Source organism: Populus alba, chromosome 5 (genome assembly GCF_005239225.2).
Source record: "Populus alba chromosome 5, ASM523922v2, whole genome shotgun sequence".
Taxonomy (NCBI): Eukaryota; Viridiplantae; Streptophyta; class Magnoliopsida; order Malpighiales; family Salicaceae; genus Populus; species Populus alba.
In genome coordinates, this window is record NC_133288.1 from 19,189,180 (window position 1) to 19,311,075 (window position 121,896).

At 33.9% G+C, this 121,896-nt stretch overlaps 13 protein-coding genes and 2 pseudogenes across 31 annotated transcripts in view; 5 read left to right on the plus strand and 10 right to left on the minus strand.

Moving 5' to 3' along the window:
• The window catches only part of LOC118061763 (protein MEI2-like 2), a 7,115-nt gene extending 5,641 nt beyond the window's left edge, over positions 1 to 1,474 (plus strand). For both annotated transcript variants that reach the window (XM_035075321.2, XM_035075318.2), the window contains 3 exons: positions 18 to 86; positions 335 to 514; positions 859 to 1,474. In XM_035075321.2, coding sequence (XP_034931212.1) covers positions 18 to 86; positions 335 to 514; positions 859 to 975 — 366 coding nt within the window. In that variant the 3' untranslated portion in view covers positions 976 to 1,474. The remainder of the gene's footprint in view (positions 1 to 17; positions 87 to 334; positions 515 to 858) is intronic.
• Positions 1,475 to 2,003: 529 nt separating this feature from the next.
• On the minus strand, positions 2,004 to 5,488 carry LOC118061764 (ribose-phosphate pyrophosphokinase 4). Of its 3 annotated transcripts, none has more exons than XM_035075323.2 (7): positions 5,156 to 5,488; positions 4,248 to 4,563; positions 3,766 to 3,861; positions 3,521 to 3,589; positions 3,301 to 3,429; positions 2,556 to 2,655; positions 2,004 to 2,449 (listed from the first exon to the last, which is right to left on the minus strand). In XM_035075323.2, the coding sequence occupies exons 1-7, from the start codon at positions 5,296 to 5,298 to the stop codon at positions 2,319 to 2,321; spliced, it is 984 nt and encodes a 327-aa protein (XP_034931214.1). In that variant the 5' UTR covers positions 5,299 to 5,488; the 3' UTR covers positions 2,004 to 2,318. The 3 variants fall into 3 exon arrangements, with proteins under 3 accessions (XP_034931214.1, XP_034931213.1, XP_034931215.1); XM_035075322.2 differs by having other exon boundaries at positions 2,004 to 2,452; XM_035075324.2 differs by lacking the exon at positions 3,766 to 3,861 and having other exon boundaries at positions 2,004 to 2,452.
• A 5,232-nt stretch (positions 5,489 to 10,720) lies between these two features.
• Positions 10,721 to 13,872, plus strand: LOC118061762 (glycerol-3-phosphate acyltransferase 1). Of its 2 annotated transcripts, XM_035075317.2 has the most exons (3): positions 10,722 to 11,445; positions 11,734 to 11,897; positions 12,459 to 13,872. In XM_035075317.2, exons 1-3 carry the CDS (start codon positions 11,166 to 11,168, stop codon positions 13,353 to 13,355), a joined length of 1,341 nt encoding a protein of 446 aa, XP_034931208.1. In that variant the 5' UTR covers positions 10,722 to 11,165; the 3' UTR covers positions 13,356 to 13,872. The 2 variants fall into 2 exon arrangements, with proteins under 2 accessions (XP_034931207.1, XP_034931208.1); XM_035075316.2 differs by having other exon boundaries at positions 10,721 to 11,897.
• A 4,414-nt stretch (positions 13,873 to 18,286) lies between these two features.
• Positions 18,287 to 19,437, minus strand: LOC118062294 (uncharacterized; the record flags this gene model as incomplete). The annotated part of the gene is made up of 1 exon (XM_035076015.1): positions 18,287 to 19,437. A coding segment is annotated over one exon (885 nt), but the record flags the coding sequence as incomplete, so codon positions are not given.
• A 1,588-nt stretch (positions 19,438 to 21,025) lies between these two features.
• On the minus strand, positions 21,026 to 26,446 carry LOC118061760 (uncharacterized). 2 transcript variants are annotated; one of them, XM_035075315.2, is made up of 6 exons: positions 26,135 to 26,446; positions 25,597 to 25,947; positions 24,995 to 25,127; positions 23,902 to 24,396; positions 21,754 to 21,784; positions 21,026 to 21,626 (listed from the first exon to the last, which is right to left on the minus strand). In XM_035075315.2, exons 3-6 carry the CDS (start codon positions 25,056 to 25,058, stop codon positions 21,446 to 21,448), a joined length of 771 nt encoding a protein of 256 aa, XP_034931206.1. In that variant the 5' UTR covers positions 25,059 to 25,127; positions 25,597 to 25,947; positions 26,135 to 26,446; the 3' UTR covers positions 21,026 to 21,445. The 2 variants fall into 2 exon arrangements, with proteins under 2 accessions (XP_034931206.1, XP_034931205.1); XM_035075314.2 differs by lacking the exons at positions 25,597 to 25,947; positions 26,135 to 26,446 and having other exon boundaries at positions 24,995 to 25,571.
• Positions 26,447 to 27,689: 1,243 nt separating this feature from the next.
• LOC118061759 (uncharacterized) lies at positions 27,690 to 28,570 on the minus strand. Its single transcript, XM_035075313.2, has 3 exons — positions 28,380 to 28,570; positions 28,255 to 28,299; positions 27,690 to 28,167 (listed from the first exon to the last, which is right to left on the minus strand). The coding sequence occupies exons 1-3, from the start codon at positions 28,461 to 28,463 to the stop codon at positions 27,865 to 27,867; spliced, it is 432 nt and encodes a 143-aa protein (XP_034931204.1). The 5' UTR covers positions 28,464 to 28,570; the 3' UTR covers positions 27,690 to 27,864.
• Positions 28,571 to 30,930: 2,360 nt separating this feature from the next.
• Positions 30,931 to 33,985, plus strand: LOC118061756 (pentatricopeptide repeat-containing protein At2g42920, chloroplastic). Of its 3 annotated transcripts, none has more exons than XM_035075311.2 (2): positions 30,931 to 32,742; positions 32,889 to 33,985. In XM_035075311.2, exon 1 carries the CDS (start codon positions 30,988 to 30,990, stop codon positions 32,593 to 32,595), a length of 1,608 nt encoding a protein of 535 aa, XP_034931202.1. In that variant the 5' UTR covers positions 30,931 to 30,987; the 3' UTR covers positions 32,596 to 32,742; positions 32,889 to 33,985. The 3 variants fall into 3 exon arrangements, with proteins under 3 accessions (XP_034931202.1, XP_073265081.1, XP_073265082.1); XM_073408980.1 differs by having other exon boundaries at positions 32,898 to 33,985; XM_073408981.1 differs by having other exon boundaries at positions 32,931 to 33,985.
• Positions 33,038 to 33,808, minus strand: LOC118061757 (AT-hook motif nuclear-localized protein 16). The gene has a single exon (XM_073408982.1). It carries the CDS (start codon positions 33,806 to 33,808, stop codon positions 33,038 to 33,040), a length of 771 nt encoding a protein of 256 aa, XP_073265083.1.
• A 9,492-nt stretch (positions 33,986 to 43,477) lies between the features above and the next one.
• LOC118061755 (uncharacterized) lies at positions 43,478 to 48,640 on the minus strand. 7 transcript variants are annotated; one of them, XR_004689632.2, is made up of 6 exons: positions 48,405 to 48,639; positions 48,112 to 48,311; positions 47,581 to 48,035; positions 47,366 to 47,439; positions 46,389 to 46,539; positions 43,478 to 45,106 (listed from the first exon to the last, which is right to left on the minus strand). XR_004689632.2 is itself a non-coding variant. In XM_035075309.2 (5 exons), exons 1-4 carry the CDS (start codon positions 48,550 to 48,552, stop codon positions 47,400 to 47,402), a joined length of 843 nt encoding a protein of 280 aa, XP_034931200.1. In that variant the 5' UTR covers positions 48,553 to 48,639; the 3' UTR covers positions 46,127 to 46,539; positions 47,366 to 47,399. The 7 variants fall into 7 exon arrangements, 2 of the variants coding, with proteins under 2 accessions (XP_034931200.1, XP_073265483.1); XR_004689629.2 differs by lacking the exon at positions 43,478 to 45,106 and adding an exon at positions 45,293 to 45,526; XR_012169925.1 differs by lacking the exon at positions 43,478 to 45,106 and adding an exon at positions 46,764 to 47,081 and having other exon boundaries at positions 46,127 to 46,539; positions 48,405 to 48,640.
• On the plus strand, positions 43,701 to 46,242 carry LOC118061754 (two pore potassium channel c). 3 transcript variants are annotated; one of them, XR_012169923.1, is made up of 3 exons: positions 43,701 to 44,725; positions 45,224 to 45,588; positions 45,712 to 45,911. XR_012169923.1 is itself a non-coding variant. In XM_035075307.2 (2 exons), the coding sequence occupies exons 1-2, from the start codon at positions 43,701 to 43,703 to the stop codon at positions 45,240 to 45,242; spliced, it is 1,044 nt and encodes a 347-aa protein (XP_034931198.1). In that variant the 3' UTR covers positions 45,243 to 46,242. The 3 variants fall into 3 exon arrangements, 2 of the variants coding, with proteins under 2 accessions (XP_034931198.1, XP_034931197.1); XM_035075307.2 differs by having other exon boundaries at positions 45,224 to 46,242; XM_035075306.2 differs by lacking the exon at positions 45,224 to 45,588 and having other exon boundaries at positions 45,712 to 46,242.
• Positions 48,641 to 66,856: 18,216 nt separating the features above from the next.
• Positions 66,857 to 69,995, plus strand: LOC118061753 (WRKY transcription factor 71). The gene is made up of 3 exons (XM_035075305.2): positions 66,857 to 67,495; positions 67,968 to 68,108; positions 69,057 to 69,995. The coding sequence occupies exons 1-3, from the start codon at positions 67,026 to 67,028 to the stop codon at positions 69,424 to 69,426; spliced, it is 981 nt and encodes a 326-aa protein (XP_034931196.1). The 5' UTR covers positions 66,857 to 67,025; the 3' UTR covers positions 69,427 to 69,995.
• A 6,703-nt stretch (positions 69,996 to 76,698) lies between these two features.
• Positions 76,699 to 81,285, minus strand: LOC118061751 (probable receptor-like protein kinase At2g42960). 2 transcript variants are annotated; one of them, XM_035075303.2, is made up of 8 exons: positions 80,677 to 81,285; positions 79,348 to 80,082; positions 79,148 to 79,252; positions 78,842 to 78,964; positions 78,451 to 78,621; positions 78,232 to 78,361; positions 77,884 to 78,093; positions 76,699 to 77,205 (listed from the first exon to the last, which is right to left on the minus strand). In XM_035075303.2, exons 2-8 carry the CDS (start codon positions 80,007 to 80,009, stop codon positions 77,083 to 77,085), a joined length of 1,524 nt encoding a protein of 507 aa, XP_034931194.1. In that variant the 5' UTR covers positions 80,010 to 80,082; positions 80,677 to 81,285; the 3' UTR covers positions 76,699 to 77,082. The 2 variants fall into 2 exon arrangements, with proteins under 2 accessions (XP_034931194.1, XP_034931195.1); XM_035075304.2 differs by having other exon boundaries at positions 79,348 to 80,087.
• A 2,332-nt stretch (positions 81,286 to 83,617) lies between these two features.
• Positions 83,618 to 86,577, minus strand: LOC118062293 (wall-associated receptor kinase-like 1; annotated as a pseudogene).
• A 7,491-nt stretch (positions 86,578 to 94,068) lies between these two features.
• LOC118061750 (callose synthase 7) lies at positions 94,069 to 112,930 on the minus strand. Of its 3 annotated transcripts, none has more exons than XM_035075301.2 (42): positions 112,372 to 112,930; positions 112,133 to 112,233; positions 109,796 to 109,908; positions 109,588 to 109,675; positions 109,373 to 109,483; positions 109,122 to 109,274; positions 107,430 to 107,519; positions 107,204 to 107,295; positions 107,007 to 107,130; positions 105,769 to 105,903; positions 105,608 to 105,684; positions 105,443 to 105,530; positions 104,892 to 105,014; positions 104,694 to 104,811; positions 104,042 to 104,373; positions 103,850 to 103,902; positions 103,580 to 103,640; positions 102,803 to 102,884; positions 102,669 to 102,718; positions 102,478 to 102,564; positions 102,183 to 102,284; positions 101,858 to 101,973; positions 101,687 to 101,768; positions 101,437 to 101,594; positions 101,203 to 101,326; positions 100,987 to 101,102; positions 100,779 to 100,890; positions 100,537 to 100,688; positions 100,066 to 100,175; positions 99,863 to 99,982; positions 99,663 to 99,731; positions 99,348 to 99,546; positions 99,144 to 99,255; positions 98,561 to 98,683; positions 98,367 to 98,485; positions 98,164 to 98,247; positions 97,458 to 97,570; positions 97,152 to 97,381; positions 95,550 to 96,347; positions 95,388 to 95,438; positions 94,955 to 95,140; positions 94,069 to 94,521 (listed from the first exon to the last, which is right to left on the minus strand). In XM_035075301.2, the coding sequence occupies exons 1-42, from the start codon at positions 112,583 to 112,585 to the stop codon at positions 94,228 to 94,230; spliced, it is 5,862 nt and encodes a 1,953-aa protein (XP_034931192.1). In that variant the 5' UTR covers positions 112,586 to 112,930; the 3' UTR covers positions 94,069 to 94,227. The 3 variants fall into 3 exon arrangements, with proteins under 3 accessions (XP_034931192.1, XP_034931191.1, XP_034931193.1); XM_035075300.2 differs by having other exon boundaries at positions 102,126 to 102,284; XM_035075302.2 differs by lacking the exons at positions 100,779 to 100,890; positions 100,987 to 101,102 and having other exon boundaries at positions 102,126 to 102,284.
• A 1,775-nt stretch (positions 112,931 to 114,705) lies between these two features.
• On the minus strand, positions 114,706 to 121,634 carry LOC118061749 (tobamovirus multiplication protein 1-like; annotated as a pseudogene).
• Positions 121,635 to 121,896: the final 262 nt, after the last annotated feature.

Here is a 121,896-nt window from a genome sequence, read left to right on the forward strand (position 1 = left end):
AACCGCTCTGGTTGCAGAATAAATGCAATGTGGGTTATGCCTTCATCAATATGGTGTCTCCTGCATGCATCATTTCCTTCTATGAGGTTGGTTTTGGTATCTTAATAGCTGTCTTAAATAATCAAATTATATGTACTTTTATGTCATCTATGTGGTAAAGTCTAAATTAAGGTTGGTTTATGTTCATTAACGGAAATTTGTTGTTTGTCATTCTCTTTGTGAGTGTTTTGATTCTTAAAGAGTAAAAAAACACATCAGATTTTTAAACCGGACTGGATGATCACAAATTCAGGCAATATATTGGCTAGACTCTTATGCATAAAACATTATGCAGGCATTTAATGGGAAAAGGTGGGAGAAGTTCAATAGTGAAAAAGTCGCTTCACTTGCATATGCACGAATTCAGGGCAAGGCTGCCCTTGTGACACACTTTCAGAATTCAAGCTTAATGAATGAAGATAAGCGATGCCGTCCAATTCTCTTCCACTCTGAGGGCCAAGAGGCTACTGATCAGGTAACAAGAAGTTGTTAACTTATGCTTGTGATAAAAAAAAGTAGTGGTTATTAATCTGTCAACGAGTTGGAATGTTCTTCAAAATACTATAGCTGTACTGTGTACTTAGTTTAATATAAGAAATCAATGAGGAAAACGATGAAGACCATTTTGACAATAGCTAGCTAGTTTGTAATATGACCAGATTAACTTCAATTTGGGTTAGAAAAATGTTACACCATTTGTTTTTCTTTTCTTTCCTTTTTTTATCCCATTTCCTTTCCTTTATTTTCTTATTCTTTTTTTGGAATGTTACACCATTTGTTTATTTGCTGACATTGAATTTTATTTTTTGGATCTTGCAGGAACCTTTCCTATCCGGTAACTTAAACATTTGTATCCGTCAGCCTGATGGATCATATTCTGGGGATTCGTTGGACTGCCCAGAGGACAGTCTGGATGAGAAACTGGAGAAGAATTAACAGCTGAAATTGCTCTTGGCCTTGAATGGTGGTCAGGAGTGCTAACCATTGTGTAGGCATTTGGAATGTATAAATTTGGAATAGAAACTAAAGAGTGGGTACAATATTGATTGAATGATGAGCAGCCTCCACTTTTGCGTCATGGATGCTGCACAGTATCTCACAGTTGTCAGAGGCATTTTGTTCGTCTGTAGAGCAACCAACTGTTATGTGAGGATAAGGCATAACTTATTTTGCTGAGAAGTGAAGGCATTTCTCACTGATTTGTACATGGAAAACTCCGATTGGGTTTTCGCTTTGATCCTTTTCTGTTTCTGTACTTGTTTCTGGAGTCCATTTGCAAATAATGTGAACATTTTCATTGGATAACCTGGGATTACGGGCTGTTTACAGAAGTTGTATAGAATGGAAGATGAACAGACCCTGCATCCGGTTCATCCTGTCTTGCAATGTTGTAGCTTTAAAGACATGAATCTGTATATGCTTGTACAGTTGTCCACTCCTCTCTCTCCCCCCTAGCATCAGTGTATGTTTTAGGTTTCTTTTAGCCTGCCAATCTATAGAATATGGATCATCTGTCACGAGAACAGGATAGATTATTTATTGCGTTAGGTTCCACGCTATTGATACAGGCACCTGTGTTTACTGAGAACAATTGATATCGCTGGCTAACTTGATGATCCATGTGCACGTCCTCTCCTTAGGGTCAAAGCCACAAGATTAATAAATTAATAAATAAATAAATAAAAACTGGAATTTCGAGTCCTCTCCATGTCGAAGCGTGAATAACTCAGGTTATCAACTAGTTAGTAATCTAACTGGTAATCACCAAACACATCCCAGAAACTATTGACGACCATCACGAACGCCACCGGAGATTGCTAATACACAACGGACCTGAGTAGCGGTTTGTTAAGCTTCATTTTTCTTGCACTACATTACAGGTCCATTATCATCTCCCTGAACATGGATCATTTTCAAACGAGAAGATGCTTTTCAATGGCAGATGAGGTTTAAAACTCTCCGAGTCAAGCAAATGAAAATATGTAGTAGTAAACTCTCGTTCTTAGGAGTCCACAATCAACCAAATATATCAAGTGGCATAAAGATCATGCCCACAGGCTTTCTTCAAAATTTATTACTATCAGATTGTCTTCCAGCTCTCCATAAGGACGACAAAGGTATGCATCAATTCCTGCAGTGCAACCCCTTTGAGTATCTTAGTCATATTTGTAAAGCATCAGCAATGGACGCTTATTTGCTATGGCTTTCACAGTGTGAGGGCAGGAATCTGTTATTGGTATGAATCAATTCCTACAGTGCACCCCCTTTGAGTATCTTAGTCATATTTGTAAAGCATCAGCAATGGATCCAGCAAGACTCAAAACTTCAAATGGACGCTTATTTGCTATGGCTTTCACAGTGTGAGGGCAGGAATCTGTTATCCAAAAATAGGCAAATGCATTCTCCATGCCTGCTAAAAAAAAATGGCACTATCATCATATGGCTTAAAGTTAAAAGGTTCAACTGAAATATACATAAGAATAGATCAGGATAAGTATGCCTGATAAGGTCTTTACCCTCATTTTTGTGAGTGAAACGCTCCCAAGAGCGCTTAGGAAAGACACCGTGGGTGACATATGCACTTACTTTTGCTGCACCATGAGCTGCTAATACTTTCTGGAAGAAAAGAGAGGCAAGAAGATAAAAAGGGTAATTTGTCAGAGTTCCACTATTGTTGCAGATCTTCAATGTGGATAAATGCAACCAACCAGTGATGCATTGATGCATGTATTATATATGCATTGCTTATTAAAGATGCACGGCCTCCGGTTCCTGAACCGAGAACAGCCAGCGATGGCCCACTGTCCTTTAACAATTCATCTGCATAAGAGGTGATTCCTTTATTTTATTTTTTGCCAGAATAAAGTTGATTCCAGACTCAATGGTGGCCAAATCTGAAACTGATGGCCATATTCAAACTCTTGGAGATTTAAGAAAAGAGCTAGGTGGAAAATTGGGAATGTTATACGAACTGCAACTTGTAGAGATGGCAAAAGAAACATTAACAATGATATACAATATATGTCGGCTATGTATGTTAACAAAAGAAGTCAGGTTGATATAGGTAAAAAGGTGATTTTTTAAATCAGAATGCGGTGACTGAAAAGGAAAGAAGGAAAAAAAGAATGAGAAAGAAAAGAACGAGCAAGAAACAAATTGCAGGCCTTAAATGAGATGAGAAATGATCTTTTCCAACTTTTAATTGAAAGATTCGAAAGTGTAAATGGCTAGGAAAAATAAGGTTTGCTGGAAAATGAATACCTGGCACTCAACAAGTGTGCCTCCAGATTGTACCAAATCATCAACAATGACAACATGGTAACCAGCAGGATTTCCCTCCTTTATTCTAACTATCCTCTCATCACCTTCACGAACCTTCACACATACCACCTGACATTCAACAACATTAATTACCCAGACAACATGGGAATTGGAGTACGATATCATTCAGTCCATTTGAGAGAAAAAAATCCAAACCAACCATAGGAAAATGATCCAACAGCTTGTGGAATCGCTTCCAAGCTCCATCATCTGGAAATGCAACAGCAATCTGAAATCAAAATTGGAGAGCACGATTGGTGGCAAGCAAGATATTTCTACTGAACTATAAAATTCTTCAAAGTAACATTGGAGTTATAGTGACAGCAATGCCAAAATAGCCATCACGATGATCAGAAACAAAACCCTGTTTCACAGAAATAATCAAAACATTCTGGTGCTACATGCCTTATCGGATTCAGGAAGTTGGTGAAGACGTTGTTTTAACAGAGGAATCCCAGTCACAAATAAAGGCAAAACTTGGTCCCCAAAATAGAACCTTTCCTGCATGAGAAGAAGATTGATAAAAAAAAAAAAAAAAAAGAACATTCGAGAAACGCTCAAAGGGCATAGATAAGAAGAAGAGAACGAGAGCCAGAGTGTTTTTGAGATGCTTAATGAGCTGAAAGTGATCAGAGGTCACATTTTGATAGATAAAAAAAGAAACCCCTCAAGAATAAATTTAATTACAGTTGAAAGATAGAAACAACTTGATGTATGCCTAGTAACTCAAATGTTATGGAAAGACCAGGGATGAAGCCTGCTATGGATAATGGTAATTCATAAAAAAGAACTTGTGACATTCAGCAAGATATTTCTAAAGCAACGAGGTGAAATACAAAGTAATTATTAATGTTGGTTCATTTGTGGAGCAATAGAAGGGAAACAACCTGCAGTGCGTGTATGTCATATATGACTAGACTAGTGGGGCCACCTCTTGAAATGGGAATGTTTGACAATATCCTTGCCATGGTAAATGCAGTTGCAACATCCCCTTCTTCTTCCATTCGCTCGAAGGAGCCAGTTGGAAAGAAAGGCAACACCAATGTGAAGGAGGCAGCAAACAGACGTGGCAGCGCATAAATGACAGATAGCTGTTCGAAGATTACTCCCGGGGAACTAAAACATGCAAGGAAGGCAACATGCTGACCCCGCAAATCTTCAGCATTGTTTATAAAAAGGTTAGGAAATCCATCATCAAAATTCCTGATAAAAAACAAAGAAACCAATCAGTTCTTCCACTCATATAACATTCAACCCCGATAAATGCAATAAACCTTGCACCACAATCTCAAGGTTATTTGCCTTTCAACTGAAGACTTGTTTGAATAGAATATGGAGTTGAACAATCAGTTAAGACCTTAAAAGGAAATATTCAAGTAGAATACAGAGCATGACTCACGTACAAGAATTATATTTTTTAACTGATAAATTTGGAAGTAATCTTTCTAGCAGTCCCACAAAACACTAAAAAAATAAAAAGCTTATAAATTTGTTGTATTTTTCACAATGGTCGTGAACTTACAGTAAGTTTACTATTGGTAGAATTGTGAAAGGGAATTTATTTATGACAAAAAAATAATTCCATGGACACACAAAGTGACAAAGACAATCCACATAAGCCAAAATCAAGAGAAGAGAGGCATTCTTTGTTGGGGAACAAAGAAAGATGACTAAAACAGCAAATACCCACATCATATCAATGGAGAGAAGAACGAAAATTAAAAGTAAAAAATAAACTGAACATAATAATAAATACGTGCAGCAAGAGAAGAAAATAGAGAATACAGGAAGGGACCTCCAGTTGATGGATTGCAGAGTGATGAGGTCAGAGTGACCAGCAACTTTACGGGCAAGCTCTTCGGATTCCAAGCAGTAAAACAGATGTACTTGCTTGTGTTTCTGTTGTTGGTTTTGAGCCTCTACTTTGTCCACCTCCATGTTCTCTGCTCCGTGTTTTTCTTTTTTCTCTCGGTCTCCCTGCCTCCAAACACCACTCTTAATTCTTGTTTTATGATTTGCTACAAAATGCGCCGTACTAGGTTTCTCGGGTCTGTTACGATGCTTTCAGAACAGTAGTCCAGCGTTAGATCAACTCGAAGAAGATGCTATTTCAAGAGCTAGCCAAATTGATGAGATGGTTTATATGCGTTTTAAAAGTAAAAACTAATAATTCATTTAGAACAGTTAATTATATTTTAATATATTTTATATTAAATTGAATTGATTTTAATACAATTATATAACTAATTTAATTATTTTTTATATAATATAATCATTTACACAATTAATATAAGTAATTTATAAAATTAATAAAGTAATATGAAAGTTAAAAAATATAATTTTAATTTAAATCATAATTTATTTACATGAATATCTTCAATTTTTAGTTTTATATGATATTATTAAAAATTTAAGTATTTTTTTTTTTTATTAAAGTGGACATCTGGGCTAGGTTGAGTGTATTTTGACTAATCTCACGGACCCTGAAGTTAACAACCATATAAATTTTCAGTGGTCCTGAGATTTGTGAGACTCGAATTATTGATTTTTAGTGAATAAATCTAGGATCCGAACAATTAAAATACACTTTAAAGTTTGAATACATGTATCTTCTCTTTGTTTTTGACTTTTCATATAAATATGTAAAAATAATATTTCACCGGAAAAAAATATATTTTAGCTATTCAAATAATTATTCTGTTGAAGCTGTTAAAATTAAAGATATTAGCTAAAATGATAGGTTTTTTAGTTTTGGCTATCTATTTATTTGTGTTTTATTTAAAAAAAAAATTAAATTAATGTTTTTTTTTATAATTTTAATTTATTGATATAAAAAACTATTATTTTAATATATACTCAACTAAAAAATATATTTTAAAAAAGAACTTTATTAAAATATTATTTGAATATGATATACAGCTGGAATTGATTTAAGTACTTTTAAATTACACAGTATATTTAATTCATTGATAGAGCATTTTCTAATTAAGAGACAATGCTATAAAACTCACCAGTCTATTGGGTCATCGGGTTATTTGTTCAATCAATAAATTAGTGATTAGATTGTTGAATCCTTTGAATTGTAATATATAGAACATAAACAAAAAATAATAATGGAGTGAAAAATCTATAATTCTAGAGTGTGAAAACAACAAGTTTAAGCTTCACAAGCTACAGATTTTATTTATTTATTTTTTTTAAAATATATATATATAACTAGATTAATGCTTCACTCATTGGTCCGACCAATATAATATAATAGAATTTAACGACTCCTTTACATATTCTATCTTTAACATTAATATGAACATATTAATTTTTCAAATCTCTAATGCACCTTCGTGTAATGACATTGTTTTTATGCACAACCAAATAATAGTATTGTTAAAAAAACATAACTTGATACTATTTCGGTATTGGTTGTTTTTGTGTAGTGTGTTTGGTTTGAAAAGACATAAAATTAATATTTTTAGTTTTTTTTAATGATTTTAACATGCTAATGTAAAAAAAAACTCAAAATAAATTATTTTAACTCATTTTAAAATAAAAAAAACTTTTAAAAATACCATACATCATGTTACTAAATACATACTTTGTAATTTATATTCTTTTGTTTAAAAAATCCTTAAGTGTTTTTACTTTCTTGTTATCGGGACCATCAAAATGCACAAAGGTCTTAGTTCATGGGTGATAAACCTAAATTTAACGAGCTTACCCCTTAAAGGCCCAAAAACCTGCAATCTCAGGTAAAATACTCGGGCTCGGCCTTTGAGAAGAGCTTAGCTTTTATGGACTTCGCTTTAACGAAGAACACATCCCTCATGGGCTTAGTCTTGAGCAAGAGCCCAACGCAATTGATTCACCCTAGATGAAGAACCTAGCTCTCACGAGCCTAGCCTAGAAAAATAGCTCCACCCCCATAAACCCAGTTATATTTTTTATCCTACTTTTTGTACACCCTTAGATGTATAAAAGTCTTCTACGAGCCTCCCATATTTTCATCAACATTATTGTTGTGTAATGAATAATGTATAAAAAATCTTTCAAGGGCCCACCATATTTTCTTCACATTAATATTCATGTAAGTGATATTTATTTTTCATTAATGTAATAAAAGCAAAATTATATTTTCAGCCCCTCATCTCCATAAAATAAAAACCCATAGGCTATATGATACCCTATGAATCCTTCAGGTTCCAGGTTTATAATATTTATTTTCTACTGCATATATATTTTTAGAGTATTTCTCTAAAGTATCATTACACCCCTTTTATATATATAAAATACTTATTTAAGTATCGAAAAGTCCCAAAATTCACCCAAAAAAAACTTTTTGTAGGTATTAATTATCTATCATCTCAACTTATCAGGTATCAAATATCAATTTCTAGTCACTTGAGCCAAGAAGAATGAATTAAATTACTATAATTAAAAAATTAACTGAATATACACAAAACTTCTTCTTGAACTATTTGTATTTTTTGAAAGATCATCGATGAACATGTAATTTTAGAACCAAGTTAAGCATGTTGCATCACCCGATAATTTTTAGAGGTAAGCATATTCTAACAAGAAATGCGTTGGATTTTTCAAAATGCACAAGTAATTGGATCCCAAATTTGAGGAATGCCTAGTGTCGTATGGTGAGAGCCGAGAAGGAAAGTAGCATAATCTATGACGCGTATAAGCCTGTTCTGCCCTTGTTGCCAAACATGTCCTGGAAGGATGTAATGGGCCTCCAAGACTTGGACACGTTAATTCTACTGGAGGCTCATTAGTAATTATCCTAAGTACCATCTCTGTTGGTGGGCCCCCGTATTCAAAGTGGTGAGATCCACCATCGCCGAGTGCTCCCTTTACTTTACTTTTCTTTAAATTAAATTAATTGTATTCATAAAAAAAAAAAAAAACAAATTGTACGAATAATCGATCGCCGTGGGGCCTCTACATAAATTATTGTCCATCTTGAAAAACGATCCCCACCATTAAAAGGCCTGAGCCATAATCTATGAGTGCTCCCCCTTTTGTTTTTCCGGTTCCGGAGCTTTCAGCTGCCGCCATTTCCGACCAATACTTTTTTTTTTTTTTATTAATTACAATTCTATTTCAAAATACATAAACTTCTAAATTTACAATTTGTTTATATCATCTTGTATTTTATATAAAATATTAAAAGAAGATTTTTTTTTACTAAATTGATAATTTCTTCCATATCATTAAAAAGATATTGTTATAGATAATATATTTCTTTTTTTATTTCACTTTATATATATATATATATAATTAAAAAGTAATTGGTTTTTTGAATTAACCTAGTTTAGCTCTGGTAAAAATTTCTCTCTCTCTCTCTCTCTCATTTTTCCACAAACTTCAACAATGAGGCTAGGGCCCTTTACGGTTTCGGCAGCCCATTAATCGATAAATTAATAATAATCGGGGTTATAATTTGGTTAATTAGCAGCTATGTATGACGTGGAGTCTTGAGCATTTTAGTTTGTTGAAATTAACCATTATGCTATTTGATTTAAGATGCTGCCATCTCCAATTGTTGAACAGAAACTTTGCCGAATGTTTTGCAACTTCCAGTCGAGAGACGAATAAATATATATGTACAAAAAAAAAATGAAAATATTAGGCAAACATAATAGAGAAATAACATTACATTTAATGAAACGAATTTAATTAATATCTAGTGAGAATGAGCGAATTATTTCAACGTGGCAGCGCTGGCTTTAACTTGTATGGCTCCATGTTGGATTGTAGCCATGGTATACTGACTGCACAAATTTGAAAATAGGAATCAGTAGACTTGCGGCGCCTTCCACCGGCCTGCACCATCACCGCCTAAGGTGTCGATCGATCGAAATTCCTGTACTGAGCAGTGAGCACCACCTTTCAGAATCAAAGTGACAGCTGGTCAATCCGAGAGAAAATTAAAAGATAAAACGGACCATATATGTTTCACACGGCACGCACCTGAGTGCAAAGACAATTTAGTTATTTTGAATATCATTGTAATTTGCTGGCAAATTTATGAGCTGTAGTCTCCGAGGTCCATTTCCCACGATTCAAATTTCAAACTGTAGTGATCATATGCAATTTCTGCTAACTTGTGTGAAAAGCATGAACCGATTTTAATTTTGACCAAGACTGTTTCAAAAAGTCGTGTTCCCGAGCTGAGTCAATTTCACTGCGTCGCGTGAATGACTCGCTAATTAATTAGGTGAATTTTACTATACTTATCATCCCTCTCGTCGAGCCATGTGCCATCCAACCTACAACACTGCTTCACACACAAATTGCCACCGCATTTCCTTGAAAACATGCATGAACCATGCATTTATATCTTCCCTTTGGGTTTTTTTTTTTTTTGTAACGCATGCATGCTTGGGTATTTAATTTATCAGAAAAAACGACAAGGAAGAGCAGATTGGTGATGGTAGTATAGTTTTTAGCAGTCTAGTCCAATGCGAGCCATATGCATGACGATCCAACATTGAAATCAAATGATTTAAGAGTGCTGGACCGTTGCATGACCTTACCTACCATCAACAAAAAGTTCAAGAAAATCTCATGCATGTTCTTATTTTCATATGTATGGATTCAAACAAATTGAATCACGCAGATTGAAACCTGACCAATTCACATTGTGCATGGCCGGCACCTAACAAATAACGCATGTTACCCTAGCAGATGGGCTGTCAAAGGAACCTCGGAAACCGGCACGGTGTTTTTCTGTAAAGAATTGCATAATTACATTCTTGGTGAAATACTGTTGAGCTCTCACCAACTCGTTAGGCCTAGATTGAGACAAATCCTGTTGGATTTCTTCTACCGAAGAGGGGTCCCATGCACCATTAATAAATGTAAACCCTAACATAGTAATATACCAGTCAAGAAGATCTCTATCCTTTTATTTTATGTTACTGTCATCAACAAGCTGTGACTTCAAAGAAACAATCTAGTTGGAAACCAATAAAAACCGATGGCCCTGATCATATCATACCAAGGAAATTACCATCATAAGCCACTGGCTAATGTAGTTGAAATTTACTTTTTAAGTTTTGACCATTTACGATTTTAAATTAGTTATTGGAAGTCAATGATCAGATGGTATGGTTCATCTAACTTGAGATTGGTCCGTCAGGATTAAAAATGGATTGAAAATCGAAACCCAATGATCCCTATCTCCTGGCCGTTGACAAACTTGAGGACCGCTAAGGGACCCCCTCGAAAAGTACACCCTTTCAATGCTAGATGAAAATCGGTGAGAGAGAGAGACGGGATTTTCAAACAAAATCCAGAATTTGCAAAGGCGTTCACCAACAAGCCAACCGGAAAAAAAAAAAAAAAGCAAAAAAAAAAACCAACCTGCCACTATTTGCTAGCCAAATTAAGAAGGAAATATTACCTGGTAGACGCATACCGCCAGCGCTTTCGGAGAAAATAGAATTTATAAATAAAAAACGGTCTGAAGGGGAGAACAAGACGGGGAAGAAAGCCCTTATGAAGATAGAAGTAATTACTATTGCACTTAATGCCAGCGCTGTGGCTAACCAAAACTAAAGGCTGTGGTCAACCTCTCACTTACACATTTCCCTTTAATGACTCCTAGCTATAAATACTCTCTGCATTCCTTCCTCTTCTTCACAAGCCTCTTTCCCTTATTTACTTAGCCTCCCTTTCAGTCTCTAGCATCTCTCTGTAGCTATAGCACTCAGCTGCCTTTTCTCGGGTAGTTAACACAGTAACATAGTACCCTAAAAAACCATATTATACCATTGACATTAAAGAAAAGCACAATCATGGTCTTCCAAATGGTGCTTCTCAAGCTTGCAGACTGGATCCTGTACCAGCTCCTGGCTAACTCATGTTACAGGGCTGCTAGGAAGATGAGGAGTTACGGGTTCTTTTTGAAAAACCAATCTCTAAAATCATCACAGCAGCAAGCTCCTTCGTTCCCTAATGTGTTCAAGTGTGGTTTGGAAAACAGGGGCTCTGATATTTTGGCGTGTGACATTCATGGGGGCTTATTAAGAACAGAATCTTTCTTTCCTTATTTCATGCTAGTTGCTTTCGAAGGAGGTAGCATACTTAGAGCATTTTTGTTGCTGTTATCATGTCCTATTTTGTGGGTTTTAGACTATGAGCTTAAGTTGAGGGCCATGATATTTATCACCTTTTGTGGGCTTAGGTTGAAGGATATGGAGAATGTTAGTAGAGCTGTTTTGCCTAAGTTTTATCTTGAGAATCTTCATCTCAAGGCTTTTGAGGTGTTAGCTTCAACTGGGTCCAGGTTTGCTTTTACAAGTGTCCCTAGAGTCATGGTCGAAGGATTTCTCAAGGAATATTTGCTGTTTGACAATGTGACAGGGACTGAATTGCACACTGTTGGGCACTACTTTACCGGTTTGGTGTCTGATTCTGGTTTAGTTTTGAAACACAGAGCCCTAAAGGATTACTTCGGAGACAAGAAGCCTGACATAGGCCTTGGAAGTTCAAGCCTCCATGACCACCTTTTCATATCGCTTTGCAAGGTATTCACAATATTTTCCCTAAAATTCCTCTCATAGAGAAATATTTTTCCTTAATTGAGAACATTATAAGAGCATGAAATCCTTTTCGGGGACTTTGTAATGAATGTTTTTTTTACCTTGAACGTGTTTACATTTTAATATGGGTCCCTGCCTTTTAAGAAATCGGATGGTTGCCATACTTCATTTTAGGCAATCTTGAGCTTAATTACTTAGTTTAAGGTGCTTTCTTTAAGAATTCAGATTGTTACTATACTTAAAATGTTTTCCATGCCACTGTAAGAATGGCATTTCAAGACAAATGTCTTGGAATTTCTCCAGAAACATTAGAGAGCCACAAGTATCTTAAATAAACATTGCAAGTATATCTATATTTATTGATAACAAAGTACACGCATGCACTTCAATTTCCTGCTTTTGGGTATGTTTCCTTTTTCAGCGCATTTTAACGTGTCGATTTCTATTTGTAGGAGAAGACCCCATACTACCATATAGAGATTTCAGCCACAAATTTATGGTCCTTTATTGATGTTTGTTTATGATTTTGTTGTGTGGATGTGATAGGAAGCTTACGTGGTGAGCAGGGACGACGGCAATAGCGGTACGAGTTCGGTGATGCCAAGGGACAAGTACCCTAAACCTCTTGTATTTCATGACGGAAGGCTAGCTTTCTTGCCCACTCCGTTTGCTACTCTTTCAATGTTTATGTGGCTCCCAATAGGAGTATTTCTTGCCTTCTTTAGACTCTTTGTTGGCATTCACCTTCCTTATAAATTAGCACTGTGTTTGGGCATTTGGAGTGGTGTGGACGTAAGAGTCAAAGGGTGCAGCCCTTCAAGGTCCGGTCACAGAAAAGGGATACTCTATGTTTGCACCCATCGAACACTATTGGACCCGGTTTTTCTCAGCACATCTTTAGGTCAGCCACTGACTGCTGTCACGTACAGCCTGAGCAGGATGTCAGAATTAATTGCCCCTATTAGAACGGTGAGGTTGACAAGGGAGAGAAAACAAGATGGTAGGACGATGCAAAGATTGCTAAGTGAAGGTGACTTAGTGGTATGCCCTGAAGGAACCACATGTAGAGAGCCATATCTGTTGAGGTTTAGTTCTCTGTTTGCTGAACTAGCTAATGAGATAGTCCCTGTGGCCATGAACACTCGTGTAAGCATGTTCTATGGAACAACTGCAAGTGGGTTAAAATGCTTGGATCCCATTTTCTTTTTGATGAACCCTAGACCTAGCTACCACATCCAGATTCTTGAGAAGTTGCCTAGAGAGCTCACATGTGCTGGGGGGAGATCAAGCTGTGAAGTTGCAAACTACATACAAAGAAAATTGGCTGATACTTTAGGATTTGAGTGCACTACTCTTACAAGGAAGGACAAGTACATGATGCTCGCAGGAAATGAAGGAATTGTCCAGGATAAGAGAGGGAAATCCCAGTCAATTGGCAAATAATCTTGTATCTAATTAGACTTTCCAATTTCTTTTTTATTACTAAAACCTTCTTCTAGGGCATGGATATTTTTGTTGTGTTACTGTTAAGTTGATTATTATTGCTGATGCAGAACAATATATATATAAAAAATGCTGTCATGAGCATGTGAAGATATGATATGAAGTCATTTCTCTACTGATCAATGAACAGCCAGCATTATTAGCAGGCATCAACATAAATGCAGTTTTAGATGCATGCAAATGCAGTAGTGATATTCTAGCCCATCAACAAATCTGACCTAAATTCTGTCGTTTTGACGAACTATTTAAAACCCTGGTAGAAAATAAAAAAGCAGACAGTGGCGCACCCAGAGTTCAAAAAAGTTGTTAAGGAGTGTGTTCCAGAAAAGAGTAGTAATGTTGCACATAATTTCCCTCTGAAAACAAAATGTTAACACTCCAACACCTCATGATCAGCCAACTTCTTCAATCCATGTCTTTTATCTCTGTATATAATTTTTCTTCCAAGGACTGAAACATTTACAGTTCCAGGTGGGGTGTGTTATATTCAGCGATATACGCTATGTGTAAGTTAAATTAACCCTGGATGGTCGATCAAGTAGGGTAGCCCATCAAGCTTTTTATTTTAAATTTGCAATTTGCAATTTGTAATGAAAGAAGATATTTACTGGACTCCTGTAGTAATTGCAGACTTATGAAGTATGGCAGAGATAGGAGGCAATGGTGGTTATATCTTCGAAGCACATGCATGCGAGTTAATGATCCTTTCCCATACTATATTGGGATGCGTGCTGTACTTGCAACAGGGATGTTAAAAATATTTTTTTGCCATGACATAAAACATGCAATATAAATTTAGATTATAAAATTAAAAGTAATTTTTATTATCTAATTATATATTGATAATTCTAACTGAGAAATTAAATTACATTAAAATCTGATAAAATAAATCAATAATATTATACATTCAATGAGTGATTTAAATTAAATGAAAGAGATAAACTAATATGAATTAATAAATTAATGACATGGAGAAATAACAAGTTTCAGAATAAAATTTTTCAATATAGAGAATCATTGAAAGGTAGAAAGCACACATAAACCTAGTGACAACCTGGTTATTCCCATCACAATAATCCTAATAGATCCCTTTTGGGTTTGCAAGTTAATGAGTTTAAATTAGTAATTAACTAATATAAATTCAATAATGAAATAAACCCTTAAACAATGTCTAATGCGTTAGAAAAAAAAAAAAATTAAAAATAATTATTTAAAATAAATAAAAAAAAATTGAATAATAAAAAAAAAATATTTTCATGATAAAATTTCTCCATGTAGCCTAAATATCCAATTTTTGTATATTCTTGACAGATTTGAGTCCTAATTTTAAATACATCATTTTCTTCTAATTCAAATATGTCATTCTCTCATAATTTTAAACATGTCATTCTCTCTTATTTGGATGAATCACTGGGCTTATAATATATGGTTGGAAAGTTTCAAATGTCAGTTTCTATCTCAACTTTAATCGAAATAAAATTCCATTGGTAATTCTAGATATGTCCCAAATAGTAAACGAAGGTCTTGTTTGATATATTTGACAATATTAGTTTACTAACTTTGACCTTTTGAAATATTATGTTCCTTAACTCCATTTAAAACTCCATTTACATGAACATTAACCACAATATATTTTCAGGTATATAATATTTTCCTATAAAATTTTTAGCTTTATGTAGTAAACAGTTTGAAACATATGTTCAATGTTGCAAAACTAGTCAACAGACATTTTAAGGTCAAATTTGGACAAACTCATAAAATCAGACCGAGTTTACTGATTTTGCACGAGTTAAGTCCGATTTTACTGGTTTCGAGTTTTTAGCCCGATTTAGCATATTTGATACATGTTGACTTATAAAATCATAAGATTTTAAAAGTTAACTTGCAATTTTAACAACAATACTTGCGAGCCATTTGAATTTGAATTTGAATCCTCTACACTTGTAATGAATGATGGGGTACTAAATGCAAACGATATGTATGCATGCATGAAGACTTTAATTAATACTATAGATGTTTTTGGATTCATATTATAATTATTATAAAGAAACCTAAATGGTGTTGGAGGTTTACTAGTTATTTTTTAATTGTTCATCAAGATATAAATTATTGTAAATTGAAGAAGTGTAATGATATAATTGTTTTTGTCAAAGAAACCTGCTAAACATGTAATTGAGGGTGATATTGTCTTTTTCATATGATACATTTGATATTGAAATAATAATTAGGGATAGAATTGTTCGTTCAGGTTTTTTAAGGGTCTGGCGCTAGGGAATGACATGGCTGCCAGACACTTAGTACTGAGATAAGAAATGACTGCTAAACACTTGGTACTGGGATCATACATGTTTGCCAAACCCTAGGCACTTGGATCTGGCAAAGCAACCACACACCAGAGCCTCGGGTCTAGAACGCCATGGGTTACTTGAATTTGAAAGGGGATGCCATACTAAAAAAACTTAGGTATGGAAAAGGTGCCAGACCTAAGTTAATAATCATTGGTATTAATAATCAGTAATACTATTATTATTATTATTATTATTATTATTATTAAATTTGAAGAAAATAATATTAATATTGAATAAAAACTATAAATTTGATTTGAAGGGATTAAAAACTATAAGAACCTGGAATCAATCAAGTTTAATATTATTAATATTAATTTTTTATTATTTTTATTGTAATTATTATTTTTTATTATTTTAATATTATTATTATTATTAAATTTTTTAAAAAACTATTATTACTATTGAAAAACAACCATAGATTTCATTTGGAGTGTAAAATTATTGTTGTTGTTGTTTTTTTCATTATTGTGAATATTATTTATATAATTATTAATAATTTTTTAAAAAAATATTATTGCTATTGAAAAAAAATAGTTATAAAACCACACTTGAGTTTGACACAGCCACACCCTAGAAACTAGGGTTTGGCATGGCTAGGTCCAAGTAACTTCAGTTTGGTAGAGGAGATAGACCCAAGTAACTTGGGTTTGGGATTAGTGCAAGACACTTTTATTATTATTAATATATATTTAAAAGAAAATGATATTGACCCGCTGCAGAACACAGATCAATATACTAGTATATACCATGCAAGATTAATTTGTGAGTGGATTAGTTGCGCTTTAGGGTCACTCCTCCAACATGCAGTTATCTTTTTTAAAAATATGCAATATATATTTTATAGCTTGTTGTGGAAAATAGTTTTTAAAAAAAATTAATTTTTTTTTGTGTTTAAAATTATAACCTAGTAGAAATTGTTTTTTTTTTTTTAATATAGAATGAATAAAATTTAAAATGATCTAGGAAATTCCTACAATGTACAAAGGGAACTCATTTTGAGAACAATAATGGGTACAAGAAAAAATTCACTAATTAACTCGTTTAATTTCTTAAAACTCTTGTACACCATCTTCCATAAAATCTTAATGTTAAACATGAAAATATCCTATTAGTGATTATTTTTACTACCTATAAAAGTTAGCTATTTTTTGCTCGCAAAAATTTGCATAGTGAGTAAAACAAGTCATAAAATTTATTATTCCTACATATTTTGAATTAGCAACTCAATCCCGATATAGTCCTTAAATTTGGCTGGCACATAGAATTTAGAAAGGTTTCTTACATGTGCAAGCACGATTTTATTTTTTTAATATATTTATTTTGTTCCTTTTGCACTTCCTTTTCCATTTCAGATAGAGTTTCTTTCCCGTCATGAAAAAAAAAAGGTTGCTTAGCTTCTTTTGGTGTAGATTTAGATTTGGGTCCAATAGCCCTTTCAAACTTCACTGAAAAGCTAGACCACAAATTTTGGGGACAAAATGAATCGACCATGGCCCAACCTGCCCCAGACCACAAATTACACATCTGTGTTTTCTTTTTCCTCATTATTCACACTCGTTTTACTAACATATAGTGGTATAATCATTTAATTGTGTTAGTAAAAAATCAAAGTGATATTATTTTAGTAAAAATATAAAAGTTAATGGGTTTGTGGTTGGATTTTGACCGGGTCTTGCCAGATCAGCCGTGTTATACCAATTTTTTTCTTTTTTTGTTTTTTTTTTTTTCAACCTTAGTTAAGTTCCAGCCCTAAATTAGTTGGAATTCTGGATCGACTTGTCGGGCTGACCAAATTTCAAAACTATAATAAGAATTGTTATCCCCCACTAATGTGTCTGTCAGTGGGGAGATGTTGGAGGATGAAGAAGTTTCGGGAGCAACAAGTTCTGTTCAAGATTATTTTTCAACAAGATAAGGAAACTGCAATGAGAAATGAGCACATACTGGATTTAAACTTATATCAGATCCTTATAAACTAGCACTTTAGACAGGATATGATGTTTGCCATCACAGCTAAGATCTTTCCGGATATACTTAATTTCTTACCATGTTTATCTATTATCTATGACTTTAGACAAGATGATGATGTTTATCTATTAGATTGTAAGTTATGCGGTTAACTTTATAAGTTATAATAATGAAAAAAAAAAAAAAAAAAACAGTATGGCCCTACCGAACTCAAACTAGTGACCAAATCCAGAACCTGACCAGTTAAATTACATCCTCCTGGATAAAAACTTCATCATGTCGACAAATTTAATTATGAGTCTGATTATTTGTGAACAATATGTTTATTGTTAAATAATATATTTATTTTTGTTTTATTTATTAAAAATAAAATATATAATTTTTTATATTTAAATTAAAGCACTTTAGAATAAATAAAAAATTTCAGTCTCTTTTGCTTTCATGTTTGTTTTTAGTTTATGTTAATATAATATGCTCATGACCTACAAAAGTTTCCTCTAGCTTGACCATTAGTGGCTGCGTGGATGATAATTGATCGGGCAGTACAGAAAAATATTAAAAACAATGGTTAGTGATTTATTTTATTGCCATCAAAATGGAAAGAAAGAAGAAAGAGAATATACAACGAATAACAGAAGATATTGACACACAAGCTTAATGTAATAATTATTTGCATAAAACCAATCAAATAATTAATCCTTATCCTCGCATCGTGCCCCACTGTCTTCATATTGGAAAGCATACCATGTGGACAGGTCACGCCAGCTCTCCAAAATTTTGATCACCAGCTCGACAACCCTTGTGACGTGTTCTTGTACAAATCACATAGATTCTGTTCCGATATCCCTAGCACATATATCCTCCACCGTCCGGCCGATCCACTGATGATCATCTCTCAGAGCTTTATTTAACCGTTGGATGAATCCCTTTTCATGCCTCTCACAATATTTCAAAAATTGTGCCACAACCATAGGATCCTTATCTCCTGAGCAAAATTTACCAAATTGATCATCCGGTGACTCGTGACCACCAAGATTTCTCACAGGGCCAAAACCAGCCAGCCCAGTAATGTACTCCACCATGCCATCAAGGAGCCATGGCGGAGCTCTAGACTCGGAGTCCCATATCCATGCACGAGCCATACCTTGTAAAACAACTGATGTAATTGCATAATCAAGGTTTTTAGGATGGCCCGTTAATACTGATGGACTTATGTTGATGACAAACTCATTGTTGGTGTTGGTTTCCACCGTGACCGGGTTTGGTAGGTTGTTGCCGGCCAGCCTTAGAGTAACATGGTGGATCACTTGCTTCTTGGTGTCGTTGATATTCGGATAAAGAAGGTTTTCAACGAAGAGGCTGGTGTTTAGGATTATACGGGTGGCTTTGTCGTTGGAAATGTACGAGAGGGTGAAGCGTCTGCCTTCTGCATAGTCTTTGGCATCGTTGACTAATGTAATACCGAAGCCTTTTGATGCTTCATAGTTTGCCCAGATGGAGATAATTCCAATGGAAGTGATCAAAAGAAGCCGAAGAATGATACTAGAATTTGAAGACCAAAGCTTGATGTAGTCAGCATCCGTGTCATCAAAGTAGTAGGAGGGGTGGTGGTGGTGGTGGTGGAGGAGGAGGCAGTGGCGATATCTCTGGGGATCAGGATGGGTTGGAAGAGGGAAGGGTCTTCCATGAAAGGACGCGAACAAAAATTAGAAGCCGTAATATATGATGAAGACGTAAAAATTAGGTAGCACAATGAAAGGCCACCAAATGCTAAGGGCCCACTTTACTGGCCGAAGCACTAGCATGCGATAATCATCCTTTTATCTTAGGCCCGTTTGTTTGTTTGTAGGTTTTATTTTTTTGAAAAGTGATTTTTTAAAAAGGTAAATTTTTAAAAAATAAATTATTTTTTAATGTTTATTAGTGTTATGAAAAGTAAGTTGAAAAATACTTTTCAGTGTTTGATTATGTTATGAAAAATTAATTGAGTTAAAAAATAGCTTATTAATATTTTTTTTTCAAGTTAATTAAAATAATAAGAAATAAATCTTACAAATTAAAAGGTTGAATGAGAATGAAATTGAAAAAAAATCAAATTTCATAAATTATCTCAAATAAAATAAATAATAGAGAACAAATCTAACAAATAAAAAAATTAAAAAATAATGAAATTAAAATAATTATAATTATAATTTCATAAATTATTTTAAATAAAATAAAGCAACAATTAAAAGAATAAGAATCAAATTTGATAACTAAAAATTTCAAATCTAAAATATAATACGAGAAAAATAAATAACAATCATAAAAATAAAGACAAAGGTTAATATAAAATTTAAATTAAATTAAAATTTAAGGGATAGGGGCTGAATTTGAAAAAAAAAAAATCAAACAAAATATATAGCAATCAAAAGTTTAAAGACTAAATTTGACATAATCATCAAATAATATGATATTTTTAATTTTTTCACAACTTTAGAAAGTGTTTTCCGCTCAAAATAAAATGAAAATATTTTCTTGAAAATCAAGACAAATTTTTCTTTAACAGAAAAATATTTTCTGTTAATTAATTTTTTTAATGACAAACAAAAATATAACAATTTAAAAAGTTATTTTCTAAACATTCCTTTACGGATTTAGAAGTTTAGTTGTGCCAGTGGGATAACAAAATCATTTAATTTGGATTCCAATGGCGTTTAATCTTGAATCTTTTTTTATTAACTAGCATGTTGTAAGAAGAAATTGATAAACTAGTTACTCCTAAAAATAATTACAAAATAACATGATTAAAGTTCCTAGGGGTGTTCTTGATATAAAGAATTTGATTTTAATTTATAATTATAATCAATCTAATTTTAAATATTTTATAAAATAGACTCAGTTTATTTAATTTTTTTGAACTATAGCATATTGAATATATTAAGCTGGACATGAATTTTTATTAAAAATCATAGATATCCATGGATTGAGTATATTAATTTTTTTTTTATTTTTCAACACCTTAAAAAAATATAGAATTGTAACAATTAGAGCTGGAGTTTTAACTGTTAGAGCTAGATAACTAAAATATATATTAGAAAAAGCATAAAAATTATCATAATTTATAAAAATAAAACAAAATAAAAATCACTGCCAAGCATACCACTGAGTTAATGAATCCAGTTTTGAAGACGGGTAAATTTCTTCAAGAACTGACGTGAAAATGCAAGGCTAAGGTTACGAGAGCCGAGAGATCTGGTATCATTTATCCAAGAACTTGACCTTTTTCCCAGAAGAATTAACAGCAAGAAAGCATTTTAGCGAACGAACAAAGTTAATTTTTCATTCTCATCATCAACAAAAACATAAAGAAAAAAAAAAGCCAAATCTCTAACACTGCAAAAAGAAGAGCAAGTTCCTCTTGCTTGTTTCTACCAGCACAAAAAACCTCCACCATCAAAATGCAATTTCTTTCTCTACACCACCTCCCTTCATATGATCACTACTAGCAACTAATTTACAGATCAAATACAATTCGTAACCAAAAAAGTAGGGCAAGAGATTATGCCCCGTAGCATTCAGCATTCCTGCACATGAGCTGCTCACTAGTCTCCTAAAAAGCATAGACTAGCTAGCAAGCAGGGCAAGCAACAGATCAGTATATCACCATCTACAAATGTCAGAGATCGACATTTAGCCAGCAACATGACGATAAATGCAACAAATCGAGTAAGTTTATCCCCTGTAGCCCAGAGTTGATGTTAATTTAGCCAGCAACAAAATGATAAATGTCAGAGACATAAAATGTGGTTTCTCGTTAATTTTGGAAGCTACCGATGGGGCAGGATTCGAAGGCACTGCACCATAAACAGTCGCACCATTTGAGTTTGTGGTGTTCAAGACCGACGAGCTTGTGCTGCAAAACAATTCCAAATCCAGATGAGAAGTAAAAAAGGATCAACCAGCAGAAAGCTTTTTTTGTTTTGTTTTTTTTTTTTCAAGGTGAAAAGGAGACAAAAAGTGGAGGCGGTAAGAAACATTACCTAGTGGACGGAAACTGACATGTCCCAGTACCTGAAATTGTATTGAATATAAATAAGAGCTCTAGCAAAGTAAATAATAATAATAAAGAATAAATCTGAGCACAGCTAATCCACAAATCTGACGACTGACATGCGTCTGTAAAAGGCCGCTAAAAGTAGCTTGAGCGGCAGTAAAAAGATACACTTTAGCTGTTTTTCAACGACCTCGATAAAGCGACCCAAATCATAATCTTTTTCTAGCTAGCCTGCCCCCTCGACGTCCTCCAAAATAATTCCCTCGAGATGTAGTGAGCTGGAGGTGAGTTCACATGTCATTTCTATCCTCTTAGACGTGGGGTTATTATAACTCGTCTGATTAGTTAACTCGGGAAACCCTAGACTCAAAACATCACTCTTTTTAATTGAATCCAACAAGATACTCAGTATCAACATAACAATGTCCATCGGCAACTAATAACTAGTTGACATGTAATTTCTATTCTTTAATGCATAATTATTAAACCCAGTGATTCAAGAAATTCAGGACTCAAAGTTTGATTTCAGTCAAGTTTCTAGTTAAATCATTCAATACATTAGATCAATTTTTTAGTAATCTGATCAATTAGGCATATCCATTCAAACAAACTTAGTCAAGTTAACATTAGGAATCTTTAAAAAAAATAAAAAATTAAACTGATTTTAAAAAATAATTGATTATCCAGGGTTTGGCTAAACTTTTTTTTGAAGTTAATCTTCTAGCTCCAGTGGCTACATTTATGTCAAGTCTGGTCGCTCGGGCCGTTGTACCTTTTGATTATAGATTCTTTTTGTTTTTATATTTTAAAAATATTTTTAAAATATTAAAATTTATTTTATTTTTTTCTTTACTTGGATTAATAATTTTTTAAGTGTTTTTAAAATATTTTCATGCTTTAATATAAAAATAATTATTTAAAAATAAAAAATATATTATTTTAATATATTCTTTTAATAAAATTTTTTTAAAAAAAACAACTATAACCACACTCCAAACCTCTAAATTCACTTCAAATAACAATATCATTTTTTTTCCATTATGATCTAGACAGGAATTTTGACAAATATGTATGGAAATGCAATTGAGATCTATTATGAAAAAATTAGTTTAGGGACTTTGAAAAAATTAGTTTAGGCACTAATTTAGACTTCGGTAAAGTTTCTAGCTAGTTAAATCATTCAGTACATATATTAAAGTAGATTTTTAGTAATCTGATTGATACGAGTAAATCCATTCAAGTCAATATCAAGGATCTTAAAAATAAATAAATGAAACACTACTTTGTTTTAACAAAAATAATTAATAATTCAAGGTTAATTATTATTAATAATATCGGTTAAAAAACCTATTTTAACCCTATTATTAATAATCGATCAATTTAATGATGACTGATTGGATTTAGGATTAAAAAAAATTAATTCTAAGAAATTCACCTAATAAATTGAGAAATTATCCATGTTTTAAACTAACTAATTTAATAAAAGAACTCAATCAAATTTATAAACCGACTGCGGAGTTAAGCATTAAGAAAAAAAAAAAAAAACAGTAAAGTGAATTTGGTCCGGTCCGAAACAGGCAAAAAGCGTCGCTTTTCTCTGTTTTTTTTTTTTTTTTTTTCAGAATAAGGAATAAAGAAGCCGAATCCCCCGAAACCTTTTAGACCGATACTTACAGGTGAGTGGCAAAGTTAGAGGGACAAGAGTGCGACCCGAAATTTAGCATTGATCGTTCATGAAAAAGAAAGAAAGAAAGAAAGAGCAGGACGAGCGTAATTCAGGTGTTAAAGGGGAAAAGGTTTCAAGAAATGAACTGATTGGTCTCTTTTATTTTAAAAACTAATTATTTAGTTCCTTTTTCGTCCATTTTCAATTTCTTTTATTTTTTTCGTTTTAAGAAGTTGAAAAAATAAATAGATATCATGGAGAGATTAATGAGAAAAATATATTTCTTGAAACAAAGTAATATTAAATTAAGAATGACTAGCAATAGTCAAGGGACTGGTTGTTAGTTTTGGAAACTAGAGGGACTATTGAGCTCTTTTTTAAAAATTAAGAGGGACTAATTTATAACTTAATCATCAACACGTGACATGAACAATAAATGGATATGGCACGATAGAAGACACAACTTACTTGGATTAGTGCTAGTGGTAGCAGCAGTTCCTCCAAAATTACAGCTGCTGGGCACTGGATTCTTCTGATAATAGCTGTTGAATGCATAGGAGGCATGGTCATGAACAGTGTTTGGATTGTAACAACTTCCACCAGGTAGAATTGCTGAGCAATCAGCACCGCCATAGCCACAAGCATAATCCAAAGCAACTTGTAACGCTGTTGGTGATGCACTTGGGCTAGCAATACACCAGCTAGCTCCTGCAGACACAGGTGATGTTGTTGACGTTGGGGTTACCATTGGCGTAATGGTAGCGGGCGATGTGGAATCGGGGTCTGAATTTGGGTTTATCAGGGGAGTCGATGTGGTGGGAATTATTGTGGGAACAGTGGTTATTGGGGTGGTGATGTCCTTTTGGCTGCCGGAAATAGAATTCACAAGGACTACAACCTGTTTTGTTCCATGGCCTGCTCGTTTACTATTCTCATTTGCTAACCTTTTTGTAACACTTGAACCTGGATTTAAAATCATCAAGAGTAAAGTTAAGCTTCCATTGTGTAACGTGTGATTGGAAAGCAGGAGTCCTCAGCAAATCCTGTTCACACTATTTCAAACTTGACATCTAGGCATTGGTTAGTGTGTGCATGGTTCCAAAATTCACCGACTAGGCTGAACCCTAAAGTCGTGAGTGGATAGGTAATTTACAGTGCAACATGAATGTCCAGCTAGAGTAGGCCAACATGTTTAATAATTGACAAGAAAAAAAAGAAGAGAAGGACAAGTTTGAAATTGAACAAGAACCATGATTGAGACAAAAAAGTAGATGAAGTTTGACTCCAGAGAACCAACAACAGAACAAGAACTTGAATGAGCAGATGAAAAATCAAAGCAAAGGCTCATTCATCAAAAAAGAAAACCCATCTTGTTTCTGAAATGTAATCCTGGATATCCATGCTTGAGTTAACAGGAAAATAAGAAAATCAGCAATGTATTAAGAAAAGAAAAAACCAGTAATGTGAAATCGTTGCTTCCTTGGCCTGATGGAAGAGAAGTTGTGAGACAATATTGGTTCTGCAATAGAGAAATTCCAAGCATGAGAGAGTAAACCATCACCTGATGAAGAAAGGAAGAGACCGAGTAAGCAAAACATTAGGGAGTAGATGACTCTGCCACCCATGGGCTTAAACCCCCAACCCTCTTCTTCTTCTTCTTCTCTTCTTTGATGTATTTATCCAATGAGTTTACCCTTTATTCAAAGCAAAGAAAGGGAAAAGAAGCAAACAAATGTTAAATTACAGAAGCATCAATGATCTTGTTGAAAAGAGAGGATTTTGCATCGTTTGTGCTGTGTAAAGAACATATATTTTGTGGAATAAGTACCCTCTTGTGAGAGAGAGAGAGAGATGGAGAGAGGGAAGGAGGGAGGGAGGGAGGGTGTAATGTATGTGTTTGTAGAGGGAGACTTGAGAAAGGAGACGGGTGTAGAGGAGGGTTCACAAGCAAGAGATGGAACAAAAAAAGAGGGAAAAGGTGAGAAGAAGGTTGAAAAAGAAGTAAAGGAAGAGAATTGTTTTGGGATTTAGGCTCGGTGTGTGGGCTGGTAAGTGATGGTTATAATGATGACGATGATGTCTACATTTTGCCTTTTGTTTTATTTTTATTGGGCTGTTATCTTCTTCTTTTAGTGTTTCATAAATAATGAGAGCAAGGCCAACCTTCAATTATGTCCTGTAAGCTTTCTTAGCTAAGCAAGACAGGCGCTGCATGTCTTTGTGCTCGCCTTGGTGCCCCCTCAGATGCTGTATAAAGAGAGAGGGAGAGAGAGAGAGAGCACAGCGCGAGGTGGACTGCCCCACTGATGACCTTCTGAGGGATGAGCTTGGATCAACCGAAGTGGTATGAGTGATACTCAAGTATTCTCTCCCCCGATCCCTGCTTTTTGGTGGGTTAAAGACCTAAAAAAAAAGTATTTGCTACAGTTTCTTGTTGGGTTGTTCTTGATCAAGACTGCCAGCCACATAGAAAGAATGTGCTTTTCATTTCTTATTCTTCATGGCGACACGAACCTGTCAAATTTCTCACTTCAACATGTATGGAAACAGATAATGATTCCCTGTTTGTAAACAGTGGTGCATAAGGTATACTGATGCTATGCAGAAAAGCCTAAGCAAGGTTCTTATTACTGCAGAGGAAAAACATTAAGAAAAACAAAAAATCAAGCAGGACAAACCGATGACAATTGAGTTTTATTACCAATTAATCTTGTGAAGAGCTCTAAAAGCATCTCTTTTTTTTTTTTTTCCTACTTCTTTTGGCCTAGAGTGATCAGACCTTGCCACAGGAGCTATGTGGATCATGTGGTTGAAGCCACCGCTTCAAGGTCTCTCATAGTTTATTTTGCTTTTCGAAAAACCAGTGGAGTCGCTTCTATGTCAAGTAGTAGGGCAATGGTCTCTGCCTTTGTCCAGAGAGGTTGTGGCTTTCCCCATTGCCCCGACTTAAAAAGCTTCTTTCTTTCTTTCGTGGAACCCCATCGATTCATTTGAAAGTGGCTAAAAGTCCAAAAAATCATTTGGGAAAATACACCCCTGGAGCAAAGCGTGGGGAAAAAAAAAGGGAGAGAAATTATAGGAATAAGTCAAGGATGAACATGACGAGGTCCTTGTTTAAACCAGAAAGTTAGGGAAAAAGAAGAAAAACACTAGCTGGTGGATAAGGGAAAATAGCAAGGACTCGGAGGGTTTTCCTTGTTCTAGCTAACCCTAGTTTGATATTCCATTCCAAATAGGGTTTGTGTAAAATTTTAATTTTTTATATTTTTAAATTGTTTTGATGTTTTAATATTAAAAATAATTTTTTAAAATAAAATACAACAAGATTTTTTATAACTAAATTTGGACGTTAAGAAAACTAAAAATTGGTCTTGAAAAGCAAAAGGTGAGCAGTCCAGAAGTCTATCCTGAGGTTGCTCTTTTGACCAATTGGATGTCTACGCACTATATGATATTCCTAGACTCCTCCTTTTCTCCTTGTTTTTCCTAGTGCAAATAAAGTCGCTTCTTGATTGTTGCTCTCTTGCTATGTTATTTTAAGCGGCCATGTGTTCCATGGCGACAATTTAAGCATAAAATTTAAAAAGAGCAATCATTATTGTTTCATCATAATTGCTATAGCTATCTCAAAACTATCTTTTAAATGTGGACTAGTCTTGAAATTGGCATACCCATATCTCTCCTAGTCACTTTGTACGTTCCAGGCGTCGTGATAAAGAGAAATCTCACCTATTGTTGCTCGAGTTAGGAGAAGATTTTTAAAGCTATGATTGCCGTTTTAGATAATGTTATTTAAGGTGGTGGGCTGGGTGAATTCTAGGCCCAATCCGTACTTCCCCATAGCCCAGTCCAGGAAATAAGTGGGTAAGGAAAACCCAAGATATCAGTGGGTCTCGGTCTCAGACTCACATCGAGTCAAGCCCACGGCTAACCCTAACAGAAGCAAAACATCTTTTAATTTAGAATTTATATGTGATGTTTTTATTTAAAAATATATTAACATAATTTATTTTGTAATAATTTTATATTTTTTAAAATTTAATTTTGATATTTGAACTAATTTAAAAATATATAAAAAAATTCAAATGTTTTTTGAATGCAACAAATGTCCAGTAGTTTTGTGCTTCTACCTTACTTTCCTCATTTGTTTACCCATGATCTCTGTTTTCTGCCAAATACAGGTAGTGGAATTATTATAAAAAAAAAAAAAAAATGGTTTCTGTGTATCACATGAAGTTGCATATACATAACTGTAATTACTTAACATGCTTATATATTGAAATTGAAAATAGTAATATAATCTGCTTGAAATTAAAGGTCCATTTTCTATTGTTATGCTATGCATTCAGAATCATTTAGCTGAAGAAAAGGAAATAAAGCGATTACTCCGTGATGACAGTAGTGGTACCAGGAGTAGGAAGTTTGAGAGAATCAAACAAGAGCCGTAGTAGTAGATAGAGCATCAGTAGCAGCAGCACCTCTTGCACTGCTACTACCTCTCTTCCTCTTCCTCTTCTTCTTGCCTCCTCCTCCTGCTACACCTTGGAGATCTGATTTTGCGATGAGAGATTGGATGGAAGTGACGCGGCACTCCTGCCAGTCGAGCTTGTTCAAGTCCGCCACGATGTCCTCCGTGTTCATCAATGTGCATGACGATATTTCGTTTTTCTCTTTCACTGTGGAGCGTGACAGATTCGCCAGATCTATTTTATCCACCGCATCTATCAACACCTTCTGCTCGTGGATTTATGACAGAAAGCATAGCTTAATTTAAGCACAGAAATTCAAAATCAGAAACCAATTAGTGTGTTGGATTTGAACCTGAGAGACTTTATGGATTTTCTTGAAGCCGTGCATGCGAATAATCTGAAAAAATAGAACGAACATTAACGTACACGAAAATCAAAACCAAGATCAATCAATGCAGAAAATGAGAGAGCGCTTACCTGATTGAGGAAATTGGGGGAGAGACCGAATTGCTTGTGAGATAGAAAAAAATGGAGATAATCTTCGAGAGAAATCGTCCTCATTTTTCTTCTTTCTTTGCTGCTGCACTCTCTCTATCTATCGATTTTAATTTCTCCGATTTTAGAAAGCCTTCTAATCTAATTTTACAAACCGCTCTTTTTTATACTGTTTGGCAAATGGCAGGCTATATACACCAGATGGTTCAAGAAGATTCTCCCTGGGGGTGCTGGCTCACGAGCCGGCACGTAATGCCTGTTGTTTTAATGGAAACATTTTAATTAAAATTTGAAATAAATTGAATTTAAAATTTAAAATTTTTTTATTTCTAATTTATTAAATAAAATAGAGATAATAAAATCTAAATTATAATCACTTGCATCATTAAATCTTTGATGTTATATTAAATTATCATCTCAATTCAGAAATTTAAATTATTAAATAAGACTTCAAATATATTATTTTATAACAAAAAAAACAAGGAAAAATAATTGTAAGTTAAACAAAGAGAAAAAAAATAAAATTATATTTATATTGAAAATGATGAAATTAGAAAAAAAATTAATTAATAAAAGAAACTAAGATTAAAAAAATTAAAAGAATAAAGATGAAATCAAAATAAAAAAAATAAATTACAAGGCAACTCAGTTTTTTTTATAGGATGGTAAATTGAAATGAAAAATAATTTAAACAAAAGAAAAAAAATAAAAAAAAAATTAAATTAATACATCATAAACGTGGATTAAAATAATGAAACTGAAAACTAATAATATTTTTACAGAAAAAAAAAACAAGGAAAACATTATAAATAAATAAAATAAGGATTGAATTGAAAAAAAAAAAAAACATGACAAATTGGAATTGAAAGACTAAATAAAAAAAAAAATTTATATAAAAGGTTTAAAAAATAACATCTAGATATCAAAAGAATAAGGACTAAAACCAAAATACCAAAAAATAAAAGAAACTAAGTTGTATTATTTATGGGATGAGAGAAAAGAAAAGAAAATGCTCGTTGGCGACAAACTATCACACCTCAAATAACACGTAAGAAGTGAACGTAGCGATGCTTCCAACAACATGATAAAATTATGAGTTTGGCCACCGGGAGACTCCATACACAACACTTCAATGATGAGCACCCAGATATACTGACACACGCAAACAACTTTTTCAAATTTAATTTTAATTAATTAGATTAAAAAAAACCTAACTACCCCTCGATGATTATGAAATTAATTAGAAAACCATACTAAAAAGATCAAAAGTCCCATAGGTCCATTGTTTAAATTTCAGGTTCCAAGGCTAAATATGCCCTTTTAAGGTGCTTTAGAAATTAAAAAAAAAAATGTAAATATCATCACTTAATAAAGATTGATTTAAAAGGTATTAGAGTTGTTTTATTGTTTCAAAAATTAAAAAAGTTATTTTTACTCTTGACGAATCTTTAATGACAAATAGGTCACCAATAAAAAACTGAAACACCCCCTTCAATATTTTGTTTTGGGAATGATAGTCATTACATTATAACAATAACAATGGATAGTGAAATTGCCCCCCTTCAATATTTTGTCCAGGGAAGAAAAGAAAGTATTGAAACAAGTTTTTCTTCCCTCTTAAATTTTCCTCCCAAACTTGTCACTTTTCATGCCAAAATCCTCTAGGTTTTTTTTTTCTTAGCCTAATCTCCTTCTAGTCTCTTATTACCCATTAATTATTGTATGGAGATGTGAATTTAGGTACAATATTGAAGAAATTTGAAAAAAAAAAATATTCCTCTTCTTCTTTATACCGTTCGCTTTTCTTGGCTTCTAAGAATATGTTTAACAGTATAACAACGATTGTTTTTTAAATAACTTTTCATGCCAAAATAAATGCCAATAATGTTTTTTTATGTTTAAAAAAATCATTTTTGATATCAGTACATCAAAACGATCCAAAATATACAAATCATATTAAATTTTAATAAAAAATAAAAAATTGAATTTTTTGGAAACGCGGTTTGCACCGCGTTCCTAAACAGAGTCTAAAATATATTTATAATTTTTATCCCTTAAGGACAATAATACCCTTCATTTTAATAATTTGGTTTGTTCATTTTGCAAGGTATCTTGTCTTATCAATCTGTCTAATTTTTAATTTAACATAGTTTTACATATATATATATATATATTTTATTATTAACATGAAAATTCATCAGTTTAATTTTACCTATTTTATTTTTCAAATAAAAATCTTAATATTTACAAACTCGAAAAATTCTAACACGAGGTTTATATATAGTGTTTTGTTGGCAAGATGTTTCATTTAGTTTTTGTTAATAAGAGTACAAATACCGAAGATATACAAACAAATGATAGTGGAGTGGGCCAGAGATTCATTGCATGTAAAGCCCATGGTTCAATAAAAAGCATTGAGGCCCACATTTTTCTTCAACCAACGGATCCATGCCTCTCCGTGGTAGAGTTAGCTAATGGGCCTATTGACCTCAGACAACGGATCCATTCCGCTGTCTTCCCTGCACAGAAAAGGGATAACGCGGCATTCGGTAAGAGAAAAAAACAGAGTGTTAAACAAGAACCATAGAAAATGATACCATGTTGTTGCTCCCTAATTCCATCACCGGCTTCCATATCCAAATTCATCTCAGACCAGCCTTACCTCTACATGCTAGAAAAAAATTGCACTTCAATGAAAGACCTTCAAAAAATCCATGCCCAACTCATAAAAACTGGCCTAGCGAAAGACCCCATTGCTGCTAGCCGTGTTCTGGCCTTCTGTACCTCTCCTGCAGGTGACATCAACTATGCCTACTTAGTCTTCACACAAATACGAAACCCAAACCTTTTTGTATGGAACACTATTATCAGAGGCTTCTCTCAAAGCTCAACTCCACACAATGCAATCTCTTTATTTATTGACATGATGTTCACTTCCCCAACTACTCAACCTCAAAGGCTGACTTATCCTTCAGTTTTCAAGGCTTATGCTCAACTTGGTCTAGCCCACGAAGGTGCTCAGCTTCATGGCAGAGTGATAAAACTGGGACTTGAAAATGATCAGTTTATACAAAATACAATCTTGTATATGTATGTAAATTGTGGGTTTTTGGGTGAAGCTCAGAGAATTTTTGATGGAGCTACGGGATTTGATGTTGTTACATGGAATACGATGATCATAGGGCTTGCTAAATGTGGAGAGATTGATAAGTCCAGGAGTTTGTTTGATAAGATGTTGTTGAGGAATACAGTGTCATGGAATTCTATGATTAGTGGGTATGTGAGGCAAGGCAGGTTCTTTGAGGCAATGGAGCTCTTTAGCAGAATGCAAGAGGAGGGGATTAAGCCTAGTGAATTTACAATGGTGAGCTTGTTAAATGCTTGTGCTTGCTTAGGAGCACTGAGACAGGGAGAATGGATTCATGATTATATAGTGAAGAACAATTTTGCATTGAACTCTATTGTTATTACAGCGATTATAGACATGTATTCCAAGTGTGGAAGCATAGATAAGGCTCTTCAAGTGTTCAAGAGTGCCCCCAAGAAAGGATTATCTTGCTGGAACTCCCTAATTTTAGGCCTAGCTATGAGTGGCCGTGGGGATGAAGCAGTCCGATTATTTTCAACGCTCGAGTCTTCAAATCTCAAACCGGATCATGTTAGTTTTATAGGAGTCCTGACAGCTTGTAGTCACGCTGGGATGGTGGACAGGGCAAAGGACTATTTCTTGTTAATGTCAGAAACATACAAGATGAAGCCATCGATAAAACATTATAGCTGCATGGTTGATGTTCTAGGCAGAGCAGGACTCCTCGAAGAGGCAGAAGAGCTAATAAGAAGCATGCCAGCAAACCCAGATGCCATTATATGGGGGTCTTTGCTCTCCTCCTGCAGGGAGTACGGAAACATTGAGATGGCAAAACGAGCGGCGAAGCGTGTAAAGGAGTTGGATCCAAATGAGAGCTCAAGTTTTGTACTTCTGTCGAACGTTTATGCTGCTCATAATCATTTTGAAGAAGCAATTGAGCAAAGGCTCTCTTTGAAGGAGAAGCAGATGGAGAAAGAGCCTGGATGTAGTTTGATTGAAGTGAATGGCGAGGTTCATGAATTTGTTGCCGGGGGACGGCTGCATCCAAGATCCAAAGATATCTACCATGCGTTGGATGATCTGGGATTGGCGTTAAAGGAGATGGGATAGGATTAATATGAACCAATTAAGATTATCATGACAGAAAACAGGTTCTTTCGGTTCCCCTAAGTTCAGTATTTCTCTTGTTCAAGGTGGATGAACTCCACTGCAACTCAGGGTTGAAAGAAAGAACAGATCTGGTCATCATCGAATGAGGTAGCTTCTTACAATTTTAATTATCACTCATTTGCATGTTTTCTTTAATCTAAACGCATGCAATATTCCAAAGTCGCATCTAAAGAAGTTCCTCTCTCTATATATATATGTATGTATGTATATGGACGATGCACTCTGTTTTCAAGGAACTCTAGACTGATGGAAAAAGAAGAGTTCATGCCAAGCAGAATAGAGAAGTGCTTTTACAAGGAAGCCTGGAAACATTAGTGAAATGACACAACATCGAAGAATAATAGGATTTGACAATGTGAGAGGCTAGAAGATTTGCTGCTAATTAGGATTTTGACATGGTTCGCTCTGGTGCCCAAGAGTAGATCTCAGGGGTCACAGCACCATTGGTGAGCAATTTCTGTGGCATTCCGTACAAGTCCGGGATATCAAGGTGGTGACGACGACCGTTTTGGTAATGCTGATTCTGCACAGCAGCAGTGATTCCATCCTCATCCAACGGCAAACGATCAAAAGACGCGTTCATGAATGATGCAGCCATGATCACAACAGGGCCTGAAGCAATGAGGCCACCAACCACAACTCCACCCACAACCTGCCCCTGAGCCCCTGCCAGGTAGATGGTTAGTCCAGTGATCCCCTGTGGAGCAGGTGGGGGCAAGACAGATCCAAGCAGTGAGAGTATCTCAAACCGCCCATGAAGGGTCACGATGGCCCCCGACGAGGCTGGTTGTCTTAGGGTCACATTGGTTACACAACCGCTCCCACTAAGCACTGATATTCCACGCTGCTTCCTTCTTGCAAAGTTGGCCAAACTCTCACACACATCGCAGCCGGAGCTCACCTCCATTGCATGGGCTCGGAGTGCGTTAGCACTCTCTCGAGTAACAATAATAGGAGGTTTTGGCTTATTTTTGGAGCCAGCTGGCCTTCCACGTGGACGCCTGAGAGTTTCAACCCCGCGTGCCGAAGAAATAGGCGGCACTGCCTTCGGCAACTTTGAAGCCATAAGCATGGCCTCCATGTTCGGTCTGCGGTCATGACCCTTCTCCGATTCATGGTTTCGTTCCATGATTCTCTCAGAATATCCAGCCATTCGTAAACAAAAGAATACACAAGAACTGTGCTCGGTGTCTGGGTTTAAGTAGCCGAATTTGTGCGAATAAATTTATTGCATGAAACCAAAAGAATGATCAGAATTAGGAGAAGGTTAAGTGACACCAACCTTGTAATTAAGTTATTTATACTTTATATGCGTTCTTCACCCTGCCTACCTCCCAACTGGCATGCCCTTCACGTCAATTGCCTTCCAGGGCAAATGCCTGTTTCTCACATAAACATCAAGCTGATGTGAAATCATTTCAGGAAGTCATAAATTAATCACAAGATACCCACTCGAAGATTTCCATGTCAATTTCAAGGGAACTATTAGTAAGAAACCCCGTTAAAAAAACGGTGCCAGCATGTTTGGTAAAAAGGCTAAATCATTTCTCTGACTTTCGTATTGAGGGGATTCGCATTAGCAAGCCACATCTCAAAAGTCAGACATCATGCCCCAGTAAATTAGGTAAAAAAGGGTATGGAGCCATTGGACAAAGCTGATAGTAACTAAGGTGGCAGAAAGGTCCTAACCACTGATCAAATGCAATGTTGCAATCAAATCATCCTCTTGGAAAAAAATAGAAATTCCTTGCTTTTCATCGATATGAAAATTTCAAACCTCTAAATTGGGGAGGCAATGCCATACTCTATTTGGAAAAAAATTGTCCCTTTTCAGAAGACTCAAAACACTCTCCCTTTCTCATTCTTGTAAAGATACCATAATACACTGTTTCAAATGCTAACATAGCATGTAACTGGCAAATAAGGAATATTGTTATCAAAATTAAACTTCAAAAGGAAAGGCAGTCGGAACTTGGACACTCAAAGGCACAAATATGAGTTTCTTCTGATCTCATACCATTTCAAGCAAATGAGTAAAGATGCATGTGAGATCCTACAAAATAAAGCAATTTCATGCATAGTAGAAATCAAATGGAAACAGCGCGCGCGCGCACTTACTTCTATGGTGTTGTTCAATGTTTAAACTTGACAATTAGATTTTAAGGATCTAGTTAGAAAACATTTGCTGGCTGAAACAAGAGGAAAAATGACATAACACAGACTGGGAAGATAAATACATCATTTTAGAGCACAGAGACTAATTATTGGACAAATTAGTTAACATTTGTAAGTTACTCCAACAAAACCACTCGTGAATAATAAGAAATAAAATTGAATACAATTAAGTACGGATATATTCTAGTTTAGTTATTGATAATCCTTAGATGCATAGTAGGGATCAATTGACTTGAATTCATAACAGAACTAACCTGTTGGATGAAGGCTGCTCATTTGCAGTTTTCACATAACATATCAAAGTTGATGAAGAAGGCCTCGGTGGATCACCCAGCCCATTCTCTTTCCTATATGCAGCTTTACCAAGGTCTGCTAGGAGGACACGAGTTCACAAATTAAGAACATGCAATTTCAAATCCAACTCAATATAACCAATTCAGCCACCACATGCGTCTGACATTGTTCAGGATAATAAACACACCATCATAGCTGATTTGAGATGGTACATGTCCAACATTATATTCACCACCAACTTTAGCTCCGCAAAAACCATTGTTTTTACTCCAGACCTTTGATTCTTGTGTCTCCTTCATCTGTTGAAATGCAATCTATAATATTAAAAAACAAAATCTATAAAAATCAAGGCATGAATAAAACCATCAGTGTACTTATCGATCTCATGCAGCACATAGAAAGCCAGTAATAATGTAGAGAGAAATAATTCAGACGGTAATTAACTCAACAACCAAGCAGCAGAAATACGCAAAAAAAAAAAAAAAAAACCTTCAGCAGCTGTTAAACACTAATTCCCAAATCCCTAACAACTAAAAATCAACCTGAAAAAGATCTTTTATGCTAATCAAGTAAGAGTTTATAAGCAGTGTTTGCGAAATCATCAACAAATTCCAAACAGCTAACAAACCTTCTGTTTTGACACGCTTCACATGCTAACGGTTATCTGTTGACACGGAAAGCATACAACCCCCTCCCCCAAGAAAGTGAAAAAAATTTAAGCTCTTATTTTCAGTGGGGGTGGGGGGAAAGTTTTTACAGTGTCGGAGAGTAATTTTAAATTAAAAGATACTTACGAGTAGGAAACGGAATGATAAGTATATTTTAATTTAAAATTTCTCTTATTTATTTTTTTTTAAAATAAAATTTAAAAATAATTCATAAAATATCTTTAATTATTTCAAGTAAGATTTGTTGGTACGGGCGGGTTTTAGAGAGGACCTTTTTTTAACTGATGGTGTTTAAGGCCCTATGTGATTGAAATTTTCTTCAAAATAATTTTTAATTTTTTTTATGTTTATTTATTATTAAAAAATTAATTAATAAACAATAATTTTTAGTAAAAACAAATTTGATTTAGTTTTCAGAAAAAATATATATATATATATTTATTTATTTTGGACGGAAAACATTTTCTAAAAGTTATGAAAAAATTAGAAATATTATATTATTTGCTGATTATATCAAATTTGATCCTTAAACTTTTGATTGTTTTATATATTTTGTTCTAATATTTTTTTTTTCAATTTTATCTTTTAAAATTTTATTTTTATATCAATTTTGGATCTCATTCTTATGATTGTTATTTGTTTTTCTCTTATTTTTTTTTAATTGAAATTTTTTATCTATCAAATTTGGTCTTTATTTTTTTTATTGTTACTTATTTTATTTGAAATAATTAATGAAATTGTAATTATTATTTATTTAATTTCAACATCTTTTAATTTTTTTTATCTGTTAGATTTAATCTCTATTACTTTAATTATTATTCATTTTATTTGAAATAGTTTATGAAATTATAATTTTTTTCAATTTTATTCTCATTCAACCTTTTAATTTGTAAGATTTGTTCCTCATTATTTTAATAAACTTGCAAAAAAGAAAACATTAATAAGTTTTTTTTTAGTTTATTTTCCATAGCATAACTAGGCACTAAAAAATGTTTTCCAACTTATTTTTTTATAATACTACTAAATATCAAAAAATAATTTAATTTCTAAAAAATTCACTATATATATAAAAAAAATACTTTTTAAAAATATATGAGGTCTAAAAAACCATATTATCTTTTCAAGAGATAATAGGACAAAAAAAGTACCTAATTTAAAATAAAATAAATATATAAAAAAAAGTACGTAATTTTGATATTTGGTGAATAAAAAAAATGGATTTGCAAGGAGGATTCACATGTAACTAAATACGAAACACTATTATAATTACTAAAATACAATGAATTTGTTATTGGGATAATATGATTTTTTTATAAGATTTATTAATTATTATAAAATTAATCAGAAATAATTTAATGTTTTATATTTTAAAAACATAATATAATGATTAAATTACTCAAATTTCAAGGATTTATTAAAAATTTATCTTTATAGCTTTTTATATTTAGTGTTTTCAATCAAATGACTAGCCATTAAAAAAAAATTAGATTTTTTTTTTCATCTTATAATTTGATAATGGTTTTTTTAAATATTTAAATTTCATGATTTTTTTTATCGGGTTACTCATATCTTAGCTAGTTAACCCGAACAACCTTATTAGACAATTGACATTTTAACTCTAGTGTTTCAATTTGTTTTAATTTCATTATTTTGTTTTATCGGGTTACTCATATTTGTTCAAGTGTTGTCTATTTTCTTTTATTTCATTTTTATTTTGATTTCATCAAAATAAATTTCTTGTTTTTCTAAGATTGTTGTTGAGATAGTGACAGTACATTATTCACTATAGTTAATGGCTGATAAGTAGGGAAGTTTTGTTAAATATTTTTATGTATTTAAAGACATGCAATTAATAAAATAATATAAAGATATTTTATCAAACACCTTAGATGTGGTTCATGTTTTTCAATACCAAGCACTGCTGTTCTTGAATATGTATCTCTTCATCTGATACAGCAACACAATTCACAACAAAGCTCAAATATTTTTTTAGCTTATAATTGCTAATTTGTTTTTTAATTCTGTCCTTTGTTTACACGGTCATCACCCTTGGGATTATCAAAGATTTAATCCGTTGTTTAGAACATAAATCTCCGTTTATATACAAAGATTTAATCCGTTGTTTAGAACAGAAATCTGCAGTTTATATACAATGATTCCACATATTCCAGCCTCGTATCCATGTGAATAAATAGTCACTAACCGCTTAAGTACTGATTCAGTAGTTACTCGCCACCAAAAATTGTTTTCTACTTTCTATTGGCACAACCAAGCATGCTGTAAACTCCCACAGCTAAGGAAAGAGACGTTGAAGGAAGATTGGTGTAACTCCCACAATTCATGCTACAGCTAAGGAAAGAGACGTTGAAGGAAGATTGGTGTATCTATGGAAACAACCCAGCATGCTACGGTAGTGCAACCAGCTAAGGAAACTTCAACGAATTGATTGAACAAATCTTGGATTCAAAATAAGAACAGAGCATATCCTGGCAGAGCATATCTTGGAATATTAATATAGCTTTAATGTAATTACCATTCTTGTAAGAGCATATCATGGAGATTTAATATATTACCTCTCCTTGTTTGTGTTTAAATAGAGGACGTGGTCCTCAATATTTTGTATGGTGAAAGAAACAAAAAGTAAACATTAATTCCTCTTTAGCTGTGTTCACGTTCAGCATATTCTGAATTGTCCATCCCATTCTTCCTCCTGTTCTATTTTTTCTTCTTGGTATCAGAGCCTCTTGTGAACACAGCTAAATCCAGTATCTCAAAAATAAGCCTCCAAATAACCATGATTTCACTCTCACTCAACGTTGGAAATTTTATCACCCTTAAACTCAGTCCCACAAACTATCCATTATGGCGTGAACAAGCCTTAGCCCTTGCAGAAAGCCAAGAATTGCTTGGTCACCTTACTAATGAGGTTCCTGTCCCACCCAAATACAGCATACCAGATGCTGATGACACCCCAAATACAGAAACCTCTGCAACAAGATTAACCGAAGCATACATTGCATGGCGAAAAGCAGATCGTCTCCTTCGAGGATGGATAATTGGAACACTTTCTGAAGAAACACTTGGTCTCGTTGTGGGTTTAGAAACATCACATATTGTATGGGAAGCACTGAAAAATGCCTACGCAGAAGACTCTCAAGAAAGAGAGTTCACACTTAGACAACAAGTCACATATCTACGGAAAGAAGATGACAAAACAATTGGGGAGCACATTCGAACATTCAAAGGCCTATGTGACAGCCTTGCAGCAATTGGAAAACCGGTTCCAGACAAAGAAAAGGTATTTTATCTTCTCACAAGTCTTGGTCCTCAATATGAAACTTTTACTACTACCATGCTCAAACCACCAAGACCATCATACACTGAGCTTGTCTCACAACTTCAAAGTCTTGATCAAAGACGCAACTGGTTCTCAACCCAAAACACTCCTGCACTCACCCCTCCAATGGCCTTCTACGGACAACAACAACCCCGATATCCACAATCTTCCATAAGATATCAAGGCCACAACAAACAACAATTCACCTCAACAGGAAGAGGATTTCAAGCACAACAACCAAAGGACCAAAACCATGGATACTCCCCTAGTCAATCAACACATACACAACAGAGACGACCCCCCCCACCAGGACAACGACGAATGACATCTGATGAAAGAAACCGTTATCGTGAAGAAAAATGTCAATACTGTGGGATGGTAGGACATATTGCAAAAATATGTTGGTGGGTGCCCAAAAGACCAACACAACCAAATGACATACCACAGGCACTAGCAGCACTTACCTTGGATAATACAATAGCTGAAACAGAGTGGATTTCAGACACAGGTGCCTCAAACCACATGACAGGAACACAAGGTATGTTAACTAATCTTCGAAATTATTCAGGATCTGATTCAGTTCTTATAGGCGATGGCTCTGCTCTGCCAATAATTGGTATTGGAGACTCAAACATTAAGCAAAAAAATAAAGTTTTACCTCTTCCTGATGTGTTGCTGGTCCCCCATTTGAAAAAAAATCTTCTCTCAGTAAGTCAACTAACAACTCAGCTTCCAGTTAATTGTGAATTCACTAATGTTGATTTTTGTGTTAAGGAACGACAATCAGGACAACCAGTGATCAAAGGGAGACGCAAGGGTGATCTCTACGTCCTTCCCACTTCACCAGAGCTTCATTTTTCTCATCGTTTCAAATCCGGCACCACAGATATTTGGCATCAACGATTAGGACATGCTCAGCCTTATGCTTTACATTTCTTAAAAAATAAAGGATTAATTGATGTTGTTGGCAGAATAAAATCCGAACATATTTGTGATAGCTGCCAATTAGGAAAGCTTAGTCGATTACCTTTTTCTAATTCTAAACATTTAAGCTCTAGTATTTTTGAAAAAATTCATTGTGATTTATGGGGACCTGCCCCTATTTTATCTATTGGTAAATTTAGATATTATGCATGTTTAGTTGATGATTTTTCTAAATATACTTGGATCATTCCTTTACAACATAAATCTGACTTTATAAATGCTTATTTAGCCTTTGAACAATATGTCGACAGACAATTCAACAAAAAGATCAAGGTTTTTCACTCAGATGGAGGAGGAGAGTTCATAAACTCCAAATTATCATCCCATTTCCTCTCTGCTGGAATAATACATCAGGTATCATGTCCGTACACTCCAGAACAAACAGGTATGGTTGAACGGAGACACAGGATAATACGAGAACTCGGAATGACCATGTTATTTCATAGTGGTGCTCCACTATTTCTATGGGTAGAAGTTTTTTCCACTGCTGTCTATCTCATAAATCGTTTACCCACATCTGCTCTTAATTATGAAACACCATATTTTACACTTCATGGAAATCATCCCGATTACACTTCCCTCCGTGTGTTTGGCTCCAAATGTTTCCCTTACACATGGGATACACGACAAAATAAGTTTGACCCAAAAACAGTCCTTTGCATATTTGTAGGTTATAGTGATAAACATAAAGGATACAAGTGCTTTCACCCATCAAGCAGAAAATTTTTTATATCTCGCCATGTGGTTTTTGATGAACTTTTTTTTCCTTTTAAAACCACACAAAAACAAAGCATGGAACCACCTACATCTCATGTTATAAGCATTTTTGACTCATGGTTACCACAAATTCACCCCACACGTACTGCTGAATTAGATTCACAAGCATTAACACCAGTAGCTACTATTCCTCTGCCTGACATACCATCACTCACATTTGTCTCTAGCAGTGTAACAGGTTCCTTCTCAGATACGGCTGGACAACAACAACTTCAACCTGCACCTGCACTGGACATGGCACAATCCAGCACGCAAGAAACACCACAAGTCCAAACTGTAGATCACGCTTTATCTCACGGGCAAGAAGACATGTCTGACCAAACCCTCAACAATCCTCCATTAGACATACAATTCAATCCACCAAGCATCCCAGTATCTCAAATGATCACTCGATCAAAAACAGGAATTATCAAACCCAATCCCAAATATGCCTTGATTTCCTCTATATTCTCAGCTAGTATTCCTCGTGAACCACATAACACACGAGCTGCTCTATCACATCCTGGCTGGAAAGCAGCAATGGATGAAGAACTTGAAGCCTTGCATAAAAATCAGACTTGGAAGCTTGTTCCACGGACCTCAGACATGCATGTAATTGGTTCCAAATGGGTATTCAAACCAAAACTCAAACCCGATGGTTCATTAGATCGCCTTAAAGCTCGAGTAGTGGCAAAAGGGTATCATCAAGTGGATGGTCTGGACTACACTGAAACCTTCTCTCCAGTCATCAAACCAGGAACAATACGAATGGTTATCACCATAGCTCTTGTTAAAAAATGGGTCATGCGTCAACTTGACGTAAAAAATGCATTCCTTCATGGTTTGATTTCAGAACACATATACATGGAACAACCTCCAGGAATGGCTGATCCTGCATATCCAAAACATGTGTGCAAGCTTCACAAAGCACTCTATGGTCTCAAACAAGCACCTCGTGCTTGGTTTGATCGGTTTAGTATTTTTCTTCTTAAATATGGTTTCTTCTGTAGCCTAGCTGACCCTTCCCTGTTTATCTTTCACTCTAACCTTGGCACACTAATTCTTCTTCTTTATGTAGATGATATCTTGCTGACAGTTCATCCACAACGTTAGTGTCCTCCTTCATTCAGCTTTTGAGCACAGAATTCGCGATGAAAGACTTGGGCCACATTCATCACTTTCTTGGCATTGAAATATCAGAAACTTCGGCTGGACTACACTTGTCCCATTCTCACTATGCCCTCACTATCTTGGAACGATCCAACATGGTCGACTGCAAGCCTATGAGCACGCCCCTTGAAGCTAAAACCAAGACCTCATCAAACAATGTCCTGCTTGAAGATCCAAGTTATTATAGAGGACTAGTTGGAGCTTTACAGTACCTAACCCTCACAAGACCAGACCTCTCATTTAGTGTGAATTATGCTTCACAATTCATGCATGCTCCAACAACTGTGCATCTAAAATTGGTCCAGAGGATCTTAAGATATGTTAAAGGCACACTTGACTTAGGTTTGCATTTCACTGCCAATACAACACTTGATCTTTGTGCTTTCTCTGATGCAGATTGGGCTGGGTGCCCCACCACAAGACGCTCCACCACAGGATACTGTACATTTCTAGGAGGAAATCTCATCTCATGGTGTGCAAAGAAACAGCCCACAATCTCTCGATCAAGCACCGAAGCGGAATATCGAGCAATGGCAAATACAACAGCAGAACTCACATGGATGTCATTCATTCTTAAAGATCTCCAGATTCCACTAGCATCTACACCAACTCTCTACTGCGATAACATAAGTGCTCTTCACATGACCATAAATCCAGTGTTCCATGCTCGCAGCAAACACATCGAATTGGATTATCATTTTGTGCGCGAACGAGTTGCACTTGGACACCTCATAACTCAACATATTTCCACTACAGAGCAAGTAGCAGACCTCTTCACCAAACCAATGTCCAAGGCAGCACTCAGTCATTTTCGAACCAAACTCTGCCTCCGACCCCGGCACAGTTTGAGGGAGGGTATTGGCACAACCAAGCATGCTGTAAACTCCCACAGCTAAGGAAAGAGACGTTGAAGGAAGATTGGTGTAACTCCCACAATTCATGCTACAGCTAAGGAAAGAGACGTTGAAGGAAGATTGGTGTATCTATGGAAACAACCCAGCATGCTACGGTAGTGCAACCAGCTAAGGAAACTTCAACGAATTGATTGAACAAATCTTGGATTCAAAATAAGAACAGAGCATATCCTGGCAGAGCATATCTTGGAATATTAATATAGCTTTAATGTAATTACCATTCTTGTAAGAGCATATCATGGAGATTTAATATATTACCTCTCCTTGTTTGTGTTTAAATAGAGGACGTGGTCCTCAATATTTTGTATGGTGAAAGAAACAAAAAGTAAACATTAATTCCTCTTTAGCTGTGTTCACGTTCAGCATATTCTGAATTGTCCATCCCATTCTTCCTCCTGTTCTATTTTTTCTTCTCTTTCTGCATGCAAATCTGCCTACAGTAACTTGTAACAGAAGGGCATTTGAGGGAGTGGTTCCTTGCTTGATGGAATCGGTTTCATGTCTTTGTTCAGAGGCTTTAAACGGAAAAATAAGCTAAGTGGATTGCTTGGAAGTGTTGCTCAACAATAACATCCATAAACGTAGCTGCATTTTGACTGTTAGATGAAGCTTACATCAAAACCAGAACTCTACCCTTGTTGTGTTGACTTGTTGTTGGAAATGTGTTATGACATCTTGGAAAGCAAGATTATAACTAGAATGGAAACCAAGACTTTGTTTTCCTTATCTCAAACATGCTGATTTAACATGGATGAGCCTCTTCTCTCAAGAACAACAGCAGAAGAGTCCAGCAGGCGACCGGGAAGAGAACTCTCCTCTAGCTACCTTGATCTTGGCCAGTCCCTACGTCAATCGACGTCACACCTTGTCACTAATGATGTGATTATCCCCATCATCTCAACACCAAACACTTCTTCATATGTAAATCTCATTGCCAGTTTGAACAAAAAGAAAACAAGACTCCCTTACCGATCTCATTCGTCTCCATCGTTGTTCACAGATGCCAGGGAGACTTTTGCAGATTCTTTCGACCCCAGACCTGGTCCGAAATCAACTCCTTTGATTGTTCGGCAGGCTTTTGTCGGCGTATTCTTGTATGTATTGGTTGTTGTGTTGATATTCCTTGTCAGTGGCCGCTTCAGGGGAACCGCAACATTCAAGCCAGTAGATGCCTTGTACTTCACGGTGGTTACACTCTGCACCATCGGCTACGGTGATATCGTCCCAGATACAACTTTTACCAAGCTGTTTACTTGTGGTTTTATCCTGGTTGGTTTTGGTTTCATCGATATTTTGTTAAATGGATTGGTCACGTATATTTGCGACAAGCAAGAAGCCGTTCTGCTAAGCACCATGGATGGGAGCACGCCCACCACCATGGTTCAAGCTTATATGATAGACAAGGCTAAAGGAAGAATGAGAATCAGAACGAAAGTGGTCTTGGCTTCGGCGGTGGTCATTGTCTGCATTGCCGTAGGAACTATTACAGTGCACTACCTGGAGAAGTTGGATTGGGTTGATAGTTTCTATCTGGCTGTTACATCTGTGACAACCGTAGGCTATGGGGATTACGCTTTCACAACCGTAACTGGAAGATGTTTCGCCATTATTTGGCTATTAGTTAGCACACTGGCGGTTGCCAGGGCTTTTTTGTACCTGGCTGAGCTCAGGATTGACAGGAGGAATCGCCGGATTGCAAAATGGGTTCTTCAGAAAAAGATGACACTGGGCGATTTAGTAGCTGCAGACCTCGATAATGACGGATCCATCAGGTAATGTTCATGATTTTCTACCAGTAGATTTCTAGTTAAAGCTACGCTGCTCAAAATCCTATGAACCCTTTACAAGCTGTTGTCGTCTTTTACTTTTCCCTCCCAACTTGATTTTCCAAACTTGATTCCAATCAAATCTTAGTGCATGCATATTTGAAGAAAACCTAAATAAGCGCAGTTGGGAAAGGGAGAGTGATGTAGTTGTAATTTCGCATAATTACAAGGCAAGAGAGATCTGGGAAGAGAGAAGCATGAGCATAGCTTATATCTCAGGATTGCTCAAGGGGATGTCCTTAAAAGTTATAGCTGACAGTTAGCCAAGTCCACACTACACAGAGTTGGACCATGGCACTGCTATTATGTTTCCTGTGTGATCATAGCCTGAAAATGAACATTTCAATCATTAATTGCGATAGTTAAAGTGCTAAGTATTTGGAGAAAACAAATGCATAGTGTCGGAACCTAGTCTGTTTTTCAGGAGGATTTTCTTTATCGCAGTTGCGGGCAACCAGGATAGAAGTTAAGAGTAGCTATCAGCCTATCCTTGTAAGCTAAAGGAAAAGAGTATGTTCGGTTCCAAATCAATGGAGCTTCGAATTCAAGAGTGATAAACAGAAACAGATGAAACAGCTTGGTGCAGTGGCCATGCTTGACCAGAGAATTTGTCCAGTTAGATGACCGAAATCAAAATTATGTGTGAATTCTAACATAAAATGGATCAACAATTCTCTGAATGTACAGAATGCTTCCCGGAGACTTTGAATGATGAGAACAGTACTCAAAAGCACAACCTACCTGCTTCTGCAAAAAAAAAATTGTAGATGAAGCAACCAGTTAATTGAGCAGATCTCTCTCAGTTTTTGGTATTTGTCAATCAGATATGTTTAAGTTTCAATGCAATCATTCCAAAATAGTAATACATTGTAAAGCAATTTGCTCAAACTTTATGAGCTTAATATGTGTTGTTGGTTGCTTTGTGGCTGCAGCAAATCTGAATTTGTAATATACAAGCTTAAGGAGATGGGGAAAATATCAGAGAAAGACATCCAGCAGATCTGCAACCAATTTGATTCATTAGATAGTACCAACTGTGGCAAAATCACTCTTGCCGATCTCATGTAAAGTGACGATAGTTCAACAGGTTTTGCTATTGGAACAGGCCATCCAGATTTTGCCTCGCTAATAAGCAGGACTTGAGACTCTCTATGGTAAAGGGAATAGAAAATGATAAGAAAGGCAACATACAACAAGCAGGATGGTATCATGACAGAACAATTTCCTACTGGCATAAAGTTGGTCAACTGGTTACACAAACAAGATCTATTCTTTTTGCGAGCAAAGATCTACAATCTCATTTTTTGTTCAAATTTTAATTTGTCAGTTGATTATTTGCTGTTAGAGAAAGTAAAACTGTACATGTAAGAACTGTCGAATGTTGATTGCTCTGGTTAATAGGGGAGCAGCAACTGTCAGAAAGGTGCATTTTCATCCCCTCAATTTAAGGGTACATTCATTTACATGACCTTTTAAACCTCCAGATTCATCAGTGCATGCTTTGCTACACTCTAGAGCACATTAGTAACAAAGGAATTATTTGAGTTGCAAATTGTGGACACTATGACAGAAAATAAGGTGCACCATCCTAATGCAATCATCAACTCACCAACAGATTTCTTCAATTTTGTCGCCTAAAATATTGCTGAGCATTCACAGTGGCAAACCTTCAAGGTTATATTAATGAATGACCTTGTAAGAGTCCAGGGAGCTTCATGCAGATGCTGGTTCACAGATTTGCCCTCTGTTTACCCTAGCAACTGTAATTCAAACAGGAACCATTACAAACGCTAACTAAAAGAAATAAAAAACATAAGATGGCATAAATCAAGTGCAAATCAACATTTCCTGCTGATCTCAAGTTCAAGCAGCATGTTGCTTTGACTTAGTAGTCAATGGCTAAAAGAAGAAACTTAAGACGGAGAAGTTGGCAGCAACATTTTGAATCACATGGAACCAAAGAAGATGGAAACAAGAAAATCACCTGTGAGAGAGAAGGACATTAGTTCCATTTTGGGTGCGGTGGATTCAGACATTTTGATTCTCCAATTTGCTCATTATTTCCAACAAAGAAACCAAAATAGTATTTCTCCTATCATGGCAACTTGAGGAATAATTTATCTCAAGAACTAATTATGTCCTACTTAAGGCCATTTTTTGCTAGTTAACCAAACTGAAGTAGCCCAAAGAAGCAGGCAGGGACAGAGACTAATGGGAACCGGCACCATATATTAAAGGGGGGCATGCATTTGGCTTTCAGAAACAGTACTTGAACACAAATGAACCACCCTGAAGGTGAAGGCTGCAAGAAATTTATTTCATTCAAAATTATAACAGCAAGATGAATAAGGCCATTAAAAAAAGAGAACGGTGCATTTGAAGCGCTCATCATCATTAAAGTTCCAAGTCCAGTCACCTCAGATAGGTCAAAGATTAGACACTAGAAAGCACAATAAACTTATTTATGAAACATAAACTTTCATACAAGAATGCATGGCATCCATGCTTCAATACTCAAATCAGCACCCTTCACGGAACATCACTACTTTTAAAGTCAATGCAGGTATCATTACTGCAAAACCTCACCTGCCAGAGGAAAAAAGACTGATACAAAGAAACTTCAACTGATCTCCACCTTCTTCCGCATTATCCCTGAGATTCTGCAAAGACAGACAGATTCAGATGTCATCTCCAACAAGCAATCATCACTGTCATCAAATCTTGAAAAGGAAAAAACAGAAGGAGAAAATGATCATAAGACAACACCAATCATAAGATTGATTATTGATTAATAAACCTACTTCTGCCGAATAGCACGGACACTCTCAAGAAGCTCTATCGTTTGCTGCACTTTAAAATTATTAGGCTTCTCATTATCATTCAGTACCAAGGCTGAGACATTCAAAATGGTGACAAGCTCTGATTCAATTTTATTAAGCTTCACATCCAAATGTTCCAAGAAGTCCTCGTACGATGATACATCCTTCAAACCCCTGATTATGCTCTCTTCATTAGAATCATTACAGATGTCCCGGCCGAGGAATCCCACTTCCTCATCAACCGGCGGGTTTGTTTCTCCATTGGCACATGACTGCAAGTCTTGACCATCACTAAATTCCAGGACATCATCAGAGCTGGAGTCTGTAACTCCCAGCTTAGGAGATACAATTCGAACCGGACTCGAATCATCTTTCGCCTCAACTTCAACATCGAAAGCCACATTCCCTATTAGCTGGTTTTCTTTTACAGAAATTACCTGAAATCAAATATATTTTATCAAATAAAAGATTAGGTTCTCCAAAAATGAATTTTAAATAATAATAAATAAGTACCTGATTAAGCTTAGAGGAGAGCTGATCAAGCAACTCAATTCGGTTTTTTGACTTTCCAATAGCCTGCATAACTTTCTTCTTTTGAAAAAGCAATTCTCTCGCATCATTTTCTTTTCCAGAAATAACACTAACAGCAGCCTGTCGTTTTAGTTTCTCTGCTGCCTCTGATAATCTCATAAGTCTCAATCTTGCACTATTTGCTATATTTAACCGCCACCCAAAAATAAAACAATTAATCTTTCAAATTATCAACTGAATAAAATTGAGAATTGATAAGAAAGAACGGATGAAACCTTTGGCTCTGGTGCTTTCGGCCTCAGCATGAAGCTGATCGAGTTGGGTGCGAAGCTGGTCCGTGTTGGAGGACAAGCACATAGGCCTCTTCAATACAGGCCTGCAAAGCACTACCATAGCACCACCACCGTGACCGTGACATATCATCTCTCCTCCCTCTCTGAAACGCAGCGAGCTTAACGGTTATCAAATTATCATTCTAGTGATTATCTTGATAGAAAAGGACAAAAAAAACCGGCTGCAACAACGCAATGGATCGATTTGGGCATGCTTTTAATTACTAATTTCAAGGCCTGATTCCAGGGCCTACGGAAGCCCGATGGGCTGATCTAAGACTCCATATTAAGTTATATTGGATCTGGGCCCTTGTGAATGATAGGAACAGCAAGGCCTAATCTTCAAGTAAATGGGCCTTTGATTATTATCGGAAACACTCGATAGTTTTCCGCAAGCGTTTCAGATTTTTCCACTAAAGAGCGGATTCTGTTCCAGCCATCAATTCCCCACAATCACTCAAACGCCGCTGTTAACAAGCTCAAAAGGCTGCAATCATGAAGAGAGAAAAGTACGTGGGCTCTGTTGTTATCTTATCTTGACGACGGTTCTTCATGTCCCCACTCCTCCAAGTTCAAGCTTGTAAAGTGGGCATAGAGGCTCTCTTAAATGCCAGTCTCTTTCCTTGATTTCTGCCCTTCTTCGATTTGGTAAAATCAAGCCATCCAATGTTGGGTCCACATGAGATGACATTCGGAGAAGACTCGAGCCCATTGTTTGCTCTCCAAAAATACCTACCATCATATATATATATATATATATATATATATATATATAGAGAGAGAGAGAGAGAGAGAGGGGGGGGGGTGTGTGTGTGTGTGTTGTGTGTACAAATCATCGTGACAAGCTCCACATCAACGACGCCCACTACGGGCTAAAAAAAGGTGATCTTGACCATCTCCTAATTTCGTACTCGGGGAATCATTTACTAGGGAGGCAAACAAGCCTTGCATTGGCTAAAATATGAAATGAAGGACGGTAGGGAGAACAACGCTGATTGACATGTCAGTAATGAAAAGGGAAATCCCTTTTGATTTCTTAAATATATTATACAGAGAAACATTTTTCTGACAAAGGAGCCATTAAGAATTGTAGTCGTTGAGAATACAAACATCAATCAATCACTGTTTATAGGTGAATGGTTCATCAATGGAAGAAGCAGAGAGTTGATTCGACATAAGAAGAAAAACAAATCCAGTTACTCAACCTAAACTATAAGAAATCAAGAACTGAGGGAAATAATTTCATATAACCTTTTGTTCTAGAGGTTGCTTCAAGCTTGTCCATGTGTTTTTTACTATATGCAATATATTTTATGAAATTATTCTATCTCCATGCTATTATTTCATCAAATCTTCATCGCACACATCGCCAAATTCTGATTTTATATGTTCAATATACCCCCTCGTTAAGAAAACAAAAAAAATAAAATTTCATTTTTTTTCTCAAAACTTTCCATGCATAGCATCGCATGAACAAATAATTTATCAAAACTCAGGAGACTTCGCTATAATCTTAAATCTTATTCTCCCACTCTCTATCTCTTAATGACAAGTATTTTGAATACATTAAATATATATGAACTTGATCATATGCAAGTACTCACGTTATGTATTTTTATAAAGTTTTATGACGAAAATTTAATGCAATGATAAATCAAATATATGTAACAATCTCTTAAGGATAAACCAAAACATATGAAAGTAGATTTGACACAACTTTTAAAATATAAAAACATGTGTACCTGATTAATTACAAAATTTTATATTTAAGGAGCGTACCTGAGTGTTTTTTTTCTTCCTATCATATTATTTCAATATCACGAATAAATAAATAAATAAATTAGTTGATATATATGTACTATTGCTAGGTGCCCTTTACTGCAAACATGAAGATGGGGGAAATTTAATTTCAATGGGTGCATGTTTAAGAAATGTGGAGCTATGATTAAGAATTTTCACTTTAAATTGGCATGAAAATTGTTTTAGATAAGAGTTTCTTGATTACAAGTGGTTAGGATTCAACAAAATTAAGGCACAGAGATCAGACAAGACTGCCTAAAATTAACTAGTACTGTTCAAATAGTTTGCTTTTACTATGTTTGGCTCTGTCTTGGTTCCTGGCATCCATTAATTTCTCGTTCAAACGCAACGTGACTTGCTTAAAGATCGAGAAAACTGAATTGAATTAATATCGATAATGGTAACTAGAAGATTACAGCTTACAATAACCAAGTCAATCTCTCTATCTCCTCAGTCTGCCCCCACCTCATTATATATATAACTATAGACTAAAAGTAATAATTACATCCCATTCCGTATCTTCAACTGGTTTAATAATTTGATGCGGTGGGAGCCAAGCAACCACACTTTTGAAACCGCAAAAGCAACGCTCTTAAGTGAGTTTTTGACCTTTCTGATGCTGGAGTCTGAGCATAAAACGCTTGAACCAGTCAATCTACATATAATATATTGCCACACTGATGATTCACGTCAAGATTTCAAGTTATCTACACAAACGTCGTTATCTGTCCCCTTCATCCTCTCCCAAAAGAATAATATCTTCGGTGGTGGAGTAGACGATTGAATGATTCAGAAGGCATGTGTTTAATGTTAATTAATGGAGATCAATCTAAGAGAAGCACCTTTGGTGTGGAATAGATTCTTTCATGGTCTAAACACTTCTGTGGTTGGGAGCTCGATAGTCAAGAACGATTCAAGCCCTCGACAGCACCACTTTATATCTTTAAATCCATCCGATGCTCTGGTTGGTGTTATATAATTGAATTAACTTACAATACTATTATTATTAAAAAATTATAATAGTATTGAAAAGTCTGACGTGCATTCATAAAGCAACAAAATTATTTTATGTATAGATTAATTACAATATATATATATATATATATATATATATATATATATATAGAGAGAGAGAGAGAGAGAGAGAGAGAGAGAGAGTGAGAAAAGTCAAGTTTCTGACTTGGGCAACCACCATTTTTCTAGCATCTTCGAATAACTTCAAGTTTTGTTTTCATGCTCGTTCATCGCTTAACAAAGCTCATGCTACATCGGGTTTATTTAATGGAAATGAAGGGTACTTCCAGCACAAACTCATAAATACGATCATTTGTTTTATTCCATGGATCTACATTTTAAACCGAGAGAATGTGTGCTAAGTATATTTTCGAAACAATCAACGACGACAACATGGGTGTTCTTGGTTTCGAAGAAATATATCATTAATTAGGAGAATATATAAGAATGATAGCATTCGAATTTATTACTATTTTATCATCAATGTTAATCTTTTTTTTTATTATTATTAAATTACTAAAACTTTTAATTCATATCATCAATCCTAATCGGTTGAAACGCTAATTTTTTTTAATTTTTTTTTAATACCCTCGCTGTGATTTCAGCTGCACCACCACACCACACAAAACCGGAGCGTTTTTTAGGACTTTGTATGTGTAGAAGGTGCCACAAGGGACTCTCATAGGTGCTAAAAAAAATGGGAGAGCAATGTTCAGACGGCAAGTAATATTCTCATCATTAATTAGGCAAGTCTAGAGCCTAATCTTGTCCGATTTTCCCCAATTTTTGACCAGAGAAAATTGAACCTAACGGCTGAAATATTGGAAGTAAAATCGCCACTAAGAGCCAACTTGGTTTCATATTCCGAGGACTGAATGCGGTTTTGCAAGCCACGTTATTTTTTCCCCGACATAAAAAGAAATCGACAAGTCAATATTCACACAATCAAAGAGTTAACGTTAAATAATTAAGGTGGTGGGACGTGGGAATTATATTTATGGCCACAGGGTTTATTCTAATATTATTTTGACATGAGACACTCTTCAGGATTAAACTCTAATTAAAAAATAAACAAACTAATGACTCCCTCTTAAAGACCATTAGAGGCTTATGGTTTCAACTTTCAAGCCTTGTTAATTTGCTAGCCCCTTTACACGTCTTATAGTTTAGTGTGCCTTGTATAAACAGAAACATATATTGAGTGATTTGCTGGTTATAATTGTTAAAATAATTAAAATTAAACATAAAAAAATACTAGAATTCTTAATGATCTGTTTATTATAAATGTTTATTAAACTGAAAATATTATTTTACTATTAATAAATAATTCTATATAAATATTATTATTCAACAATAATCTTGATATCATAGTAGGATAAGTGAAAACACTCTAGCCAATATTGTTCTTCTAGCGTTAACCATTGGCCTTACATAATTGTTGATGCTTGCTTTGGTTATAATAATCTCGATATATATATATATATAGACCACTACTTTGTATATATTGATTCTTGCTTTGTTGTATACCCTACAAGAATACGACCTTTTCTTCTAGCGTTAAAAATTAGCCTTAAGTTATCCCCAGCAATGCTGATTAGGGAGTGGCTAAAAAGTAAATATTTATTTCCTGTTGATGTATTTTCAAGTAGCAATAAATTTTTTAATAATTGACTCAAATATTATGCATATCAGTACCACTATGAAATTGATAAATATAAATAGAAATACCAATAAAATTATTTTGTTAGTAGATTGTGATGAACTTTACCAACAAAATAACATCTCGCTATATTTATTGATAAACACCGGCAAAAATAGTCTCTTGGTATATACCAATGAATTTACAATAGAAAAGAAGAAATATAAAAAACAAAAAGTATAATGATGTGTCATTAAATATAGACAAAATTACCAATGAAACTAACCTATCGGTTAATTTCATTCATAATGCTATCAGTAATATTTAATGTATAATCTGACAACAACCCCCCTCCCTCCCACCTTCCCCCGTTTCCTTTTATTCTTTCTCCCAGCTTTACAACAAACAGTCACACCTTTATTTTATAACAATCAACCTCCCACCATAAATTTAGCCATCCTAACACTAAGTCTGTCAGCATTCTTGTTCTAATTTAAATTTTATTCAGGATTCTCCAAATCAAGTAAGCAAAACTATCCATTTTTTGTTTGAATTCAATTTTAAAATATTAATTTTAATTGTATATTTTTGTAGTATATGTATTTTGTTTGAATGTTTACTTGTTTTATAGCTTTTTTTTCCAAAGAAATTTGTTGTATAGGTGTATGATTTGTGCATGTTAAAACTTGTTTGAAATTTTGAAAAGTTATATTTATTTGTAAATTGATGAAATTTATTTTGAATTTATGAATTAGGTATCTGTAATGAAACACATAATGACTTATTTAACTAATTTGTTTTATATTTTGTCAATTTTATTGTAAAGATAAAAATTTTTATCTAAAATAAGGATAAACAAATATTTCTCTAACTAAAATCCCTTTGTCTCATTAACATGCTTTTTCTATTTTTATTTTTTGAAAACTTTCACTAGAGCATTTGTTCCTTGGACAACATTCTCTCATCATTCCAAAAGCAAGTTTTAATCCTACAAAAAAAAAAAAACCCCTATAATTTTGATGTGAGTATAAATAATAATAATAATAATAATAATATAACGCTTGCGCGTTGTTATGAGAAACTCTTTTAAAATATCATTAACCTTGGTTCAGTGGGTCATATTTGAAACCTTCTAACCCGAATTCATGCTTAAAGTAGGTTTCAAACTAAACTATATGGAGTTAACTTGATATGGCTTGGTTGACTTGACTAGTATAAAGACAACCTGAAATATTGATAAAAATGTGGCTTGATTTAAAAAAAAATTAAGATGATATATTTTTTTTTATATTGAGACAACGATACATTTGATTAATTCGAGTTAATCTGTCAAACTTGCAAATCAGGCATGGACTTAACTGGGTTCAAGAAGTTTGTTTGTTTTTTTTTTTAATTATATATAAAAAATCAATGGCGGGGGGATCAAAAAATAAATAACTTTTTTTACTATGATGAGTTGTAAAAAAAAAGCAATTGTCCATGAACAAAGTAAAAATTAAATTAAAATTTATAAAATTAATACATATTCGTTAATTAATCTAAGAATTTACAAGAAATATATATATATATATATATAATAACAAAACAACTCAAACATATGAGTCTACATGGCTGAGTGTACTTGGTCTTTAAAAACAAGCATATTCTTTTGAAAAAATATAGCAAGCAATGCATTAGTTGCTGCCTATAATTCAACCATAGTAATGGTGTCTGAAAAATAATGTTATGCTATTTTTCACCTTAAAACTCAATTTTCAACATATTTTCACTTAAAAATACTATTAAAACCTCAAAATTAACATTAAGCCTCCAACTCACTAAACCTAGATTTTATTTAAAAACACAATTAAACTAAAAAGAAACTCTTTAAACTTTGATCTTCATTTTCAAATAATATAGAAGCCTAAAAACACCTTAATGACACTTCTATTTTCGAGGGGAACACTTTGACATCAAATTTAGCTATTTTTGTGAATGGAATTTGAACAACGAACTCCTCTCTCTTTCTTCATAATTTAATGACTTTTTCTCTCCTCTCCAAAACCTAAAGACTAAAATGTGAATAAAATAAAATCTTTGGACCAAATCGTACAACTTTTAAACAAAAGAGACCAAAAATGATTTTGGATAAAATCCTAAGCCTAAAAGCACTAACATAATTTTTTTTATTTTTTTTAAAAGAGAGAGTTGCCATTTCAACGAGCTTTTAATTTTGATCCCATCATTTTTTATTTTTTTTCAAATAAAAAATTAAATTACTTTTTGAAAAATCAAGAACTAACCCAATATCAAGATATTTTTATGAGATTATGATAAGCGGAAAGAAAATAATGCAAACCAGTTCATAAAGTCGAATCATCAATCAATGCAATATGAAGAGATATATATATATATATATATATATATATATAAAATCTCCATGGCCAAACTAAAATATCATCTTTTAAAATAAAGGGTTGCTATTTTGGTCCCCTCATTTATAATTATTCTCAAACAATCAAACCAAATCATTCTCAGCAAAATCAAAACCAACTCAATGTCAAAATATTTTTGAGACCAAGAAAATCCAAAGAAAGAAGTACAAAACAAATCATGAAGTATAATTTTAGATTAACAAAATATGGAATGATTAAATTGAAAAAAAATCAATGGTCCAAAAAAATTAAAGGGAGAAAAAATCATCATGCAAATCCACAATAGTTTATCTTATAGGAACAATGAATTTCTTAAAAAATTATTAAGATGATGGCATATTGTATGACTTCAGTCGCATGCGACTTGGTTCATGAACTTAGCCAGGTTTGATAATTTTTTCTTAAATTTTTAATTATATGATAAAAATTAGATACTCGTAATTTCAAGCATCAATCCCAAAACAACGCTTGTTAGAGGTCGTGATAATAACCTAAACAAAGCAGGAAAAAACCATTCACGTAGTCGATTTCCCAACCAATTCAATATTGATGCATGAAATGGGAAAAAAGATAAAATAGTTTTTTTTTAATTATTATCAACATCAAGTAAAAGATCAAATTGATCTAAAATTGACAATTTTGACAATTAAGCCCCTAAAGTCCAGCTTTAAAAGTTATAAAAAAAGAGATCTTAGACCCAAGTTTTTTAGTTGTGTATTGCTTTTTTATATATATAAATAATTTTTACTTAATTATTTAATAAAAATTAGATGCTTCAAGTATCAATCCTAAAACAGATGTTTGTTAGAGACCGTAATAACCCTAAAGAAAGCAAAAAAAAAAAAAAAAAAACCATTAATAGAGTTTATTTCTCAACCAATTCAACAGCATGAAATGGGGAAAAATAAAATTATTTTTTTAAAAAAATTATTATCAACATTAAGTAAAAGAGCAAATTTCCCCAAAGATGATGAGTAAGCCCTCGAAGTCAAGCTTGAAAAGTGATTATTATTTTTTTTTTTTTAAAAAAGACCTTAGACCCAAGTTTTTTAGCTAGGTTTAATAAATTTTTTAAAAAATAATTTTTATTTAATTATATAATAAAAATTAGATGTTTACAATTTCAAATATCAATTCCAAAACATATATATTTTTTTATAAATCATGATAACCTTAAACAAAACAGAAAAGAAATCATTCATGAAGTTTATTTCCCGACAAAAGTAATAAAACAGTTTTTTTTTTAATTATTATCTACATTAAGTAAAATATCAAAGTGCCTCAAATTCAATGATTAAGCACGTAAAATCAAGTTTTAAAAGTGAAAAGTTTTTCCTGCCTTGTTGTGCAATTAGTATTGTTGTCTTTGAACAATAAATGTGATCTTTTCTTATAACCATTTGTGAATTCATTTAGTATTAATTGATTTATCTTGTTGAAATATTTTTTATAATATTGATGATGTTGTAATAGAATTTGATGATTTTATATAATTTTTTATTATTATTCATGTCCATTCATTTTAGAATTTCTTTAACATTCGGAGCTTTTGAATCACAGCAAGTTTGAATATCGAGTTGCATTTTCAGATCATGATATATATAAATTATGCTATTTTACTAAAAAAAAAAAATCATAATATTTTATTTTATCAACATATTTTAAACAGTGATAATAAACGAAAATATCCCATTTCCTTAGCCCATAATAGCGTGCTGAATATTTTATTTTATCAACATATTTTAAACAGTGATAATAAACGAAAATATCCCATTTCCTTAGCCCATAATAGCGTGCTGATGCTTCTGACTGCGCATACCGAGCAAACAACCTGCCCACTGTTGACTTGAGCTTGTACAAAAAATAAAAAGCCTTCCGTATGTATATAAACTTTTTCCAATGAAGAAATTAAAGGTAAACAAAAGTCAACAATCTCAGCTCTTCGTTGTTGTCCTTGTAAATTATTATTATTCCTTTTTTGAGCGTTGAAAACACCTCCACCTAAATTATTCCCGCCCATATCACGCATCAGATTGGACCTTTCTCATCATTACTTTTCATTGCATTGTAGTGAAAAACATAAGGAATACGTTTTTTTATATTCTTATTATTATTTTAAATCAGCACATTGATTGGATTTTTTTTTTATGCAAAATAATATAGTTTGATGTTATCATGTTTTTAAAATATAATACCTACTAAATATTATTCTTATGAAACACAGTAATTATATTAATTAAATGGATTTGGTTGTGTTACTAAACCAGATCATTCGATAGAAAAAATACATATATAAATAGATGAATTATATTTATATATTTTAGAATTAATTAAATATAAATATATACATATATAAATAGATCAATTATATTTATATATTTTAGAATTAATTAAATATTGTATTATTAAATTATTTTATATTTATTTTGTATGTGTCTCTATGTATATATATTACATTTCTGGAGCTATTTGTAGTGATTATAAAATATGAAATATATTTAAATTTAGTTAGAATTTGTTAGCTATGGTTATTGTGGTTTTTTACAGGTTTTTTTAAAAAGGGAAAAAAATTTCAGGTATAGTATAGAGAAAATTTTGATCAAATTTTGATAAAATTATAAATATTTAAACTTTTAAAATCACAAGTAAATAAAATTTTAGATTCAACAGATTAAAAACCATGAATTTATAAACTTTTGCAAGCTTAAAAACATGAAATTCAAAATCTTACAGTAGCTAAAACGTTATGACCGTTTTAGCCACAGTTTCCAACCTTTATCAAATGTCCAGTTGTTTTTCAAAACGGTGATCTTTTAAAACTATCATGGTTTCAAAAATGTAATATGTATTAAAATCATATTTCAAAACCATAATATTATTGAAATGTCGTGTTTTTAAACCGCGGTATCTTTAAACTGTGTTATTTCACAAAAAAAAAAATTAATCCTAGACTATTTTCGACATTTAATTATATATTTGGTGCTAATTTTCCCAATTTACCCGTGGAATATCTTGTTTTCTAGTGCATGCTGTGATAGAAGTACCTTTTATCATGGATGACACTGTTCATAAACTAATACAAATATATTGTTTTCCCGTGCAGTAATATAGCAATTGAGACGTTATTCAATGAACATTTTTTTTTTTCATCTTAGCTATTATTTTTTTCAATTTTTTTTATCTATTATGTTGATGATATTTTAATAGTTAATTGTTTTTGTATATTCTTAGGAATTTAAAGTGTTTGATAAATTTTCAAAATTGAATTAGAATTTAATTTAATAAAATATAATTTAAAATTACTATATAAAAACTAATTAAAAAAATAATGATCAAATTAAAAATAAAAAAGAAAGATGACCTTTTTTATTTTCATCCAAAACACTTTATTTTCATAAAAAAAAAAAATCTTCATTTATGAATTTTGTTTCCTTTAATTTAAGTCTTTTACAATTAGTTCTTCAAATTTATTTTTTCATGTTTTAGTCTTCGTGTTTTCAGAGAAATAAGAGAAAGTCAATAAAAAAAAGAAAAAAAAATTATTGGCTGATTACATTTCAACTACCAAAAAGTTAATATTAGTGTCAAGTGGTTCATCTTACTGAAAAGTGTAACATTAAGGTGGTTTGAAACCTTTATTTTACTAGAAAAAATAAATCAAGCATCAAGAGTTTTTTTATTCAGTTTGATTTTGGTTTTTTGATTAATTTAAAAGGGTTTTTTAAGGTTGGAAATGGGTTTAACAAGGTTTTTAAGTATATATATATATATATATATATATATATATCATCTTGTTGTTTAGTTATTTTTTCATTTTACCTTAATTTCTTTAATAATACTAGTATACATCTTGAACTTAACAAGTTCATACTACTTTACATAAAAAATAAAATATTTAAAATTTTAATAATATTAGTTTATATCTTGAACTTTATAAGTTCATACTATTTTACATCACGTAAAAAATTAAATTATTTACAATATTATCGCAGGAGGGGTAAACATAAATAAAAAAGCCAATGAATAAAACATGGCAATCCAGTGATTCCTATATTGCTATTTTTATTTTGAACTTTCATTAAACATGTGGTGTACACTATAATCTATCTGACTTTTGCTCGTTTTTCTTTTTGCAACCCATATTCTTTTTTCTTTTCTTTTTTTCCGTGCAGATCCACATGGCTTTCTTGGTTCTTCACCTCAGCCTTGTAAATATCTTGAATAGTGTCTTACCGGTAACTAATACAAAATCTTCTTCAGATGATCTCGCCGATGACTGTCGATTCCGATGAAGTACCAAACCAAACCAGATTGTGTTTTCTCAATAGAAAAGTATCAAACAGTTCGCTCATTTTCGGAATTCATGGAATGTTGATGCACCTCCATTATCACATGCTGCTCCCTCTCGCGGTCCCACCCACCACCTTTATTATTCCAACCACCACGTCCTCTACCTCCTCTACCACCAAAACCACCGCCCCATAATCCAGTCTTGAACCACCACCCGGCCATCGAGAACCACCCACAGGCCCACTATAACCAACGCAATCATTCCCTAGTGAAGGAGCAGCATATGGTGGAGCCAGAGAATCAGAAGATGGCGAGCGATCATGAAGTCGTGCATGGCGGAACGTAAGTGGCGCTGGTATGACACAGACAAGTTCAACCAGACGCTGCTCTATCTTAGATGCAAAGTTGGTCACAGAATCTGACCATGAAGTTCTCACAATTGAAAAAAATAAAATAAAAAAAATCCAAACTCAAATTACCTGAAGAGCATGATTTATTATTTAAAATTAGCACTCTCTCCTAAATAGACTCACTGGAACGACCTACTCAGTTCCCCTTTTCCAAATTCAAATCCCCTAAACTGCATGATTCAAAAAGGAATGATCCATGGAAATCAATCTGTTAGGGTTCTATTAATTTGGATTTTTTAAAAAAGTTTTGAAAACAATGGATTAAAAGTAGTGGAAGAGACAAAGTAAAATCGAATCTAATTCCAGATACAATAATTTTATATTTTGTTTGATTTGAAAATTTAAATTAATCCAGGATATTTTTTTTTCAAAAAATAATAGACATTTGTATGATTATTTGGACCAAACCTGCACAAAAACATGATCCACGCGTTTAAATTGCGGCTTGTAGATATCGTCATAAAAATCCACGCCCATGTCTGCGTGAGATCAATTGGGTTCTTGACAATTTTTGAAGTTTTCTTGTCAAACATGTGCTTCGGCTTCCTCTTCAAAGTAGGCGAGGAGGCGGTCCTTGCCGCAGTCCGATTAATGTCATTATACAGGATATATATTGATCATTTTTAATTTAGTAATTTCTTTTTAATTCCCTCTCCTTCTTTATCAAATTTTTTAATAAGAAGCAAAATGTAAGAAATTATAAAATTACAGAAGAGTTGAGTTAAAGAATTAAATATATATTTTAGTTTTGTTAAACTGCAAGAACAGAGTCGTAGTCTACCCTAAACGCAGCCGTATGTTCCTCCTTCAAGTTGTGCCAAAAAAGTTGACATTCTACGAGGAAAATGTTGCCCTGCTTTTTTTCTCGAAGAATACGTGGATCCAAAATATGGAAGACAGCCTTGATGTGAGTTTCTCCTCCGTGGGAAAAAACTTGAGAGAGTTTAAATGCACGTCGCTTAGCCTTTGCTCCATAACTTCACAAATTTTCCATCAATTTAATATTATATAAATCGAAAGAAAATTATACACAGATGCATGTGGAACTCGTAGATTCCAAATAAAAAGAAAAGGAAAATAAAGGTGGTATGATCCATACCATCTTAAGCATTGCATTAATTACTTCTAATTTATTTAGCTACAGCTTGAAACAAAACTTTTTAAATCACATGGACCGGCTTATTAATTAATTTCATGTGGATTATGAGGGAAACACTTACTCCATTCCGGCACTTTCAAGCTTCCGTATACATTTATAGCGATTCAAGGAAAATTGAAAGGCTTTTATTACTCTCTTTTTAGTCGACATGATGCCTCTTTTTGCATGTCGGGGGAGAAAGAAAGCAGTTTCCCTAACTTCCCAAATGATAAAAAAAGCTTGAAAGCAGTAATAATAGGCTAGCACGACGACAAAGAGAGCACACAAAGGACAAACAGAAAAGAAATATACAAAAAGTACTTATTTACTTCATTTTTATTAAGCTAAAAGCTATATAATCATCTTAAGTTGCCCTCAATAAAAAAAAAAAAAAACTCTTCAAATCATAGCATCAGATTGACTTTAGTGGATCAAGGAGTGTGCTTGTTTGAAAATTAATTAATTTCCTTGATATATTATAGGTTAATTTTGATTAAAAAAAATAACATGATTTCAACAAACCGTTTCTTTTTCTCATATACATCCTTTTACCCTCATCCAACTAGTTCTTTCACTAGTCCAATAACCATTGCTAGTCACATTGCGGATAAGATTACAAGGCATTGATATCATTACCATAATATTTATATTTATTGATGGAATTTTTCGTCAATATTTATATTAATATTTTGTTGTTAATTAATTTACCAATGAAATCACCAACATAAATACTTTCTTGGTAATTTTTTTTTTTCTATCCATAAGTCTGTTGGTAATAAAAAAATAATATTATTACCGATGGATTTACTAATGGGAAAGACGTGCAAAAAAAAATTATATGTTTTATTTCGTCGGTATTTGTCTCGAAAAATACCATATGTAATTCCATCGGTAATTATTTAAAAATATTTTTTTAAAAAATTCATTTTACAAAACTATAAAATTCTTGATGTATTGGCCATTCTATTTGATTTTTGTATTATTTTTACCATGTTCTTTAAATTCTTGATTGTTTAAATAGGAGGAAATTTACGCTTTTGATGTATTACCCATTAGAGAAAAGGGAGTCTATATATAATAACCGGGATCGGGATCTATATTCAGGAAATTTATTCTATGTTACGAGTAAATACTACTTTTCATTAGAACTTTAAAAGAATTTTGTGTTGTCTTTCTTCTTGTATGAAGTAACTAATTATTATCTTAATAGCCCAACAAATTCAAAAGAAAAAACTTAAAAATAACCTTTAACTATAAAGATAGTCATGGTCTCGATTTTATCATCCAAGAATTTTCTACCATCGCACACCGAGCGTGTTAGATTTGTTCTACCCATGAATTTAAATATGATACCTGAATTTAATGCCATTAAATTCTATAGATTTTTATAAAAAACTTAGATGAATTATTTTTCAACAAATAAACTTAAATAAATAAATTTACGCTTTATTAACAATATTAGGTGTATTAAAGTTTCTCATAACCTGCTATATCACTATCTTTTTACTGAATAAAATAAGTGGAATACAACTCAAAATATCATGAAAGTGAAATTACACTATAACTCCTTCTTTTTATAAAATATCAAAACTTATAGATTATAAATACACAACGAATCTTTCAAAATAAAGATTTATAATTTATATTTTCTATTGCATGCATATTTGAGAGTATCTCTCTCTATAATATTATTGTACTTTCTCTCTCTAAAAATATATTTACTTAAGCATCTGGGAGTCTCCATATTTATATAAAACGAGATTCCTAGAGACCCATAAATTAACTAATTATTTAACTCGAGGGTTCTATTTCTAAATTACTTGGAATTCTGGGACTTTGTCACCAAGTTTATTGATATATGATGCGATAATTAAGAAAATAAATGAAATTCTAATTTGATGCTTTTTTTTTCTTCTTGTGAGAGCAAATCGGTGGTTGCCATTTGATCGTGACCACATCATAAAAGTGTGTTGCCATGCCAAACAACTAACTCAATAGACTTTTTTTCTAAGTCACAAACTCAATAGAATGAAAGGAACTGAAATGTTATTCAATAATAACGTACACTTCCATAACCCATAAATCCAAAAACACGGAACAAATGCACCAAGACGAAAACAAAATAGACAAACCACCGTACCCTTTAAGAGAGAAGTTGCGTTTGACCGGCTTTTGATATAAAGTTTGGTTTGTTAATTAATTATCATCCCATCTTTCATTTTTATGCATTGATTCATACGTTCATTAATTTGCTTCATAATATTATTCACAATTTGTCTTTAAAATATAGTATAAATATAGCAATTTGTAGACGTACGATTCAATTTGATTCACTTAAAATTTAAATCTTAACCACAAAAAATTAGAAGAAGGAAACAAAAATAAATCTAAAGAGATTTTCAATACGAAAAAACAGAAAATTTTATGTTCTCTATGAATTATTTTTAGGGGCGACAAAACTAGAAATATTTGTTTTGTCTTGCGGGGCTAAAATCTAAAAATCCAATATTTTTTCTCTAAAATTCTAATTTACTAGAGTTATGGGGGGCTATTATTATATTTTTTTATTGTTTTTAGCAGGGGCTGAGGTCTCAATTAACCCTTTGAAAATAATTTTGAGTAGTTATTTCTTAAGCATAATTTGTAGAGAGATATTCGAAGGATGAAAATATTTTAACTAAACTGAAAAATATTTCTTTTAATTTTCTCTTGTGTTTATTTTAAAATAAAATAAATATAAATAATTACTTACCGAACATTATAAAAGACAATATGATATTGCCAGCCCGACTATTTACTTGTTAAGAAAAACATTTTTTTTTAAGAGCATCTTTAATGAAAGATGTTATTTAATTAGAAGAGTCATATTGGTAATATGATTTTTTGAATAGTGTAATTATAGTTTTTTATTATATATATATGTGCACTTCAATAGTAATAATATATTTAGAAAATTGTAATTTATTTTAATATATTTAATACACAACTATTTTAACAACTTAATATAGCACAGTTGACATGACAGGTCTACAAACAACTTCGATGATTCTCAATTAATCTAATATTAAAAAATAAAAAAAAAAAGCCCGAGTCAACTCAAGGTGAACTCTCCAAACTCATACATGGATTATAAAACCAAGATAATTTTATAAAAACAAATAAAAAAATCAAGTAAAAAACAAAACTAGTAAAAAATAAATTATTACAATAAATAGTGTTTTAGTATATTTGTTTTTAAGAATAGCATTGTTATAAAAGAAATGATAAAATGACATTTTATTTAACACTACTTTTATAACACATAAAATAAATAATGAAAAGCTAAAATAATATATATTTTTTATTTTTAGTTTTCATTTAGATGCTCTGCTTTTAACAAAAAGGTCGCCACAAACTTCGGCGAGTAACGGAGAAGTATAGAGGACAAACGATGACGTGTAGAGAGACAAATTTTTCCTTTTGATTTTGGAGAAAATGGTGTCCCACGTGCTAGTTACGGTCAAAAGACGGTGCCCATTACGGGACACGTGTGAGACCAATACTCCAATAGAAACCGTAGTGATGGAAACATTGACCATGAACATGTATTAGCAACTCTACCTTTATTACATGACTGTGACTGCCTATAAATCGTGAGTGGTCACTCTTCAACCAAAAAGGATGGGTTCATCTAATCTCCTAACCTTGTTCATCCAACCATTTCATTTTTTTAAAAAAAATTTGTGCCAAAATAATAATAGTAACTCTCCCCACAAGAATTTAGAAAATGAAACAAATATTTTATTTTATTTATTAACAAAATATAGAGAGCGTGAAATATCTCTGATATCTTTAAAAGCAAAAAACCAAATAATTGATTGTTAGAGACTTGGTTTAGATTTTATATTTTTTTACATATTAAAATTATTAAATTTAATTTAGGCTTACTTTGGGGGCACTTTTGGATTTTGATGCTAGGTTTCATGTTTTAACTAGAATAGTGGAGGGGTAAATTGACATTATATATATATATATATATATATATTAATTAATTAAAAATTATTTAATTTTTAAATTTATTTGAGGTATGTTATGCACATTGTCGAGTGTGGAAGGGTCGCACCACACTTCAATGGGAAGTACGACGTCATTCGAAGGTGAAATATTATCTTTTGCCGTGTCATTAGATTCTTTGCAATGCCTTCTTTTTTTACCGGCAATGCATGTTTTGTTTTTCTAGATGAATTTCAACTAGAGTTGCTTTTTCTTTCTCTTGTCTCGATATCACGTCCGGCAATTAAAAACTCAAGGTAATCCTATTTGTTGGGGATTATTTGAGTATCAATCTTTATTCTTGTGATTTTTTATTATTATTCTTGGCTTTTTATAAGTTTTTTTTTTCAATTTCACTCTTCAATTTATTTATTTTTTTTCCTTTTTTAAATTTGGTCTTGGTTATTTTTTTCTTCAATTTTCTCTTATCTCTTTTACAAAATTTCAATTGTTTTCAATTTCATCCCCTGATCAAAATATTTAGTTTGTTATTTTTTAGGTGGGTTTTTCTTTTAACTCTTTTGTAAACTTGATTTTTCTTTTTATTTTAGCCATTTAATCCAAAATTATCTGCTTTGTCGTTTTTTTCTTCAAATTTGATCTTTATTTTTTTTTATTGTTATTTTATGTTTTTTTTGTGATTTAATGTTTTTTCTTTAATCTCATCCTTTAACATTTGATTTTTTAAGGTTTAGACTTCATGAATTTTTCAAGTTTGATGCTTTTGATCAAATGGTCCAGGTTACGAGTTTCATGAGTTAACACAAGTTCTCATCTTTTTTTTGTGAACTTATTTTCTGTTTTGATCTCATTAATTAATCCACATTGTTTTTTTTTTTAAAAGAAGCTCCATAGCTTTTTTTTTTTTTTTTTTTTATAGAGTTATCTCAATCTTATAATATGACCCAAGAGTTTAGTAGCTTAATTTAGATAGGCTCACACCTTTTTTTTTTCTTCTTCTTTTAGTTATTTTTTTTTCTTTGGAATCCTTTTGTATTATTGACTTATTTTTGGAATTTCAATCACATATAATTTGCACTAAAGCAAGCTTAAAGAATTGTTAAGTTAAGAAATTAATTAATTTATCAATAACAAACTTTTTATCTCCGGTACTTATCTCATATATATAAGATATCGAGTGAGTTTGTTACTTCTAATTAGAATAAATCATGGGATAAAATAAGCATTGAACATGCAAAGGCGTGTCCATACCGAAATATATATATATATATATATATATATATATATATATATATATATATATATATAATCGTGGAATAATTAAGAATCCTTTAACATTTTTGGTAAATAATTAAAATCCCTAGTAATAGTGAGTTATTTTATCAGTATTAGGCCTGGTATTGAAAACTAAGAAAAGTGTATAGGCATGAAACATGAAGAAAAAGAAAAGTTAAAAGAAAAAAGAAAAAAGAAGAGGGTTTTCTAGACTTAATAATGCACGTACCCTGTTAAGGATTCAACCTTTGTTGCTTAGTGCTGGACATTGCTAACCAAATTGATAATTTCTATACTTAGCGTGAGACTTTTGATACGGTGGGTTGAGTTCAATTAATAAAAAAATAAAAAAGAGTGGAGATTAGCCAAACCTACCATCTAAAGTCTAAACTAAATTCTCCCTCTCCCTCTCTCTCTCCCAAGAAAAGCAAAATAAAAATATAAAAAAAAGGTCTACTATTTATTATAAGAAGAAGACAAGCATCTAGAGTAAATCCCCTTCTCTGAAGCTTTCAAGCATTGTGGTGTATCTAGCTAGTTCCTCCCTCCTCCTCCTCCTCCTCCTCCTTCCACTTCTCTTCCCTCTTCTTGATGTCAAATGAAAAGGAGGATCCATACCATTATGACCCCTTTCACTACAATATTCAGCAAGGAGCCAACCGGCCGGTGTCGGTGTTTCCATTCTTCAATGACAATCTCTCCATGTACAATCAACAAGCACCCACACAAAACTTGCAGGGGTTTAGTGATCCCTCATTTATGAGCTTCACTGACTGTTTACATGGCTCCATGGATCACTATAACACCTTATCAAGAGCCCTCGACGTGTCTTGCTCGTCATCCGAGGTAATTAGTCCCGTTGATCAAGATGGTTCAAGGAAAATTGGTGCTGGAGAGTCAGCAGCTACAAATCAATACACTCCATCCACACCAAATTCCTCCGTATCCAATTCTTCTTCTAATGATGGAGCAACCGAAGAAGACCCTGGGAAGATCAAGAAACATAAGCAGCCAAAAGAGAGCACTGAAGATGGGGATATCGATGGGGATGCTAAGAAAGTGTAGGTTTCTTGATTCTCTTTTCTAAGCTCATGGAAAAGGGTAACAAGCTTTTTAAGTAACTCCTTTTCTTTGGTTTTCAATTGACGGGTAATTAGGGTTTGTGTACACCACTTTTTCTTTTTTTTTTCCCCAAGACAAACCGTCAAAGTCTTTAATAACTGGTGCAGTTACCATTGCCTTTTCTCCTTGATGGTTTTTGAACTTATTATACGACTTTTACTACTTGCAGTACAAAGGGATATGGGCGATCATTTCTTACAAACTCTTGTACCATATGCATATAATTAATTGAATACTTAATCTATCAGTTTCCAGGAGGTTAACGCACAAAAATCTAAATAAAATATAGAGTATTATGTTTTAGCTAGTACGTCTAGAAGCCCTAGTCAAATGAAATAAATTTCTGCTTAGCATTTAGATCACCAAGATCTGGCTCTATGTGCTTTGACTTCGTATTTTCTGGATCACCAGGAGCAAGACAAAAAAGAAGGAGAAACGCCAAAAGGAGCCACGGTTTGCCTTCTTGACCAAGAGTGAAATTGATCACCTTGAAGATGGATACAGGTGGAGAAAGTACGGTCAGAAGGCAGTGAAGAATAGCCCTTATCCAAGGTCATCTTGCTCAACTATATATCTAATCCCCCGTAGTTATATGCATTCATTAGAGATGTACTTGAGTATTAATCGATAAGAAATCGAAGAATGCATGCAGTTCCAAATGATTGATAATCATCGTTTGAGTTGAAATTATTTATTATATGCAGTTAGATTTTTATTAGCCGGATATGCTGCTGAATTGTTAGCATATGTATTTAAAGATCACATCTCTATTAGTTGTCGTTGCATTCAAATGATGTTGTCGTAAAACTCCATCCCTTGCTACATTTACTGTCTGTAGGATGCTGTAAGCTTCCATTTTGTGAAGCTAAATTTTAGCCAAGAAATTTACTACTCAGAATGGCGAGCAAATTAAGACTAAGAACTTCGGTGTCAAAGTTGTAGGAGCTTAGGTGCATTAGTCCTCTTTCTTTCTCTTGATAACGTATTAATTCTCTTTGGACTATATCATATTTGAGCCAATAGAATCTATGTTTAGTGATTTTCCAACTTCTTTTGTACTTGAAGAACACGTATGTACATCTAGCTAGCTGACCACTGCATTTATAATGCTCTTATTACCCTAATAGTGCCTAGATATATAGTTGCTTCATCTCCAAAGTAGACGTGAGGCCCAATAGTACCGCCGTTGGTTCACTATCTTTCATTTTCTTGACCCTTGCTTAACCACGTAACACTGAATAAATCAGCACATTATAAAATTTAGCTGTAGGCTAAAGTTTATGAAAATCTCCCAGCTGGAACCTAGTAGTGAACTCTCGAGCTATGATTTAATTAATCTGCAAGCACTTCTTGAGGTTATTGGAAGCTCTATGATCAGTTTCGGTTTGTAAGTTTGGACTAAGGTCCATTAATTGTGTTCCTTTTGATCAATGAATATATGTCTTCAAATTCACGAATAATAATAATAAAAAAAAATTTCTCCTTTGCCCGAAATTGCAGGAGTTATTACAGATGCACCACTCAAAAATGCATGGTTAAGAAGCGTGTGGAAAGATCATTCCAAGACCCGTCGATTGTCATCACCACGTATGAAGGACAGCATAACCATCACTGTCCAGCAACTCTTCGAGGTAATGCTGCTGGAATGCTATCACCATCCCTTCTGGCATCCACATCGATAGGGCAGAGCTTTCCTCAGGATTTCCTGACTCGCTTGCTTCCACCAAGTAACCAAGGCGACCAAACTTCGATTTTCTATCAAAACCATGATCCACAGCACCAGCACCAGCACCAGCACCAGCTCTATGCTCCGGATTACGGCCTCTTGCAAGATTTAGTTCCCTCCTTCATCCACAAGAAACAGCCTTGAACTCTCTCTAGTCTCTCTCTCCCTCTCATAATTAATCTGTCTGTTTCTTTAGTGTACTTGGATTTTCATGGACGAACTAATACCAGTATGGTGCTCACATAGAGCATTGAATTCATATTTCTGACTACTGGAGTTTATGTACATGTATATACACACATGTATTTATGTTGGTGTGTATGTATGCAGTATTCTGATTGATCCTACAAAGACCCTTTTCCCATTTGTCAAAAGGTAAATGATGGGGTTCCCTTCAAGAGAACGGCAGTTTGCTTGAATCTGCCAAAATTGGAAGTGAGAGGAGAAGGTGCTGATAGGACTTTTACGTGTAAATGTTCAATTTCAAGTCGCTATACTATGCAAGGAGATCAGATAATTTACAATTAAAATATTTGGGTTTGTTAATTTATTTCTTCTTGTCAAAGTCTTTCAGTTTGGCGCCGTGCTCTCCTTTTTCCTTGTAAATTTAATGATGAATTCTGTAATGGTCACGATGCCGCTAATGTTTTGTTGCCCTCTCATTTTCTGTCAAACTATACAAATTTATTATCTCTGTGTCAACTTTATTATTATTATTATTATTATTTTTATAAATAAACTATGTAATCTCTCATGCTAAAATTGACTTCTAGTATATATTATATGATTGTGAAGTAGAAATTATAACAATAAGTTGCTACCTTTATTTATTATTATTTTTTTTGCAAAATCACACGAAGTGTAACTAAAAAAGATAAAGGAACGGAAAAAATTACGAGGGGATAGTTTTCCCGATTGTGTAACAGAAGAGTACAAATATAATTGAGAATATATAGTATGGCCATATATACATGGTTTTATACACAAACATCCTCTATGTTTCCTTTTTATTTTATTTATTTTTGAGAAAATTGATTGATATATAGACAACTTTATTTAATTATCACTTCTCCTTCCTCCCGTTTTTCTAACACTAACAATGAGCTAGAAGGCTATTGTAGATTTATTTATTTATTTATTTTGAATCTAGAGTGTTTTGGTCCCATGGCTACTCAATATTCAATCTTCAGCAGTTCATTATCAGTTTGAACACTTTATGTTGGAATATTGACTCGTTTACCATATATATATACACACACACACACACACACACATACATACATACTGATACTGACAGCAATTTGTTGGAAATCAGAAGGTATCAATTGTTGAATCCAACGAGTTCTGCACTTGATTCCAACACAAAATAATTTTAAACTAGAGACAAACAAATGTAATGATTAAGTTTTCTTGGAATCCTAGCTAAAACACGCTTGTCCAAAAGAGTTCAGTTTAAAATAAATACAATAAAAATATAAATATGAAAATATAAAATAAATATTTTTCTAAAATTGAATTTTATATTTTTGAAATAAAAAATTCATGAGAAACATGTCTTCTTTCTCTCATCCATCTTTGTTTTTTTTTGTATTCCAGAACAATAATTAAATATTATGCTTTTTATAACTAAAGTGGACTATTTTTTATATAAAAAAAATGCCAAGACCTGCTAACTTGTAGGTTTTTAATCGATTCCAGGAGGACGTAGAGAGGTCAAATTAGAAAACAGTAGAGTCCAAATAATTTGCATCATTACAAATTATATTATTGTCTCCGAGATTTTTAATTATTTCATCAATTTCAAAAGTCAAAATCAATTCAAATCCAATAAAAAACACAGTCAAATGATACAATGGATTAAAACCAACATCCCAATCACACTGAATACCTAGTTGTTTTCCTCAAAGAACAACGTCGAGGAGGGAGGCACTGATCATGCCTCACACAATAATATTATTGTATGCAAGCAGTAGCTGGGATTCTTTGGACGTGTCCTCGTACAAAAACTAACCTGCCAAGTTCTGGCAAAGACAACAACATTTTTAAACACAAAATCCATGCAAGTCAAGGAAATTATATATGTTCATTGTATAATTATGTTCTCATTCCGAGGAATCGTGTTGAAAAAATTGCGTTCAAGGAATTGTCATCGAGTATCTTTGTCGATCTCTTACATATAGTATATATGAGCTGTGTCATTGACTATGAAGCTGTTATTATAGTTAGTTACGGTGAAGTTATGAAACAGTTAATGTTATATAATATGGAGAATTAGGAAATTAATTATAGCATCGATCCATGGTGGACTTCATATGTTAATTATTATTAAAATATCTAATACTTTTATTAATTTCATAAAAGTTTTAGTTATTTACTAATTAATAATATTGAATTGTGTTGTTTGATTGATCATATCTACTATTTGAAAGGTTTTAAGCAGAGCTTAATACATCATGATTGAATTATTTCATTTGACTTTTAAAGAATATAAATTAAATTTACATGTACATAGATTTTAAATCTAACTCGATCCAAGGCTTGAATTTCGGGTTTTGACCGAGTCATCAGGTTTTGAAAAAATCAAAACAATATTATTTTAATAAAAAAAAATATAAATATCAACGAGCTGCAACTTTTATAGATTGAATAAGAAGATATGAATTTTGCTGATAGATGTAGATATATATCATGGATCTTATGCTGTAATAAAAGTTTTATACATGTAGATTGCTAATTAATTTTTAGGTTCTAAATATTTTTATTTATTTAGATGATAAGTTAGAAGAAAACATTAGATTCTTATAGTGCTCCTCTATTTACATTAATTACAAGGATAGATCGTTTTTTTAGGTGGACAGAGGAACAATACACAGAAAGTTTCTAATAATTTTCTCAGAATTAAATAATATTTAATATTCAGCTTTAGGCAATTCATTTTAATTACCGAGCCACTTTCCATCCCAAATCGGGCCATAATTATACAATGAACTAAAAGATCGTGTTTTACTAAAAAAAATTTACTGTTCGCTCCTTTTTTTTCTGTCAGTTTTTTTTTTATTATTATTTTAGTCTCTTAAACTTTTTTTTTTTAATCTCATCCTTTTATGTTATTTTCATGTTAATGATAGCGTAGTTATTCCTTTCGGTTTGTGTGAAGTTCATATAATGCATTATAATCTTCGTATCGAAAACTGCCGTCTTTTAATTGATGCCAAATCTTACGAAATCATATCTAAATTTATCGATTGAAAAAATAAAAACATTATAGACTATATTTAGCATAGAGGCAAAGATCCAGCCCTATTTTTTTATTGTTCAGGTGGCGCTGAAAATACATGTTGGTCCTTGAATTTTTTTAATTTATTTATTTTAGTCCCTTTTTAAGGTTTGGCTTTCCTGTCCTATAATTTATTTATTTTATATTTCAATCCCTTTAATTTAAGAAGAAAAAAAAAAGAAAGTTTTTGACAAATAGAGAAAGAGAGAAAAAGTTGCTAGTTGGACATATTTTATCTACTAAAAAAGTTGATTTTTATGTTGATGGGTTCCCCCAGTAAAAAAAAATAGTATTAATGTGTTTTTAAACTTCCTTATCATCACAAAAAGATTGAGGGATGATTTTTTCTATTTTATTTTTTGTTTTTGAACTGATTTTATAGATGTTATAGGGTTAGAAATTTGCTTATTAAATTTATTAGGGTGTTTATTGGGTGTGTTTTAATTAGTTGAAGATAGATTGAAAAATATTATTATTTTGGATCTCAAAAATCCCAACTTGACTTTCTAACCACCAAAACCAGAAGATAAGGTGTAGTCTATTTATTTGAATAAATATAAAAAAAGATTATTTGTCGTCCGCCCTTAAACTAAAAAGAAAATTAGAAGAGGTCAAGCGCTTCCTTTATTTGGTCACGAGAGAGGCCCACATGCCCCTAGCCTTTTCTATGTTTTTTCTCCATAATATTTTTTAATTTTTTATTTTAAAACACTATGACTAAAATGAATATATTTAAATTATTATTTAATTTTGACATAGTTCTTAAAAATATTATGTGTTTTTATGAGAATGTTAAAATTTGTTTTTTTAGATATTATATGCAAAATATGAAGAAAAAAAAAAGAATTTGTTCATGAATATTTAATAAAGTTAAAAAAATGTTTGTTTCTTGTATTTCTAAATAGATTCTTGACATGGTTTTATCATATTAATTAGTTTTCTTTTATTTTCTTCAATCACATGCAAAATATTAAGGCATTATTTTAATATATATTTTTTAATTAAAACTTGCCTTTTAGATTATAATAAATTTTTATTTAAAAAATAGTGCTTTCTGTTAAAAGAATAAAGGAATGCTTTAATAAGGGAATAGAGTTCAAATTAGAGAGATATATTTTTCTTTCTTAATTCAAATGATTGGACATTTTAGCTAATCTTTATTTTAATTTTCCATGTCTTTTATTCAAAAACATATGTTATAAAATATTATGTCCTTGTTTTATGGAAAAACATGGTTTTTTTAAAATGGTATTATTCATTTTGTTATGAAGAATTATGAATTAGCATTATATATAATTTTTAAAATAATTTTCTCATTTATATTAACAATAATCAAATATCTATTTTCTTAAGTTTTATGTGAAGTTTTTATATAATTTTAATAACTTTATTGTTCTCATGTTCTTTTTATATTAGTTTTGCCAAAATGACCGATTGAAGCTTACTTTCACAACCATAGTAAGTCTTTTTTTTTTTGTTAAAAAACAATGCTTTTCATGAAAATAACATTTGTTTCATGAATTAAAACAACAACAAAAATATGTTCAGCATTTCTACTTGTTAGAAGAGTTATTAGAGAGTTAGAGAGTTTTGAAGTTCCTATAGTGGGGACATTAGTAACTCTTCTTTTTCCTAGAGCTTTATTGATGCAATCAAAGCAATACTAAGAGATCCCTTATAGGTTTCAGTTAATCTAGTGATAAGATTTAGGATTAAAAGATTCAAAAAGACTTTCAATGGACTTTTTCAGGACACGTGAGCTAAGATGGATTTTAAGAAAATATTAAATAATAAAGTACAAATCTTGATTAATTTAATTTATATTCAAAAATGACTTGCAGGTGAGCATTCAGACATTACAAAAAGATTGAAATAAAAATATTCAAATCTGCTAGTTTTAACCTTTCGTTATTGTTTTTGACGTGAACCTTTTGATCACATGGTCACGTAATTGACAATCAAGATTGAGATCTGATCATAAAAAGCTAAAACAGGTTTGATAGGATTGTAACACAATGAAAACCTATCTCAAGACACCAATACTGTCAGAATGAAATTGAATGACATCATGAAGTCAGTTAATCCTTGATAAGTTAAATTTAGTTCGTTTAAGAACTGAAAAATACAAGAATCCCTCTCGCACGAGTACAAAAAAAAAAAAAACATTTTGAATTCTCATTGATAAAAAAAAATCCCTCTTTAAGCTTTACAAGGATTTAAATACTTATGAAAATACAACCCTAGTGGATTGATTTGGCATACTTATAAAATTGATCCAAAAACTTTAAAATAAAAAGCTCATAACTTGATCCAAACAAGTTTTGGATTTTAATTGAAAACAAAATATTAATTAAACTCAAACAAGCCTTGGATTGTAACTAATAAAATAAAATAAAACCCATAATATTAAATTATTGTTATGCCATGAGAAGAAGAGAAGGAAAAAAAAAATATTACAGGACTAACTCAAGGCTAATTTATAGTCTTCCGTGTAACCCATTAATCCTAGAAACTAAAGGAAATGTAGTTGCACATGTTGTTGTCAAGTTGTGGTAGGATTCTATACTAGATTTATGTTTTTTTTTTTTTCTTTTGAAAAGAAAGTAATTGGTGGTATAAGCCTTTTAGGATCCTTCTAATACTAAAGAATACAATTAAAGTTGCTGGAATAATCTTCTTACATAATTAGGAAGCTTTACCGCCACTCTGTTTTCCAAGTCAACTTAGATTTTTTTTTTTTATTGTGTTTTCTCCTCATCTTATGGATCAAATAAGATTGGACTTGACCCCTCTTGTACATTGATAAGATGTTTTAAGACTTTCTCTTGATGCTCTGATAGACCCCTCAAATCTAATATTGTCGAAATTTTTAAAATCAATGCATTTAATGTCTCTTTCGATGTCTTTATCTTGGATCAAGTCATTAGTCTATTTGAAACATGTAACAGGTCATTACTAGTGTTTGTGGACTAATTCACATTAGTTTTGATTATAATTGAATCTACAAAAGAAATTTTATTGTAATTTAATATATATTGAAAATAAAACATCCATACTAGAAAGATCAGCTTCCAGTTCTAGTATTTATTTAGTGTTAATAATTTTTTTTTCAATTTTTTTTTATATATTTTTCAACTTATTTTATTAAACATAAACATCATCTTACTGTTTCTCAATAAAAATAATTCATGATACTTGAAAATGCATGAATAATACCGACACCTTATTTTATTGTATTAAAAATTAATTTGAAATCTTATTCATTCGGTAGAATACTAGATGCATCTAAATATACGCATTGATATACTTCTTGCTGTATAAATAAATACTCTTGTAATAAGAAAAGAACAAAAGAGAGAAAGAAAAGTCTTACAAATGTATATAGGTGTGAATGGTTCTTAGCACCCAGTCAAACACAACGTAAAAAAGCAGCCTGAGAAAACATGCATCTATTCCTGCAGGCCTGGCATAGTACAGCATGCAGGTGACCTACTCTTACCGCAAAAAAACATAAAGATGACCTTAACGATTGGAACTGCGTGAGAGCCTGTCACAAAATGATGCTCAAGAATAATGTCCAGAATCAGACCGTTGCTTGTCCAATCCTGGACAATAAAGTCAAAAGTTGGGTTCCTCTGAATTCAAATTTAGTGGCCAGCTAGCCTTTGCACGATCATTCCTCTGATACTAACGGAAAAGAATACGAAACTTACGCGTAGAGCCGAAGGAATCTCGATAACCAGAACATTGGAAGAATCCAATTGCACGTTCATTCTTTAGCTATCATGCTGGATGAGTCGAAAAGAAGTGAAAAGGTGTTCTTGATCGATACCTTGAGCATAAACATGAAAGCCGATATCCCAGCTTTTGTGGTTAACTTGAATTTTACCAGGCTATGAAAACTCAACTTTGTGCTCCACGCTCGAGGGACGAGTCATCATAGCATGTTAAAAGGCACCGAGAGAATCAGGGATTCGGATGATCAAGTGTGGTGATCAGAAGGGATCAAGCAGTGGAGCATGCATCATTGTAACGCAGCTGGCAAAGCCTTAATTGAGAAGAGCAAAAGAAGCAGCGTTGCCTGCTCCCAACTTGGTTATTTACGGTTCGTTTTGATCAATGAAATCATTAAAAAAATAAAAGGAAAAGTGATCAAGAAATAATCATTCACCATCCCAAGATCTATATAACCAAGTGAACAACAAATTAAAAGAACCATAAATAATTATAATCACTATAATGAAAAAAGAAAGCCCATGGATCAGCAAACATCTGTACATCTCTCTCTCTCCTAAGTTACTATTGTTGCGGGATTGAAAGCACTCTCCCCATTGGTGTGTTTTGAAGGCAGTGTGGAACGACGCCAACACTCCACTATCAAGATAACCTAAACTGGATCCACTACCCCTCTTCCATGCAGGAAGAAAACAAACATCTAGGTTGTATATTATCGATGAGTTATTGAAATCTTTTAATTTAATGCATGAGAAGGCAATCCTTCTCCCTGGTCATGTTCGTCAATCCTATCCGTTAGTTGTCTCAGATAAACAGCTCTCTGGATCCACTAGCTTGTTTTCAGTTTCTGTTGAGTCCTTCATGGATTCGATTTCCATGCTAGTTGTACGACTCTTTCTGTTCCTCCGATCCTGCATAGGATTGTATGAGTCATAAATTCATGAGCTTTGTGATACTGTGATATCATGAACATGGTAAAAAAAAATGGAGTTTTTGAATCCTTCATCCCTAGATTGATATAATAGTCCATAAATGACAGGAAAACATCTGATTAATTTGAGAGAAGTTTCGGCAACAGAATAGGGAAAACAGCACATGCAGTTATGGTGAATTTCTCTCTGAAGTTTATGGTACTTTGGGTTTCATATAAAACAATTGCTTACATAGAAAATAGCCATTGCACTTGCTTGCGTTTGTTTTGTTAATTGAAATTCCAAACAGTAGACAATAAAATACTAGCATTTGGAAAATTGTATGTCTGGAAACATGGAAGAGTTGTCTTCAAATGTAAAACCAAATGGTCTTATCCATTATGTAAAAGTTACCCTCCTCATAATGCTTGCTTAAGGGTCTACGTTATCATAATCAATAAATGATTTTATAACTTTGTGTGAGAGGAATAACAAGACCTTCATAGACAGATTCATAATGGTGTCCAACACAAGCGTCCAACCTTGCACCATAAGGTCAGGTAATTTGCAGAATTAGCAAAAAGGGAAGGAGCTCAAGGTAAACAGTTTCCCAGGAGACCTATCCTTCTAGACAAAGCACTTTATAGGGATTGCCCGGGTAAAAAAAAACAATCATACCTCACGAGAAGGGTACTCATCAGCTTCAAGCATTCTTGCAACTTGAGTCATTCTAGGTCTCTTTTCTGCATCAGGATCGACACACCTAAGTGCAACCAAAAGAGCACGTTTTAAAGCACGCGTTGTTGGTTTAGCTTCAAGATTTGGATCCACAACTTCCTCAGATCTTCTTGTCCCAACCATCATTTTTAACCACTCAACAAGATTAACCTGGCATAAGCAATTGATGGGAGCTAAGCAAAAACTCTTGCACAAAAAAGATTTGAAGTACTTTTCAACAGGAGGCGCACACACACAAGGACAGTTTCAAGGAATTGTGAACTCAATGTAGATAAAAGAATATGTTACCTCATTAGCAGGTCTGCCATGGTCCACAGGGTCCCTTCCAGTAACTGATTCTAGTAGCAGGACTCCAAAGCTATAAATGTCACTCTTCTCATTCAACATGCCCGTATTAGCATATTCTGGTGCAACATAACTGAATTCCAAAAAAGAGACTCCTATCAAAAGATCCTCGCTGAGAGAAACATAGGCTATTGCAAAGGGAAGTAAAAATTAAACACATACCCAAATGTACCCATAACTCTGGTTGTGATATGACTCTCTCCAGAATCAAGGAGTTTGGCCAATCCAAAATCAGAGACCTTGGCATTAAACTCATTGTCAATCAAAATATTGCTTGATTTTATGTCTCGGTGAACAACCTTTGGTTCTATTGCTTCATGCAAATAAGCAAGCCTGCATCAGGTTTACAAAACAATTTCATCATCTTTGTATAGACATCCAGGGAAAAAAAATCAAATTCTATTCTGCATCATCTTTTAAAGAAGTTTATTTTACCACAACTAGATAATCACTTTAGATGAAATGAATAAAAAAACTGTCCAAACTAGGCCATTTAAGAGAGCTAGTTTTGATATATTAGACAAATGTGGTTTGAATAGAGCTAAGAACTTACGCCTTAGCAGTACCCAGAAGGACCTTCATGCGTGCCTCCCAAGTAAGCGTACCATGATGTTGCATTGCCCCATGCAGCCATTGTTCTAAGTTCCCATTATTCACATATTCATACACCAGCATCCTGAGCAGATAAAATTTGTATGAAAAAAAATCACACTCAAAGCTCAAGGATCAACAAAGCAATATTGGGGAAGAATTGTGAAGCACACACCACAGATATAGCTTCATGCACCCAGTAACAATGACATGACTAAAGTGAGTGGAAGACAGAATAATTAAATTAACAGGGGTAAATGCCTCATACCTGTGAACTCCTTCGATGCAGTAGCCAAGAAGCCGTACAAGATTCTTATGTCGAACATGACCAATAGCCTCCACTTCAACCCTAAATTCCTTCTCTGCCTGTCCCCTAAAACCTCCATTCCAAAATAAATTGTTAAATAACTAATAAAACAGATCATAGCATCACAAAAGTAAGAGATAGCATCTTCAAAGTGTCCTTACAGGTTGTTAAGAAGCTTCTTTACTGCTACCTCAGTTCCATTTATTAGTCTACCCTTGTAAACAACCCCATATCCACCCTCACCAAGCACATTCTCTGCTGCAAAACGATTTGTAGCAAACTCAAGATCCCTAAGTGTAAACCAGTGGCCCCATCCAAGGTGTGAAATTTCTGGCAAGCCAATTAAGGGAGAGGCCGTGACAAGTCCTGCATATGATAATGAAGATTGCTTCCGAACAGTCCCAGAGCTTCCTTCTTCCCCAGAATGTGAACTACAGGCCCTCTCGTTGTGATAAATCGAGCTGCTTTGGCTGGCAATGTCATGATCACTAGATTTGCTCATTCCCAAATGAGCTAGCATTTTATCTGAATTCTTGTCACTCGATATATCATTGATCGTGAGAAATGCACTTTCATGGTGATCATTGGGATTTTGAACCCCAACCCTGTCAATCTTAATATCTTTCGATACATTTGGTATTTTGGAATGGCAGTATTTGTCCACTGATCTCCTAGATTTCCTCTGAAATGTAACCCATGCAGATAAGACACAAAGAATCGAAATTATAAACACTCCTACAGATATTCCTATTAAAACCCATAGTTTCAAACCCAAAACTGATGTCTTCTTTGATAATTCAGCATTCAAACTCTCAGATGACATCCCTGGTTCTCCAGAAAACACAACAGTCTGAATTGCCGATCTTACTTTATACCAAGAGTTAAAAGATATCTACCTGCACTTTAAGATGACCAACCGATATCAAATTTTGAACTTCATAGATGAGCAAAATGTTAAACAAACACTTCCTAAATTTAACTACTGAAGCAACCTATTGATAAAAGAAAGCTTTATTTTCCTGATTCAACACTAAAACCTCAAGGGAAATAAAAGGTAAGGAAAATTAATCCACCGGAAATTGAGTAGAATAGATTCCTGGCTTCATCTACGCCTATTTAAAAGGAACCAAACAGAAAGAAATCAAACAAAAGAAGGGATAAGAAAGAATCCACAGGACATTTAAATAATTTCATTTGCATAACAATTGGCAGTTTCTTAAGCTTTGCAGTGCATCCAAACACCAAAGGCATTTGACAAATCGACAAAAACCCAGTTCCAGAAAAGTCTAAGAAAGAAAGAAAGCAAATTCAAAGTTCACTGAAAAAGCAATCCCAGACCCATAAGTCACAAGCAGTTAAATCACAAATCTCAAAACTACGAGAAAAGGAATAAGTTCTCAAAAGGCATCACTTACGATCCAAGTAAGAGACAGATAAAGAGAAATGTGAAACCTTCGAGAAACATTAAAAAAAATAGGCTAAGCATTTACCTTTGCAGTGATCTGAGTGTGAAAGCTAACCCCCTTGATCTTCTTCCTTGAGCACCCACAAAAGCAAAGAAAGGGCTTCTCTTTTTTTAGGCAAGTGAGACTCAATAAGCATAGATAGGCCAATGTAGACCTGAAATAACACAAATCACCCAAAACCCAGTAACCAAAAAAAGGCAGTAGTAGTTTAGAAGCACAGGTTGTGGCCTCCAGTGGGCCAAAACAGAAGAAGAAGAAGAAGAATTTTGTGAATGATAAAAAAAAGAAATGGCAAAGAAAGACAGACAAAAATCTAATCTTTCAAGGCAAAATGTGTAGAGAGAGGGGGTGGAAACATAAACGAGGGTGATTATTGGGTCTTACAAAAGATAAAATGGGTAAAAAATGGTTGGTGGGTCTTTGTGTGCATGTGGAGAGAAGATAGAGGGACCTTTCAGAAAGCTGGAAAGGAAACTTTGTTTGCAATGGAGGAAACCAGAGAGAGAGAGAGAGAGAGAGAGAGAGAGAGAGAAACAGTGAATGTAAAGCAAAAATGAAGTGAACAGAGGTGGCATTTATAACTAGGTGAAGAAAGAAAGAAAAAGATTACTAATGAGAGCCCAACAAAAGCTAAGGAGAAAAACAAACATGGAAGGGAAGGACACAGAGGAAAAAAAAAAAAGAAAAACAAAAGGGGGTCCACTCAACAGGAGGGAGCTCCAAATCTTAGCTTGTCCATGAGTTACTTTTACCAAATTGTCCTTATTCTTTTATATATATACATATATGTGTGTGAGTGTGTGTGTGAGCGTGTTTTTTTTTTTTTATCTTCCTTCCATGATGAATTTGATGATGAATAAAATTGTTTGTTATATGTCAAAAACTTAAAAAATTAAAAATTAGAAAAGAATTATAATAAATAATAGATAAATATTAATTTTCTTATAAAAACATCTATTTATATAGAAAAAACTAAAAAGCTATGATAATATTAAATATAAAAAATAAACCAGGAAATACATTTCTCTTTAAATAATAAAAACACTAGAAAAATATTATAATAAAAAATAAAATATTTTATTTTTCTAAAAAAACTCTACCATCATAACTATATGTCTACTATATATTTTCTGGGCTACATGATATGTATGGTATTTATTATATTTTATTATTTTAATTTTAACTCAATGATAGATTAGATTATAGTGAGATTTGTTTTAAAATCTGATTTAAATTGGTATGAAATATGCTAATTAATAGTAATATAAAAAAAGCATAGGTGTTATCTGCATCTTAATTAATGTTTGGTGTCAATGCTTAGCTTTTTTTAGGAAGGTCGTTTGGGGTTTTACTGTATCTATTTAAATAATGTTGCAACGGTTATTAAGGGCAATTATGGCAATATGCATACGACTAACCTAATACATTGGACTTCAAAAGAGCCTTTTGATATTAATAAATATTTAAATTAATTAGAGCTCGGAAGTAGAAAAGGCCACCCCAAAGTGGGGAGAGTCAAAGAGGCTTTGGCTCGAAGCATCATGGATGTCTCCCACAAATTCCACAACTTTGACTTAATTAACATGACCAATTGTAACCGTCTGATCACTATAAATCATGTGAAGCATGACTCCTCATGGTAAAGGGCAGCTCTAGTTAGATCCCTCTCTTCCATTTGCCACTTGCCTTGCTAAAAGCCTTGCACGTGCTTACGTGAATGGCACGTGGAAAAAACTCCTTTACCAGATAACAATGTGAAGTAATGATTATTGTTTTTTTTTTTATTCATTCAGAGACTAACTTTTCATAATCATCACAATAAAAAGCATATTAACATAGAAATAGAATTTAAAATTACCTCACAAAATACATATTCAACTAGCAATCTAACTCACGCTTCTAGCGAGTTAGATTTAAACATGTCATTCTTTTAATAGCACTAAAGTCAACATGGCTAAGCCTACCATGCCATGAACCATAACACTTTCTCATTTTACTTAGACTCTTATTTTTTATATATGTTTTATTAATTCAAGTAAGGAAAAAAAAAAGAATTGGAGAAATTTTATTTCATCAACAAATTCTAACACTACATATAATTAATGTTTTCCATTTACCAACACATCACGTGACATATTTTGAGCAATCATCCTCCATATTCCCAATTTGTCCCTTGTCATACTTTTAATATTTAATTCTTAATTAATTTCCTTTACCATAAAAAAAAAAAAAAAAAAAAAACATAATTGCCTCTTAAAAAAAAAAAAAATTGCTGGTTAGGATTACTAGGTAGTAAGTTTAGGTTTGAATTATACCATATCTAACTCTTAGGAGGCATTTGTTTTGTATAAATTCTTTATAAATAGAAAATAATTTATGAAAAAACAATCTTTGTGCCACGTAACCCCATTCCACACAAAAACCATGGACTTTGGTGGAACAAAAACCTCTAACGAGTGCAAAACACTGGGAAGATATCTTTGGTTTCTTAAGAAAGAAAAGCATCTCAGGGTCTGTTCATGCATGAAAAAAGCTCTGGATTTAAAATCATCAAAATTCAAGGGCTACCGGAACTCTTGATATAAAAAGGGAAGTGTTGTAAAAGTGGCTAAGAACACCAAGAACAAGGCCCCTCTATTCAATCGCATTTTCCAGGCTCCAGAATGCATCATTGGCAGAACAATTTTTTTCACACTCACTAAAGAATTAAGACCTGAAGAAGCCGAGTCTTGATCTTATTTTGTTTGGTATTAGGGTTTTTATTAACAAATTTCTTGGATTCCTCCAGCACGAGCACGTTCAGAATGCTGTCAGTCGCTTTATCTTTTCTATCCACAGACATTCCATTACCTACAGTCTCTCACCCATTATTTATTTGCTCCCGTAACGGACATAATCAAGCTCTGCCATGCTTTATATTACGAAATTTAAAATCTATAGATACATGCACTGGAAAAGAGTAGAATATCAGGGGGAAAGCACAGTGTTCTTAAGGAGACAGTGGAATTGAGGTGGTAGCATGGCAGGGCATTGGGAGGCAGGTAATTTATACACAGCTTTAGCTAGCCTCCTGCCACCAGGTTCAATGGCGTCGTATTTTAAATTTTAATCGCATGGCATTCCTAAACCAGAGCTCATTTATTTTGCCTACACAGACAGTCCTCTTGTTCTACATGAAAGCATGGTTTGTCGAGATGGTGATGATGATGGAGGGAGGTGCTAGTTGCAATGATGAGGAGAAGGAGATGGTTCTGGCTCTGGAATAATTCACGAGGTGTAAGAGAGTAATTTACTTGTTATTTTTTAAAGTTTTTATTACTTTAAAATATATTAAAATAATAATTTTTTATTTTTATAAAATTATTTTAAACATTAACAAATTACAACAATATAAAAACATTATTATTATTATTTTTCAAATTCTCATGGAACATCGTACACGTCGCATCTCTGTATCTGCCATTTTTACTTGCACCAGATTATGAAGCAAAGGAAAGAGGAAAAGAAGCGAGGCAGAGTGGTGCTTCTCGTTCGAAACATAGAGTTCTCAGTTAAAAATAAAGATTATGTTATATTATATCCAGCTTGTCCTCGTCCCCTACCAAATTGAAGCAATATTTCTAATAAGAAATCAATCAAACCTGAAAGTTATCACCAGTCTGCATACTATTTTACAGAAAGAAATCATCTGATTTTACCAACATTTTACCTGGTAATTGAGTTTGAAGGAGAAAGAGCATCGCCTGTCTCCGATAAATCACACCGAAGGTGTTCAGCATCTTCATAACAATTCTGTGGATTGGCATTGAAATCGTTCTGTAATATTTGAATGTCCTCCAACTCCTTCGTGACCTCTTTCATGGTTGGTCTTTTCTTCCTGTTTATGTTGAGGCATTTATAAGCAACTTTAGCAGCTGCCACGATTACCCCTTTCTGAGCCTGCAGCACAAGTTCTGCATCAATAACATCTCGAAGCCGATTCTCCTCCAAACAAAGCATGAAATATAAGATCAAACTTCCATCTTCTTCCGACCTCGTTGAAGAGTTTGGTTTTTGTCTGGTTAAGAGCTCAACAAGCACCACTCCATAGCTATAAACGTCACTCTTCTCGGTAAATTGGCTTACTGGAAGGATTCCGGGTCCAAGTACCCAAATGTGCCCTGCACCTGTGTGGTCACATGAGTTTGGTCTATTGCAACCGATTTAGAGATTCCGAAATCAGCAACTTTTGCTCGGTACTTATCATCTAAGAGCATGTTGGAAGACTTAATGTCACGATGGTAAATAGGCAGAAAGAGCTTCTGCAACTTCTATGGCAATCCTTAAACGCATATCCCACGTTAGCGGAGACGATCCTCGAGTTGATCGTGGAGATACTGGGAAAGGGTTCCATTATGGATGAGCTCATAGACCAGTAAAGGAACCTCGGTCTCCAAGCAACAACCTAATAACCTAACCACGTTCCTATGATTAATTTGTGAAAGAATTACAACTTCATTGATGAATTTTTCAAGTTTTCCTTCGCAAACAAATCCCGATTTCTTCACTGCTACAATCCTTCCATCTGCCAACATTCCTTTGTAAACAGTCCCTTGGCCTCCCTGATGGGGACACCGAATCGGAAATATTATTTATGCACGCACATGATCATAGACGATGGAGGATAGTCCAAACCATTGAGAAATTGGGCTTTAACTTATGTTTTGGGTTTAATTTATATGAACTTTTAGATGGGTTTTATTAATTTGGCTTTATTTGTTGGGCTTGATTTAATTAATGTTAAGTATTTTATTTAGTGGGCTATAAGCCCAACCGCTTATTCTAGTTAGGGTTTTAGTATAAATACCCTACTTTTCTAAATGTTAAGGGACTTTTGATGATTAATGAAAATTTGCAAGTTTTGCATCCATCCAATCCCCCTCTCTTTCTCTTCTCAAGCTTCTTTCTTTCTTCTCTAACTTCTTTCTTTCCCTAAAGCTTCTTTCTTTTCTTGCTTTAATTCTTTTTATTTGTTGTCCCGCGTCAAATTTGGTATCAGAGCACGGCTTTTAATTGTTCTTACAATTAATCGATCTATGTGTTACAACTAATCTGAAAAAAAAAAAAAAGTTATTGTTCATCGAAAAAAAAATTTACTGTTCATCCGCGACTAACTGGGTTTCCAGCAGCGGTGCCCCTGCCATCTGCGACGTCTCAGCCAGTCACAGAGGCACCCCTGCCATCAACGGCGCTTCTACCATCAGCGGCGCCTCCACCCGTCACAGCGACAAACCCACCACCGAGAAGACCTGCAAATCCACCGATCCACGCCGAGTTGCTACCTCCGACACAGACCAGCGGCAACCACCAGACTGACACCGCAGGAGACATCAGTGGATCTCCGGCCTCGGCAACACAAAACCACCCACAACAACCCACAGCGCCGCCCTTGTCTTCGGTTCCAAACCATCAGTCGCAACCATCGGTATACCTGCACATCAATCCCACAGAGCGATCGGCCATTCAACATCAGCGCCGGTCACAACCAACGATCAAAAGGACACGCCGATTCACTGCCTTAACAACCCGCGGCGCCGCTCCCACAACAGTTCCCTGTCTTCAGTTCCAAACTAGCAGCCGCAACCACCACAGGCACCACCACCTCTTCCCTTGCACCGCCAGACCCATCAGAACCAGCAGGCTTCGTGCGCCGCCTCCGACAACAACGACAACAGGTCACAGAAGCCAGCAACAACAAATCGCAGCAGCCAAGGAAGAAAGAAACATACGCTGAATTTTAATTAACCTAGACACGTCAGCTGCCACGTCATCAGGCTAACCACGTCAGCATCCTGGAGCCACGTCATCCGCCACGTCATCAATCTGGAACCACATCAGCAGTTCAGACAGCTACACCACTGTTCGCCATGTCAGCAGAATCGCCATGTCATCAATTATTGCCACATCAGTTGCTGCATAATCTACGGTCCATCCGCGATAAATTCCACAACTAAATCTTGGTCGGTAAATTACTCTACTCTTTGGTTTGTTGATTTTTACTTCTTTGGTATTGCACTTAGTATTCGAAATTATCATTAATATTTCTTTTTGTGCCAAAAAAAAAAAAATTCCCAAAAAAAAAAAAAAAAAATCCTCATCAGTATTTTTATTTGTTAATTATGTTCATCAACCTCTTTCATTAGTGATAGCTAATATCTTGTTCTATTTGATAATTATAAGTTCTCGTTTGTGACATCGTGTTTGATTAATCATTTACACAAAAAAAAAAAATCTAGTATTACATGCTTACAATTTTATTCGTGTAATTTGTTCTTGATTAATCTCCACATTTAAAAAAAAAATAGCTTTATTTTTGTATTGTGATTTTACATGCAAGAACCATTTGTGATCTCAATTCCATTTATAAGTTAGTATTGCATGCATTTGTGTCACGATCATCTAGTGTCTAAGCTCAAATTTACACTTACTGTAGACTCAACCTTTAGTGATACCCTGATGATCATTTCAAAGAAACTGCAAACTTAGGTGATCAACATGTTTAGAAGAATTGAGCCCCAAGAGAGTTTTCGAATAAGGTACTCAAAGACCAATAAATATCACAAGAATAATCATTATGGACAAGATCACTCTGAGCGACACCAATATGACCATCATTTAGGTTACTCTAAACATGATGACTTTGATGAGCGAGTCTTGAGTCCTAACAAAATAGAAGCCCCCACTTTTGACGGTCGTCATGACCCTTGGATATTTGATATGTGGATTCGTGATATGGATCAATTCTTTGAGTGGCATAACTTGTCTGATAATAGGAAAGTTAGATTTGCTAAGATGAAACTCATTGATGGAGCCAAAATTTATTGGAGAGATGTTGAGGATTGTTTAGAGATAAGAGGTAAACCTCCTATAACTGATTGGATCAAAATGAAACAAAAACTTCAGGAAAAGTACATACCCCAGTCTTATAGGAATAAACTCTTAGACCAATGGAACAATCTAAGACAAGGGAATAAGTCTATCAATGAGTATATAACGCAATTTAATGATTACATGATTAGATGTGCCATAAAAGAGAATGAAGCCATGACTTTGCGTAGATTTTGTAGAGGCTTAAATGATGATCTTAGAAGAGAAGTTGTATTTCAAGGTGTATCTACCCTTAACCAAGCTTATACCTTAGTTAAAGACTACAAGTTGGTCACAAAGAATCAGTGGAAGAATCATCAGGACTCTTCTAGTATCCCTACTAGGTCCCAATTCAGAAGTAATGATTCTTTGTTAGGTGCTTCACCCCATAGACCTAATCCTAATAGCGCCCAACTTTGTAAGAAAGATAGGGGTAAACGAGTTTTCAATGCAGTGTCTAAGGTGAGTTCAAAGGTTAAGTGTATTAATTGTTTAGGTTTTGGTCATATCTCTTTAGATTGCACCTCGAAACCCTTAGTCATCCAAAAACATAAGGATCTAGGTAAAGAAGAATATTGTAATGTTGAAGTGTATGAGCCTAATCTTGAGGATTTTAGTGACCTAGATGACGAGGATGTGCAAGAAGAGGGACTTAACACTATAAACCCACATGAGCTTGAGCTTGAGGTTAAGGAAGAGTCTGATATGTCTGCTTTAATGGTGGAGGAAATTTTAAAGAACTCTTCAGTGGAATCACCTATAGAGATAAGTATGGTATTAGAAGAGTCTGATATGTCTGCTTTAATGGTGGAGGAAATTTTAAGGAACTCTTCAGTGGAATCACCTATAGAGATAAGTATGGTATTAGAAGAGTCTCATGATATTAGTCCTCCTGAATTATCTGATTCCTCACCCCACATGCTTGGTGTCCAGCATATCATAAGTTTAGAGCAACATGTTGAGCTTCTTGACCCCTTACCACATGCACGTTATGAGGAAGATGAAGATAATCCTAGTTTACTTGATTGTGTCCATACCATATCTACACAAGTTTCAAACAATGTTTGTCTCATTCCACACCCTCAATCATTTAGTGTTCATAGTTACAAACTTGAGGAGCCGATAGAACACCTTCCCATATCTCCTCATGATAGGATGTCTAAGTTAACTGAGTCATTACAAGGTAGAGTTCATAATTTGCATATTGAGATCATGAAACAAATTCAAGCAAGTAATGAACAATACAAATTTCGAGTTGATTTTCTTAAATATCATGATGCACTTAATGTTGGAGATTATTTCATGATACAGATTAGACCTGAACGGTGTCCTTTGGAAACCGAGCATAAATTGCAAGTAAGTAGTGCTAGACCATTTAAAGTGTTGCAAATGATTGAATCAAATACTTATGTCATTAAATTGCCATTAAACTTTGATATTAGCTCTACTTTGAACATGAAAGACCTCAGTATTTATAAAATACAACCCATCCCTAATTCTCCTTTTGATACCCCTACCTCATTATCCATATCTTTGGCACAAAAGGAACATATTAATGCTACTTTGAATGCACAAGTTGTTTTTACCAGGGTTGGTGAACTTCAGCAAATCCCAGTATATGGACTTGAGGACCAGATTCAGACTATACTTCGATTATCAGAGGAACATCACAACAGCTTGATCCTTGTCATTGAGAGCATTATCGGAGCTGTCTTGACCTATACTCGACGGGGTCGAGTTCTTCCAACCCCGGGAGAATTGATGGGGACACCGAATCGGAAATATTATTTATGCACGCACATGATCATAGACGATGGAGGATAGTCCAAACCATTGAGAAATTGGGCTTTAACTTATGTTTTGGGTTTAATTTATATGAACTTTTAGATGGGTTTTATTAATTTGGCTTTATTTGTTGGGCTTGATTTAATTAATGTTAAGTATTTTATTTAGTGGGCTATAAGCCCAACCGCTTATTCTAGTTAGGGTTTTAGTATAAATACCCTACTTTTCTAAATGTTAAGGGACTTTTGATGATTAATGAAAATTTGCAAGTTTTGCATCCATCCAATCCCCCTCTCTTTCTCTTCTCAAGCTTCTTTCTTTCTTCTCTAACTTCTTTCTTTCCCTAAAGCTTCTTTCTTTTCTTGCTTTAATTCTTTTTATTTGTTGTCCCGCGTCACTCCCTGTCCAACCTTTCTATGCACACTAAAATGGTCGGTGGCCTTCTCTAGCTCGCTTGACCTAAACAGTTTGGCTGTGTTGACATTTACTTCACCTGAACATATATAATTGTTGCTGTAGCAGAAGACCACCATTTCTTTTAAAGAACTTTTCCTTCAATTTGAAGTTTTTTCTCTTCTTTTCTACTTTGTACAGCCACCCCAGTCCAATAATGCAAAACAGTAATGCAAAACTTGTGCCAACACCCAGTGATTTCAGAGGAATATTTTAATTAACAAAAAACAAAAACTTATAGCAATACATTGTTGGACACACTCACAATGTGGACGGCACCAATTGCAATTCTTTTCTCATTTCTATCCTTCAAAACAAAAAAAAAAGTTTTGTCGTTGGATATTTTTTTTTTATCGTGTAATGAAAAAATGTTTTTATTAGCTTACAATTCGTGATGCTGGGGGTGGCTATAACCCAGGCCGGCGTTTTCACGCCGCCCCAATGTGGTGAGCTTTCTCACACTCTGGCTCGTGGCACGAACCAAATATTGTTTTTAATTTGACTTTTAATTTTTTGAGAACTTTTTAATTTAGCCTTAAATTTCATCTGATGCACCAGATTCTTTAATTTAATTCAAAAATTCTTATCACCTGAGCCTGTGTAAAGGCCTAATCAGGAACGAAAAATGGAAGGAAAAAAGAAAAAGACAAATGACTCCACAGGTTAGCTTATTCTAGTTGTATCTATGATTACACTCTTAAATTTAATGAGTTAAACTGTATTAATTTAATATATTATTGTTTTTTCTAGATTTTTATAAAATTTTAGTTTTAAATATCTTTGTATCAATTTAATATATCATCGTATCAATTCAAAAACCCTAAATTTAATATATCTTTATTAATAACCCTAAATTTAATATATCTTTATTTAGTTGTAAATTGATACTTTCTAAATTTTTTATATATATAATATTTTTTTTCTTGACATTTAATACAATCATCTTCATTTGCATATTTTTTTGCCCATATGGTAGGTTAACTCATATTTATATAAGTAGAAAAAGCAAAACCATCTAATTTTATTTTTTTAAATTAAAATGTTGGTGGCTTGAAAATCTTTTTTGAGCAATATCAGATTTTAATCGGAGCAACTGATAAAGGCTTGGCATTGAACATGTCGTGAGATTTTTTTTGAATGGATTAAATGTTTTTTTTAATAAATATTAAAGAATAATATAAATCATATTTTGAAACCTCATCTAACAGTTTAAGCTTTTGAGTTGAGATGATTCTTTGACATTGTATCAGTGTCTTAATCATCAAACGATCAAGAATTCAAATATCATCATTTCTATTTATTTAATAAAAAAATCAAGCACAAGGTAATGTAGATAAGTGCAAAATTCAAGTTTAAAGGACTTTCACTTAAGAGGATATATTAGAAAATAATATAAATCATATTTTGAAATTTTACCTAACAACATAAATTTTTAGATTGAAATGGTTATTTTACAGCGAATACACTCTACTAAAACCTGTAATTTTTAGATTGAAATGGTTATTTTACAGCGAATACACTTTACTAAAACCTGTGATTCTTCAATAAATCAATTAAAGATTTGCTAACCATTCCAAAAATTTTGTTGCAAAAAAAAAAAAAAAATTGCTTGCCTTTTTTTATGCTATAATTGATTTTTAATCCAACCCGCAGCGGTGACATAAGACTAGAGAATAGTTACTTACTATGTTAACATAAAAAAACAAATATCTCAGGTGTTTTTTTTTCAATTTTAATCTTTAGTTTTTCCAAAAGAGTTATGTGAGGACTCAATCATGTTCCATTAGTTTCACAGCTAAGGTAAAACCAGGTTTCGTTAGAAGGATTTGAGACGGAGGGCCATACCTGTGAGGCCCACTGCAACTGGAGATTTTCCGAACACATGTCGATGGCAACCCCAGCTGCCAATCGCATTTCGGCAAATCGTGGGCTTTGGGCAAGCACCAGGGACATCGCCCTCATCAACGTCTAGCAAGGTGAAGGATCCAAGTCAAGTATCCTTCCCTCTCCTTCCTTTTCGGATTGAAGTCAAAATCAAGAGAAGGTGGAGTTTTACAGTGATACAAATACATACCTTGACATCCTTCAAGAAGGTAAGGTTGCAGAAACATTGAACTTTGGAGCTGTTGTTACTAGATGAGGCAGCATTGAGCATTGGACAGCTAAAGTCTTGCTGCTGTCCCTGCGATTTCTCTAGCAAAGGCAAATCAAATGTCCATCTATGTATCCAGCCACCATTCTAGCCCCGACAGGAACAGATTCCATTTTATTCAGAGCTTGCAGATGTGCAAAACTGGCTGGATTCCAAATTAATGTGTACACTGCTCGTTGTTGCACCGTTACAACCAGAAGAAGTAACTGGCAGATTGACATGAATTCCAATGTTTTCTATTGAAATGTTCAGCACCTCCAGATTAAGGCTTTCTGCAAAAGATTTTGGAGGGCTGAAAGTTCCATTGCAAACTATTTCCAACCATTTGTGGGAATAACAGCCTGGTCCTATTCCAAAAGGGAATGGAATGATGATTTCTCCACAGAAGGCTCGACAGTTTGGCTTGGCTAGAGATGGAGATCGTGCGGATGCTTTTATTGACCATATCAACAGAATGGCCAGAAGTACCAGTTGCATAATCATCTTGCTTCTTCTTCTTTGGAAATTCTGGAGATTCTCTCGCTTTTACATCGGAAAGGCTGGGATATCAATATAATCAGGCCAACAGGAAAACAAAAGGAGGCTTTCTGGAAGGGTTAACACTACATGAAAGAAACTTTGGAAAAATTCTATTTTATATGTAAAGAAAGTTAACTGCAATCCTATAATTGGTATTCAGGCAAAAAACGACGAACAATGACAATTCTTGTGCATTGTAAAAATCGATGATTCGCATGCCCCTCTGGTGGTCTGGCCTCTATACCAGGCCGAAAAAATAACAAAAAGGACAAAGCCTGCACCAATTTCTTGTCTTGAAGATTCCATTTTCTCTTCTCTTTTTGTAGGTGAACATCTCCCTTCTCCCAAGCAGAAGGGTCTGTACTTAACGGGAATTGCCTCTTTTTTTTCACGCACAGTCCTAACATTATCTCCATGATTGTGGCTTCTGAATCCTTGTATGCCTTTTTGACTACTAAGAGTTTCAATATCCCTTCCCGTTGTTGGATTTATAATAGGATTCCTTTGGAATTAACTCCAACTTCTTTTTCTACCACTTGAACAACCAAGAAAGATTAAATCTGATGATTCAATGTTTCAAGCTATGAACTGATCTGACCAGACTTCTTCTCTTGTTCTATCCATATTGCTTTGTTTGTTGCTATTAATTCTTGAAGCTCCTGTTGAATTTCTTGTATTTGTTCATAAAGTCTCCTACAATGCTCCTCTACAACCTTTATCTTATTGCTTTCCACCATCCTTTTGAATGTAGAACAATGACAAAATCAAGAATGGCCTGGGATCGGCTCTAGTACCAATTTTTTATGGCCTTAGCCTAAACAAAAAAGAACCAGAAGAATTGAAGGAAAGAGAGGAGAAACAAGAATTGGCAACGAAAAAATGTCATTCATTGATCATTTGCCTCTTACGTCTCCTAATTACACTTTATATACAATGAAACCAATTACCAAAACTAACTGATTACTAAAAAACTTTAACCACCAGCTAACTAATCATTTATCACATGTTTTTATTGCTTATTTATATGTGACTAATGTATTCTTATTTGATCTTCATCTACAAGTTTCCAGCCTTCTAGTCCTGCAACTTTACTTCTTACCACTGCCTTATTGAACTGCTAGCTTAACAGCAAACCAAAGAATTCAAATCCTAGAGTAAACTCTTTAATAAACAAGCAATACCGAAATGATACACGGTAATAAACAAGAAAAAAAATTAAAAGAGCTAAGAAGATAGATCCACGGAAAACTTACTTACCAAGATCTTGAAGCAGAGAAGAGACCAAGTTTAACGAGAATTGTAGATCCAAATGTGCAAATGCTTGGGCGTTGATAGGTGTTGATTTTCAGCAAAGAAAAAGTTTAGATCTTCAGCAAAAACCTGGGCCTCACCCAATTTTTAACTTCTGTAAAAACTCTCTAGCGTTGATTCATTGATACTGCAAAAGCTCTGCAAAATTATTACTATTCTATATTCTATTGTTATAAATCATTTCGTTTTAAAGCTCGCATACACACAAACACTAATCCATACCCCGTCCAACAGTGAGAAATAACAAGGAATAACTAAAGGAAAGTCACTAATTTCGTGCCCAAGCATACTATCGAAAAAAGAGAATCATCGTATCAATGGATTTTGTAAGAGTAATTACCATCTTTTTTTGACTCCAGCTACTTTTAGATACAATTAAAAAGACAAATGAACGTGAAATGTGGAAACTCTCTTTCCTTCCAGCATCAGCTCCGTCTTTCTTTCCTGCATCAGCTCCTTCTTTCTCCAGTATCAGCTCTATCAGCTCCCTCTTTCTTTCCAGTATCAGCTCTATCAGCTCCCTCTTTCTTTCCTGCAAGAATCATAGAAATTTGGAGGCCTCTACTAAATGCTTGATTGAAGAGCAGGCGAGTTTGGAACTCCGAGGCAAACGGGAACCATGACAAGATGGCTATTGGCATGAAAAGCAATAAGCCCATAATATATTCGTATGCCCTTGCTAGCTCCTTTATTGAATCCCAGAATCCTATCCACATAAACAACGACCTGCATGCTTGTCCAATCTACAAAGGACAAGAAATTGGATATTAAAAGTTCTCGTTCAGTTGAAACTACGAATCACCAGGTAATATTTCCGCGGGGGGGGGGGGGGGGGGCGGCGGCGTGGGTGGACGGACACCAAAGAGAGAACTGTCCTTGTCCTTGTGGCCAAATAATATTTTGGAAGGAACTGGATTCATAGCTTTGTTGGTGCATTCCAGTAAAAAATGCACATTATATCACAAGGAACTCCATCATGTGAGCTTTTGATTCAATAGATTCTTGAATAATATAAATATGCATTGGAGATCATCTGGGTCTGAATGAATGCAATAATTGCTAAAGGTAGAATATCCTTTTGTTTAGATAAAAGAGAGGACTTAGTCATGCAGTGGCCAACTAAAGGAGAAGTTTTAAAGTACATTGCACACTTGGGAACAAAATGTTTGTACTTACAAGAAGAAGGGCCCACCCCGTGGGTATGAATGCGAGGATGCCAGCAAATAAATCTTGTATTGTGAGACCACAAACTACGAATAGAACAGTCATGACCGACACGAAGCCGAGGAATAGGAGTGCCTTGAGAATCCTGAACATGAGCTGAAAATCTGTACGGAATTTTCGTCTCCCCATTGATACCATCTGAGAGCAGCATTGGAAAAAAACAAACAGGAGCAGGCCAAGTTCAGAAATAAAGCATAGACAAACGACACATTTGTGAGAAGAAAAAGAAAAACCTCCTGTATTCTACTTTCAAATGGTCAATATACAAGTTTAAAATGTTGGTTTGCCAATTTTCGAATATAATTATTTCATGCACGATAAAAATTATTCAAGCTGCTCCCAGTCATATTTACTATTGCATGTGTTCCATTGGCATGCCACATACCTTAAGCACTAAAAGTGTAGTTAACATAACTATCCATGAAAGTCCATAAACCTACAAAAAAGATTTGAAGTTAATTGTAGAAGTTAGTATTTGGTGGTAAAAATCAACCAAACAGTTATAGGCCAATAAGAAAACAAAATATCACAAAAATATGGATTGTACCAGCAAACTTTTGCTGTGATGAGCTATATCAAGGTGGTAGACGATGCCATATTGGTAGATAAAGAAGCGAAATGCGAGGATTATTTCAAGTAACCATCCCCTGATATTCGTGTGCTTGAGATGTTCTTGTTCTCCACCCCACCATGATTCCCAACTTTTATCAGGTGCAATCCCTATACCACCACGATTTCCCATCCACCTTTTCCAATCTGTCCAATCATCCACTGTTTTTTGCCAATCAAATCCAGATGGATTGAACACAAATGGAGCAAATAACCAGGATCCAACCAGGCACCACATGGACAAGGTGACGAACAAATAAAGACTTGAACTGCGATATGAATTCCCATAGACTTCATACACGACCAACAATATAAATAGTTCCAATCCCTTAACAAAGTGACTTCGTGAGTATAGCCTATAGTTTTCTGCAAACTTTGCATGGAAAACAACAAAGCCACGCCCAGTAGCTCGATATTTGGAACCACCATGCAAAATTGTTCTTCCATAATAATGTGCTTTAGTTCCAAGCTGGAATGTAAAGAACACTGAGGCAAGTTGTAGCTGCATAATGACAAAATCACCCAGAGCAGTGCGGAACCCTTTCTCCAAACCAATTTCCATGACCATGGGTAGCACAAGCAATAAGCCTAGCTGAAAAATGGATTGAGGAGCCAAAGCCTGTTCAAGGGCCTTGCTTTCATTTATGCTCGGGTCCATAAGAATCTCCCTTTCTAATCCACTCATTACCATGTATAAGCGTCCATATAAGAACACATATACAGTAAGCACAGTTACCTGAAACAACAAAAGCATACCAAATGTAGTTATAACAACAAAAGCATACCAAATCTTTCTAATACACTCCATTTCATGTAATTCTAATAGGACTTGAAGTAAATCATGCGTAAGAATATTAAAATGGATTCACAAGTAACAAGCTGGCCTAGTGACCTAATCGTTTGATGTTATCTAACCACTGATCTTATACTGCACAATATAATCATTATCCAATTCAGATATGATTGAAATTGTTGAATTTCATAAAATTTGGGTTGTTCTTTTTTAGTACCTCATTAACACAAAATAATTTAGAAACTATTACTATATGATATTAGTCACAACAGAGGATTGTAGCATAAGGCCCAAGCTGACAAACTGATGTTATACTTGGTGTTGAATTGTTTATATTTTGATACCAGCATAAAATGAGTCTCGTCCTCAACAGTAAACAATCAGCAGCTTGAAATTTGTAAATAAGAATAATCCGAGCAACATTTACCAGGGAGCCTAGTTATGCTATGCATGTTTTTTTAAAAAAAAAAACAATAGGGAGGAGGAAGAAGAATCCTCCAAAAAACAAGTAACCAATACACAGCAGTGTTTCCTGAACCTACTGCAAATTAAATAAATAAATCACCTTGAAGCTCCATATGCAGAGCTCCTTAAGGAGATCAACATACCACCATAACTCAAAACTTAAAGCAAAAGGGATATCACCAGTAGTAGTCATGAAGACTCTATTAGAGTTTATAGGAAACAAAAAACTAAGAAATCTGTTGAGCACAAAGACAGTAAAATAAAGAGATCAGATCAGCATACCATGCTACTGAAATAGAAACCAACTGTTGTAAAGTAGAACGAGAGCATCCTATAGAAGTCAAAACGTCGCCCTAGTCGATAAACATCACGGCTAAGGGTCTGCTCTCCATTTCCATTTGCAACCTTTGCCTCAAAAGATGATATTTGGTTCATCCCCACATCACGTCCTTTTCCTACTTGTATGTATTCATGATGTGTTACATATCCCCCACGTAGAGTTGTGTTGTATCCTGAAGAGAGTGACATGCTTAATCATCGCATGGTACTTATGTGATGTCAATAGTGTTCAAATCCATATAAAATTACCTGCAAATATATCCTCGCTTAAATTTATTATTTTTGAAGCTTTGCTTATGCCACCCCTTGTTATGTGGAAGATTCTGTCAAATATATCAGGATGGCCGTAATGGAATCGTACCCTATAAAATCAGACAACATTTATTAGAATCTTATTCTAGCAAAGTGCACCACTGAAGAATAATCTTGGTGCACTTTGGTCTTCAAAACAAGTATATAAAACAAAGTTTACTCCAGTTTAAAGCTTGCAATTGTTCCTATATTTGAAAGTTGAAACTCTCTGTAGTTTTAAACTCCCACTCTTTTCTATTAGAAAAAATTTAAAAAGAAAACCAAGGTTCTGTGGTCTTTTAATCTGGAACAAAGTTCATCATTAAGTAAATCTAGATATCTTATACTGGTCAACGAGTCTATTCTGAGGAAAAGGGAAAAAACAGTCAAGCAGTGGTTTAGACTTAAGATTGGTTTCCATGGGAGAAACTTTCTAGTAGTAATCAATGCAAACATTTTTTCATTTCTCGTTTTCTTTTTCTCAAGTAGTGAAATATCATCTGTTTGAGCTTTGAAATATTTTTCTCCCATGTTTGATAATTAAAAAGGACAAATAGAAATGTACACGGATACAAAATTTAAATAATGCAACGAGCATTCAAATTGTAAATGATACGTAATACCACATAAGCATTCATTGATTGCTGGCTAAAATTAGGCTTACCTTAGAGGACTAGCCAAGATACGTTGGCCAATAGTCACAAAGCTGGTCTCCTGATTGGACATGAACCAAGCAAGTGATGAAACACTGTCAAAAGAAAGGGAAGAAATATAAGGGTTTATAATATTAAAATCAGAACATTTCTACTACATAATTCTTTTTGCACGCCAACACGTGATGCACAACCATTAAATGGTAAAGCTGACCTTCCAGTAAATATATGCTCCCTTATACCCAAAATCGTTGGGTTTTGTTTCCTACGATGAGATTTTTTAAGCTCCTCCAACACATTTCTCATTTTAAAAGCTTCTTCAAAGTAATTGTCCTGAAACAAAGAAATTTTAGTGAATTACTGTATAATGTAATTTATAAATGAATGGAAAAGGAATAGAGAGACTACCTGATTCATGTCTATAGTCTGTAGGGCTTCTCCACGAGTAAAAATAATGGCATGATTTTGATTTTCAGGTTTTCCTTCACCAATATCTGTCGGAGGACCTGGAAGCTTGATTCGGTAGATTTCCTAGCAGTGTAAGGAGTACAACATGTAAGAGATTGTGCTTTGGATTTGTAGAAAAGTGGCAAAAGAAGCTTGTAAACAGGAGTAGCATTAACAATCAACTACTCTCAATATTTTTTGACTCAAGAACACAAAGGCAAGACATGTTTCTCATACCTAGCATATGAATTGAGGTGTCTAAACTAAGCAGTTCGGGAAACATCACATAAATGCAATTGTTCCTAAGACATAGTCCCTAAGAAGTACAATTTATTTTACAGGTGCATATACCAAATTACTTTGTTAGATTATCTAGCAAACAATAAACAGAGTTTTTCCAGAAGATAACTTTGCAACTCCGACCCTTTATTGCAGTTTGAAATGTGATAAATTTAATTGGAAGTGACCAATTGCTCGACTTTAGTGCAGCATAGAAATCCCGAAGCACCTAAATTCCATACCAAACAAGGAATCAATCTCGTACCTCATCATACTTATCACCCCCTTTGACAAGAACAGAGTAATACAGCTTTTGAGATTTTCCATTCACCGTGGTCTCTCTTTCATCTATGTAAGCAACACGCAACGATGGATTCCTGCATTAACAATATGTAATGAAGGTTGCCATCAACCTTTTGTATCTAAATGGAGAGCTTCATGTAATGCAATGGGACCAATTTTAACTTACGCTAACATTAAATTCAGAATATTGTTGTAACAACTCCGATCCCGTTGTTCAGTGGATTTTTTCTGAGCCCCATACACTTGACAAGAAACAACATAGGTGAACTTCAAATCAGCTAGAGCTTGTACCCGATCATAATATACTTTTTGATCCATCTCTTGATCCATCTCAAGTTCCAAGGTACGGGAGCTATTCAAAAGGGCTGCAAAGCAAAACGGTGATTAGCTTTTTGAAAAAATAATGTACCATTTGAGGTAATGGAATCGAATGCTAAATTTCAGAAGTAATGGCGCGTATATATGTTAAGAAATCACAAACCATCATCTTCTGCAAATTCTAATAAGCACTGAAGTTCTAAGGCTTGCCTGTAGTACATCATCCCTCTCACTGGAAAAAAAAACATAAAGAATTATGTGTGCGCACGTACACGTGCATACACACACGGTTACATGATGGCCTAGTCAACATCCATAAATGAAGCAAGTTAATAAAGCACCAAAAACCTTCACTATTCAAACCTGTTCTAGCAAGGGTCTGCCCCCTATAGGATACCCACTGACGAGTAAACTCCGCCTTGTCTTTGGCAAGAAACTTAAGTTTCTGATCATTTATACGTTCCTCAAAATTTTTCCATTCATCTGTTTTGCGTTCATTTGTACATGATAAGTTTAACCCCATTATAAAGAATGAAAGTGTGATGTAAGAATTGGTAGAAACTCACCATGATATATTGTCTTTAGGTAGAACAAAATTGTTATCCCATCTTCATTTTCCTTATGAAGTTCGTCATCAGAATAAAGAACATCTTCTTTGTAATAGGGAGTCAAAACACTAATGATATCAAAAAAGAAATTTAATGTCAAAACAAAACAAAAAATTAAAATGAGTAGCCATTTATTTATGACCAATAATGATCTAAATGGAAGAAAATGAGCAACACAAAAGCACATGACCAATTCTAAAAATGGTGAATAAGAGAAGAAACTGAGCAATCCTACTTAACACAATTTTTATCATGTTCGTGCAAGATTATCATTTCTTCATTTCTGATCGGATTGTGGTAACAGGTCATGATCATGTTGAAGATGATTTATTTTTAGAATATGTTGTTCCTACAAAGAAAGTATAGACAAAAACCATACCCACCTATTACATTTTTTGTTTACAAAATTCACATTTTTCGATCACTCACCTAAAAGAGAACATGTCTCGGACTTTTGGAGCCTTCGGCATGTTCATAAATAAGGAATTTGCAAAGAAAGTGATTCGGCGGCGAGCATCCAAGTTTGATGGCACATTTATGGCAGATTCCTTCGTGGTCAAAAGTAAATGAAGCCTGAGGACCTACAGAGAGATGTTGAACAATATAAAAATTGAAGATGTATATGTCACAAACATTATATTCGTAACAAAATATGCGAGTGTTAGGACAACCTTCTCCCTCCAAGACTTGTCATTTGTAAGACTTAAATTTATCTTTTCAAACCTCTGTGTTTGCATACTACTTTGATCACTCGAGGAGTGTGAGTGAGCTCTTTCCAGAATTCTACAGGGATAGGTAGCCAAACATTTAGTTATCAGGGCTCAATCTGTCATAAACCATTTTGACATCCCATTAAGTTAGTAATAATTCAGAACTTACTCATGACCATGAATCATAATATCCTGAGTGATAATTTCTATAATAGACTGAAGAGCATTAATTATCTGAGATTTGTAGAAGCCATCATCATCATGATCATGATCATGATCACCTAGCTGTCAACAAACTAGTGTGAGCACTCGAATATGAGCAAGTGCAGACCATGATGAAAATAAGAAATTAAAGAAAAAAGAAAGCATAAAGAAAGCACATTACCAAGACTTTTAGAAATCTCTCCAAATATTCACTAAGCATAGGCAATCCACTCATTCCGAACTCATTCAAAAATCTATGGTCATTTATGCTCATATCTACCTTGTTATGTATTTCTTTAACAATCCTGTTGAGAAAAGAATAATAAAAATAAATGAATAAATAATCGATCATAAATGGCCAGATTCATTTTATATGACTTTTAAGACTCAATCTCGCAAGATGAATGCTTCTTACATCTTATCTACATCATCTTCCAGAAGGCTAAATATTATGTACTTCAATGCCTCATAACACTCAATCAGTGCTGATTGCATATACTCATCCATCTTTCTATATAACTCAGCATCCTCCTTCCCCTTGAAATCTTTTGCCATGTCCAGTGCTATAGGGATCTGTCATGTGTTAATCAACACAAGGAGATAAGTTAGAATTGGAATTGCATTGAGTACAAATATTAAGAATACCAATGAATCAAGGTGCATACCTTGCTAGCAAGCAAAAAAGGAGGCCACTGGAAGACAGAGACATCATTTGAAGAATAAGGCACAAGTAGCAAGTCTTTTTCACTGAACAGTGAAGTAAATTTAAAATCTTACAACTAGAAATATGATGCACTTGATGTTGTAATAAATTGTATAGCAAGAAGAGCCTCAACTGATTGCTGATCAGATCTTCCATTCTCAAAGAATATATGAACTCATTCCACACATGTGAAAAATTTGCAATATTTTTTCTTTCTGATTCCTCATTTTTTCTTTCTGATTCCTTATCCTGAAATGATGAGAATTGTTGATTTAGACAAGACAAATAAGAGGGGGTTCCAATTGATTGCTATATAAAACAAGCTGGAAAACAAAATAATATTGTTGCTTTTGTATTTGGCACAAAATGCATCCAAGATGGAACATCAATAAAAAAAATACCTGATTGTCAGTGCAAATAAACAAACCACTACAACAAAATTTGTTAGAATTGATCACCAAAGGTTTCCTCGGAGCATCCTCGTGTGATGGCACAAGATGGCGACTGAAAGCTGAAGGCACGGATTCAAATCTGGACCGTAACATCCCTAAGGTCCTTATCTGAAAATAAAAAGTTATGAGTGTTGTGCGGGATGAAAACAACAACTTGTCAACTGCATACTTTCCATACAATCAAATATGAACTAATATTCCAAATATTCTATAACAATCAAAATAATGTTAAATAAATGGGACAATTGTGCATCATATGAATGCTAATATATCATTATATGAGAACAAAATAACCACTAACCTCACCCAAATGGCTGAAGGCTCCTTGAATCCCACCAACAAGAGTAGAAAATATGGCATACCATATTTGTGCATCCAAAAAATAAACCTAATACAATGACAGAATTTACCCCAACTTAATGTAAAAGTTTGTTATGAAACACAAAACTATAAAGTTTCTCATTCCTAAAACTTCATATTCAGTCCACTTACCAGAAGAATAGGAGTCCATATAGAGATAACAACACCAATGTTATGCGGAACTACACCAATTTCAAAACATGACTTAGTTATAGCTCTATGATGAAAGAAAGTACAGAGAGTAATAAAAAAGGGTGAAATATTACGTTGGGGAAAGAATTCATGCCATTGATAGTTATTGACACGAATCTCCATAATCAACTTTGTCGGTTCAACTAGAGGCAGTATCTATTCACAAATATGCAACATGTGGGTTATAAGCAAATGAATGACAGACTGTACAAGAAAACAAATGGTCCATGCAAAATGAAATTGAAAGGTACAAAATAAGATTGTTTGTTTTTCCACATCCATGGTATAGTTGCTGCAAAAAATCACTATAACAGTACAATAATTTAGGAAAACTATGTTTCTCCCAATATTATACATGGCCTTCAATATTATCTCCCACAGGAATTGTATTTTTTTTTTTTTTGTTTATCTCTAACCAACCATGTAATTAGAAATTTTAGCCTTGGAGAAATTTGAAATATCCCATGTGGAAACTACATCCAAAAAGTGTTTCAAACATATGTAAATTCCAGGAAGTTAAGTTTTTATCCCTACATTGCATACAATGTTCTTTAATTGAAGTACAAATATATGTGACGAGCTATTCTGCAAGAGGAACACCATTTTCAGTGGTGGAGAAAAGACTTTAGAGTTCCTCCTAAACTTGTACATAATAATTCTACTCTCTTATTTTCATGTGTATAGATCCAAATTCCAAATACATGCATATAAGCAAATTTGTAACATTTTTGTGCATGCACATGTGTGTATGTTGTGAGTACATGATGCATTTAGACTCAGAATATTGTTAACAAAATCATGTCTCAATGAATATTGAAATTCAAAAATTAAGATGTTTAAGAAGAAAAAACCTCCACATAGTAGCTAAATGCTAGCTTGCAAATTATCAGCAAGACCCAGAACAAAGTATACCTGTGCATAGGAAAATATTAAGATTTAATAAGAAAAAAAGACCTCTAGTTTATAAAGGCATAACATTCATTTTAAATTTCCCAACAAGAATTCTAACATTGATAAAGTACAAGAGCCAAATCATGCAACTTCCTAGTAACCTCCCTCATCCCCTCCAAAAAGGTAAAAATGAAAATAAATTAACAATCAATAGCATTTGTTTCTCTTACTTTAAAAGTGAGAACATATCCTCATGCATGCCTCTTCCTACATATAGTTTTGGCTGCAAAAAGGTAAAAGAAATGTAAAAAAGAAGGCTAGGTTGAAGAGAAAGAAACAAAAACTAGAATATCAACCAAACTCAAAACACACGCATGCACACAAACACTTGAGTCAAAAGTAAAAGTGCTTGATATACTTGCCTGAGCCCACCACATTATGAGAGTGACAATCCGCCAGTTTGAACGTTCCATGGTTCTCCGTAATGGTGGAAGCACAAAAAGTAAAGCAGCAAACACATTGGGTATTAAATAAATTGTCACGGCATAAATATAAAATGACTGATTCTGCCAATCCATAGACCAAGTGCTAAAGAACTTTACAAGTCCTGTTGGATTCAGCACGGAGCTAGAATAACCAATTGGCAGAACCACAGCCCATGCAGCAGCCACAACAAACTTAAAAAGATATCGTAGTATTTGTGTGACTTTTAAGCTCCTCCATGCATTAAGACTCAAAATTATATCCAGAGAAGCTACAAAACCAAAGATGAAAATGTCAAGGGAGCACCAAAAAAGTCGCTCAAACTATAACAACAAAACCATAGCAATATATAACCATATGCAAAACTTAAACAAATACATATTAATGTTTAATATTGAGAAATTGCCAAAAAAATGCAATCACAAGGCTTTATTTCACTTGGTTGATGTCCACAATAACCGCTAGCATTAGCAAGACAATGCTAGCAAAGTTTTCATTTCTGATGAAATAGAAGCAATAAAATTAAAATAGCAATAAAAATATTGTTTATTTTCTGGACAAGAGAAAAATTATTAAGAAATTCATCAATACCTTGCAAAAGATTAAGGAATGCAGAAGTGACAAAAATGCTCAAAACACTTTTGAAGACATCCTCATCAAAAAAGGCTATAATAGATCCAGAAGGACTCCATGCAATAATTATCATAGCCTGAAAAACAAGTTCATATTCAATTGATTCCTAGTAGAGAAATTTATTGAAGACATTAACCCAGTAACATTTTAGGCCACCTGCAAAGCCAATATAAAAAATATCCACATTCGGTCAAAACTTCTAAAAAGGTGCCAAAAAGTGCGGACTTCGACAAAATTAGTCTTAGGCTTCCTCGTTCCACCAGTGCCTTGGTTAGACCTCTGCAAAAAGCATACAAACTTCAAACACAAAATGTTTGGAAGAAATGCATGATAGACCACTCCCCATAACAATTAAAAAAAATAAAAATGAAAAGAAATTCAGGAAGATAGAAGAACTTCAATAGTTCAGCATTGAAAACTAACATTATTATCAATGGCCAAAAGATCACTAACATCATTACATCACATTTTACAAAAACTAAAAAGAAACCAATTGAAACATATTTTAAAAATAAAGATGTGAATTTAAAGATCAGCAAGAAACAGTTGATAACATACACAATGCACTATAATTTCTCATTTTTGTGAAGCGTAATTATCCGCATGCTTCAGTAAAAGGCTACTACACTGGGGTCAAGGTATGTTCAGATGCCTTACCCATTTTTTTTCCTTCTTTGTTAGGGGGGGTAGGGGGGGTAGAGAGATACCTCATTTGCAGGTGGCCACTCATCTGAATGAACAAAAAAATCTGCTCGGAGGTCCATTGGCCAATTTAACTTGAAACACTTGTCAGACCTGAAAAGATGAAAAAGTTAGTTATCAGTCATCTTGACTAATTGTGGAAACAGAACTTACTCTTCAAAGGGTCTCACCAGAAATACTCGTTCAGGTCATCATAATTTCTCCATTTTGAATGGCTAGCCTTGCCTCCTTTGTTTCTCCTTGCTTCCTTTTTCAGGAAATGAAATCATCTTCCAGATGTAACATGTAAGTGAAAGATAAATAACAAGTACTAAATTTAGTTAAAAATCACCTCGCGCAAAACCTGATAGATTGGGGTTATAACATTCCTCAGAAAGGCTTCATCATCAGGTGGTGTTATTTCATATGTCTCCCCACTAACAGGATGCACGTTGCTATGTAATATTCCATAGACTTCATGTGCCATCTTGTACATTAGGAAATAAGGAGAGCATCACATTTGCATACAAAAAAGAGATGTGAACATCAAAAACATACCATGGAGGAAGCTAAACAGATACCAACCTAAAGAATGATTCATTAGATTTTCTAAGATAGGAGAATTATATGCCTAAAACTAATTCTTGGTGATGATAGAGTTCTGCTACCTTAACTGGCATCAATGCTTCTAATAAATTGATTTAAACAACTGTTAAATGAAATGAAAATAAAAGCACTATGCTATATACAAAATTGTTACCAAATAACAAGCAAGACAGACAGATGAATTCCAGTATTTGGAAACCAAGGCTAAAAATTTTATTTCAGACATTAGTAGATGATAAGCTAATTCTGAGAACTGTTTACAAGTACAGAAATCTCATAAGGCACTTTCTCAAGATGCTTTTCTCATGCAGCTTAATAATGGGAGACACATGAACATCTTTTGATACATTGTCGTCTGGCTTGGGATATAGAAAACAACTTGTGATACCATAGGTGAGCATCAACAACCATAATAAGATGGAAGATTTTTTTTCATGCAGTGGGTTTTGGGAGAAAGGACTGTAAAATTTTGTATAAATATGCAATATATGCAGTGGTATGATACAAAAATCAATTCTAACATAATAAATGTGGGACAAAATTATTTTCGTAGCTAACTTCTACGTGGGGCAATCTATCTGGGGCATTTAGGATTTTTTTTAGTGGATATTCAATGAGACTAGAAAGCCATTGCTTTTTAATTTTTAACAATCTATTGTTCCCCACAGAAGTTGGCTTGCTCTCCTTATTCAGGATTCCTTTTCTATTAAAGATCTTACCTTTTATATTAAATAAACTCAGCCCCTTTTTTTAATTCAGTTTAAATTATATTCATCTCTTTTAGGAAAACAAAGGACTAAACGATACCAGAAGAAGTCAATCATAGTTTCTACACAACATGTTATGTTGATTGTACTTCTAAGACTCCCGATAGATATCTAAAACAATAGCTTATCATAAGAATGATAAAAAACTGCTGCCATGCTAATATTATTTAATTCAACTTGGCAATACTCCATGAAAAAATCTTATAAAAAAACATACATTGTGGAAGATATAGCAAATGCATTCTGGCATGAATCGTATATTTGAAGCTTCACCCCATATAAGAAGATAGAGTGCAATGTAAATAAGCTTCAACTGTTGGTTGTCAGACTTCGTAGGAAACCTACAAGATCAAAAAATTTCAACCACCTGAAAAATACACCTTTACCTGCTGCAATCTTATGACCATAACTTACTCAAGATTTGATTTACAACGCAAATAGTTACACCACGAACGATAATTCTTGAAAATTGTTTCCAACAATCGTTGTATGGTCCCACTATTGAGCTGCAATAAACTTTGTCTCAATCTTTGAAAGACAATGATATAAAGAAGTAAAACGAAAAAAAGGCTTCTATAGAGAGAATAGAAGAATGTTAAATTCATATAAGATAAGTGAGTATATAGCATCAAGCTTTTACCGTAGTATAATCGTCAAGACTCCTCTTCCTTACATCCATATTGGCTAGTAGCAATATCAAGTGCTCCCTCTGATTTGCCACGTTTCCTCGCTTCGATTCCATGGACAAGATAAGAATATAAGGAGTTATAACTAAATCAGAAACTTGTATGCATACAGTTGACTTGAGTTTATGAACACAGCACACAAGTTTCATTATGACCACCAAAACTACGATATTAATGAAACCCCCACTAGTTATCTAACGAGACAAACAGATAGTCAAATCATGCAACACCAATCTTGTTTTTCCATTAGTTAGTCACATTTGATTATTTGGAGGAGGTGAGGGAGAGTTCATTTTCTTTTCTTTTTGTAAAGAAGAGGAAATTTTATTAAGAAAGGAAAAGATAATGGAATGCTGTAAGTATGATAAGGCATCTTCTAAACTTAAATAAAAAATAAAAAATCTTCTACACAGTGGCAGAACCTCAAAGAGACAGGCCCTCACCTAGCATTTTTAATTTTCCAAAATACTATGTACATTTAAGTTCCTTTACTTTTCAAATAATTAATTTAGTCACTATGTCTCCAAATTTATTTAGAGTTGGATCCTTGTTTTCAAAATTTGCTTTTCTTTTTCCAAATTAAAAGTCTCTCTCCCGCCATACATATTATTTCCAAGCAACAAAATGCACATCCTTAAAGTGTCAATAAGTTTTCTTTTCTTTTCCACGAATAAAATTTTTTAAAATAATATCCATACAATATGCTCACTAGACCATCAAAGCTAATCAAAAAATTTGACATATCATCTTTTTTTCTCTCTTCTTTTTTGGAGTTTTGATAGAATTAAATTATTGTCCAAAATTGACATGGACAAAATTGAATGATGTCACAAGCTATAATACTGTATATTTAGTCATGTTCTTGCGTCCCCTAAAATTTTGTTCAAGATCAGCCACTGCTTCTACAAATCATTCTGAAAAATCAACTGACACAAATAAGTTTTAGAAACTACCCTAACTCAAAGTAATTGGTTAGACAACTGACGTTTCTCAAAAATTTCTGCATTTCTCTGTATTCAAACACACCATATCAGTGCAATTGCCACACCTCTCCAAAGAGTTTTGCCTTCTTTGCCTCTCCCAAAACCCAAAGCAAGTGAATAATAAATCTTCAAGGTTTTACAGCACATCCATAGCTCACCAAAGAAAATGGCCCTGATCTTAACCACAAAATTCATTTATTTCTATCGATTCAGTATAACTGGTTTGAATGGAAATGGTATAGCTCTGAAGCAAACCATTTCCAGACTGTTCTTCATAAGTTATTCCAAATTAGAAATACTTCGTCTTTATGTCCATTAAGAAATATTATGGGTTTTCTCCACGAGCATTAAAAAGAGATGCGTTAATTTCTTCATTACTTTCTTTGTAATCTTCCCGTTGCCATATAAGATTCACCTAGCTTTGTAAGGAACAATACTGCCGACAATTCTCAAAAGGAATAAGAGAATAAAGTATATGAATAACAGTGAACTGAGACCCAAAGGTCCAAACGTTCAAGTCTGTGAGTCCTTTAAGCAACTTAAAGATCTAGAAGCTAACATGCAGATTACTTCAGAACTGACAAACAAAAGACCCAAAACTAACATTTTGGCTGTAAAATAAGAAAACAAATTGCAAAAAATAGAACTGAAGGTGCATCTTACCTGAAACCCAAAAATAGACGAGAGCCAATCGAATATGTCATTGACAGATGTAACCCTTTCCTTGTGCATGTCACTAGAGGAATCATGCGGTAGTCTAATTTTGGGCATTGGAAGATTATCCACATCACGTAGAGCATGAAGTGCGGCTTTTATCTATATTTTCAAGGATGACCATGATAAAGTTCAGACATTCACAATCAATGTAATTAGCTCAAGCAAAACCAAGATTACATATTCTACACATATCCAACCTCTGGAAGTTCCATGATTGCTGGTTTTACCCCAGCAGCATACAGTGGAAGAATGTTGTAGTGTTCGTACTGTCCCCTTTTTCTCTTAACATCCTCAGCATATTTCTTTGTCTATGGCAATAGAATCAATTGAACATACACGATTAAGCACCTTCCACGTGCAAACATGTACCTTAAGAGCTCATGCCAGGATGCTGAAAACAATTAAATCAAACCTTGTTGTCAACTTTTCCTGCAGGTACGACCGTTTGCAGCACATCATATAATACTGTAGCAGTGCGAAGAATCTTAGCCATCTCCTCCCTGCAAGAGTTGACACAAAGAATAAGATATGATAGATGCTTAGAAACTTTGGCAAGACAGCAATTGGATAAAAAATAAATAAAGAAGAAGAAAATAGGCTAAAAAATAATCAAGCCTCACGGTTTTTTTGTATGCTGTGCATCTTTAATGTTCTCCTTGTAGAATTTTTGGTAATACAACTGGATTTCGCCTGGATCATTTATAGCAAGCTGACGCTTTGTTTCTTCTTCTAGCTACAAAAAGGGGAAATTTAAGTAGTCTTAAATCATTTCTCTGAGAACTCCAGAATATTATTTCGAGTGTGCTCTTAATAGTAATCTGATAATATCTTCTTTTTCCATAAAGGAAAATTGCAATCTGAATGTATTATTGAGATAAAAGGAAATAGGTATAAATAATCCTAGTTTATATATTGAACAGGTTGCCTAACGGAAAAGTAGGCTCTAGGAAACTGTGATTAGGCTAAATCATAAATCAGTTACGCAATTTCTCTAAAATATGATCTTCAATATTTAGTTCAAAGCCCACGTTTTTCCTTCTTGATGAAACTACACTTTACTGTAGCAAAATATGCAGGTTGAGAACAATCCCCAGGAGAGTGAGAGCACAAAAGAAATAAATTATGGAACATATATTTTCTTATAGTTGGAAGAATTTGGAAAATAATGGGATAGCAATCATGAATTAAAAATCAAAGGAGATCCAGTGTAGAAAAAAATCACATCAATACCAATCCATCTATGCTGCAGAATATCATGAAAGACAAAAGGAATGAAGATCATCCACCAGCATGTTCACTAACAATTAAAGTATTTCTATGCGATAATGAGATTAAAGGTTATATAGCCTAAGACAATTGAGATTTTTCAGCATTGAACAAGTTACAGCTGAGAAATAATTCCACATAAAACAGATGCTATTCTTCCAGGCACTACACTATTCATCTAAATTTCCATACTGTTAGTGAACTTATTACTAATTGCCACACCCACACCTCTCTACCCTTCTGGGTGGAGACATTCAGCGGTGTAACTTTCATAAGATGCACTTGCATTGGGAAGTGGATTCTGAGGCCTTTTAACAGATGCAAATTAAAGCTATTTAAAATCCACAAGCAACAACAGCCACTCTTGTATCTTAAGGCCTTTGGAGGCATTTTGATTGTGTAATAAATTTGTTTAAGTGAGAAGGGAAGAGTGAAGGATGTGATTGAGCCAGTTAAAAATCAGACTTGTTTATCCACCTTCAGATTTGAGAACAAGGAATCTAGCAGCTAATTTGGGGGATTAACAGAAATACATGATATGGAGGATGATGGATCACTTATTAGATAGCAATTGAAATTCAGTGGAAATTGAAACAAAAAATTAATTTAGGTTCAAATATTAACATCAACAGTTTCCCAATTGAGACGTAAATTCTGTAGAGCACCAAGAATGGTGCATTGCAGAGTGGCACTGGAAGTGGTGTCCAGAACAGGATTCTATAAATGTTTCTAATGGTTAGCGCATCCAATAGAAAGGCTTATGTTAGCTGGTGAGCAAGCAGCACACTAAATTAGGCAAAACCAGACTTTCTTATCCAGCTCGTTATATGATTATACAATGTCCCTGTCATGTTCCGGCCCAGCAGAACCATGCAAATGAGACATATTAGACAAGACAAAATACAGGCAATTTCCAATACCTTGTAAGTGTATCCAACCCAAAAGGTTCCGTAGGCTATTATTATAAAGTCATACCAAACTTCAGCTAGCATGCCAAGAATGCTCAAAGAAGTCAGGCCAGCAGTATGATAATTATTTCCATTGAGATTCAGGTCAGCAGTATGGTAATTATTTTTAATTAAGAATCAGGCAAGCAGTTAAACTAAAAAATCCCGATACCCTAAAAGAAGCGGGATAGAAACATCAGGCAAGCAGGCAGTTATTTTTACAGTTGTGATCAAACCACTACCTAAATTTGCCTCGTTTTACAATATGAACACAATTGGCATGTAAACTAATTTTGAGTGACATCTTGAACTTCAAAACACAAATTATGATGATTTTTCATAAAGCAGTGAAGATTTTTAAATTTACCAGATGCCGAGGAGCAAATACTGCCTGCCAGTTAAAATTTGAAATGCTAAAACAACGGGGATTTTTAATGAGAACGCTAGGAAAATTCAGCAACAATGCACTTAATGCAAATTCACTTCATTGGTACTTGAAACAAGAAAAGAAAACAGCTATAAGCTACAAAATTCATTCAAGAAGAACAAAACCAACACCACAACTCATCTAGTGTTTTCGAGAATCTAATAATTAGTTCCAAGTGAAATATCTAAAATTGAACAAGACAAAATAAATCCTGTAACAAAAGGAGATGATTCAAAACAATACAATAAATCATTCCTGAAATCCCGGCCATGAAGCTGAAACAAAAATATTCTTAAAAAAATAAAAATCAGTTATACCTTCTCAAGCCTGTGCAACAAATAGGTCTTGAACTGTCGAACTCCACGTCCACTCGACGTCAGATCCATCATATGAGCCCTCTCAAACGCATGGAATCGGCCTGATTGCATAAAAATATAAATAAACATAGCAGCAATTATATAATGTATTGTTTATGTAGTGTATAAATAAATGAATATTTTTTTTTTTTTGAAAAAACAAAAGGAAAGGTAAAGGAGAACTGGAGGAGATTACGTACAGAGATAGGCGACCCGAGAATTTTCCTTCTCAATCTCGTTAGCAACGCGAAGAATAGGAGCGATAAAGGCCAAAGAAGACGGCACAACCTCACTATCAACAGGAGGACTATCCTCGTTAGCCAAATCCAACACCGTCGTCTGCACTCGCGTCATTCTCCGAGACTGCGAACGCGGCGGACCCCCTTCATTCTTGGTCCCGCTCGAACTCGCCATCTCCAATCACACCAAGCCAACCCACAAAAAGCAATATAAATTATAACAACAATGGCTTTGATTTCAAGTTGAGTAAAAACGATCCAAGTTCCTTTGATTTTCGCTATCTTGTTTGTTATGTTTGAGAATGTTGTCGCAGTCGTGGTAATAGTGAGAATGAGAGAAGACATCCTTCTTTTTGTATATATAGAGAGAAAGATGGATGCTTTGAGTGTGGAGTGGGTCAAAGACGCAGTGATTGCTCCGGTGGCAAGAAAAGAATTGGATTTAGGAATTTTTTTTTTTAGGGGTGGTGCTCTTTTTGCTTTTGTAAGTGCAAGCTGGGATTGGTGGCGGGAAATGTAAAGGGAGGGAGAGGGTTTCTTTTTCTTTTTGGATTTCAGTGCGACGCTATTTACGCGACAAAGTACCTGCTTCCACGCTATCTTAGCACACGTGTTTGCACTGCACTGGGAGAAGTTATTTGGATTTTCTGTTTCTTTCGTGGGTTGAGTCCTTCTTCTTTTTTGCATTCGCTTTTCGGACGTCGGGAGCATTTTGGAATTCGGAGATGAACAAAATCAAGAAATTAATTGTGGTCCTTGATGTGTTGGATATTTATTTTTATTCTATATATTTAAGAAAATTTAAATTTAATAATGAACTTTTTGTTTTTACAATTAAAAAAACACTTTTAAAAAAATTTAAATTTTTTTATTTTTTTATTTTAAATTAATATTATTTTAATATATTTTCAAATAAAAAATAATTATAATTATTTTTTTAAATATGTCAATAATGACCTATCTTTCACTCATGTAAGAACGACCTATAAGTTTACCCCTAGATCTCTTTGGATTATAGTCAGACTTATTTAATATAAACATGTGGAAATAAAAGAAGATATATTTGTTAATTTAAGATTCTCCACATTTAATAAAAAGTTTAAAGTACAAAATAAAAATTATTTAAAACACCACTTTATATATGCATAAAAAGTTATAAAAAAAATATATATCTTTTAAATATCTTAAAATATTTTATTTATAGTCTTACCAAGATTCCATTAGCTATAAGCGTGCTGATGAATCTTTTTGCACATTTATCAGTGAAGGAAGCCCTTTTCTTGGATTTAGTTGCCTTTTGCCCTCATTAAATTATTCATTAATCATTGATCTAGCTTGCTTGAAAACTGTGCTCCTTCTTCGTATGTAGCCTTTTTCACTTAAAACTGTAACCTTTAATTTCTTAAACTCATAAAAAATGCTTGATAGTAAATTAAACTAAGAATATTGAGATATTTATTTAATATTTCTTTGCCACTATTTCATGCGAAAACTCATTCATGACAATTAAATTTCACTCTACATGAATGAACGGGAAGAATGGAGCATTCAAATGTATATATCTTCATGTCCAGTGAAACTAGTCGAGCTTCTCAAGTTTCATGTTCAAGTGAAGGCAGAAAAATTATTAACAAAAAATATATTTTTTTTATATTTTAAATTAATATTTTTTTTATTTCTAGTTAATTGATATGCTGATGTTAAAAATAATTTATTAAAAAAATATTATTTTAATATATTTATAAATAAAAAATACATCAAAAGATAACTATCATTATAATTTTATAAACATTAGTCGATGAGCTACCAGGTTGTACATGGTTTAACAGCCATGCGGGGAGGATTAATTAACTAAGCAAAACAGATGGGAAGTGAACGTCATCTTCCAACTCTTGTGTGTTCACAGAAAATTGCCCGGCATTAAAAGAGTGGTTTCCAAAAAATTAAATTTTTTTTTTAATGTTTTGATGTTAATTTTAAAAATAATTTTAAAAAAATAAAAATATATTATTTTGATACATTTTAGAATAAAAAATACTTTAAAAAAAACAATCATAATTATATTTTTAAACAAATCCTATTAAACAAGTCCTAACACCGTCGTGATTGCTGCATACCAGAGCAAAGGCAGGCATAAAAAAAAAAACCTTCAGACCCTCTTAGCAGCACAAGAAAGGAAAAACATTTGAGGTGAAAGAAGAAGAATCTTTCTGAGATGTTAGCAAGAATCTTTTCATAGAGAGGCCTTCTAGGGTTGACTCTTCCATGGAGGCGATAAGAAAGTGGAACTACTCGTTGCGAAAACATTAGTCTCGATTACTATAATAACAGTTATGTACAATCATTGATGTCAAAAATTGATACCCAATCGGGAGTACGTAATTTAAACGCGAGGAGTGAAGGAAGCAGCTGGCTCCTCATATTGCACAATTGAACTTCCACTCGTAACAAATACAGCTTTCTACACTTTCCGCCTTCTTTAGCACTGGTGTAGCAATCATGCTTATATTGGACTTGCTTTTAACACCTGCAATGAAATTAAAAGAGAGGGAGAGGGAGAGGGAGAGGGAGAGTCTTAGTATTTTTGGTGCAGTTTCATGTTAAGGTAAAAAATCACAAGAAAAAGCAGCTGCTGCAGTCACAAGTTCATTGCAAAAGCACCAAGATTACCATTATGTACGAGGGTAACAAAGAAGAAACCTTCCTTCTTGTGATTGTAACCAGTATAGAATTCTGAGTTTTGGCGTCTCAAAGCCTCCACATAAATAGTTCGATAGGCAAACTTCCCTCTTAAGGTGTACAAGCATCTAGAGTGGACTTCTAGCTTAAAATGCTACACATGCTTGGAATTTATATGCTTTACAATATCATCATCTAACTCTAAAACATAATTCACAATATTTGTAGCTTGACTTGTGCGTTGGGCACCTTTTATCTACGTACTTCTAGGCAGTTAAAGGAACAGTGCTAGGCGTCATCGCTAGGATTCCTAAACAATGTCCAATATGCCATAATAAGGATTTTCTAGTTGAACTTTAAGAAATTTTCAAATTTTCAATTCCGAAATGCTGTTTAACGTCAACAACACCTACACGAGCTTGAGGAAATAATTAGTTTATATATATATATATAAATAAATAAAAACCTGATTCTTTGAAGTTGTTGCAGCAACCCAGTGCCGAGGATTTAGTGTTTCTTCGGCCCCATAACTGATGAAAGTTACTGATCTTGATTGTGCTTGCATATTTGTAACTGGGGCTGGCAATTCTCTCATGACCCATAATACAAAGGCTGAGGGCACTGATGAACCTGACAAAAACAAGCTTATAGCAATAATAGACATGCCGCTGACAAATTTAAAAAACATATGCCTATCAGCTGAATAAAAAATAATTTTGCCTCCAAAATAGCAAAAATTAAGACCCGTCACTTAAAATCCAAGGACTAAGGAAACAGTGAATGACAATTATTTTATCGATTAAAACCTATTAAACCACAGGTCACTTTCTGTTATTAAGGGAAGTATCTCTTAAAAAATCTAATCTGGCTAGTTGAGTAAAATCTTTAAGTCTCAACATTTGGCATGGATGTATAAAATTGATATCATCCCCAAACCCGATAGTGAAATAGCATGGTGATACATTTGAATATCACAATGCCCTGTCCCCTTCTCCAACTGTCAAACTTCTTCCATTGGTGATGGATTCGTAACATAGATACAGCTCTTATACTTCCAGTTTCATAGCAAAGGCATAATAGCACCTTTAGGATTTCGGTTAATCTGAACCTTGGTGCCACAAGTTATTGCTACTAAGTCCGGCATTTGAAAACATGGACCTAGATGATCAAGCACACATACTTAGTGCTCACAGCATGTCTAAGTTCACTGTATCAAACAACCAATCTTTGGGTATGCTGAAAAACATACATAAACAAGGTCGAGGGAGTACCTATAACATAGTAAAAAACTAGAAGAACTAGTGTTTTCACTTGATTTATATTCTTCATACTCCAATGATATAGAAGCTGCCAAAGGAAATGAGATTAAAAATTGTACATGTCAAAGGGAGGAACTGATAACCCCAGCAGCCATCAGCCACTTACAGGTATATCTGTAAGAAGAGCTACCGCAGCACTTGACGTAAAACATACAACAGAGACAACTGCTAGGCCAGCAACCTGCATATCATGGAAAATTTTACAAAATCTTACCACAATCAAGTTATTCCATTTTGCACAGAAAGAAAGTGCCAATATGTTTTATAAATTATAACCCTCGAAAGAATAAGAATATAGTTGGATATCATAAACAAAACCTATAACGAAAGGCAAACACAAAGAGAATACCTTCCGCATCTCAGAAGAAGCTGTCTCAGACCTTACTTTCCTCAATTTAAGAAATAGGATAAGACCTGAAAAAACAACCAGTGAAATATAGTCCAAAGAAAGGACTTACACAGGTAAGAACGCATGAAACCATTCATGCTAGCATACCAGGAAAGAAACATAGACGGTTAAATAGACACATAAGTTATAGTTTGAAATACATGCATGATCATAAACACTGTACTAACTGATGAGAGATGGAAATGGAAAGTCACATGGCTGATGGCTGGAAACAAATACATGATGAATCAACACTGATTATGGATACAACCATAATTCTTCTTCACTTAGCATCTATAGAGCTATTCATTAACTTAGATCCTTCTGTACCCACGTGAATTATAATAGCCACAACAAGCATTTTCTGGAACTTCCTTTCTTTAACTATATGTTTTTGTTATCCTCTATTCAAAAAGAGAATAGATGGACAAATCTACCTTCCATCCAATCATATGGCAAAGTAGGAGAGAAAGCAAGATAAAAAGTGGATCAACCAAAGTAATACCATAGGATTCATACATAAGATATAACACAAAATCAGCATAAAAATGGACATGATAATTCATACAACAGAAAAGATAAGCTCGAAAGTGGCTGAAAATAATAAAAAAACAAAGAATTACAACCATGCATTGGCCAAGGAACCAACCAGTAACCTTATTTTATGATTAAAATTTACTCTTCCAACATCTATTGGTAGACAACTTATCAATAGAATATTTAGCTGAGCAGAAGTATATCTGAAAACGTCACATTTCCTTATGGTAGATATTTCTCAAATCGTAACATATTTTAATATGCCATAGTCAGTTCCAAATAAATATAACTGACACAGAAAAATATTGCAGTTACTTACCATAGCAACCCAAAGCCCCTCCCAGTATAAGGACTGCAGTAGCAAAAAGATCTACATATACCTGCCCAGTATATTCAGGTAATTAACAATGATTTTGTAGTACTGAAGATAAAATGTGTGTGTCATATATATTTTACCTCAGCTTTTCTGTCATTCACAGAAACGATACACAATTCATTCACAGCTTCCAGAAGATTTAAAGAACTAACAATTAAATCCTTAAAAAGAAAAGGTTCTGCTATTTTCATATGATGTATCATTATAAGCAGGAGGAGATGAATTTAATACCCGAGCAACTACTGAAGAATCAATTGGATTATTTCCCGCTCCAATCCAGATTACTACAGCAAATGACAGCATTAAAAAAAGATCAACACCACAACCTACATTAAAAAAAATCATAATCAGAGAGAGAGCAACAAACAGAGAGTCATGATAGTCCAAAATCAATAGAAGAAGTATGAAAATAAAAATCACAGAATCAAAAAAACTACTTCTCATACTGCGATAACAAATTTCTGATGACTGCCAACTTGAATGCCACGGAATGAGCAGCATCTCCGATAACTATCTGTGTTCGTCGAACCAGGTTTATTCTTTGAACTTTCCAACAAAGGCTGTTGAGAGCTATTTTCTTCATCATCATCATCTTCTTCATTTGCCTGATGGCAAAGGTCGACCCTATAAATCATTACCCATGAAAAAGATATATGTAGCTGAGGGCCTTAAATGCCAAGAAGATGACCTTCACATTCATTTGTACACTAGTTTTATTAATCAAATTCATGATGTGCAAAGTACCGTGTCAACTTCAAATTTCTTCCAGCAATATTAACATGCTGGCCTACTATGAAGTATCTATAATTAAAGACATCTAAAGCCCAAAGTTTCCCAAGATTAATTCCAGAACTACAAGATAAAAAATAAATAACCATGTTGATTAGTTGATATAAATTAATAGGAATCAGCTCAAGGAACCAAAACAGGAACATGGTAAACCTATGCTTCAATTTGGTGAAGTTGGTTCTATATGTGAACTAAATCAAGTTTTTGTGCCATTACATTCCATGCTACTGGAGCATCTTCTTTTTACATAACATAATAACCAATCACATAAGGAAGTTTAAAGATGTTCAGGCAGCAATGACGTATTGCAACTGACCCAGTCTACAATTTCTGTTTTTTATGTATTCTCCTTATCTGATTAATCTCTAATTTGTCGCTCTTAACGCTCTTACACATCCCTAGAAAACATAATAGACAGGACCTTTATCCACCAAATCTACCCATCAAACACCATTTGAAGAAGTATTCATTGGCCTTGCAAAATTTGTACACCACATAGGACAAAAAAAAAAATCTTCCTGCTACATGAGTATTGCCTCTTCAAGGCTCCAGAAATTAATTACAGCCACATCATAGTATTTCTTTCTGCTGTAAATCCATCCCTCACTATGTTCTACTTGTATGATCTTCTCTTCAAGTTGGACAAAGAAAAAGTCATCGCTGATCTCCATGTGAGAACCAAGAAGACCAAATACATTATCTTACATATAAAGCAAGTGACAATGTATAATCTGAACCAGAAAATAGAACGAAGCTTTAAAAGGTCCTGATAAACTTACCAGAAAGACAGAAGAAGTAGAAACACTGCAAAAAACAGAATATTGGGAAAAGCTGCAAGAAATTTCACAAGTTCGCTTAGACCACTCAAGTAGACAGAAATAATAAAAACCTGTATAAAAGTAATCTAGAGGAAAGCCTACCCATTAGGATAAAACCACACGCATAAGACCAGCAAAGCCACCTATTACAAGTAGCAATGATGGTGGATGTAAAGTAGATGAAGTAACCTGCCGAATAGAAATCAAAATCCTGAAGATTAATTACTTCTGCGGAATAGTTTTGGGCACTATTTCACAATACCTTAATGCTTCCAAATTTTTCAGTATCAAGACAACGGGAACAGGGTTACAGCTTTTTGCTGACTATATAGAGCAGCTGAGAAGTCCTCAAGAGTGGTTTTTAAAATGAAAAATCAGAAAGCTTGAAAGAGTTTAGATGGGATCAAGTGCTAAAAAATAACAAATAAATTTTAAGATATCAAGGAAACCAATCAGTTAATTAGCTAATTGGAAGATTTAAAAAATCAACATGGTAATCATGCAATAAACCAAATGCCTAGACATTGCAAATTTCCTTGAACGGATGTGTCTTTCCAATTTATCATGATCAGCATACTTAGAATCGTATCTAGTTGCAATATCCATATGAATGTGCACAAAGAGAGGGTAGTGTGCCCAAACCTTGCACTAAAACATCATTTTGATCAAATAAAAGCTAGATGTAAATTCAGAAACTCATGAAAAAAAAAAAAAAAATTGGAAATGCAAGTCCTATCAAGCCTTTGCACAGTATGGTAAAATTTTTCAAAGCATGCTATTCTCTCCAGAAATCATCTGGCTTGTGAAATGATTGACAATAGATGCAGGGGCTTGAGACATATTACTTTTTTATAAATCCTATTATTCCATGAATTAATTCATTGCTAAAATGACCATGATTTGCCAAACATGAGTTCAGAAGAGTCATTGCACTTAACACTATATGAACCCTAATGCCCTAGACTTACCCAAGTTGCAAGATCCAACCATCAGATGGAGTACCTGCAATTAACACCCCCGCCACCAAATGAATATCCTTAACAAGTCAAACTAGATTCTAACAAAATAACATGATTTGCATTCGGTTTCATAACAACAATGGATTGAAACTTCCTGTAGCAGAAAATCCTCTGATGGGTGCCATGGCATGAGGGTGAAAAATCCCGAAAAGGGAGAACAAAATGATATGCAAGATTTTTAGGGGCGCCTCACAGGAATGGATTTCGCCTAATGCAAGGAGATAGGGCTTACTTTTTGTCGTGTCCATCCAGATTGTTGATTTCGCAGAAAAATCCTAATAAGCTGGTACATAGCTAGAAAATGTCAGAAAAATCAAATAAAAAAAGGGGCGGAAATCAACAATATTAACATGCAAAGGAATTTAATACAAATTTGTTATAAACATGCTGAGGACGTAGAGGTCAGACAGTTCATAGACAAATTTCTAGCAATCCAGAGCATATATTCAACAACGATTTCCAGCATTTAAATGCACGCTCATATTTCAAACCTTAGTGAACAAAGCTCCACTCTAACATCTCCTTTTGACTGGTATCTATTTGCCCAGAATATAACATGCAAGAATCACAATTGGGAAGCTTGAAAGAAAATATAAATTCCGATACCAAGCACTAGTAATATTCTAAGTATTTTTTTTATCTATCCCTCAAATTCCAACACAACATAAAATCTCCCCTTTTCACTAATTCAACCCAAACCCAATTCTAAGTACATTCAATCAAACAGAATCAATAACTCATCATTACTAATTCCAGTTATCTACCAATCCCAGATTGTGAATTCCAATGCCATCAAGAATGATACAAAGTAAAGGGGTATACACAAGAAAGAAGAAGAAAAGCAAGACAAAACCTGAGAGAATGCAACAGAGGCAAGAGCACCATCGATGCAAGCAAGAGCTATGTTAGCAATAAGCAGGTCCAAGGGATAGCAGCTTGATTTTAGATTCATTGGCTTTTCTTATTTTATTTGTAGCCCACTGAAAAGAATCTCGCAGCAGGAGGAGCAGCCTGGGCGAGGAAAAGCTTAAAGAGAAAGGGAAAGAGAAAGGGAAAAACGGGGTTGCGTTATTTATTATTATAATTACATTTTTTCCATGTGTGGTTTTTATAATTTATATTTATACGCTAAAGAGTACCTAAAAATACGATGATATGAAGTGTACGGAAAGACAGGGACACAGGATCTGTTCAATGTGTTGATTCGCTCCTCTCCTGTTTTGGCCCTTTGGCGTCCTCTTGTAGCTGCTTACCTATGCTACCTTAGCTACAACCTTAAAATGGCTTCTCTGTTTCCTTCCTGGCTGCCTGTAAATTTGCTCAGAGAGGTTTGGCCGGCCTTATCTTGAAGTATATGTGCAATTTAGAGGTTGAACTGTTACTATATGTGCTCCCTCCAGTCGTGCATGTAGTAAACAAGCAACCTATTAAAATCTTATTTTTCCTTAATTTCAGTTATTTTAGCTTCTTGCCCAACAACATAGTCATAAAAACAGCAATAATATATCAAGCAAATATTTCACAAAATCACATCAACAATATCCAATAACAAACATAATCC

Bases quoted from the DNA above. Each gene is read 5' to 3' on its own strand.
- LOC118061762 (XM_035075316.2), top strand. From the start codon at position 11,166: ATGGTCTTCCAAATGGTGCTTCTCAAGCTTGCAGACTGGATCCTGTAC. The intron at 11,898-12,458 runs GTATTCACAATA...TGGATGTGATAG, and splicing joins TTTTCATATCGCTTTGCAAG to GAAGCTTACGTGGTGAGCAG.
- LOC118061759 (XM_035075313.2), bottom strand. From the start codon at position 28,463: ATGAGGACGATTTCTCTCGAAGATTATCTCCATTTTTTTCTATCTCAC. The intron at 28,300-28,379 runs GTAAGCGCTCTC...CTATTTTTTCAG, and splicing joins CCCCCAATTTCCTCAATCAG to ATTATTCGCATGCACGGCTT. The intron at 28,168-28,254 runs GTTCAAATCCAA...ATCCACGAGCAG, and splicing joins AAATCCATAAAGTCTCTCAG to AAGGTGTTGATAGATGCGGT.
- LOC118061760 (XM_035075315.2), bottom strand. From the start codon at position 25,058: ATGGGTGGCAGAGTCATCTACTCCCTAATGTTTTGCTTACTCGGTCTC. The intron at 24,397-24,994 runs GTGATGGTTTAC...TTTTAAATCCAG, and splicing joins TCTCTTCCTTTCTTCATCAG to GTTCAAGTGTTACAAAAAGG. The intron at 21,785-23,901 runs GTAAGTTGTGTC...ATACAATTTCAG, and splicing joins TACCACTAGCACTAATCCAA to GTACTGGGACATGTCAGTTT.
- LOC118061750 (XM_035075300.2), bottom strand. From the start codon at position 112,585: ATGGCGAGTTCGAGCGGGACCAAGAATGAAGGGGGTCCGCCGCGTTCG. The intron at 107,131-107,203 runs GTAAGTTATGGT...TTGATCTTGTAG, and splicing joins CGTTGTAAATCAAATCTTGA to GTTTCCTACGAAGTCTGACA. The intron at 102,565-102,668 runs GTAAGTGGACTG...TCATTGTATTAG, and splicing joins TATGGACTCCTATTCTTCTG to GTTTATTTTTTGGATGCACA.
- LOC118061755 (XM_035075309.2), bottom strand. From the start codon at position 48,552: ATGATATGTCACGGTCACGGTGGTGGTGCTATGGTAGTGCTTTGCAGG. The intron at 48,312-48,404 runs GTTTCATCCGTT...GGTTAAATATAG, and splicing joins CGAAAGCACCAGAGCCAAAG to CAAATAGTGCAAGATTGAGA. The intron at 48,036-48,111 runs GTACTTATTTAT...ATTTGATTTCAG, and splicing joins TCTCCTCTAAGCTTAATCAG to GTAATTTCTGTAAAAGAAAA.
- LOC118061753 (XM_035075305.2), top strand. From the start codon at position 67,026: ATGTCAAATGAAAAGGAGGATCCATACCATTATGACCCCTTTCACTAC. The intron at 67,496-67,967 runs GTAGGTTTCTTG...CTGGATCACCAG, and splicing joins GATGGGGATGCTAAGAAAGT to GAGCAAGACAAAAAAGAAGG. The intron at 68,109-69,056 runs GTCATCTTGCTC...CCGAAATTGCAG, and splicing joins AAGAATAGCCCTTATCCAAG to GAGTTATTACAGATGCACCA.
- LOC118061757 (XM_073408982.1), bottom strand. From the start codon at position 33,808: ATGGCTGGATATTCTGAGAGAATCATGGAACGAAACCATGAATCGGAG.
- LOC118061751 (XM_035075303.2), bottom strand. From the start codon at position 80,009: ATGTCATCTGAGAGTTTGAATGCTGAATTATCAAAGAAGACATCAGTT. The intron at 79,253-79,347 runs GTAAGGACACTT...TGGAGGTTTTAG, and splicing joins AAGAAGCTTCTTAACAACCT to GGGACAGGCAGAGAAGGAAT. The intron at 78,362-78,450 runs GTATGTGTTTAA...TTTGGAATTCAG, and splicing joins AGAGTTATGGGTACATTTGG to TTATGTTGCACCAGAATATG.
- LOC118061754 (XM_035075306.2), top strand. From the start codon at position 43,701: ATGGATGAGCCTCTTCTCTCAAGAACAACAGCAGAAGAGTCCAGCAGG. The intron at 44,726-45,711 runs GTAATGTTCATG...TTGTGGCTGCAG, and splicing joins GATAATGACGGATCCATCAG to CAAATCTGAATTTGTAATAT.
- LOC118061756 (XM_035075311.2), top strand. From the start codon at position 30,988: ATGATACCATGTTGTTGCTCCCTAATTCCATCACCGGCTTCCATATCC.
- LOC118061764 (XM_035075322.2), bottom strand. From the start codon at position 5,298: ATGGAGGTGGACAAAGTAGAGGCTCAAAACCAACAACAGAAACACAAG. The intron at 3,862-4,247 runs GTTGTTTCCCTT...CTTCTCATGCAG, and splicing joins ATGACATACACGCACTGCAG to GAAAGGTTCTATTTTGGGGA. The intron at 2,656-3,300 runs GTATTCATTTTC...CTTTTCTTCCAG, and splicing joins GCACACTTGTTGAGTGCCAG to AAAGTATTAGCAGCTCATGG.